We start from the raw sequence: 144,179 nt of genomic DNA on the forward strand, positions 1-144,179 counted from the left end.
TATGATTGTCAATGTGTCAGCACATGGAGAGGAGGAATATCTCACCATCACTCCTGAATACAAAATCATGCTTGAAGATAAAAGTCTTGAAATCATTGACTCTATTCTCCTTTGTGGGCTCAGGTAAATTTTTTGCTCACAAGGTTATGTTTTTGGTAGATTTTAAGCTTGGTTTCTTGATTATGATTCTTTTGTTTCAGAGCCATTATTACAAGTTTGCCAAAGGAAATGTCAGATAACCTGTTTGTATTAGATCCTTTGGTCAGTTTCAATTTGTTGAAGGAGTCTGATAGTAAATTGGAGCATTTCTTCAGTAGGTTTAGATGTGCTATTATGCAATATAATTATACTGCCTTATAATGAAAGGTTTACTCATTTTCCTTTACCAAGATTTTAATGAATGTATTTTTTTCTTGTCACTGGAGTCTTATTTGGATTGCTTCTCGGAAGACAGGCCATATTCATGAATTCTCTAAGGGGAAGTCATGGGCAAACCAACTATGAGCCATATTATCAATTTTGTCATTGCTTTATTGAAATTTTGCCATGTTTTGTCAAATAATGTCTTTTTTTTACAAATTTCAGCTCATGCAAAGCTATCATTGCATATTTGGAAAAGAAATATGAAGATCTCCTAAGTGAGAATCCTTTCAAGTATTTAAGTCAGCAAGTGGGAGTATTCCCCTTTCCTTTGTTTCATTATGGTTCTATTATTCAAGAAATGTTTGTTTGATAGGCACCTATTCAACCAGACTCTACATCTTGTGGATGGAGAGTTATTGCAAATGCTAGGAGATTTATTGAAATGAAATATAGAATGACTACATGGACTATAAGTTTATAGTATCTTTGTGCTCTTCATTTTGGTTTTAATTTCAGTTTCTAATTAAATGTTTTTTGCACTTTCTAGATACATGACTATCCTGAATCATGGGTTTGGTGGGTCGGGGAGAAATGCATTTCTTGCATTCTTGAGAAAGAAATTACTCCCCATGACCTAGATTCCCCACTTCCAGAACAAAAAGAGAAGACACATAAAGAAAAGAAGCTAAAGAAGAAAGGCAGCAACAAGGGATTTCCATGTATTCTCCCCTAAAGCATGGTCATTCCTAGAGCCAAAAATTACCCACCAAGAATCCCTCCTCCAAGCACACTCCAAAGGACAAGGTGTACCTCTGAAGTTCTTTGATTCAAAAAAGACTTAGTACTCTAAGAGAATAAAGAAGAATATATCAGAGGCTAGGGAAGCTCCAAGTGCCAGAAGGCAAGTGAATTTTGGAGCCACTGCAGATGATGGATAGTGGAGGGGGGGCTCAAAACATCCAAAACTGTAGATACACAGGTTGAAGAGCCTACAAATGCCCCATTTGTAGGGCCTTCATCTGAAGAGGCCCAAAATTCTACAATTGTAGCCCAAAAAATTAAGGAGGCCCAATGATTTTTGTCTATTTGAGGAGCCCATTACACATGCTCCCTATGGAGCCTTTTTTAGTTTATCCCAATGTAAAGTATTTCCATTTTATGGAGCTTATTTGAGTTTATCCCAATGTAACATTTTGTTATAAGAATAGAAAACATCTTTTTATAATGAAAAGTAGTTTTTTGTGATGCTGCCTTGTCACTCTACCATTTTCTATCAATAACATAATTTTAAGACACACAAATACATGTTTAAAGTTGAGAAAAAAACATATATGTATTCATCAATTCTCTTCATATCTTCTCATTGATAATTGCTCGAAGGCTACAATATTTGGGGGCATACATTTGATACAAGGGGTTGACTTTTCAACCCTCTTTCCAATGGCATTATCATTGATCTTGAACCTATAATAAGAGTTTGTACAATCAAGAAACTCAAGTGAATCTCTAATATCTTTTAAGGTCCAGTCAACATTAACAACAAGCTGTCTAGGTTCTTGAAAAGGGTAAACCTTGATCTCTATTTCAAACTCTAAACAAATTTCTTTAGAGTCAAGACTTTGCCTCCACCTCCTATAATCATACCCTAAAACCAAGGATTGACGGGTTATTTGGTAGGAGAGGGCCAATGAATTGGGACTTGCCTTGCACCTTATAGTGTCACCTAGATGAAATCTTTCCCTTGATTTCCACATGTCTCCAAGAACAAAGTCCAAATCTTGTTCAGCCAACCTTCTATTTAGCCACATAGTCTTTGTTCTTTGCAACACAAAGGACCTGAAACAAGCAACAAACACATGAAGAGGAACAAACCATGAGAGACTTATTCTCATTGAGATCCTTCCTAGTGTTATTGCCTTCTTCTGGATGTCTTGTGAAATTTTGGTTTTAAAGCTTAAAATTGTTGATGTATTTGGGATCTCCCAATTGAGTGAATTCAAAAGAGGAATGGGTAGATCTTTAAGCTCTCCATATGGACCTGCTCCAGATGGAACTTTATATTGTGCAAAGTAGACAAACAAACCATTCTTGTTGCTAAAAAAAGATGATGTTTGTTCAGGATATAGAATATGCAAAATTTCCTTATAAATGGCTTGAAATGTGCCACTTAAGCTCTCCACAGGCTGCCATTCAACACATGTTGATGGAAACATGTCTAGAAATCAAATAGCTACATGTTTATTATTTGCTATAGGAAATAACAATACATATTAAAATATTAGTTTGCATTACAAAATTATAGTGTGAATGCATAGATGGTTGCATTGCAGGGTTCAAGAATATATCCTTGGCCATGTAAACATGTTGAACTTTTGCAAACCATCCCTATACTGTCACCTTGAATGCAGTGATGTGGCCTTTCCAATGGTTTTTAATTTCCTCTTGTTTAGTTCTCTTCACTCTATGAGAGCCCTTACAAGATGGAAGCATTGTTACCCAATCATCGGCATTTAAAGTCAATGGCTTCCAAACCGCATCTTCTTTTATGTTATGAAATATACAAGAAGTAATATTATGAGTAGGGCATCGAGAAAAAGCCATTAAAGCTTGAAGAGCAAAAAAAAAAAAAGAAAAAATAGTGTTTGAGAGGAATGGTGGGTATTGTAATGTGAGAGGAATTCAAATTGCCAAAAAGGGATAGTTAATGCACCTTGCTTTTTTGGACCTCATGCAAAAAGAGATTTATTCCACCCTTAAAACTGACTACTTCACCTCGTTTTCAGTGTATTTTGGCTAAATTAGAGAAAGATGCCGTTTTGAATTTGAAAATAAGCTCAAAACCTCCAAGATAGAGGAGATAAGAATGTCATATTTTTGTGCACGTGGCAACTTCTTATTTGTCAGTTCCTTAATGAAAAAAATAAGAAAGGGCCTTTTTTTAAAAGCCTTTTTGGCCCTAATGACAAAGTCGACGATCAACACCGTCATGTGCCATAGAGCAACCACATTACTGCCATGCACCACAAAGCCCCGCCACTATAGTGGGAAGTGGCAGCACATCGCCATGACAAACGCAGCAAACGGCCACAAGTTCATGTCGGCATGGAGAGATAAAGCTCTCTCTCTCTCTCTCTCTCTCTCTCGATTACTTGATGGATATATATTATGTTCAAAGTTGTATATATACCCTAACATGCAAAGCTTTCCAACACTCGGTGGAATTAATCTCTGCAATGTGGAAGTTTGTGAGAATCCCCCTCCCTAACAAAAAGAAGAAGACAACACACATTCACTTGTGATTTCACACACAAAATCCCTACTAAGAAATTGTATAATTTCATTGATTTTGTATCTTAAGAATTGAGAGGATTTTCACACACTCGAGAACGGCAACAACATCGACAACAACATAGACGGAATTTAGCGCAAAAGAAACACTCAGCAAAAGGAGATAAGCTCTTTTTTTTTCTTTTCCCTCCTTATTTGTGAACATTGATAAAAAAACAATATTGAAAATTCCATCATCACACATATTAAATATTTTGTTGAACTCTTGTGACTCATACCTTTGCACACTTATCAACATCATCATTGTGAATTCAGTGCGTAATATTTATACTCAAACTTGGTTTGTTTTTAGTGATTGCATGTTACATTATAAACATTACACGAATATTAATCATATAGCATTTGTGGAAAGGTGTGGGGATTGATATTGATTACATTGTATACTCCTGGTAGCAGACAGTGAACATAGATGCACACTCCAGCCATAGGTCCTTTTCTTGTTGGGTTTCACTTTGGGAGTTGAGGAGAGTTGTCAATTTTAAGAAGCTTTCTTTTGCTAGGTGTTCTTGGGCTTGGGTTTAGCTCCAAAGCTTAGGCTCTAGAATATTTCTTGACAGTGGTATGCCTAGTGGGACTCAAGCTTTTTCTCTGTGGTCCAGTGACGCAAACCTACAAATTTATTTTTTTACATAGAGCTCATATTACATTCCTATTTTTATTGTAGGTTGCTAACTTTTCTTTTGGACTTGTTGTATAGTTGGACTACTAGCACACAAAAGCATAAGAGGTCCAGAGAGTTTGCAACCCAAATTGTTGATAAAGTTGATAAAGAACATAAAAATTTCTTAGAGCACAATGAGCCTAGTTTCCTACGAATATGGGATGAGTTTCTTGATAACCTTGTTGATGACCAAGCTTTAGAGGCCGAAGAGATTCTTGTGACTAAAGGCAAAAAAGAGTGTAAGGGAGAAAATGATGTAATCAAGACTCCTCTTAAACCTATAAGGGTTGATATAAAGCCTTATGATGGGGTTGGGAATGAGGAAGCAGACACTCATGTTAGAGATTTCATTCTTCAATGTATGATAACTGGATATATGCACCCTAATGAGTGGAAAGCATGTTTCCTAATAATATTGAGTGAAAAAGCCAAAAATGGGTTCTATGACATGGAGAAGCATGAATTCCATAGGATTGCTACGTTGGAGGGGTTATATGCAACATAGCCCTCCTTCTCAAGTGTATAGTTATGACCTTCATAGAGAATGATATGGAGCACAAAAAACCCAAAAAAATAATGAGCATCATTAAAAGAAACCAAAAACATGTAGCATGACGAAACCAAAAACATGCATGTGCACACCAATGTTATGCACATGTGTGCACCTTTGCACACACATCTCATACACTTACACGTGCACACCCTCCTTCATGCACATGCACCTACACACGTGCACACTCTTACACATTTTCACGCGCACCCACTTGCTCATGCACATTCTCTTCCATTTACACTGCTCTTGCACATGCACACATCATTCGCATGCACGTGTGTATACATATTCATGTCCTTACACATGCACTTGCACCTATTCACACACATGCACATTCACTTATATTCGTGTGTGTGTGTGTGTGTACCTCACACACTAAGGTGCACATGCACGTGCACCTCATGCACTCCCATTTTTTTTCACACATCTGTACATGCACACACACATTCACACCTTCATGCTTTTGTACACACTCTTACACTTTTGCACATGCACGCACACTCATACATGCACACATTTACATGCATACTATCGTGCAACCATTCACATATTAGCACGTGCAAGTGCACACACCTCACCCCCTGCATTTGTACATTTATTTATTCACATCCGCATAATGGCACCCCACCTTTGCACATTACATTCCCACATGCATCTGCACACATATTCACACATGCATGAGCACACACTTTTAACCATTTACACTGCACGTGCGTGTACCTACACACCTACACATGCACAATGCTCATGCATACGCATCGCATTTGCACTTCGTGTAGGTGCACACACCTCGCTCTTATGCGTGCACCCACATTACACTTGCACGTGCACCCCACACCTATTTTCACCTTGCACCTTGCACATTGCCCATGTACACCCCCTCCCATTCCATCCTGATGCACCCACTTTGTACGCACACATCTTGCATGTACACACACCTTCACAACGGTCCCAATGTACACCCCCATGCATGCACACATTCACACCTTCACACATGTGCACGTGCACCACACCCCCATATGCACCACACGTGCATGTGTACCCCATCCATGTATTTACACATGCGCATGTGTGTGCATTCACCCTTGCATTTCATGTACACAAATTGTGCACTTTGCACACATGCATCCTTGCATGCACAATACCCCCAACCCCTCTCAAAATGACACCAATAGTATGGTGCATAATGATCCTTCCAAAAGTGTTTTACATATCTTTTGCTTGGCATCCGGATCTCAAATTAACCATAAGAAAATGGGGATCAAGACGTTGCTCCAAGATCCCCCCAATGGATGCTTCATCAAGGGTGTAAGAAGATCTCGAAAGGTAAAATCTTTAGGCTATTGGGTGTCCTGAGGGGTTTTGGTATCAGCCTTCATCAGAGATAGCAATGGGTTACGAACAAAGTCAAAATGAAATTTGACAAGTGGAAGAATCTTTAGCAAAGTATGGTACGAAGAATCATGGTGCTTAAACATATTCTCATCCCTTCCATGATCTACTTTCTCTCCTATTAGGGAGACCATCATCAAAATCTTAGATACACCCTCTATAGGAACTTCTTAAGGAGTGGCAACTCATATTCTTTAAAAATGCCCAAAGTAGCATGGAATCACTGCACCCTTCCAAAATCAGAAGGCGGTCTGGGTTTGCTAGATATTTGTAAGAGTTAGTTGATAGTAGATTGATGTGGCCAAATAGATGATAAGGAGCTTAATAAAGAGTGGGCCTTACTACTACACATAGGGATGTTCCCTCCTTCTCCATTTAAGGGATGCCTAGATGGAAGAAGTTTCTTTTGATAACCTTACTCTTCAGTAAAATTGATGTGGCCAAATGGATGATAAGGAGCTTGATGAAGAGTGGGCCTTACTACTACATAGGGATGTTCCCTCCTTCTCCATTTAAGGGATGACTATATGGAAGAAGTTTCTTTTGATAACCTTACTCTTCAGTAAAATTGATGTGGCCAAATGGATGATAAGGAGCTTGATGAAGAGTGGGCCTTACTACTGCATAGGGATGTTCCCTCCTTCTCCATTCAAGGGATGCTAGATGGAAGAAGTTGCCTTTGATAACCTTACTCTTTATTAAAACTGAGATTAAACCCAAAGACAATGAGCTGGTTAAAGGAAGCTGGAAGGTTTGGAACATATGTGAAATTAATTTGGTCTTTACCAGAAACCTCAGAGTCAAAGATGAATTTTTGAAGTAGAAGGCTGGCCATTTGTTATAACAACATGGCTAAATATATTCATAGCAAAGGGCCAGCAAATTTTAGGGCTATTGTGTGGAAAGGTTCTAACAAGATTCTCCCTATCCCTCACTTCAAAGAAGTGAATCCCTCCCTCCATGTGAAACTAAATCACAGGTGGAACTTGGATTAGGACAGAAGGCAATAGAGGTTTAGGTTTGAACATGCTTGGTTCAGGATAATACCCCCCCCAAAGTTTCTAGCCTTCTGTGGGCTGATCCTACATAAGGCACTATGGACTATTGAAAGAGCCTTAAAACTAGCATTTGGGGATGGGATCTATCCGAGATGCAAAAGGCACATGGAGTCTATCCCCCATATATTCATTTCATGTGTTGACAACTGTTTATCTATGGGCTATATGGTTACATAGGAATAGGTATTGTATTTCAAAATAAAAAAATGATTTGATCCATAGTTTCTGGATATGTAGCTCAAGAATGCATTACAGGTCTCTAGAAAGAAGTTGGCCTCTAACATTGTTGGACTTGACTCGATCCTCAAGACAAAGAAAGAATCAGACCAGATCAACCCACAACACGATTAACCAAAAGTTTCAAAGAATCTAGAAACTAAGAAGAGAGAGGATCTGGTTGTCACTTCGAGAGACATAGAGCTAATTAACTATATTTTAGAATTCAAACTCGGATTGGGGTTTAAGAAATGTCTTGTTGATTCTAGTTTTGGTTGTTGAAGTTAAGCTTCTTCGTATATAAAAAGCTTATTGTAAATGCTAGCGGTTTAGCTTCCTTTCATTTTAATATATTTCAAGCTTTTTTTTAATAAAAAACTAGAATGCTTGGGTAGCATTATCCTCTTGATGATTGCTTGCACCTATGTGTTGTCAACGTTCTTTGAAAGAACGTGTGTCCTTCCATTCATGTATAAACATCTTGAAGTGCTTGAATGAAGATGGACACTACAACCCATACCATTTTTACAACACGTCCTCTTCATATGTGTGTCTTTCTCAAGTTTATATAAACAACTTATAGAGCTCGAATGAGCATGAACATCAAGCCTATGAGGAATCGATGGACATCGACAGAGATCTTGGGTATATCACAAGGTAGATAATTCCAAATTCATTACCACATTTGAATCTGAGTTACACGTCATTCATCAAGTCATAGGATTTTCGCGGAGTTGGCAGAGTCCACCTTCAGTGTTGAAGGCGGCCATTAGTTCTACGTATTGATTCATGATACAAAACTCATTTTCAAATGTGGTAATGAATTTGTAATTTTCTAATTTGCGAGGTACTTTTGAATCCCCATCGAACATAAGAACAGGCTTTAAGCTCATTGATTGCGAATGTTAGTCCAGCATTGCTTCCAAGTATGCTTTTAAATTCATTTTCATTCGAGGATTTCAAATATGCTCTACACTACACGAAGTATGCTACCCAAGCACTCACACAAAAACGCTGAAAGAATTTAAAAAAAATCTTGTTTTGCAAGCTTTAAAGCAGCATGGAGTGTAGTTGGTTTTGATGATGTGCATGTGTGTGTGTGTGTGTGTGTGTGTGTGTGTGTGTGTGTGTGTGTGAGAGAGAGAGAGAGAGAGAGAGAGAGAGAGAGAGAGAGAGAGAGTACTTGCTTGCGTTTATGCACCAAGATAGCTTGTGTGAGGCAAATCAATCAGAGAATCCGCTTCATCAATGATGATCGTAATGGGGATAAGCAATCTCCTTCAAGAAGAGGGAGATGATATGCACATTACTGGCTTGCGAGGTGAAGGTGGTCACACAAGCAAGCCCAAAGCCTCTGCTTATCCTAGTTTTCATCAGCATCATTCACACCAAAAGCTAAGTACACAGAGTGTTGCTGTGACTCCTTCCATAGCCTATTTATGGCAGCCATAGCATAGGTGCTCTTCATGCTTTGCCGCCGTGAACCACAGAGGATGCAATATTTGCCCGCCGTTAGATCCTTCAATAGAGCATCTACAATGAGAGGAGCGTAGTAGTTAAGGTTGGGATCCATTGAGAGGCCAACTACGAAACATCGTACTCCTCTCTGTAGTGGTGGTTGCATCATCATCAACAACCAGACTTTGTACTTGTGCCCTACAGCAAGAGTGGAAGGTCATGAGACTAGGACAGGAAGCTCATCCTCCCCATGATAATCTCCATCAATAGCGTTTCTGCCTCCACAGAGATGATACACGATGGCTCCTCCTCCATAGATGATACACCAACATTTCTGCCTCCACAGACGATACACCAGCGTTTCCGCCTCCATAGACATTGTGATACCAATTTTAACTTCATTCAGCTTGTTGCCTACCTTGCCACATGTTTTTTACCACGAGTGTTGTGTGCTTTGCTTTATTAAGGTTGGCTTTTTTTGTTATGGGCTTTCGACGAGAGGTTGTTTTTAGCGTGCCACATGGGTTTCTCTCGATTCTTGCTATCCTGCAAGCATCTTAGGCTACCCAAGATAAATATTTTCACCAACTAACACCTTGGAGTCTAGCTTCTTGTATGCATCATTAGCTTTTCGTTTCAGTCGAACGATGTCAGAAAGGGTGTTGGAAACTTTAGTCTAAACTGGGTAATAGTAACATATAAGAAGAGAAGGCGAGATATTAATTAACACGTCCATCTTAGTGCAGGTGATTAGCAAAGGCGACGGATCAAGGTGGTTTCAACCGATAGGCAAACTGCTATCACTTGCTATGGGGAATGAGGAGGTGATGAAGTATTGGAAGAGCAAGCTGGGAAATGTGAGCATGCCGGAAGAGATGATGGAGTTGCTAGTTTGCAAACGAGGCCGATGGAGGTGCACATCGAGGAGGCAAGCTTGTCGTTGCTGAGCACAATCCTGCTACTTATGCCCATTTACGTCGATGGAAGAGAGTGCCAGGATATTGACGATGTTGGAGGTCTTGGATTCGATTCGGAGACTGTGTTCCACAACGATGGAACAACAGGACTTAAGGAGGTTGTTTTTAGCGTGCTAGGTAGGTTGCTCTTGATGCTTGCTTTCCTCCACGGATTTAGGCTACCCAAGGTAAAGAAAAAAGAAAAAATACAAAAAGAGACATTAAAATCTTCATCTATACAAGATTAACCACAACCCCACCTCCCTCCACGTGGCCAAAGGAGGTGGGGCTAATTCAAAATAACCACTCCTCTTGCAAGCGTGAGGAGGAGCCAAATCTCACATCTTCCAATGCAATTTTAAATTTTAATCTAAGAAGATCTCATCTCACATCTTTCAATGAAATCTTTGTATACATGCTTACATACCTATAGATACACACACTTATATATATTATGTATGTATGTGTATCTATAGGTATGTAAGCATGTATATATAAATAGATTTATATGTATGTCAACGCACACACATGTATGTTCATATGCACACACACACACAACACACAGACACTAGCACATGATACGTGCATACACGCATACAAATACACATACACACACTCGCACACGCATGGATACACGTGCAACATATAGAGATATGCACACTTGCACACATACTCAAGCTTACACATACACACACAAACATATATATTATGTGCATGTATAAGAGAGAGAATATACATACACACACACACATATATGTATTATGTATGTATGTGTATCTATAGGTATGTAAGCATGTATATAAATAGATTTATATGTATATCGACGCACACACATGTATATTCATGCACACACACACACACACATAACACACAGACACAAGCACATGATACGTGCACACACGCATACAAACACACACACACACTCGCACACATGGACACACATGCAACATATAGAGATATGCACACCTGCACACATACTCAAGCTTGCATATACACACATGTGTATACATGCACACAAGCACATAAATACACTCACATACACACATGTGTACACAAGCACATAAATACACTCACATACACAAGTACATGTGCACACACATGGACATGCACACACTCACACACACACATATGCACACACATAGATGTACACACGAGTATATTCACATGCTCACACACACGTACATGCAGACACTCGCTATGGATACACATATATAAAAACATACACACCATGTACACACACACACACACAACAAATACACACTAGCACATACACACAATCAAGACACTTGCACAATACATGCACGCGTGAAGACAATACACAATCACACATACGTGTGTATGTGCACACACAATCACATACATATATGTGTATGTGCACACACAATCACATACATATGTATGCAAAAGAGAAGACAAAAGACATTGTATATAAGATACACTTATTTAAGAGTGAACACACCTCATCATGCATCCCCACTTATTTAAGAGTGAACACACCTCATCATGCATCCCCACTTGTTAAAATTTAATATTAATTAAAAATATATGTGTATATGTGTTTATTTATTTTATAAATGTACATGTATATATAGGTATACGTCTCTAAATATAATAAAACATAATATTATAGATAATATATATTTACATGTGGGAGAGAGAGAGAGAGAGTGTGTGTGTGTGTGTGTGTGCACGTGTGCATGAGAAAGAAGTGTGTTTGTGTGTGTGCATGAATGTATTTGTGTGTGTGTGTGTGTGTGTGTGTGTGTGAGAACGTTGTTTTTATGTCGTAGGAACAATCCCAAGAGACCTAAGAAGATCTATTCGACAGGAGTGAGATTCGAACACAAGACTTGTTGAATAACAACTCCATGAGAGAGAGAGAGAGAGAGAGAGAGAGAGAGAGAGAGAGAGAGAGAGAGAGAGAGAGAACACAGAGAGAGACAGAGACATGGAAGTCTATGTGTGAGAGTGTGTAGGGGGAAAGAGTGTGTGTTTGCATTAGTACATGTGTGTGTGTGTGTGAGAGAGAGAGAGAGAGAGAGAGAGAGAGAGAGAGAGAGAGAGAGAGAGAGAGAGAGAGAGCATCCGGTTGATTTATGTGTGTGGATGCTTCGGTATCTATCGTCTGGCATTTGTATAAGTGGGGATGTTCCCCATGGCTTCGCCCTCACTAAAACAGAGGGCCAGATATGGGATCATGCATAGACATCTTGAAGGGCAACAAAGGAAAGTGGAAAAGTTGAGACAAAAACCATGTACGGACACCTCAAATGGCCGGCCAAAAAACCTCAATCAGGGAAATGCTGCCTCCTTTCGTTCTCTGTTATGGGAATGTGCCAATACAAAGACCCTGTCAGAAGGCAAGCTTGTCCATGGCAACATTATCGAAAGAGAGCATCGGCCGAATGGCTATCTAAACAACCTCCTTTTGCGAATGTATGGCAAATGTGGAGCTTTGGATGATGCCAGGGCATTGTTCAGCAAGATGGAAGAGCGTGATGTGTTTTCATGGAGTGCCATGATCGAGGCATACGCACAGCACGGCCAGGCCAAGACAGCTTTCCAACTGTTTCAACGAATGCCTCTTGAATGTGTCATTCCTAACAGGTTCACTTTCCTCAGCGTATTTCTTGTCTGTGCCAGCTAGCCTGCCCTCTCTGATGTGAAGCATATTCATGCCTTGATTTTGGGTAGTGAGCTTCAGTTGGATGCTTTCTTGGGAACCTCTCTTATGAACATGTACAGAAAATGTGAAGCATTGGTGTGTACACAAGGCGTGTTTGACAACATGTGTAATCACAGCCGTAATGTGGTTGCCTGGACTGCCATGGTTGCTGCATACGTCCAGCAAGATAGGGGTAAGCAGGCTATACAGCTTTTTCAACAAATGTTGCTTGAAGGTATAATCCCAGACAAAATTTTATTCGTCAACATCTTTGATGGTTGCACTAGATTTCCTAACCTTTTTGCAAACAGCTACTCACAAGTACGCCAAGTTACCCTAGTAGAGCACAAGATTGATCTCAAGCCCCAAAGTAAGCCAGTGGTACAGCGGCTAAGGCGTTTGGGAGTAGTGCAAGCAGAGGTGCTTAAGAAGGAGGTAACTAATTTGCTTGAAGCTGGATTTATTTTTCCAGTAGAGAATTCAGAGTGGATTTCCCCAGTTGTAGTCACTCCCAAAAAGGGTGGAAAATGGTGTGTGTGTGTGGACTTTTGCCCTTTGAATGCATGCACAAAGAGGGATTATTATCCTCTACCCTTTCAGGATGAGATTTTGGATCAAGTTGCAGGTCATGAGTTGTATTCAGTGTGTGATGGATACTCTGGATACTTTCAAATCCGGATTTGTGAAGAAGATCAAAGGAAAACCTCATTTATCACCCCTTGGGGAGTGTATGCCTATAGGGTGATGCCATTTGGCTTGACCAATGCACCAGCAACTTTTCAACGCTTCATGAGTCAGGTATTTGCACCTTACTTGGGGAAGTTTATAAGGGTCTTTCTGGATGATTTTTGCATTTATTCAAGCCGCATGGATCACTTGGAAAAGTTGAGGTTAGCCTTGCAAAGTATTGATGATGCAAAAGGGTGTCTTAATCCTGGAAAATGCCGCTTGGCACGAAGGAAGGTGGTTCTCTTGGGACATGTTATCTCAGAAGAAGGCATAGAGATGGATCCTGAGAAGGTGCAGGCAATTGTGGCCCTCCCACCACCTACCAATGTACGGGAGGTAAGGAGGATTTTGGGTAAAACAAAGTATTACCAACGCTTTGTTGACATGTTCTCTGAGAAGATGTATCCTATAAATCTGTTAACAAAGAAGAATGTTTCTTTCCAATGGGGGCCCGATCAAATTCAATCTTTTTGTTTGCTCAAGGAATGCATGAGTCAAAGTCCAATTGTGCAGCCTCCTAGGTGGGGGGAGGACTTTTATGTGAACCCAAGTGTCTCATCACATTCAGTGGGTGCTATACTCTTGCAAAAGGGAGAGCAAGGGCGTATGCAACCAGTGTATTATACAAGCCGACAACTCACTGATGTCGAGGAGAGGTATGGCAAAATGGAGAAAGGTGGTTTGTCTCTTGTGTTTGCAGTAAAGAAGTTCCGGTCATACTTGTTACCTCGCCCTTTTTTCTTCCTCACATCTCAACCTTCTTTACAATTCTTGGTCCGCAAACCCAATCCTGCAGGAGGGAAGTTTGCAAAGTGGATTTGCGAGCTTCAAGAATTCTCTTTCACTTTTATTACAGAAAACACCACTAGGGCCTCTCTTGCAGATTTGCTTACAAGGAAGGAAGAGGAAGAAGGAACAGGAGCAAAGGAAGAGGTATATGAAGATTTGGAAACGTAACCAACTGCTTTCACTATGCATTTTGATGGAGCCTTTAGCCCTTCCAGGCAATGTGGGGCTGAGGGAATAGTTTTATTCGATCCAGAAGGAAAAGAGGTATGGGCCAAGGGTAGGGAATTTCCAAAGGCTATATCAAATAATGTGGCTGAGTATAATGCATTAATTTGGGGATTAGAAGATTGCATAAAAGATGGAATTGAAGAGGTAGAGGTTAAAGGGGATTCACAATTGGTCATCCGACAAATGAAAGGAGAGTATAAGGCAAGGAGTCCTAATCTCCAAGAATTGTATAAAAGGGCAATGGAGTTGAAAGAAGCTTTTGAGTTTTGTAAATTTGTGCATGTTAACAGGAAGGATAATCAAAAGGCTGATGAATTGGGTACTAAAACCTTGGCTTCTTTCAAAGTAGCTACTCTTGCATTAATGGATACAGGTTGGCCTGAGCTCCAAGATGTTCAACACTATTTAGATACAGGATACTTCCCTCCTGGACTGAATCCTCAACAGAAGCAAAGGCTTACCAGGAAAGCTCATCCTTACACAATTCTAGGGGATGTTCTTTACAAGCAAGGTAAGGATAAGATTCTTAGGAGGGTGGTGAGCCTAGAGGAGTCTAAAAGGATTATGGAATTATGTCATGAATGTTCAGGTCACTTTGCCTCAGCCAGCACAACTCGGAGGATCCTTAACACAGGGTATTATTGGCCTCGACTCAACAAAGATGTCTATGAGTGGTGCAGAAGCTGTGAAGTATGCCAGGCATATGGGCATAAGCAATTGGTTCCCGGACCCTTAAACCCTATCCCAGCATATGGTCCATTTGAAAGGTGGGGATTAGATTTTGTGGGCCCACTTCCTCGTTCCTCACATGGGAAGTATTACATATTGGTAGCCACAGATTATGCAACAAGGTGGGCAGAAGCAAAGGCAATGGTCAATAATAAAGCAGTGGCTGTGGCATCCTTTCTTAGGGAATACATATGTGCCCGATTCGGGTGTCCATTGGAAATCCTGACAGATGGGGGGAGGTCTTTCAGGAATGACTTGATTGAAGCTTTGGTGCAGAAATTAAAAATAAAGCATGCTATGTCAACTCCCTATTATCCCCAATGTAATGTTTAGTAAAAAAAACTAATGGACTGCTTTGTGGATCTTTGTCTAAGCTAGTGGATACTATGAAGAGAAAGTGGGATGTGCATTTGCCAGAGGGCCTATGGGCCTATAGGACAACTCACAAACTCTCTCTTGGTTTCACACCTTTTCAGTTAGTTTATGGAGTGGAGGCTATTTTGCCAATAGAATTGGAAATCACAAGCCTTCGCACATCTTTTGCACGCTTGAATAATGAAGAAGAAACACATGCCCAACGCCTAGCACAACTAGAGATCTTGGATGAGAGGCGACTTCAAGCACTTCAAAATTTGGAGGCTGCACAACAACGGCGCAAGGCAAGGCATGACACTCTCACGAGGAAGAAGAAGAAGCCAGAACTCAAGCAAGGAAGCTTAGTCATGAGGTATGATGGCCGTGTGGAGAAACGGCTAGATAAGAAGCTTCTTCGACGCTGGGAAGGCCCCTTCAGGATAAAGCAAAAGTTCAAAAATAACACCTATCTTCTAGAGGATGCAAGTGGCCACCCAGGAGGTTCCTGGACGTGCCAATGAGTACCGGCTGAAGATATTCTACCCTCGAGCACCATGGCCAGCAGACCCCCCAGACAAGCATGGAGGATCTGCTGGGGGGGGGAAGATGTGACGTGAAAAATTGATATCTTTCATCGTCAATTTTGTGCATATTTTGATGGTTTCTCAATGGTAATAAGGTGGAAGCTTGTCCAAGAAGATTGCAGCGCCCACAATGGAATAACGGCGTGATGATGCGACGGCTTGGCGGCTACCCCGATAACAGCATTCTATCTTCAAATATAATGGTTTTACTTGATTTAGGGTGCACACATTGTAAATGCCACAAGTATGCTTGATAAATACTTTGGTATGGTAGATGGGCTAGTGATGTGGAAAATAAAAGTGGGCCTTCATGCTCACATGGATTTTTATTGTATTATTAATATGGTATTCACCATAAGGCTACAAGTTGGGGAGTGTGGAAGGCATGTGGAGGAGTGTGTGTAGGTGCATAATTGGGAAAGATTCTTCTAGAATGCTTACATGGAAGAGGAGAATTCCACCATGTGTCAGTGGGATCTCCACCTACATGCCACTTAGGCTTGGCTATTATCTCATCACACTCTCAAAGTCAAAAAGTCTTCAATTTAATAATCAATAGAAGACTTAGCCTAAGAGGACAATTGATGGTGACATCTACCCTTATGTCACTGAAGGGTTGAAGATTTTTATGTTGTAATTTGTAACAATGGAAGAGAGGGTGATTCTCCACCTATAAAAGGAGCCCTTCTCTCCCTTTCAAATCAAGGAATGAGCCTCCTCAATTGAGCATTTTGTGTCATTACCATTCTCTTATCTTTCAAACCCCTATTCAAACACTCTCTTTACATGTGAATGTCTCATTTAGCATTAGCTCCTCATGCTTAACCCAATTTTGGACCTCTTTGATGATTCATGATAAGTGGGATAAGGAGTTATTATCTTGGCGGGCCTGTGACTTCTCAAGGTAGCCCTTGCCTTATTGCCGCCCTCCTTTGGAGGTACCAATGGTTTTAGCGGTAATGAGCACGTGAAAAGACTTTGGGGACCATAGGTAAATCTTTATGATTGTCCGCTGAGCAATGTTAACCCTTACCCTCTAGCTTGAATCATGAAGGAGACGAAAGGCAAGAGGCTATGTGAAAATTGAGGTTTCATGCAAAGAGAGAGGAGTGCAGTTTTTGTGGTCCAATACCCAATTTTCAACCGATAATTACTCATCACTCGGGTGTTGGTTTCTTAAATTGATCATATGGATAGGAAGCTCTTTCTATGCTCTTTCCACTCATGTAATTAATTTCTCAATCCCTTACTTCATTGATAATCATAATTTCTCCCAAAGTTGCTAATTTTTAGGCGAATTTTGGCAGTTTTATAGTCTTGTAGTAAAATGCTCATAACTTTTCGCTCGGTTGTCCGTTTTTGAAAGTTTTTATATGGGTGCGAAGCTCTCTTCAAGCTCTACGCACCCATATAATCTTTTTTTGCACAGCCTATATGGATTTAAAACTGCAATTCTCTGTGTATCTCTATTTTTATAGAATTTTGGCAGTTTTATAGCCTTGCAGTAAAATGCTCATAACTTTTCACTCGGTTGCTCGTTTTTGAAAGTTTTTACATAGACGCGAAGCTCTCTTCAAGCTCTATGCATCTATATAATCCTCTCTTACATAGCCTATATGGATTTAAAACTGCAATTCTCTCTGTATCTCTGTTTTTATAGTTTTTTGGCCATTCTTTCTTCTTAATCATGATTAATTCCTCCTAATCTCTCATCAAAAGGCAAACCCCATGTGTCTTATCGTCTTGTAAGTGATTGCTATATTCATTTGCTTTAATATGTTCCGACCAAATCGCCCAATTCGAACGGATGAACCTTATCAATATTCTCCGTATGTTTCCGTTCACATAATCCTGAGTCGGAAGATTTTCTTCTAACAAAGAATCGCCCTTTTGTTTGGAGCTGCAAGACTGGCAGAAATTCTTGCTTCTCCGGAGCCTTTCATCTTTCCTTCCATGAATTATGATCTCACCTTTGATGTGTATATCTTTATCCTAATCTAGGGAGAGAAAGGGAGGTGAGGAGGCTGTGAGGTTTCATACAAGTGTGTTTTTTATTCTGAGAAGTGACTGAAGTCCTAACCCCAATTTCGTGTCACAGTACTTTTTCTATGGCATTGTAAATAAGGGTTTGAAAGAGGATTCTAAAGAAGAGTGAGTACCATGTTGATGGTGCTTATTTTGTCAAAGGGCAAGCCTCATCCTCGAAAGCCACTCCTAAAAACAAGAATACCTTCAAGTGCACTTTTTGCGACAAACTAGGACATCTTGAGGAGTTTTGTTATGCCAAGAAGAAGGCCCAAAAGGCCTATCTTGCTGTCGAAGAGAAGAAAGAAGAAGACTCTCCATCGAAGGCCTCCCCCATCATGAGGTCAATCTTTGCTTTGATGATTATGATTATGCATTTTGATGGTCATGCACTTGGCCCATTCTACTCTCACATCTTTTTATTCGTTTAAGTTGAGGTACTTTTTCAATGGCATTGTAAACCAATTTTTTGCTTTGATGTACCATCTTTCAAATGGACATCTTTCTTTGTGAGACAACCACTTTTGTTTGTGGTCCTCACCTTGATCGTCATAACCATTGTATCTCAAACTTTGTAGCTACCTTTGATTGTGGGAGGGCATTCAAGTGTAGGTCATCTTAGCCTTTTTTAATCTTTACCCATGTTTGGATCATGGGAGGGTGTTAGAATTAATGACCCAAACCTATGGGTTATTTTCCTAAGGTTTCAAAGCAAGGCATTTTCTTTTTAATCTCATAATAAAAGGAGGCGCCTCTTCTCCTACATTCCCTCCACCTCCTTTTTCCTACTCTTAAGGAAGAGAATACGAAGTCTGATGACCTCATTGTTGGGTGATGTATAAGAGCTTGTACCTCTTGCCTGTAAAATGGCTCAATCTAATGCAAAGCAAGCTGCATGTGATTTTCATTATGGTCTCTGCATGCAGTCTTCTCTTTCACATTTTTCTTCAATTGGTATCAGAGCGAGGTTGCTCTTGCTGCCTCTACCAGTAGAACTATGTGCGTAATGCCACAGGCAAGTTGCCAATTCAGAGCCTACTATCACCGAGCGTCAATTTACAGCTACTATGGTAGCCCCAGTCAGGCAGGCAACTTAGTGTGCTGATGCCAACCATCGCTATAGGTGGTCAACCAGTCTACAGCACTACTGCAAACGAGTGCCACATCTACCGCATCAAGTGATCCACCGCGTCAAACTGACGTCCATGTGCACATCGTAGATGTGGCCTTCCTTTTATTATAGTAAGCTTATATATATATATTGTTTTCTATATCTTTAAAAGATCAGCTGCTCATATATGTATATATGTAGTTTTCTATACCTTTAAAAGGGCTGCTCACATGCACTAAAGGGAAAATATGGTACTTTTGTAAGAGCTTGCTCACACTAGGGACATTGAAAGTTATATGTTACTGAATGTCTTGTTCACAAAGCCTCTTACATCAACACCATGTCCACTAGTAAGAGTGTAGTAGAAATCATAGATATTTCATCTTCCGAAAGTGAATGCTTATCATCCTCTTCGGTCAACCAACCCTCCCAATCTTCACATGAAGTTACTTCTAGGAAAAAGAAGCTATCCACTGTTAGAAGAAGCATTAAGAAACCCTGGTACAATAGAGAAGCCATTAAAATAGGACTAGGTCCTTATCTTGCATCAAATCTTCATCTATATGGGACATGGAATATAGAAAAGTGTTACCATATTATAGTAGTGATGTGTGTGAACACACTTAGGACCGCCGGGGCACTTTTTCCCTCACTAGGAGGTTTTTTCCCCTGTGCATTGTATATACGCCCATTATCTTCTAGGGCTTGTTATCTTTCATTTTTGGCACTCATAATACACTACTGTGTTGTGCTCAAGCTTCCTCATCTTCTTGAAGTTGTGTGTGCATTCCTGCAACCCTAATTCCAACAATTGGTATTAGAGCAGGCTTCCTCCTCCCGGGCAGCATCACCGGCACCTGCCGCTTCATCTCCTCCGATTGCGACGAGGTTTCACGAGCGTTTGCAGGTTAGTATATGCCGTGGGAAAGCCCGTAGGGCTAGTTCGTTTCAGAATTTTGATCTGAAGTCATTTCGCCCTCCGTTTTTGCATTCCAAGTACTGCGCAGGCAAAATCGTCCTACTGTGCAGATTTTCTGTCAAGATTAAAATCTGCAGGACAGGTGCCCATTCGTCTGTTTTGGGCTGTGCTATGAAGCACAGGTCGATTTTATACAGGTTTACCTCTTGCAGACAGCATTTACATCTAGTAGTACAGTCATAGGCCATGGCTGACAACAATGATGTATTCCGCATGTTGGCTGCTGAGGATAAGTTGGATGGCACCAACTATCCATTGTGGGCATATATGATGCGACATGTATTGGTAGCAAAGGGGTTATGGAATATTGTGCAGGGTATTGATGCACGTCCTATTGTGGCTGGGAATGCTGCAAACACATCAGAAACAGGTACTGTTGATGATGGTGCAGGCACAAGTGCTGTAGCAGCTGTTCGAGAACCACCACTTTCAGCAGAGCAGATTCGTTGGGATGGTAGAGATGCGCAGGCTCATGCCTTGATTGCGCTGTCTGTCAAACGTACCATTATCCCACATATTCGCTCCTGCAGGACTTCTAAGGATGCTTGGGATGTACTTGCCACATTGTATCAGGCAAGAAATGAGGCTCGTGTTGCTTATCTCCGAAAACAGTTGGAGAGTGAGCATATGAACGAAGGTGATTCTATGGATAGCTTTTTGACAAAGATTAAGGATTTCAAAGAGCAGCTCATTTCTGCAGATGAAATCCTGTCAAACAGTTCACTTGTGCAGACTGTTTTGAATGGTCTACCAGATTCTTATCAGGGTTTTGCTTCCACTCTTCGCTTGATGATGAAAGGCAATCCCAATGCCTTATCATTTGAGGAGTTAGTTTCTGTTTTGCTGCAAGAAGACCAGTCAAGGCAAAACAGGAATATTATGCGTGTCGCAGATCAAGCTTTCGTTGCTAGTCAGAGAAGCGGGAAAGGTAAAGCTGGCTTTTCTTCTAGTAAGCAGAAATCTGCAAATGCTGCGCAACCAAAGAAGGAAGACAAAGATGAGAAGAAGGGTGACAAACAGAAGACATTTTGCAAGTACTGTAAGGGAAATGATCATGTCATCAAAGCGTGTCCTAAGCTGGCTGCGAAAGAGGCTAAGAAGAAAGAGGCTGGTATGGCTGTTGCAGATGCCTCTCCTTCTAACAATGAATCTGCTAATGTTGTGCTAGATACAGAATGGGCATTCAATGCGCAGTGCAGTTATGACCCATCTTTGCATGACACATGTATGTCTGCAGTAGATTCAGATGTATGGTACTTTGACAGTGGTGCCACTAAGCATATCACCTCGCAGCGCAGTTTATTCACTTTCCTTGAGTCTGCTCCCACAGGGAATACTGTCACTTGTGCCAATAACTCCTCTTATCCCGTTGAAGGAGTTGGACAGATTGTGCTGAATGTTGCAAATGGCAACACCTTTACACTTTTTGATGCATTGTATGTGCCAGGGATCAAAAAGAATCTGCTGTCAGTCTCCGCATTTGCCAAAACAGGTTTGGTTGTAAAATTTGTGGATGACAGATGTACTGTTCATGATCTCTCTTGTGGTGACATCATTGTAGCATCTGGTTCACTATGTCGAGGGCTGTATAAGCTCAATATGGATGGCAAATGTGTAGAGGATTCAGCATGTGCTATTATGGATACGCAGGCTATTTCAAATGCAAAACTGTGGCATGCACGTTTTGGTCATCTGAATTTTGCAAGTTTGCTGCGCCTGCAGAAATCTGAAATGGTGTCTTCTTTGCCTAAGCTTGAGGCACCTGTCAAGCATGTTTGTGAGGGCTGCATATTGGGTAAAATGCAGCGTGCTTCCTTTCCCAAAGATGGATCAGTGAGAGCTGAACGCAGATTGCAGCTTGTTCACAGTGATGTTTGTGGTCCCATGCAAACTCCATCATTTGGAAACTACCTTTACTTCGTGACTTTCATTGATGATTTTACCAGGCATGCATGGGTATATCCTTTGAAGGCAAAGTCCGAAGTGTTTTTGTGCTTCAAACAGTTTTTGGTTATGGCTGAAAATGTGTTAGAAAGTAAGATGGGCACCCTCCGTTCAGATCGAGGGGGGGAGTATATGTCTTCAGAATTTAATGCATTTCTGGCTGAGCGTGGGATAAAACACCAATGTACAGTGCCGTATACACCACAGCAAAATGGTGTGGCTGAGAGAAAAAACAGGTCTCTCATGGAAATGGCAAGATGTATGGTTAAGAGTCAAAGTCTACCACATTGTTTTTGGCTTGAGGCTGTCATGTGTGCCACTTATGTACTAAACAGGTGTCCCACCAAAGCATTACAGGTTGTCACTCCATATGAGGCTTGGCATAGCCGCAAGCCATCTGTTGGCCATTTACGTGTTTTTGGTTGCCTGGCATATGCATTAGTGCCTGTGCAACAGCGCAGAAAATTGGATGACAAAGCTGTCAAATGTATTTTTGTTGGATATAGTGCTGAGAGCAAAGGCTATCGTTTGTATCATCCATAGACAAAGCGCATTTTGGTTAGCCGTGATGTTGTATTTGTGGAAGATGCAGTTCAGCCCTTGGTTTCATGTACTAAGGAGACAGATATCAGCTCACGTGATGTCTATGATACATTGTTGCCTCTTTTCAGTGGTGCACAGTCAAGTGCAATACCTCATGAGGCAGTTTTTCAGCCTATGCAGGTTTTAAATGATGGCACAGATCAGCCTATATCTGATGCAGATGTGCATGATGCACTTGAGGATGAGAGACAAGAGATTGAGGGCTCTAGGAACATGCCTAGATGGCTGGTGCAGACTTTGCGTGACAGCAAGTTGGATGCCCCTTTGTCTAGTCGCACTCGTTCTGGCTCTCATGGTGCCTCTTATGCGTCAGATTGTTATGCATTGGCTGTTTCTAGTATGTGCGATGAAAGTGAGCCTGTTTCATTTGATGAGGCACAAAGTTCAAAAAATTGGATGGCTGCTATGCAAGCAGAATACGATGCTATTATGAAGAATGGTACATGGTCTTTATGTGACTTGCCCCCTGGCAAGAAGGCCATTGGCACTAAGTGGGTATACAAATTGAAGCGTAAGCCTGATGGCACAGTGGATCGCCATAAGGCTAGGCTTGTTGCAAAAGGTTATGCTCAAGAGAAGGGCATTGATTTTGATGAGACTTTTGCTCCCACATGTCGTATGACCACTGTTCGTAGCATCTGTGCATTAGCAGCTCATAATGGTTGGAATGTACATCAGCTGGACATAAAGACTGCGTTCTTAAATGGAGATTTGCATGAGGAGGTGTATGTATCGCAGCCTCGTGGTTTTGTTCAAAGAGGGCAGGAAAACAAAGTGTGCAGGTTAAAAAAGGCTTTATATGGTTTAAAGCAAGCTCCACGAGCTTGGTGTGAAAAAATACATGCATATTTGACTGCACATGGGTTTCAGAATAGTCCAACAGAAAGCACTTTGTATGTTAAACGTGTGGATGGTGTACATCTAATCATTGCTCTCTATGTCGATGACATGCTGCTCACAGGACCAAATGAGAGTCATATTGCTGATTTTAAGGCTGATTTGAATGCCTCTTTTGAGATGTCAGATTTGGGGCATTTGCATCATTATTTGGGGATACAATTTAAGCAGTGTGATGGAGGTATTGCTTTGTGTCAGACAAAGTATATTGAAACATTGTTGCGGAGATTTGGCCTTGAAGACTGCAAGCCTATTGCTACTCCAATGGAGACAGGTTTGAAGTTGAGTCTTCATGATGCTGGAGATCACTTTGATGTCACACTCTATCAGACAGCTGTTGGTTGCCTCATTTATGTATGCATTACGAGGCCAGACATTCAGTTTGCAGTCTCACAGGTGAGCAGATTTGTGCATAGCCCAGGCATTAAGCATTGGCAGGCAGTGAAGCGTATCTTTCGCTATTTGAGTGGTACTCGGCATCTTGGGTTGTTTTATCCCAAGGGGGGATCATTGCCGCCAGATTTACATGTTTTTTCAGATTCTGACTGGGCTGGTTGTTATGACACACGCGTGTCCACGAGTGGTTTTTGCTTCATGCTTGGAAGCTCATGCATATCATGGTTGAGCAAGAAGCAGCCTACTGTGGCCACTTCTAGTTGTGAAGCTGAGTACAGGGCAGCTTTCACAGCTACGGTTGAGTGTGTGTGGCTCAGACGCCTTATGGCTGATTTGGGTGTTGGGCAGCCATCTGCCACCACCATCTTCACTGACAGTCAGAGCGCATTGGCAGTTGCGCGGAACCCAGTGTTCCATGCTCGTACGAAGCACATTGAGGTGCACTATCATTATGTCAGGGAGAGACTCTCTGCAGGAGAGATCAGTTTGGCTTATGTGCCAACACAGGATAACCTTGCAGACCTTTTCACAAAGGCTCTGCCTCGTGAAAAGTTCGAAGCTTTTCGCAAAGCTTTGGGCTTACTCCCTTTTGTGGATTCGTCCACATAGCTAGACACTTCCCTATACATGAGTGCTAGCTCTTGTTCACCGCATCACTCCAGGGGGGATTTGTTACCATATTATAGTAGTGATGTGTGTGAACACACTTAGGACCGCCGGGGCACTTTTTCCCTCACTAGGAGGTTTTTTCCCCTGTGCATTGTATATACGCCCATTATCTTCTAGGGCTTGTTATCTTTCATTTTTGGCACTCATAATACACTACTGTGTTGTGCTCAAGCTTCCTCATCTTCTTGAAGTTGTGTGTGCATTCCTGCAACCCTAATTCCAACAAAAAGGACATGGGTTATTAATTTCTTTTTTCTTTCATCGTAAAAGTGAGCTTGTAAAGCATTAGACACACTGCCCTTGCTCTTGCAAAAGCGGTAAGACCTTGCTATGGCTCCTAGTGAGGTGAGAGAAAAGTTTAGAGGGGAGAACTTTAACACTTGGCAAACCAAGGTGAAATTTAATGTCATGAAAAAGGGGTTGTGGAACATCGTTTAAGGGAAAGAGGAAAGACTAACTACTAGAGAGAGCAATGCACAATGGGATTCAAAGAATGATAAAGCACGAGGAATTATAGGGGAACACTTGGTGACACTTTTGTACATCACATTTACACTTGTGATACAGCTCAAGATGCATGGGAAACTCTAGACAAATTATTTGGTGCTACATGTAAACACTCCAAGATTAGTCTCTTAGTGAAATTCTTTGGGCTTCAAAAGAATCCCACAACTACTATGCCTGCCCACATTACTAATTTTAAAAGCTTCTTAACACAACTCATAGGAAACAAGAAGAAAATAGAAAATGATGATAAAATTGCTGTATTGATTAAGAGTGTGTCACATCTTGATGAATATTCAACCCTTGTAACAACTCTTTTAAATCTTCCAACTCCATCCCTCGTCGACATTGAAGCTTCTCTCTAGAGAAGAGGATTCTAAAGAAGAGTGAGTACCATGTTGATGGTGCTTATTTTGTCAAAGGGCAAGCCTCATCCTCGAAAGCCACTCCTAAAAACAAGAACACTAAGCGTCAATTTACAGCTATGCCAACCAGTCAGACGGGCAACTTAGTGTGCTAAAGCCAACCGTCGTTAATGGTGGTCAACCAGTTTGCAGCGCTACTACAACGAGTGCTACATTTGTCGCATATCAAACTGATCCACCGTGTCAAACTAAAATCGATCTGCACATTGTAGATGTGGCCTTCCTTTTATTATAGTAACCTTATATATATATTGTTTTCTATACCTTTAAAAGGTCAGCTACTCATATATATATATATGTAGTTTTCTATACCTTTAAAAGGGCTGCTCACATGCACTAAAGGAAAAATATGGTACTTTTGTAAGAGCTTGCTCACACTAGGAACATTGAAAGTTATATGCTGCTAAATGTCTTGTTCACAAAGCCTCTTACATCAATTCCATGTCCACTAGTAAGAGTGTAGTAGAAATCATTGATATTTCATCTTGCGAAAGTGAATGCTCATCATTCTCTTCGGTCAACCAACCCTCCCAATCTTCACATGAAGTAACTTCTAGGAGAAAGAAGCTACCCACTGTTAGATGAAGCATTAAGAAACCCTGGTACAATAGAGAAGCCATTAAAATAGGACTAGGTCCTTATCTTGCATCAAATCTTCATCTATATAGGACATGGAATATAGAAGAAGACATGGGTTATTAATTTCTTTTTTCTTTCATCGTAAAAAAAATGAGCTTGTAAAGCATTAGACACTGCCCTTGCTCTTGCAAGCGGTAAGATCTTGCTATGGCTCCTAGTTAGGTGAGAGAAAAGTTTAGAGGGGAGAACTTTCACACTTGGCAAACCAAGGTGAAATTTAATGTCATGAAAAAGGGGTTGTGGAACACTGTTCAAGGAAAAGAGGAAAGACTAACTACCAGATTGAGCAGTGTGCACAATGGGATTTAAAGAATGATAAAGCACTAGGAATTATAAGTGAACACTTGGATGACACTTTTGTACATCACATTTACACTTGTGATACAGCTCAAGATGCATGGGAAACTCTAGACAAATTATTTGGTGCTACGTGTAAACACTCCAAGATTAGTCTCTTACTGGAATTCTTTGGGCTTCAAAAAAATCCCACAACTACTATACCTATCCACATCAACGATTTTAAAAGCCTCTTAACACAACTCATAGGAAACAAGAAGGAAATAGAAGATGATGATAAAATTGCTGTATTGATTAAGAGTGTGTCACATCTTGATGAATATTCAACCCTTGTAACAACTCTTTAAATCTTCCAACACCATCCCTCCTCGACATTGAAGCTTCTCTCTTGGAAGAAGAGAAGAGGATTCTAAAGAAGAGTGAGTACCATGTTGATGGTGCTTATTTTGTCAAAGGGCAAGCCTCATCCTTGAAAGCCACTCCTAAAAAGAAGAAGACCTTCAAGTAGACTTTTTGCGGCAAACTAGGACATCCTGAGGAGTTTTGTTATGCCAACAAGAAGGCCCAAAAGGCCTGTCTTGCCGAAGAGAAGAAAGAAGAAGACTCTCCATCGAAGGCCTCCCCATGAGGCCAATCTTTGCTTTGATGATTATGATTATGCATTTTGAAGGTCATGCACTTGGCCCATTCTACTCTCACATCTTTTTATTTGTTTAAGTTGAGGTACCTTTTCTATGGCATTGTAAACCAAGGTTTTGCTTTGATGTACCATCTTTCATATGGACATCTTGCTTTGTAAGACAACCACTTTTGTTTGTGGTCCTCACCTTGGTCATCATAACCATTGTGTCTGAACCTTTGTAGCTACCTTTGATTGTGGGAGGGCATTCAAGTCTAGGTAATCTTAGCCTTTTTTTAATCTTTACCCATGTTTGGATCATGGGAGGGTGTTAGAATTAATGACCCAAACCTATGGGTTATTTTCCTAAGGTTTCAAGCAAGGCATTTTCTCTTTAATCATAATAAAAGGAGGTGCCTCTTCTCCTACATTTCCTCCGCCTCCTTTCCTACTCTTAAGGAGGAGAATACGGAGTCTGATGACCTCATTGGTGATGTATAAGATCTTGTACCTCTTGCCTGTAAAATGGCTCAATCTAATGCAAAGCAAGCTGCGTGTGATTTTCATTATGGTCTCTGCATGCAGTCTTCTCTCTTACATTTTTCCTTAATTGGTAACAGAGCGAGGTGGCTCTTGCTGCCTCTGCCAGCAGAACTATGTGTGTAACGCCAAAATCGATGCCACTTCACAGAGGCAATTTGCCAATTCCAAGCCTATTGTCATCACCGAGCATTAATTTACAGCCACCACGCCAGCCAGTCAGATGGGCAACTTAATGTGCTAAAGCCAACCGTCGCTGTCGGTGGTCAACTAATCTGCAATGCTACTACAACGAGTGCCACTGTCCACATCTATCGCATCAAACTAATCCACCGTGTCAAACTGGCGTCGATCTGCACATCGTAGATGTGGCCTTCCTTTTATTATAGTAACCTTATATATTTATTGTTTTCTATACCTTTAAAAGATCAGCTGCTCATATATATATATATATATATATATATATATATATATATATATATATATATATATATATATATATATGTAGTTTTCTATACCTTTAAAAGGGCTGCTCACATGCACTAAAGGGAAAATATGGTCCTTTTGTAAGAGCTTGCTCACACTAGGGACATTGAAAGTTATATGTTACTGAATTTCTTGTTCACAAACCCTCTTACATCAACACCATGTCCACTAGTAAGAGTGTAGTAGAAATCATTAATATTTCATCCTGCGAAAGTGAATGCTCATCATTCTCTTCGGTCAACCAACCCTCCCAATCTTCACATGAAGTTACTTCTAGGAGAAAGAAGCTACCCACTGTTAGAAGAAGCATTAAGAAACCCTGGTACAATAGAGAAGCCATTAAAATAGGACTAGGTCCTTATCTTGCATCAAATCTTCATCTATATGGGACATGGAATATAGAAGAAGAATTATTAATTTCTTTTTTCTCTCATTGTAAAAAATTGAGCTTGTAAAGCATTAGACACTGCCCTTGCTCTTGCAAGCGCGGTAAGACCTTGCTATGGCTCCTAGTGAGGTGAGAGAAAAGTTTAGAGGGGAGAACTTTCACACTTGGCAAACCAAGGTGAAATTTAATGTCATGAAAAAGGGGTTGTGGAACATTGTTCAAGGGAAAGAGACTAACTACTAGAGAGATCAGTGCACAATGGGATTTAAAGAATGATAAAGCACTAGGAATTATAGGGGAACACTTGGATGACACTTTTGTACATCACATTTACACTTGTGATACAGCTCAAGATGCATGGGAAACTCTAGACAAATTATTTGGTGCTACGTGTAAACACTCCAAGATTAGTCTCTTAATGAAATTCTTTGCACTTCAAAAGAATCCCACAACTACTATGCCTGCCCACAACTACTATGCCTGCCCACATCAACGATTTTTAAAACCTCCTAACACAACGCATAGGAAACAAGAAGGAAATAGAAGATGATGATAAAATTGATGTATTGATTGAGTGTGTGTCACATCTTGATGAATATTCAACCCTTGTAACAACTCTTTTAAATCTTCCAACTCCATCCCTCATCGACATTGAAGCTTCTCTTTTGGAAGAAGAGAAGAGGATTCTAAATAAGAGTGAGTACCATGTTGATGGTGCTTATTTTGTCAAAGGGCAAGCCTCATCCTCGAAAGCCACTCCTAAAAACAAGAAGACCTTCAAGTGCACTTTTTGCGGCAAACTAGGACATCTTGAGGAGTTTTGTTATGCTAAGAAGAAGGCCCAAAAGGCCTATCTTGCCGAAGAGAAGAAAGAAGAAGACTCTCCATCGAACGCCTCCCCATGAGGCTAATCTTTGCTTTGATGATTATGATTATGCATTTTGATGGTCATGCACTTGGCCCATTCTCCTCTCACATCTTTTTATTTGTTTAAGTTGAGGTACTTTTTCTATGGCATTGTAAACCAAGGTTTTGCTTTGATGTACCATCTTTCACATGGACATCTTTCTTTTGTGAGACAACCACTTTTGTTTGTGGTCCTCACCTTGGTCATCATAACCATTGTATCTCAAACTTTTTAGCTACCTTTGATTGTGGGAGGGCATTCAAGTGTAGGTCATCTTAGCCTTTTTTTAATCTTTACCCATGTTTGGATCATGGGAGGGTGTTAGAATTAATGACCCAAACCTATGGGTTATTTTCCTGAGGTTTCAAGCAAGGCATTTTCTCTTTAATCATAATAAAAGGAGGCACCTCTTCTCCTACATTCCTTGCACCTCTTTTTCTACTATTAAGGAGGAGAATATGGAGTCTAATGACCTCATTGGTGATGTATAAGAGCTTGTACCTCTTGCCTATAAAATGGCTCAATCTAATGCAAAGCAAGTTGTGTGTGATTTTCATTATGGTCTTTGCTGCTGTAGTCTTCTCGTTCACATTTTTCTTCAAGAGTCTGTTGTATTATGAGAGAAGTTCACTTATATACATGGCCATAAGTGTTCACACTCACTTAAATTATGGTCGGCCGGGCACTTTAGGCTCATAAGAGGCCTTATGCTATTACAATGACTACGCTCATAATTATCCATGAAGTACATCACTTAGGACTTCATCCTAACTTGCTACCTCACACTCTTGAAGCGAAAATCGCCATAAATACACCGTCACACCATTACGAGTGCTCGTCCAAGTTGTAGCTTTTGGACACCATTGCTTCATATCTTGAATGTATGACCCTTTGGTGTATCTACCTTAACTCCTTGATGTAATATGATGGTGGTAGCTCTTGTTAACCCTAGGAATGGGTTAACACCACAAGGCACCATTGTTGCATTTTTTTGGAGCCTTGGGAGCATGTTATTATGTGAGCATTGCATACATGTATGTGTTTTGTGTCAATACGTGTCCATTTACTACCGTTATGTGCATATCGCATAATATTTATCTCACACCTTAGTCAGCCTTGAGGAGCTATTTTGACAGGTTTGTGGATCCACAACACAACAAGAGCACATGAAAGTGCTGGAAAGTCAGAAAATAGAATGTGAACAGAGACTATAATAGGAGAATTACATAAAGATGAGAGAACTCAAAGAAACCAAGGAGCAACTGACCATGGCAATTGATAGCCCACCAACAAGTGATAGCACACATCAGATCCTCTCTCTAAGAATCAAAGGTAGAATTACAAATAAAGGAGGAGGCACTTTTATAGGCATTAATTCTTTCGAGGCCACAAGGAAATAGGGGCAAAGTGAAGGGGCATTCTTGAGAAGAGCGAAAAAACGGTGCTTTTTTTAGTACATTGTTTTACTAAGCATCATCGTGTACAATGAAAGGGGAGGGTGACAACCAAAAGAAGGCATGGGATGTGTATAGCCTAGCCCATTAGGGCCAAAAAATGAAAAATTTGGGCCCTATAAGAAAGTGAGTAAGATGTTAATTTAGTAAAGGTTTTAGAGGTCAAATGTCTCCAAATATGATGGTTTAGACTAGATTCATGGCCATTTTTTGTCTTTAAGCAATATCTTTGAATATATCTCAAAAGTCACTTTTTCGTGCCATAACTCTCTTGTAATTTGAATATTTTGAATCACTCATTGACATCTATGCATTTCCCTTCAACGTCTACGGATTTCCCTCCAAGCCGTTTTTCGACCTTTTCCTGCTCATAACCTAGCCCTAATACAATCTTTCATAGCGGCACAATTTTTTCTAATCTTTTAGGAACTTGGAAGTTTTGTTAACAACGTATTCTAATCTTTTACAACTTTCATTTACATCTTTTGGAAGTTTAGCTTGGGATATGTCTAATTCAAATAGTCCCTCCCAAAGAAAGTTTCATATGAATATTAAGCTCAATCTTGAATACGCAACCTGGCGTAGTGAAAATCAGATGTCTTTGAAAGATGCAAGTGAAGCAAACTGATTTTGGATGGAAGGGAGGAAACACATCAACTTATGGGTTGATGGTAATCTCTACCCAAAAGATCCCTAAACTAGAAGGTGTCCATCTTTTTATTCTGTTCATGATCTTATCCGGTTTGTAGGGAGATGGTGTAAATGGTCTTTTAGGATACTGTACAAGGTTATGCCAATCTAGGAATGAACAAGTGCATCATACTACTTTGATAAATTCTTAAACACATCTTACTGTGCTTGAAAGAAAACTCAAATATCTTGAAGATTTAAATGAGTACTTAAGTGGTAAATTACAAAATCTTAAAAACACACCCATTGGGTTGAGAGAAAGGACAAGGTAAATGAAACATATAAATAATTTGTCTGAGACTTCTAGGGTAAGAAAAAGAAGGATGAAATTAGCAGGACAATATGTCACTCAAATTTCTGGTCTAAACATGTATGATTCTAAAGATAGAGTACAACTTCTGAATGAGGCAATGAATAAAACAGACATCATTAAAGAGTTTCTTAAGGATATCAGATGCTTCACAAATTGTAGAGACTTATGACATGGTGGGGGTGTAAGTAGGAGGGGATATCAGGCTTTATCTGGATTATGGTTTAAAAATTTAAGACATCAAAAAATAAAGGCTTTTGGATTGCCAAGGCCACACAAAGTTGTCAAAGCGCAAAATCAATTGAATCTAGAAATTCCTAACTCCTTTGGAGATTATTTTCATATAATAGAGGGCTCCATGCCATTTGAAAAACAGAAAAGAAAGTCTATTTTTGAATATACTGCTTTTAATAACATATGGATGGACCTAAGAAAAGTGCAAATTGCTATGGTGTAGCTGTATGGAATTAGTGTTAATGGGCATTTGAAATTTGTCTTAAAGTTGGATGAAGCTCAAATTCAAAAGAGCAGAAAATGGAGAGGGTAACCATTTCTCTTATGAATAGAGAATTGGAGTATAGCCAAGGTATAAGAGATACCCCAGGTCATAGTGTGCAACAAAAAATGGAGCTTTGGTGGATTGGCTATGCCCAGGTACCGGTAGAAAACCATCAAACACTGAAATGGCTTTTTTCTCATACTCAAATCCCTAGAATTATTGAGTCTCAAAATGCAGGCCAATGTCTCAATGTTGATGGTGTTGGAAGTTTTACAATTGAATGACATATGAGTGAATACTTAAAGGCATTAAAGTCAATGTTTGGTATAAGTGGTGGTGCTAACACTAAACATCCGTGTCTTTATTGTATGGCAAGTATGGGGACAAATGAGTGGTGTAACACAAGGGCTATTGGAAGGCCACCCACAAGGAATACGGTAGATTTATCAAAATTCAAAAGTACATAAATGATTTGGGATCCTATCCTCCCTATTCAACTCCAGAATGTTCATATTTGTACTTTGCATGTTAAAATAAGGATATGAGATAAACTTCTTCATCTTCACATAGACTATGCATGTTCAATCAAGCCTTGAAACATTGCAAATGAATGCATAGATAAATGGAGGTATTGCTTTCAAAGATGGGTTTCCATGGTGGTAAAGCTCACCTGAGGAAAGACCCTAATATTTTTAGTAGTAAGACAAGTGATGTTCTTCTAGATGTATCAATGGGAGGATCAAAAGACTAGAAGATTTTTGAGAAATCATGATAAAAAATAGGTAAATGCCATGTGGGAATGTTGGAAAGAGATTTTCTAATTAACAACAAATGTAGCAAGTAATCCATAGGTAGCAAAAAAGATAATGGAAGTGTGGATGTGACTTGATGAATTTCCCAAGCTTCTAAGATAACAAAAAAGAACAGTAACATATGCATAGGATTTCAAAGAAGAAATCATAAATCTTATTCCAGCAAATCAGCTCTGGCATGGGGAGAAAAAGATATCACATATTATTCGGTAAGACAAAATAGCCTTTGCATGCTATTTCTTTCAGCCATTTTCTTTGTATGAAACAAACATGGCTAATATAAAATATTCTTGCACATACAGCATATTCTTTATATTCATGGGCCATTCTTTGCTGAGAACCAAGGACCACTTGCTAGCTGGAGTACTCAAGGCATGGAGAAATCACATTATCAAGCATGCACATCATTTTTTAGGAGTACAAGGCATGGAGGAGGGGACAGACAAGGAGAAATGCATTGAAAGAGCTACTCAACTAGTTTTGTGGAAGACAACTTCAAAGAATGATAGCATGAATTAAGTAGGAGAAACAATGCCAGTTTTGAACATAAATATATTGGCAGAAAATGTTATATGTACAAGCTCTTGCAGCAATTCTGAATAGAAATTACTTCTTGAGTTTTTTTTACATTTTTGTTCTCAGGCATATCTCCTCTATACCTCATAAATTTTATCCCACTATATCCACCAAGAAGGTTGACATCTGTCTTGTTATCTGCAATAGCATAAGATGAATAGCACAAAAAATAACCAGCCCTTGAGGCCCAAAACCCAAGACCATATCCAAAATTTTTGATTCCAGTTGTCTTCTCCAAGAGCATTATTTTGTTTGCATTAAACTGGATATGGGAGTATCCCATCAACCTTGAAAGAAATTTAAGGGCTAACATTGGTACATTTGGATTATTTGAGAAGACAATGTGATAAACAATGAAAATCTCCTTGTCCATATGTGGCAAATAGTGGGCAAGGGCTGAGTATTTTTTGCTGGCATCATTTACTATAGCTCCCCTTGAACCCATTCCTCTACCTAAGAAGTTGTCTTCATGTGCAATTTCAATCTACACAATAAACAAATAGAGTCAATTTAACAAAGAAAAACAACCCGCAATTTCAATATGCACAAGGACAAGAATGAATTAATCCAACAAAAAGTTGACTCACTTTTTTATTTTCATCTTCTCCAAGCACTTTATTTCTCCATAAATTAATGGAGCCATACTTCTCTTCTATTGGCTCAGAAACCTGTTGCTTCTCTCTCCCAAAATTAGCAACTCCAAGGTGATGAAAAATAGGTAGAGGGAGAAGAGACACACACACAGGAGAAAACCCTAATGTATTATCAAACCCTAACCATAGAGGGAATCCATCTCCCTTAACACACAATGCATAAAGCCATAATCCATAATCTACAACACACTACATGTGTTGTGTCCACACACTGCTAACCCTAGCTAATGTCCACACTATGACCAATTGGACGCGGTCATTTATGTCTCACACATGTTACTACCTAACATGCCAGCACATAGTGCAACTGGCACAAGCTGACATCGAGCTTGAATCTCAACAACCCCTCTTTCTCAAGCTCATGATGTACTGCCATAGATGAAGATGTAGATGAGCTTGGGCTATCAAAGCTCTCAACAAAAGGGTCTCTGGCCTCTACTCAAAGTCTTCATCTTCTTTAAGAGTTGGAGGTTCCTCTAATGCCCTTCTAATACACAAAGACAAGGAATTTGATCCATCAATAAATCTTTCATTGGAGGTATCTGTATTCAAAGCAATGAACTCCTCCTTATGTTTATTCTCAATGTCTATGAAGCCTAAGGTAACATCACAACCCTATGCTATAACTGACAGACAATAGTCCTTCCTAAGGTTGTAATGTTTTTGGATATGTGAAAGCAAAATTAACTTTTTCTCATTAATATGGAAGGAGGGGAGGCTTGGCAAGGTAAATGATGACTCTGAAACATCCTCCTCTAGGATAGGAGACTCTTCAATTATTGTTTCAACTTTGAACATTGCCACATCCAAACATGCACTCAGCTCCTTTTCAACATCCTCTACTAGTTCAACCAATTCTTCAATTTCTCCTTTCACCAATTCACTCAAAATAAAAGCATTCTCCTAAGATGAGGAATTCTCAACCTTTGCCAAAGTCTCCCTCATGTCAACCAAAAGGTACAAGAAAAAAAGGTCTGCAAGAGACTTGTGAATTAATATGCAAGCTGTATTATGCTCATGGCATATCTGTTGTGCTGGCATCTGATAACTAAGCAAAGTTTAATAATTTAAACTTTCTTGTTGTGACCTTCCCCCTGTCTGTTGGGATTTCACCAATCAAAGACAAATGAACATACTCAACTTCATTCACTTTGATTATTTGACCCTCACACAAAAGTTGAAATTTGGCCCACTCTTTAGAAAGGAAGTCCTTAGAGTGATCAAGCATAGCTTCTAAATCAAACTCTGTATTAAAAAAAATTCTTTCAACACTAAAGAAACTTGATTCACATCCCCCCTTGAGCATGAAGTCAAGGAGCTTTTCACCAAGTGTTTCATCCAAGATCTCACATAGACCTATTTCGGAAGTACCTTCATGTTGCTCCATGGTGTTGAGAAGGACCTTCACAAATGATGCACAACGATGGGGTCGGAAATGTCTTAATGCTCAAACTCGCGGCATTTATTTGAAGTAGGAGGGTTAACCAAACGGCACAAAATTATGCTATCCATGGCGAAATTTCTTAAATCGCGCCATTTAGTTGAAGTAAGAGTTTAATTTTATTTGAAAAATGTGAAAAAAAGAGAGCATTTTCTTTTATATGACACTGCCATGTGTCATGACCATTGAAACGTCGAGTGCCCACGTGTCACGATCATTGAAGCCCATCCATGCAACGAATGGGAGCTTGCCACATGTATAACTGTTGTAGCCTAGTGACTTTGATGAATAAAGATTTTAGTGTGGTTAGCAGGATCAGGCATAGATTTGACACATTTTTGCAGCCCATCCCAACTTCTGATAAGAAGGCCTTTGATATCCTCAACATCCCACTTACAAGGCTTGTCAAGGAGAAGCATGTCCAAGTTGAGGATGTCACTCATTTATATGAGACAAGAAAAGCTAAAGATGTAAAGGCTGAGAAAGAGCATGAGACGCAGGAGGCGGCACATGAAAGCACAATGCTTTCAGAAGATGAGATCTTGAAAGAGGAAATAGCAAGGCTTGGGGCCTTGAATCACCAAGCAATGTGAAGAGTTCATGGCCATATGATTGTCAATGTGTCAGCACATGGAGAGGAGGAATATCTCACCATCACTCCTGAATACAAAATCATGCTTGAAGATAAAAGTCTTGAAATCATTGACTCTATTCTCCTTTGTGGGCTCAGGTAAATTTTTTGCTCACAAGGTTATGTTTTTGGTAGATTTTAAGCTTGGTTTCTTGATTATGATTCTTTTGTTTCAGAGCCATTATTACAAGTTTGCCAAAGGAAATGTCAGATAACCTGTTTGTATTAGATCCTTTGGTCAGTTTCAATTTGTTGGAGTCTGATAGTAAATTGGAGCATTTCTTCAGTAGGTTTAGATGTGCTATTATGCAATATAATTATACTGCCTTATAATGAAAGGTTTACTCATTTTCCTTTACCAAGATTTTAATGAATGTATTTTTTTCTTGTCACTGGAGTCTTATTTGGATTGCTTCTCGGAAGACAGGCCATATTCATGAATTCTCTAAGGGGAAGTCATGGGCAAACCAACTATGAGCCATATTATCAATTTTGTCATTGCTTTATTGAAATTTTGCCATGTTTTGTCAAATAATGTCTTTTTTTTACAAATTTCAGCTCATGCAAAGCTATCATTGCATATTTGGAAAAGAAATATGAAGATCTCCTAAGTGAGAATCCTTTCAAGTATTTAAGTCAGCAAGTGGGAGTATTCCCCTTTCCTTTGTTTCATTATGGTTCTATTATTCAAGAAATGTTTGTTTGATAGGCACCTATTCAACCAGACTCTACATCTTGTGGATGGAGAGTTATTGCAAATGCTAGGAGATTTATTGAAATGAAATATAGAATGACTACATGGACTATAAGTTTATAGTATCTTTGTGCTCTTCATTTTGGTTTTAATTTCAGTTTCTAATTAAATGTTTTTTGCACTTTCTAGATACATGACTATCCTGAATCATGGGTTTGGTGGGTCGGGGAGAAATGCATTTCTTGCATTCTTGAGAAAGAAATTACTCCCCATGACCTAGATTCCCCACTTCCAGAACAAAAAGAGAAGACACATAAAGAAAAGAAGCTAAAGAAGAAAGGCAGCAACAAGGGATTTCCATGTATTCTCCCCTAAAGCATGGTCATTCCTAGAGCCAAAAATTACCCACCAAGAATCCCTCCTCCAAGCACACTCCAAAGGACAAGGTGTACCTCTGAAGTTCTTTGATTCAAAAAAGACTTACTCTAAGAGAATAAAGAAGAATATATCAGAGGCTAGGGAAGCTCCAAGTGCCAGAAGGCAAGTGAATTTTGGAGCCACTGCAGATGATGGATAGTGGAGGGGGGGCTCAAAACATCCAAAACTGTAGATACACAGGTTGAAGAGCCTACAAATGCCCCATTTGTAGGGCCTTCATCTGAAGAGGCCCAAAATTCTACAATTGTAGCCCAAAAAATTAAGGAGGCCCAATGATTTTTGTCTATTTGAGGAGCCCATTACACATGCTCCCTATGGAGCCTTTTTTAGTTTATCCCAATGTAAAGTATTTCCATTTTATGGAGCTTATTTGAGTTTATCCCAATGTAACATTTTGTTATAAGAATAGAAAACATCTTTTTATAATGAAAAGTAGTTTTTTGTGATGCTGCCTTGTCACTCTACCATTTTCTATCAATAACATAATTTTAAGACACACAAATACATGTTTAAAGTTGAGAAAAAAACATATATGTATTCATCAATTCTCTTCATATCTTCTCATTGATAATTGCTCGAAGGCTACAATATTTGGGGGCATACATTTGATACAAGGGGTTGACTTTTCAACCCTCTTTCCAATGGCATTATCATTGATCTTGAACCTATAATAAGAGTTTGTACAATCAAGAAACTCAAGTGAATCTCTAATATCTTTTAAGGTCCAGTCAACATTAACAACAAGCTGTCTAGGTTCTTGAAAAGGGTAAACCTTGATCTCTATTTCAAACTCTAAACAGATTTCTTTAGAGTCAAGACTTTGCCTCCACCTCCTATAATCATACCCTAAAACCAAGGATTGACGGGTTATTTGGTAGGAGAGGGCCAATGAATTGGGACTTGCCTTGCACCTTATAGTGTCACCTAGATGAAATCTTTCCCTTGATTTCCACATGTCTCCAAGAACAAAGTCCAAATCTTGTTCAGCCAACCTTCTATTTAGCCACATAGTCTTTGTTCTTTGCAACACAAAGGACCTGAAACAAGCAACAAACACATGAAGAGGAACAAACCATGAGAGACTTATTCTCCTTGAGATCCTTCCTAGTGTTATTGCCTTCTTCTGGATGTCTTGTGAAATTTTGGTTTTAAAGCTTAAAATTGTTGATGTATTTGGGATCTCCCAATTGAGTGAATTCAAAAGAGGAATGGGTAGATCTTTAAGCTCTCCATATGGACCTGCTCCAGATGGAACTTTATATTGTGCAAAGTAGACAAACAAACCATTCTTGTTGCTAAAAAAAGATGATGTTTGTTCAAGATATAGAATATGCAAAATTTCCTTATAAATGGCTTGAAATGTGCCACTTAAGCTCTCCACAGGCTGCCATTCAACACATGTTGATGGAAACACGTCTAGAAATCAAATAGCTACATGTTTATTATTTGCTATAGGCAATAACAATACATATTAAAATATTAGTTTGCATTACAAAACTTATAGTGTGAATGCATAGATGGTTGCATTGCAGGGTTCAAGAATATATCCTTGGCCATGTAAACATGTTGAACTTTTGCAAACCATCCCTATACTGTCACCTTAAATGCAGTGATGTGGCCTTTCCAATGGTTTTTAATTTCCTCTTGTTTAGTTCTCTTCACTCTATGAGAGCCCTTACAAGATGGAAGCATTGTTACCCAATCATCGGCATTTAAAGTCAATGGCTTCCAAACCGCATCTTCTTTTATGTTATGAAATATACAAGAAGTAATATTATGAGTAGGGCATCGAGAAAAAGCCATTAAAGCTTGAAGAGCAAAAAAAAAAAAAGCAAAAATAGTGTTTGAGAGGAATGGTGGGTATTGTAATGTGAGAGGAATTCAAATTGCCAAAAAGGGATAGTTAATGCACCTTGCTTTTTTGGACCTCATGCAAAAAGAGATTTATTCCACCCTTAAAACTGACTACTTCACCTCGTTTTCAGTGTATTTTGGCTAAATTAGAGAAAGATGCCGTTTTGAATTTGAAAATAAGCTCAAAACCTCCAAGATAGAGGAGATAAGAATGTCATATTTTTGTGCACGTGGCAACTTCTTATTTGTCAGTTCCTTAATGAAAAAAATAAGAAAGGGCCTTTTTTTAAAAGCCTTTTTGGCCCTAATGACAAAGTCGACGATCAACACCGTCATGTGCCATAGAGCAACCACATTACTGCCATGCACCACAAAGCCCCGCCACTATAGTGGGAAGTGGCAGCACATCGCCATGACAAACGCAGCAAACGGCCACAAGTTCATGTCGGCATGGAGAGATAAAGCTCTCTCTCTCTCTCTCTCTCTCTCTCTCTCTCTCTCTCTCTCTCGATTACTTGATGGATATATATTATGTTCAAAGTTGTATATATACCCTAACATGCAAAGCTTTCCAACACTCGGTGGAATTAATCTCTGCAATGTGGAAGTTTGTGAGAATCCCCCTCCCTAACAAAAAGAAGAAGACAACACACATTCACTTGTGATTTCACACACAAAATCCCTACTAAGAAATTGTATAATTTCATTGATTTTGTATCTTAAGAATTGAGAGGATTTTCACACACTCGAGAACGGCAACAACATCGACAACAACATAGACGGAATTTAGCGCAAAAGAAACACTCAGCAAAAGGAGATAAGCTCTTTTTTTTTCTTTTCCCTCCTTATTTGTGAACATTGATAAAAAAACAATATTGAAAATTCCATCATCACACATATTAAATATTTTGTTGAACTCTTGTGACTCATACCTTTGCACACTTATCAACATCATCATTGTGAATTCAGTGCGTAATATTTATACTCAAACTTGGTTTGTTTTTAGTGATTGCATGTTACATTATAAACATTACACGAATATTAATCATATAGCATTTGTGGAAAGGTGTGGGGATTGATATTGATTACATTGTATACTCCTGGTAGCAGACAGTGAACATAGATGCACACTCCAACCATAGGTCCTTTTCTTGTTGGGTTTCACTTTGGGAGTTGAGGAGAGTTGTCAATTTTAAGAAGCTTTCTTTTGCTAGGTGTTCTTGGGCTTGGGTTTAGCTCCAAAGCTTAGGCTCTAGAATATTTCTTGACAGTGGTATGCCTAGTGGGACTCAAGCTTTTTCTCTGTGGTCCAGTGACGCGAACCTACAAATTTATTTTTTTACATAGAGCTCATATTACATTCCTATTTTTATTGTAGGTTGCTAACTTTTCTTTTGGACTTGTTGTATAGTTGGACTACTAGCACACAAAAGCATAAGAGGTCCAGAGAGTTTGCAACCCAAATTGTTGATAAAGTTGATAAAGAACATAAAAATTTCTTAGAGCACAATGAGCCTAGTTTCCTACGAATATGGGATGAGTTTCTTGATAACCTTGTTGATGACCAAGCTTTAGAGGCCGAAGAGATTCTTGTGACTAAAGGCAAAAAAGAGTGTAAGGGAGAAAATGATGTAATCAAGACTCCTCTTAAACCTATAAGGGTTGATATAAAGCCTTATGATGGGGTTGGAATGAGGAAGCAGACACTCATGTTAGAGATTTCATTCTTCAATGTATGATAACTGGATATATGCACCCTAATGAGTGGAAAGCATGTTTCCTAATAATATTGAGTGAAAAAGCCAAAAATGGGTTCTATGACATGGAGAAGCATGAATTCCATAGGATTGCTACGTTGGAGGGGTTATATGCAACATAGCCCTCCTTCTCAAGTGTATAGTTATGACCTTCATAGAGAATGATATGGAGCACAAAAAACCCAAAAAAATAATGAGCATCATTAAAAGAAACCAAAAACATGTAGCATGACGAAACCAAAAACATGCATGTGCACACCAATGTTATGCACATGTGTGCACCTTTGCACACACATCTCATACACTTACACGTGCACACCCTCCTTCATGCACATGCACCTACACACGTGCACACTCTTACACATTTTCACGCGCACCCACTTGCTCATGCACATTCTCTTCCATTTACACTGCTCTTGCACATGCACACATCATTCGCATGCACGTGTGTATACATATTCATGTCCTTACACATGCACTTGCACCTATTCACACACATGCACATTCACTTATATTCGTGTGTGTGTGTGTGTACCTCACACACTAAGGTGCACATGCACGTGCACCTCATGCACTCCCATTTTTTTTCACACATCTGTACATGCACACACACATTCACACCTTCATGCTTTTGTACACACTCTTACACTTTTGCACATGCACGCACACTCATACATGCACACATTTACATGCATACTATCGTGCAACCATTCACATATTAGCACGTGCAAGTGCACACACCTCACCCCCTGCATTTGTACATTTATTTATTCACATCCGCATAATGGCACCCCACCTTTGCACATTACATTCCCACATGCATCTGCACACATATTCACACATGCATGAGCACACACTTTTAACCATTTACACTGCACGTGCGTGTACCTACACACCTACACATGCACAATGCTCATGCATACGCATCGCATTTGCACTTTGTGTAGGTGCACACACCTCGCTCTTATGCGTGCACCCACATTACACTTGCACGTGCACCCCACACCTATTTTCACCTTGCACCTTGCACATCGCCCATGTACACCCCCTCCCATTCCATCCTGATGCACCCACTTTGTACGCACACATCCTGCATGTACACACACCTTCACAATGGTCCCAATGTACACCCCCATGCATGCACACATTCACACCTTCACACATGTGCACGTGCACCACACCCCCATATGCACCACACGTGCATGTGTACCCCATCCATGTATTTACACATGCGCATGTGTGTGCATTCACCCTTGCATTTCATGTACACAAATTGTGCACTTGCACACATGCATCCTTGCATGCACAATACCCCCAACCCCTCTCAAAATGACACCAATAGTATGGTGCATAATGATCCTTCCAAAAGTGTTTTACATATCTTTTGCTTGGCATCCGGATCTCAAATTAACCATAAGAAAATGGGGATCAAGACGTTGCTCCAAGATCCCCCCAATGGATGCTTCATCAAGGGTGTAAGAAGATCTCGAAAGGTAAAATCTTTAGGCTATTGGGTGTCCTGAGGGGTTTTGGTATCAGCCTTCATCAGAGATAGCAATGGGTTACGAACAAAGTCAAAATGAAATTTGACAAGTGGAAGAATCTTTAGCAAAGTATGGTATGAAGAATCATGGTGCTTAAACATATTCTCATCCCTTCCATGATCTACTTTCTCTCCTATTAGGGAGACCATCATCAAAATCTTAGATACACCCTCTATAGGAACTTCTTAAGGAGTGGCAACTCATATTCTTTAAAAATGCCCAAAGTAGCATGGAATCACTGCACCCTTCCAAAATCAGAAGGCGGTCTGGGTTTGCTAGATATTTGTAAGAGTTAGTTGATAGTAGATTGATGTGGCCAAATAGATGATAAGGAGCTTAATAAAGAGTGGGCCTTACTACTACACATAGGGATGTTCCCTCCTTCTCCATTTAAGGGATGCCTAGATGGAAGAAGTTTCTTTTGATAACCTTACTCTTCAGTAAAATTGATGTGGCCAAATGGATGATAAGGAGCTTGATGAAGAGTGGGCCTTACTACTACATAGGGATGTTCCCTCCTTCTCCATTTAAGGGATGACTATATGGAAGAAGTTTCTTTTGATAACCTTACTCTTCAGTAAAATTGATGTGGCCAAATGGATGATAAGGAGCTTGATGAAGAGTGGGCCTTACTACTACATAGGGATGTTCCCTCCTTCTCCATTCAAGGGATGTTAGATGGAAGAAGTTGCCTTTGATAACCTTACTCTTTATTAAAACTGAGATTAAACCCAAAGACAATGAGCTGGTTAAAGGAAGCTGGAAGGTTTGGAACATATGTGAAATTAATTTGGTCTTTACCAGAAACCTCAGAGTCAAAGATGAATTTTTGAAGTAGAAGGCTGGCCATTTGTTATAACAACATGGCTAAATATATTCATAGCAAAGGGCCAGCAAATTTTAGGGCTATTGTGTGGAAAGGTTCTAACAAGATTCTCCCTATCCCTCACTTCAAAGAAGTGAATCCCTCCCTCCATGTGAAACTAAATCACAGGTGGAACTTGGATTAGGACAGAAGGCAATAGAGGTTTAGGTTTGAACATGCTTGGTTCAGGATAATACCCCCCCCAAAGTTTCTAGCCTTCTGTGGGCTGATCCTACATAAGGCACTATGGACTATTGAAAGAGCCTTAAAACTAGCATTTGGGGATGGGATCTATCCGAGATGCAAAAGGCACATGGAGTCTATCCCCCATATATTCATTTCATGTGTTGACAACTGTTTATCTATGGGCTATATGGTTACATAGGAATAGGTATTGTATTTCAAAATAAAAAAATGATTTGATCCATAGTTTCTGGATATGTAGCTCAAGAATGCATTACAGGTCTCTAGAAAGAAGTTGGCCTCTAACATTGTTGGACTTGACTCGATCCTCAAGACAAAGAAAGAATCAGACCAGATCAACCCACAACACGATTAACCAAAAGTTTCAAAGAATCTAGAAACTAAGAAGAGAGAGGATCTGGTTGTCACTTCGAGAGACATAGAGCTAATTAACTATATTTTAGAATTCAAACTCGGATTGGGGTTTAAGAAATGTCTTGTTGATTCTAGTTTTGGTTGTTGAAGTTAAGCTTCTTCGTATATAAAAAGCTTATTGTAAATGCTAGCGGTTTAGCTTCCTTTCATTTTAATATATTTCAAGCTTTTTTGTAATAAAAAACTAGAATGCTTGGGTAGCATTATCCTCTTGATGATTGCTTGCACCTATGTGTTGTCAACGTTCTTTGAAAGAACGTGTGTCCTTCCATTCATGTATAAACATCTTGAAGTGCTTGAATGAAGATGGACACTACAACCCATACCATTTTTACAACACGTCCTCTTCATATGTGTGTCTTTCTCAAGTTTATATGAACAACTTATAGAGCTCGAATGAGCATGAACATCAAGCCTATGAGGAATCGATGGACATCGACAGAGATCTTGGGGTATATCACAAGGTAGATAATTCCAAATTCATTACCACATTTGAATCTGAGTTACACGTCATTCATCAAGTCATAGGATTTTCGCGGAGTTGGCAGAGTCCACCTTCAGTGTTGAAGGCGGCCATTAGTTCTACGTATTGATTCACGATACAAAACTCATTTTCAAATGTGGTAATGAATTTGTAATTTTCTAATTTGCGAGGTACTTTTGAATCCCCATCGAACATAAGAACAGGCTTTAAGCTCATTGATTGCGAATGTTAGTCCAGCATTGCTTCCAAGTATGCTTTGAAATTCATTTTCATTCGAGGATTTCAAATATGCTCTACACTACACGAAGTATGCTACCCAAGCACTCACACAAAAACGCTGAAAGAATTTAAAAAAAATCTTGTTTTGCAAGCTTTAAAGCAGCATGGAGTGTAGTTGGTTTTGATGATGTGCATGTGTGTGTGTGTGTGTGTGTGTGTGTGTGTGTGAGAGAGAGAGAGAGAGAGAGAGAGAGAGAGAGAGAGAGAGAGAGTACTTGCTTGCGTTTATGCACCAAGATAGCTTGTGCGAGGCAAATCAATCAGAGAATCCGCTTCATCAATGATGATCGTAATGGGGATAAGCAATCTCCTTCAAGAAGAGGGAGATGATATGCACATTACTGGCTTGCGAGGTGAAGGTGGTCACACAAGCAAGCCCAAAGCCTCTGCTTATCCTAGTTTTCATCAGCATCATTCACACCAAAAGCTAAGTACACAGAGTGTTGCTGTGACTCCTTCCATAGCCTATTTATGGCAGCCATAGCATAGGTGCTCTTCATGCTTTGCCGCCGTGAACCACAGAGGATGCAATATTTGCCCGCCGTTAGATCCTTCAATAGAGCATCTACAATGAGAGGAGCGTAGTAGTTAAGGTTGGGATCCATTGAGAGGCCAACTACGAAACATCGTACTCCTCTCTGTAGTGGTGGTTGCATCATCATCAACAACCAGACTTTGTACTTGTGCCCTACAGCAAGAGTGGAAGGTCATGAGACTAGGACAGGAAGCTCATCCTCCCCATGATAATCTCCATCAATAGCGTTTCTGCCTCCACAGAGATGATACACGATGGCTCCTCCTCCATAGATGATACACCAACATTTCTGCCTCCACAGACGATACACCAGCGTTTCCGCCTCCATAGACATTGTGATACCAATTTTAACTTCATTCAGCTTGTTGCCTACCTTGCCACATGTTTTTTACCACGAGTGTTGTGTGCTTTGCTTTATTAAGGTTGGCTTTTTTTGTTATGGGCTTTCGACGAGAGGTTGTTTTTAGCGTGCCACATGGGTTTCTCTCGATTCTTGCTATCCTGCAAGCATCTTAGGCTACCCAAGATAAATATTTTCACCAACTAACACCTTGGAGTCTAGCTTCTTGTATGCATCATTAGCTTTTCGTTTCAGTCGAACGATGTCAGAAAGGGTGTTGGAAACTTTAGTCTAAACTGGGTAATAGTAACATATAAGAAGAGAAGGCGAGATATTAATTAACACGTCCATCTTAGTGCAGGTGATTAGCAGAGGCGACGGATCAAGGTGGTTTCAACCGATAGGCAAACTGCTATCACTTGCTATGGGGAATGAGGAGGTGATGAAGTATTGGAAGAGCAAGCTGGGAAATGTGAGCATGCCGGAAGAGATGATGGAGTTGCTAGTTTGCAAACGAGGCCGATGGAGGTGCACATCGAGGAGGCAAGCTTGTCGTTGCTGAGCACAATCCTGCTACTTATGCCCATTTACGTCGATGGAAGAGAGTGCCAGGATATTGACGATGTTGGAGGTCTTGGATTCGATTCGGAGACTGTGTTCCACAACGATGGAACAACAGGACTTAAGGAGGTTGTTTTTAGCGTGCTAGGTAGGTTGCTCTTGATGCTTGCTTTCCTCCACGGATTTAGGCTACCCAAGGTAAAGAAAAAAGAAAAAATACAAAAAGAGACATTAAAATCTTCATCTATACAAGATTAACCACAACCCCACCTCCCTCCACGTGGCCAAAGGAGGTGGGGCTAATTCAAAATAACCACTCCTCTTGCAAGCGTGAGGAGGAGCCAAATCTCACATCTTCCAATGCAATTTTAAATTTTAATCTAAGAAGATCTCATCTCACATCTTTCAATGAAATCTTTGTATACATGCTTACATACCTATAGATACACACACTTATATATATTATGTATGTATGTGTATCTATAGGTATGTAAGCATGTATATATAAATAGATTTATATGTATGTCAACGCACACACATGTATGTTCATATGCACACACACACACACAACACACAGACACTAGCACATGATACGTGCATACACGCATACAAATACACATACACACACTCGCACACGCATGGATACACGTGCAACATATAGAGATATGCACACTTGCACACATACTCAAGCTTACACATACACACACAAACATATATATTATGTGCATGTATAAGAGAGAGAATATACATACACACACACACGTATATGTATTATGTATGTATGTGTATCTATAGGTATGTAAGCATGTATATAAATAGATTTATATGTATATCGACGCACACACATGTATATTCATGCACACACACACACACACACATAACACACAGACACAAGCACATGATACGTGCACACACGCATACAAACACACACACACACTCGCACACATGGACACACATGCAACATATAGAGATATGCACACCTGCACACATACTCAAGCTTGCATATACACACATGTGTATACATGCACACAAGCACATAAATACACTCACATACACACATGTGTACACAAGCACATAAATACACTCACATACACAAGTACATGTGCACACACATGGACATGCACACACTCACACACACACATATGCACACACATAGATGTACACACGAGTATATTCACATGCTCACACACACGTACATGCAGACACTCGCTATGGATACACATATATAAAAACATACACACCATGTACACACACACACACACAACAAATACACACTAGCACATACACACAATCAAGACACTTGCACAATACATGCACGCGTGAAGACAATACACAATCACACATACGTGTGTATGTGCACACACAATCACATACATACATGTGTATGTGCACACACAATCACATACATATGTATGCAAAAGAGAAGACAAAAGACATTGTATATAAGATACACTTATTTAAGAGTGAACACACCTCATCATGCATCCCCACTTATTTAAGAGTGAACACACCTCATCATGCATCCCCACTTGTTAAAATTTAATATTAATTAAAAATATATGTGTATATGTGTTTATTTATTTTATAAATGTACATGTATATATAGGTATACGTCTCTAAATATAATAAAACATAATATTATAGATAATATATATTGACATGTGGGAGAGAGAGAGAGAGAGAGTGTGTGTGTGTGTGTGTGCACGTGTGCATGAGAAAGAAGTGTGTTTGTGTGTGTGCATGAATGTATTTGTGTGTGTGTGTGTGTGTGTGTGTGTGTGTGAGAACGTTGTTTTTATGTCGTAGGAACAATCCCAAGAGACCTAAGAAGATCTATCCGACAGGAGTGAGATTCGAACACAAGACTTGTTGAATAACAACTCCATGAGAGAGAGAGAGAGAGAGAGAGAGAGAGAGAAACACAGAGAGAGACAGAGACATGGAAGTCTATGTGTGAGAGTGTGTAGGGGGAAAGAGTGTGTGTTTGCATTAGTACATGTGTGTGTGTGTGTGTGTGAGAGAGAGAGAGAGAGAGAGAGAGAGAGAGAGCATCCGGTTGATTTATGTGTGTGGATGCTTCGGTATCTATCGTCTGGCATTTGTATAAGTGGGGATGTTCCCCATGGCTTCGCCCTCACTAACAGAGGGCCAGATATGGGATCATGCATAGACATCTTGAAGGGCAACAAAGGAAAGTGGAAAAGTTGAGACAAAAACCATGTACGGACACCTCAAACGGCCGGCCAAAAAACCTCAATCAGGGAGATGGTGCCTCCTTTCCTTCTCTGTTATGGGAATGTGCCAATACAAAGACCCTGTCAGAAGGCAAGCTTGTCCATGGCAACATTATCGAAAGAGAGCATCGGCCGAATGGCTATCTAAACAACCTCCTTTTGCGAATGTATGGCAAATGTGGAGCTTTGGATGATGCCAGGGCATTGTTCAGCAAGATGGAAGAGCGTGATGTGTTTTCATGGAGTGCCATGATCGAGGCATACGCACAGCACGGCCAGGCCAAGACAGCTTTCCAACTGTTTCAACGAATGCCTCTTGAATGTGTCATTCCTAACAGGTTCACTTTCCTCAGCGTATTTCCTGTCTGTGCCAGCTAGCCTGCCCTCTCTGATGTGAAGCATATTCATGCCTTGATTTTGGGTAGTGAGCTTCAGTTGGATGCTTTCTTGGGAACCTCTCTTATGAACATGTACAGAAAATGTGAAGCATTGGTGTGTACACAAGGCGTGTTTGACAACATGTGTAATCACAGCCGTAATGTGGTTGCCTGGACTGCCATGGTTGCTGCATACGTCCAGCAAGATAGGGGTAAGCAGGCTATACAGCTTTTTCAACAAATGTTGCTTGAAGGTATAATCCCAGACAAAATTTTATTCGTCAGCATCTTTGATGGTTGCACTAGCATGACTGAAGTCACTCACATGCATGCCTACACTGCAGTTACAGGGTATGATTCAGATGTTATTGTAAAAAATGCTCTTGTCAACATGTATGCCAAGTTCGGCAACTTCCATAATGCATGGAGAACATTTCAAGACATGTCAGAACGGACTGTGGTGTCTTGGACGACTATGATTTCGGCCTATACACAACGTGGTCTTGCTAAGGAGGCTCTTCAGTTCTTCCAGCAAATGCTTCTAGAATGTGTGATTCCTGATAGTGTGACCTTTGTCAATGTTCTTGTTGCATGTGCCAAGTTAGATGCCCTTATCGAAGGCAAACGGATGCACAGTTGTGCTCTGGGCTCTGATTTTATGCTAGATGTAGCTGTGCATAATGCAATTTTGCATCTTTATGGCAAGTCCGGCAGCTTAAGTAATGCACGGAGGCTGTTTGACAGCATGTTCAAGCGAGACTCGATTTCATGGAATGCCATAATTGCAGCATATGGGCAGCGTGGGCAGGTGAGGGAGTCTTTCCGTTTGTTCCAATTGATGTGTCAAGAAGGCCTAAACCCTGACAAAGTTACCTTCATCAGCTTGCTTGAAGGATGTACTAGACAGGAAGGCCTTGCCGAAGGGACGTGGGTGCATCACCATATACTGAACAAGGGATTTGAGCTAGATGCTGTAATGGGGACTGCTCTCATTGAGATGTATGGCAAGTGCGGCAACTTTGACACTGCATGCAATGTCTTTGAGAACATGCAAGAACGAGATTTGATCACATGGACTGCAATGATAGCAGCATGTGTTCACAATGAGCAGAATAGGGTAGCGCTTCAGTTGTTCCAGCAATTGCAAATGGAGGCCATGATGCCAAACAAGGTGACCTTTGTGAGTGTTATCTTGGCTTGTGGCAATCAAGCTGATAAAAAAGAAGGCAAGCTTATGCATGTCCGGGTTGTTGCTTGTGATTCAGAGGAAGACGTAATTGTAGGGACTGGCCTGGTTGACTTTTATAGCAAGTGTGGTAATGTGGAAGAAGCAAGAAGGCTTTTTGATAGCTTGCCCACTCGAGACATCTTTTCATGGAATGCTATGATTACAGCATATGCCCAGCATGGGGATGGTGAGAGAGCACTTTGGCTTTTTCAACGTATGCAGCCACAAGGTGTGTTGCCAGATGAGGTCACCTTGGCCGTCATTCTTTGTGCATGTAGTCATGCTGGTCTAGTCAATGAGGCATATCACTACTTTGCTTCAATTACTTCAAAATATAGCATCAAGCCACTGGTGGATTACTGTATCCGAATGGTTGATCTTCTTGCACGTGCAGGGCAGTTGAGTGAAGGGGAGGATCTGACCAGTAAAATGCCATACCAACCCTCTGGTACACTTCGGGCAACCTTGCTCGGTGCCTGCAGCTCGCATTCTGATGTGGATCGAGGAGAGCGTGCTGCAAGCCATGCTTTTGAGTTGGCACCAGAGAATGCCATACCATATGTGGCGCTGTCAAATCTTTATGCGGCATCTGGCAGGCTTGTTGATGTAGTGAACTTTGGGAACATGCTTGAGGAAGTTGAAATATAGACTGAAATCAATGTGGATGATAAAGTCCCCTGATGCTAGGACCACTTCAGCCAATAGCAGCCACAAACATACGTTGATTGACCTTACTGAATACTGATGCAGGCAAGAGAGGTGTAGGTAGCGATGGAGTCAAAAATGTCGAAGTGCTCTCTTACCGTAAATATTCAACATGGTAAATGATGCCATAAGTATCTACATTCCATGGATATGGCTTCTATATGGAGTATCCAAACAAGATGAGGGCAGCTAGTGACAGATTGTTGAGAGCCAATGGGGCCTCATATCACATCCCGTCACATGGTTTGTTCAGCATTTTTTGAGCCAATAAGGTTTCATATCATACACATAGATGCATCAGCTGGTTCATCCGGCTCAAAAATTACACAAGGGATATTAGGAAGTAAGTTGCTAGACGTATTTGACATCGTTACAGAGTATTTTCCTAGATGTTTCTTTAGAGCATTACCACAGGAGTAAATTTGCAGACGGCCCCACAGGCACTGACTCCTTATTAGCATTGCAGGAAGGCCATTCTGCAAGCATCTCTATTATATCAGTTTCTGCAGCCGAATTATGCAAAGCCTTTAAATGCAAGTGCTCCTTGTGCAAAGCGGGTAAGCCTAAACCCCAATAAGCAGGGGTTTAGAGCCTCAGATTAAACTTCAGTAGCTGCTAGTGTCAAATGCCATGAATGCAAAGGAGGTGGCTATCATGACACTCAATTTTCTTCTTAATGTCCCCTTGCCATTTTTGCTAGAAGTCTTAGATGTATCACCATTCCTGTTTCTTGAATTGCTGCAAGCTGCAAATGGAGATCCACACATGCCAGAGAAGGTCAACAGTGACATTAAAAGCAGAGCATATTAATATTATTTGTGAGTGACTTGGAGATTCTCCAAGAAATTGAACACTGATTGCAATATAGATTCACTTAAAAGGTTGTTTGAAAGAACAAGTACATGCAGTGCTGAGTTTTTCCAGCTCAGGTGTCAGCATCCCTGACAAGTTATTATTCCCTAGATCGAGAACAGCCAAGATGTGAGGGAGAGTATTTTTATATTTAGAAGCAGTTACTGGGTAAGAATAGTGTAAAGCCCTCTGGTGACGAGACCAATTGACTTGCCAGTGAATGATGAGGAGGGGAAGGACATACCAACCAATCAGCTTGCTCATCGCAAGTGGAGCGTGCATACTGACCGATCAGCTCTTTCATTGCAAGTAAGGCATGGCATACTGACCAATCAGCTCGTTGCAGAGATAATGCTGTTCCCCATGATGTGACATGCAATCGTGTGATCTCGAGAAAGTAATGAGAGATCCAATGGCCACTATTGCTTGGTCTTCGAGTTGCGACCTTGATGACCTTCAATGGATTCCGAAAGGGGGCGTAGTTTATGAAACCTTAAGACCTTGAACACCAATGAATTTTCCCGGCAGGAAGCTCAAGTTTTGTGAGGTCGGAGCAGTGATGAAACACCAAGAAGTCCACTAATGAAACACACCAAGTCAGAAGTCCACTCACTTGTGTGTCACCCAAGGTCGATACGCATAATATACATGAGAAGCTCCTCCAAGCATCTGCAATTCATGGTCATCTACACATAAGCAACATATCTATACATCCATGAGGACATAGGTGTTTGGCACCCCACCACATGCTCCAAACTGGATATATTGATAAGCCACCCCCGAGTTAGAGACCAATGCAACACCAATGTAGCCAGCACCCTCAACACATGTGCACATCCCATAGTATGTACCCCAATTCTCATGACTGTCGATGATGCTGCTAGCCTGTGGGCTACCTAGTAGTAGCTGGGTGGGAGGTCCCTTTTTCAAGGTTAGAATCCCACCAAGGAACTCCACAAATCCAACTATATAGCCCTTAATCTAGTTCACATTGAGTAATCTGTCTGGCACGTTATGTCCGGGGACACATAACATCAAACGATCCACAAATCCAACTATATAGTTAATCTACTTCACAAGAGTAAACTATCCGATTTTGGTGTGTCAAATCCCTAGTATTGTCTCCATCCGCATTCTCTCTGCATTTAATCAACTACCCATAAATTGATATGTTTATAAGGGCTTGTTCTCTACGATCAACAGCCACAACTGACTTACGTGGAACATAATGGTGGGTAACACACCCCCATTCCTCATAACTGTCAATGATGCTGTCAACAATTGGGCTCACTAGAAGTTGGGTGGGAGGCCCCTCTTCCAAGCCACCCTATCTCTCACGACAATCAATGATGTTGCTAGCCTACCCAACAGTTGGGCGGGAGGTCCCTTTTTGAAGGTTAAAATCCCACCAAGAAACTCCACAAATGATCCACAAATTTAACTATATAGCCCATAATCCAGTTCACATTGAGTAAACTATCCTGCATGCTAGACTCACTATGTTCGGACATGGACATAACATTCTCCAACGGACACAAAATCTTGATTTTGGCATCAGATTGAAACAACATTCTCCCAAGTGTTGTCTCCATCTGCATGATACTTAGAAATTGACATGTTTATAAGGGTTACTTCTCTACGATCACAACTGCAACTGACTTATGTGGAACATAACAGATGGATCTCTCCATTTAATCAAGCACTCAGAAATCGACATGTTCTAAGGGTTCATTCTCTACGATCGACAATTGCCACCGGAACATACCATGCACCCTGAGTCCTCACAACTGTCAACGATGTTGCCAGTCCAGTGAGCTAACTGGGAGGCCCCTCTTCCAAGGTCAGAATCCCACCAAGGAACTTACCCACAAATGAGCCACAAATCCAGCTGTGTAGTCCGTGGTCTGGTTCGCATTGGGCAGACTGTCTTTTTGGGGTCCCCCAATGCTAGTCTTGATATGTTCGGAGATGAAACATAACATTCTCAAACTGAGATAAATCTCGATTTTGGTGTCATATTGAAAATAACATTCTTCCAAGTGTTGTCTCCATCCACACAATCTCTCCATTTAATCAACCACTAAAAAATTGACATGTTTCTAAGGGTTCATTCTCCATGATCAACAACCTCAACCATCTTATGGGAAACTTAAACGGATAGATCCTCAAGTGGAACAATCACCTTGATGGAGGTGAGAAGAAGGTTGCCTACACTATGGATCAATCACACAAGTGGTAGATAGAGAGAAGCAGCTCATGCAAGAGAGATCTTACAATCAAACCCATCCAACAAACATCCATCAAGCAAGCAAGATTCAATAGAACACAAGCAAGAGGGTATTGTGAACACAAGCAAGATGCAAACCTATCTACCAAACATCCATCAAGCAAGCAAGATTCCATTATTGAACACAAGCAAGAGGGTAGGGTGAACACAAATATTGTATTGCAAGGGAATGAATGTGCATTGCTTAATGTCAAAATTGACTTATATACAAATGACTAGCTTTCAATGTAGGTCAGCAAAAACTTAAAAATAGTCCAGGGCCACTAGTTCTAGTCTTAAGCAAGGGAATGAATGCCCATAGCTTAATGTCAAAATTGACTTATATACTAATACAAAAACAAGAGGGTAGGGTGAACACAAGTATTCTATTGCAAGGGAATGAATGCCCATTGCTTAATGTCAAAATTGACTTATATACAAATGACTAGCTTTAATAATTGGTCGGTAAAACTTAACAATAGTTCAGCGGTACTAGTTCTAGTCTTAAGCAAGTGTGTACACAAAGTTCGTGACTTTCCTATTTGCATTAAGCTCAAGGTAAGGTCACTTTATAAAGTCTAGTGCTATCTTGTGATTCCATTACATGTGGGTAAGATGGCAAAGTCCCTTATGGTCGGATGGGTGAAACCATGTGAACCTGCAAAGTGGTTAAGATACCCCCCTTCCTAATGGTGGATTGTGTCCTTGCATCAGGTGGTGTAGATAAAATAGGTTTCGTATGTTGTTGAGATATCGAGCTCAACTAGTGCTATGGTGGACATTGATGACCCGCCTGGGTGATAGCTTCCGCATCTACACCACTGGCATGGTTGGTGAGATTATGAGTGATATGCGGCCAATGGGATGATAGGCTATGTGACGGCCATTTTGGATTACTAGAGACTAGCATAGTTGTAGTCCTAACTCATTTAGTCGGGTTCACATTATGGACTGACCTTTGTATAAGTTGTAGTAGTTGAGTACTAACCCATATAGTTGTAGCCCTAACTCATTTAGTCGGGTTCACATTATGGACTGACCTTTGTATAAGTTGTAGTAGTTGAGTACTAACCCATATAGTGTGTACTTTTATCTTTATGTTATGTTTTTTGGTTGAGTAGAGAAGAAGAAGATAGAAGAAAATTTAGCCATCCATCTCTCTCTTGTGTTATCTTTATGTTATGTTTTTTGGTTGAGTAGAGAAGAAGAAGATAGAAGAAAATTCAGCCATCCATCTCTCTCTTGTGTCTTGCTCTCTTGTGTGTGTGTGTGTTTGCTTGCTAGGGTTTGAAGCTCTCCCTCTCCCCCACATTCTCTTTATGGTATCAGAGCCTGGATCGTGTGATCTCTCTTGTGTCTTGCTCTCTCTTGTGTGTGTGTGTTTGCTTTTACTAGGGTTTGAAGCTCTCCCTCTCCCCCACATTCTCTTTATGGTATCAGATCCTAGTTCGTGTGAGAGCTAAGCAGGCAAGCAAGAGGCAAGAACAAGCAAGGAAGGAAGTGGTACTACACGGGTAAGAGCACCGTCATCTCCTTCCCCTTCTTGGTTTAGGTACAACACCCTCTCAATAGCTCTCGGAGCTACACATCTCCGATTGAGGAGACGTCTTCGCGGGAGCGAAGTTACAGGGCAGGTATATTGTCCTATTGGACTTATTGGACATAATTTTTACAGCCAGATTCACGTTCTGGGCACTTTATGGGCCCTATTTTGTCACTGCAGGATATTTTCAACAGTTTTTAGAAGTTCTGGTATAGAACTGTTTTTGCTCATTATTGCAGTGCAGCAGTGCATTTTGGAAGTGCAAATAGGGTTCGCACATGTATTGTTGATACTAGGTGTATGCACATGTACTCTGGTTACATTTGATGACACATAGGCTGTGCTGAAGTACCGCTGCTACAATAGCACAGGAGATACTGCTGTATTAAAGGTTGCATACATAAGTTTTCTGTTTGTCGGTTATTTGATTGTTGCAGGAAAACATGTCTGATGGAATTAATCAGATTGTTAGTGAGAAGTTGGATAAGAATAACTTCCATGCCTGGAAGTTCAGAATAATCAACTTCCTAATGGGTAAAGGATTTTGGGATGATGTAGAAGGAGATAATGAGGAGCCTCTAGAGTTATCTGAGGAGAATGCCACTCCTGCAGATATAAAGGCATTCAAGGATTGGAATCAGGGTGCAAGAAAAGTTATGTACTGGCTTTCAATTAGTGTCACAGACACTATGATAGGACACATACAGGATGCAAACACTCCAGCAGTTGCATGGCAGAATTTGGTTTAGATGTTCCAGACTAACACAAAAGTAAAGAAGTTACAATTAAAGCAAGAGTTGCATACTGTGGAAAAGAAAAGCATGTCCATCAATGAATATGCTTTAAAGATCAAGGGCATTGTTGAATCCCTTGGGTCTATCAATGTATCAGTGGAGGATGATGATTTGGTGAGTGTCTGTCTGAACTGGCAAAGAGTACAAGCCATTCAAGACCTCCATTGTAGTTAGGGAGAATATTCCCAACTTTCGGGACTTGATATCTATGCTGATTATAGAAGAAAAAGCTTTAGGTGCTGATTGTCAATGTACAAAGATAAGTTAGCCCTAGAATGATGGGCGTATATACAAGCCGGGGGGGAAAACCTCCTAAAGAGGAAAAAAGGGCCCCAGCAATCCTAAGTGTGTTCACACATATCACTGCCTATATAGGGAGTGATGGTGCGAACGAGAGCTGGCACTTATGTATAGGGAAGTGCCATGCCCGAAGTAGATCAGTCCACAAAGGGGAGCAAGCCCAAAGCTTTACGGAAAGCTTCAAACTTCTCATGAGGAAGCGCCTTTGTGAAAAGATCGGTGAGGTTGTCCTGTGTTGGCACATATGCCAAGCTGATCTCTCCTGCTGAGAGTCTCTCCCTGACATAGTGATAATGCACCTCAATGTGCTTTGTGCGAGCATGAAAAACTGGATTTCTTGCAACTGCCAATGCGCTCTGACTGTCAGTGTAGATAGAGGTGGCAAACTCCTGTCCAACACCCAAGTCAGCCACATAAGCCGTCTGAACCACACACACTCAACCGTAGCTGTGAAAGCTGCCCTGTACTCAGCTTCACAACTAGAAGTGGCCACAGTGGGTTGCTTCTTGCTCAACCAAGATATGCATGAGCTATCGAGCATGAAACAAAAACCACTTGTGGACACTCTTGTGTCATAGCAACCAGCCCAATCTGAGTCCGAAAAAGCATGTAAATCTGGCAGCAACAATCCCCCCTTGGGATAGAACAACCCAAGATGTATGGTGCCACTCAAGTAGTGAAAGATGCGTTTAACTACATTCCAATGCTGAGACCCTGGGCTATGCATAAACCTACTCACCTGTGAGACTGCAAACTGAATGTCCGGCCTCGTAATGCATACATAAATGAGGCAACCAACAGCTGTCTGATAGAGTGTGACATCAAAGTGATCTCCAACATCATGAAGACTCAACTTCAGACCTGTCTCCATTGGAGTAGCAATAGGCTTGCAGTCTTCAAGGCCAAATCTCCGCAACAATGTCTCAATATACTTTGTCTGACACAAAGCAATACCTCCTTGAAGACTGCAATAGGCTTGCAGTCTTCAAGGCCAAATCTCCGCAACAATGTTTCAATATACTTTGTCTGACACAAAGCAATACCTCCATCACACTCTGCTTAAATTGTATCCCCAAATAATGATGCAAATGCCCCAAATCTGATATCTCAAAAGAGGCATTCAAACCAGCCTTAAAATCAGCAATATGACTCTCATTTGGTCCTGTGAGCAGCATGTCATTGACATAGAGAGCAATGATTAGATGTACATCATCCACACGTTTAATATACAAAGTGCTTTCTGTTGGACTATTCTGAAAACCATGTGCAGTCAAATATGCATGTATCTTTTCATACCAAGCTCGTGGAGCTTGCTTTAAACCATATAAAGCCTTTTTCAACCTGCACACTTTGTTTTCCTGTCCTCTTTGAACAAAACCATGAGGCTGCGATACATACACCTCCTCATGCAAATCTCCATTCAAGAACGCAGTCTTTATGTCCAACTGATGTACATTCCAACCATTATGAGCTGCCAATGTACAAATGCTATGAATGGTAGTCATACGACAAGTGGGAGCACCCTTTTCTTAAGCATAACCCTTTGCAACAAGTCTAGCCTTATAGCGATCAACACTGCCATCTGGCTTTCGTTTCAACTTAAAAACCCACTTACATCCAATGACCTTTTTACCAATAGGCAAATCACACAAAGACCATGTACCATTCTTCATTATAGCATCATATTCACTTTGCATTGCAGCCAACCAATTTTTTTATTTTTGTGCCTCATCAAATGAAAGAGGTTCTTCCTCTTCACACATACTAGACACAGCCAAAGCATATCAATCTGATGCATAAGAGGCATGCTGAAAACTTGAACAAGTAGGACTAGACATAGGTGCATCAATTTTACTATCACGCAAGGTATGCACCAACCATTTAGGCATACCTCTAGCCTGCTCATTTTTAGCCCTATCCTCATAAATTACATCCTGTAAATCTATATCAGAAATAGGCTGATCTATCATGTCGTTTGAAATCTGCATAGGCTGAATATTTGCCTCATTAGGACTTACATTTGAATTCCCACCTGTAAACAGAGGCAACAACGTATCAAATACATCCCGTGAGCTCACACCTGTCTCTTTGGTACATGATAACAAAGGCTGCACAGCATCTTCCACAAAAACAACATCTCGACTATCCAAGATACGCTTTGACTGCGGATGATACAATCTGTAATCCTTGCTCTCAGCACTGTAACCAACAAAAATGCATTTGACAGCCTTCACGAAGAAGAAGCAAGAATGCACACAACACACAGTGTATTAGATTGTGTCAATGTACAAAGATAAGTTAGCCCTAGAATGATGGGCGTATATACAAGCCGGGGAAAAAAACCTCTTAAAGAGGGAAAAAGTGCCCCAGCGGTCCTAAGTGTGTTCACACACATCACTGCCTATATATATGGCAACAGGTATGCATAAGATATGTGAAGCATGCCAACTTGGTAAGCAGGCCAAACATGCTTTCCCACATGAAAAGCATGTTAGTGCAAGGCCATTGGATGTCATACATTCAGATGTATGGGGACAGACCAAGACTGCAACAATGCAGGTTTTGCAGGTACTATGTTACATTCATTGATGACCACACTAGGAAAGTGTGGGTTTATTTCATGAAGGAGAAAAGTGAGTTGTTTGCTCACTTCCAGAGGGGTGAAAGCATGAATAGGTGGCTCAATAGCTGGTGTCCATGGACACCCACATATAGAGCTATTTGGCACTTCATACTGGTAATTTAAAGGGTGCCTCAATCTTAAAAAAAGACTTTAAAGAAACATTTTTAAAAAAGTGAAGCCAACTGAAAAAAGTGGAGCCAACTGAAACGTCTTCACGACTCCACTCCTCTAAAAAAAGACTTTAAAGAAACATTTTAAAAAAAGTGAAGCCAACTGAAAAAAGTGGAGCCAACCGAAACGTCTTCATGACTCCACTCCTCTAAGAGTAGTGGTTGTGAGATACTCTCTCTCTCTCTCTCTCTCTCTCTCTCTCTCTCTCTCTCTCTCTCTGCACACAGAACTCCATCTCTCTCTATCTCTCTACCTTGAGCATGCACAGAGCTCTGCACAGGCTTCCATCTCTCTCTCTCTCTCTCTCTCTCTCTCTCTCTCTCTCTCTCTCTCTCTCTCTCTCTCTCTCTCTCTCTCTCTCTTCTGTGGGTGCAAATGAGAAATTGAATCAGAGAGCTCTGCACAGGTTTCCATCTCCCTCTCTCTCTCTCTCTCTCTCTCTCTCTCTCTCTCTCTCTCTCTCTCTCTCTCTCTCAATTCTAATCTCTGTGTGCAACAGAGAATTCATTAGTGTTGGCTCTCTCTCTCTCTCTCTCTCTCTCTCTCTCTCTATGGAAGGCCCATAATCAGCAATTGAGACTTGTCAAATGGAGCTTGGTATAACTGTCCAGGAATTACGGGTGTTTGGAAGTACTACTGAGGGTAATTTTTATCCAAGATTTGTTGAACAGGTGCAGAGCAATCACTTTACAGGGTTGTTCTGAGCCAGATGGGGAGTCACTTTTGGAAGCACAGGTTTTGGAGGCGCCAGTACGTAAGGTACAAATGAATTCCAAATGCATGCACAGCTTGGTGAGGCTGAGATCATTTCAGTATGGAAATATGAGGCCATGATGAAGAGGGAGAATCAAAAATGATGCCTTACTCCTCAGAAGCATGCTGAAGGTGCAAGCAATAGGGAGGAACCTACTATTGAAGAGGACATTCAAGCAAGGAAAAGGATGTCTTCTGAGACCATTGTTCACCACATTATCTCAGAGTTGAGTGTTTATGGAAGAGAAGACCAGAAGGAAGTAATCCAAGTAGTTCTAAATGACAAACGCATTTTACAATGCACACAAGATAAAGTTCATAGTCACTCCCTTGATATTCTCTCTGCATTTAGGATCTCCCTACATGCGTTGAAGAATCTTAAGTCTAACGATGAGCTTTTCTTGAAACGTAGCACTTTAACCATGCTTGTGAATGGGTTAATGCAACTTAATGACACTAGAAACAAAGGTATCAATCTTATCGAAGTTTCCAATCTACTTGGGTATTCATCCACGGAACCTCTATGCTGCTATGCATAGAGTTGATAATGATGTTGGCGCTTCAAGCATGCTACCATTGGACTTATGTAAGAGACAATCGATGCATGGCAAGTTAGATGATGAGGTGAAGGAGATACTTTGGACAGAGTACACCAGGGTTTCTCCAAACAAGAAAGACATCGTTCAATGATGTATTGGCGGCAAGCAATACATTGAGCATTCAGTGCACTTGCTAGATGAATCTCAGGTAATAAAAGGAGTCACAGTCTTAACTTCCATTTCTATTGTCTGTTACTATGTGTTATGTGATACATCCCACTTGCACCTGTGCTATTGCATGCAAAATAGCAATCAAAAGCATATGTGCTATTTTGTGTTATATAGCACTAGCCTTCTATTTGATTTTTTCTGCTTGTTTGTGTTAACTAATGTATAGTGCTTGTATGTCTGCTATAGTCCTCAATGTGTGCTATATGGGGTAACTCTGCTATTGTGTGCTAACTAGCATTTTATAGAGAAGATTATTCACAAGCACTGTACTAGCATGTTTGCTATTGTCTACTATTATGGTGCTATATAGCATAGAAGATCATACTCGTTATTGCATAGCATACTAGTATGTGCTTTTAAGTGCTATCCTATGCTATATAGCACAGTAAGCATATTTGCTATTGTCCACTAGCATGTTTGCTATCCTATGCTATATAGCACAGTAAGCATGTTTGCTATTGTCCACTAGCATGTGCTATATCTAATGCTGTGCACTGGCATGTGTGTTATTGACTGTTATTGTGTGTTATATAGCAGTCAGAAGATTCACAATGTGATGCATCTGTGCTATGGGGTGCTATTCTTTGCTACGGTCCACATGCATTTGTGCTATGGTGTATACCAGTTATTGCATAGCAATTGCATCTGTGCTATTGCTTGCCATTATGTGCTATGTAGCAAACAAGGGCATCTGTGCTATTATCCACTATTGTGTGCTATATAATGCATTGCACTAGCATGTGTGGTATTGACTGCTATTGTCTAGCATCCAGAAGTATAATGCATTGCACTAGCATGTGTGGTATTGACTGCTATTGTCTAGCATCCAGGAGTGTACCAGTTATTGCATAGCACTTGCATCTGTGCTATTGCTTGCTATTCTATGCTATATAGCAATCAAAAGCATATGTGCTATTATCAACTTTTTACTAGCATGTGTGGCATTGACTGCTATTGTGTGCAGCCACGAATACATCTGCTATTGTCTACTAGTATGTGTTACATAAGCCATAGCACTTGCACATGTGCTGTTGTCTTCATATGTGTGCTATGTAATGCATTGCACTAGAATGTGTGTTTTTGGTCAGCTATGTGGTGCTATATAATGCATAGCAAAAGCATAATGAGTTTTGCACTACTGTCTCTTTGGTACATGATAACAAAGGCTGCACAGCATCTTCCAAAAACAACATCTCGACTATCCAAGATACGCTTTGACTGCGGATGATACAATCTGTAACCCTTGCTCTCAGCACTGTAACCAACAAAAATGCATTTGACAGCCTTCACGAAGAAGAAGCAAGAATGCACACAAACAGTGTATTAGATTGTGTCAATGTACAAAGATAAGTTAGCCCTAGAATGATGGGCGTATATACAAGCCGGGGGAAAAAACCTCCTAAAGAGGGAAAAAGTGCCCCAGCGGTCCTAAGTGTGTTCACACACATCACTGCCTATATATATGGCAACAGGTATGCATAAGGTATGTGAAGCATGCCAACTTGGTAAGCAGGCCAAACATGCTTTCCCACATGAAAAGCATGTCAGTGCAAGGCCATTGGATGTTATACATTCAGATGTATGGGGAGGACAGACCAAGATTGCAACAATGCAGGTTGCAGGTACTATGTTACATTCATTGATGACCACACTAGGAAAGTGTGGGTTTATTTCATGAAGGAGAAAAGTGAGGTGTCTGCTCACTTCCAGAGGGGTGAAAGCATGAATAGGTGGCTCAATAGCTTGTGTCCATGGACACCCAGGTATAGAGCTATTTGGCACTTCATACTGGTAATTTAAAGGGTGCCTCAATCTTAAAAAAAGACTTTAAAGAAACATTTTAAAAAAGTGAAGCCAACTGAAAAAAGTGGAGCCAACTGAAACGTCTTCATCACGACCACTCCTCTAAAAAAAGACTTTAAAGAAACATTTTTTAAAAAGTGAAGCCAACTGAAAAAAGTGGAGCCAACCGAAACGTCTTCATGACTCCACTCCTCTGAGAGTAGTGGTTGTGAGATACTCTCTCTCTCTCTCTCTCTCTCTCTCTCTCTCTCTCTCTCTCTCTCTCTCTCTCTCTCTCTCTGCACACATAGAACTCCATCTCTCTCTGTCTCTCTACCTTGAGCATGCACAGAGCTCTACACAGGCTTCCATCTCTCTCTCTCTCTCTCCTCTCTCTCTCTCTCTCTGTGCACACACAGAACTCCATCTCTCTCTGTCTCTCTACCTTGAGCATGCACAGAGCTCTACACAGGCTTCCATCTCTCTCTCTCTCTCTCTCTCTCTCTCTCTCTCTCTTCTGTGGGTGCAAATGAGAAAATTGAATCAGAGAGCTCTGCACAGGTTTCCATCTCTCTCTCTCTCTCTTCTCTCTCTCTCTCTCTCTCTCTCTCTCAATTCTAATCTCTGTGTGCAACAGAGAATTCATTAGTGTTGGCTCTCTCTCTCTCTCTCTCCCTCTCTCTCTCTCTCTCTCTCTCTCCTCTCTCTCTCTCTCTCTGTGGAAGGCCCACAATCAGCAATTGAGACTTGTCAAATGGAGCTTGGTACAACTGTCCAGGATTTACGGGTGTTTGGAAGTACTACTCAGGGTAATTTTTATCCAAGATTTGTTGAACAGGTGCAGAGTGTAATCACTTTACAGGGTTGTTCTGAGCCAGATGGGGAGTCACTTTTGGAAGCACAGGTTTTGGAGGCACCAGTACGTAAGGTACAAATGAATTCCAAATGCATGCACAGCTTGGTGAGGCTAAGATCATTTCAGTACGGAAATATGAGGCCATGATGAAGAGGGAGTATCAAAAATGATGCCTTACTCCTCAGAAGCAAGCTGAAGGTGCAAGCAATAGGGAGGAACCTACTATTGAAGAGGACATTCAAGCAAGGAAAAGGATGTCTTTCTGAGACCATTGTTCACCACATTATCTCAGAGTTGAGTGTTTATGGAAGAGAAGACCAGAAGGAAGTAATCCAAGTAGTTCTAAATGATGACAAACGCATTTTACAATGCACACAAGATAAAGTTCATAATCACTCCCTTGATATTCTCTCTGCATTTAGGATCTCCCTACATGCATTGAAGAATCTTAAGTCTAACGATGAGCTTTTCTTGAAACGTAGCACTTTAACCATGCTTGTGAATGGGTTAATGCAACTTAATGACACTAGAAACAAAGGTATCAGTCTTATCGAAGTTTCCAATCTACTTGGGTATTCATCCACACAGAACCTCTATGCTCTTAGTTGATAATGATGTTGGCGCTTCAAGCATGCTACCATTGGACTTATGTAAGAGACAATCGATGCATGGCAAGTTAGATGATGAGGTGAATGAGATAATTTGGATGGAGGACACCAGGGTTTCTCCAAACAAGAAAGACATCGTTCAATGATGTATTGGCGGCAAGCAATACATTGAGCATTCAGTGCACTTGCTAGATGAATCTCAAGTAATAAGGAGTCACAGTCTTAACTTCCATTTCTATTGTTTGTTACTATGTGTTATGTGATACATCCCACTTGCACTTGTGCTATTGCATGCAAAATAGCAATCAAAAGCATATGTGCTATTTTGTGTTATATAGCACTAGGCTTCTATTTGATTTTGTCTGCTTGTTTGTGTTAACTAATGTATGGTGCTTGTATGTCTGCTATAGTCCTCAATGTGTGCTATATGGGGTAACTCTGCTATTGTGTGCTAACCAGCATTTTATAGAGAAGATTATTCACAAGCACTGTACTAGCATGTTTGCTATTGTGTACTATTATGGTGCTATATAGCATAGAAGATCATACTCGTTATTGCATAGCATACTAGTATGTGCTATTAAGTGTTATCCTATGCTATAAAGCACAGGAAGCATATTTGCTATTGTCCACTAGCATGTTTGCTATCCTATGCTATATAGCACAGTAAGCATGTTTGCTATTGTCCACTAGCATGTGCTATATCTAATGCTGTGCACTGGCATGTGTGTTATTGAGTGCTATTGTGTGCTATATATAGCAGTCAAAAGATTCACAATGTGATGCATCTGTGCTATGGGGTGCTATTCTTTGCTACAGTCCACATGCATTTGTGCTATGGTGTATACCAGTTATTGCATAGCAGTTGCATCTGTGCTATTGCTTGCCATTATGTGCTATGTAGCAACCAAGGGCATCTGTGCTATTATCCACTATTGTGTGCTTTATAATGCATTGCACTAGCATGTGTGGTATTGACTGCTATTGTCTAGCATCCAGAAGTATAATGCATTGCACTAGCATGTGTGGTATTGACTGCTATTGTCTAGCATCCAGGAGTGTACCAGTTATTGCATAGCACTTGCATCTGTGCTATTGCTTGCTATTCTATGCTATATAGCAATCAAAAGCATATGTGCTATTATCAACTTTTTACTAGCATGTGTGGCATTGACTGCTATTGTGTGCAGCCACGAATACATCTGCTATTGTCTACTAGTATGTGTTACATAAGCCATAGCACTTGCACATGTGCTGTTGTCTTCATATGTGTGCTATGTAATGCATTGCACTAGAATGAGTTTTGCACTACTGTCTCTTTGGTACATGATAACAAAGGCTGCACAGCATCTTCCAAAAACAACATCTCGACTATCCAAGATACGCTTTGACTGCGGATGATACAATCTGTAACCCTTGCTCTCAGCACTGTAACCAACAAAAATGCATTTGACAGCCTTCACGAAGAAGAAGCAAGAATGCACACAAACAGTGTATTAGATTGTGTCAATGTACAAAGATAAGTTAGCCCTAGAATGATGGGCGTATATACAAGCCGGGGGAAAAAACCTCCTAAAGAGGGAAAAAGTGCCCCAGCGGTCCTAAGTGTGTTCACACACATCACTGCCTATATATATGGCAACAGGTATGCATAAGGTATGTGAAGCATGCCAACTTGGTAAGCAAGCCAAACATGCTTTCCCACATGAAAATCATGTCAGTGCAAGGCCATTGAATGTTATACATTCAAATGTATGGGGATAGACCAAGACTGCAACAATGCAGGTTGTAGGTACTATGTTACATTCATTGATGACCACACTCGAAAAGTGTGGGTTTATTTCATGAAGGAGAAAAGTGAGGTGTTTGCTCACTTCCAGAGGGGTGACAGCATGAATAGGTGGCTCAATAGCTGGTGTCCATGGACACTCAGGTATAGAGCTACTCGGCACTTCATACTGGTAATTTAAAGGGTGCCTCAATCTTAAAAAAAGACTTTTAAAAAAAAAGTGAAGCCAACTAAAAAAAGTGGAGCCAACTGAAACGTCTTCACTCACGCCACTCCTCTAAAAAAAGACTTTAAAGAAACATTTTTAAAAAAGTGAAACCAACTAAAAAAAGTGGAGCCAACCAAAACATCTTCATGACTCCACTCCTCTGAGAGTAGTGGTTTTTGTGAGATACTCTCTCTCTCTCTCTCTCTCTCTCTCTCTCTCTCTCTCTCTCTCTCTCTCTCTCTCTCTTGCACATAGAACTCCATCTCTCTCTGTCTCTCTACCTTGAGCATGCACAGAGCTCTGCACAGGCTTCCATCTCTCTCTCTCTCTCTCTCTCTCTCTCTCTCTCTCTCTCTCTCTCTCTCAATTCTAATTTCTGTGTGCAACAGAGAATTCATTAGTGTTGGAGCTCTCTCTCTCTCTCTCTCTCTCTATGGAAGGCCCACAATCAGCAATTGAGACTTGTCAAATGGAGCCTGGTACAACTGTCCAGGAATTACGGGTGTTTGGAAGTACTACTGAGGGTAATTTTTATCCAAGATTTGTTGAACAGGTGCAGAGCGTAATCACTTTACAGGGTTGTTCTGAGCTAGATAGGGAGTCACTTTTGGAAGCACAGGTTTTGGAGGCACCAGTACGTAAGGTACAAATGAATTCCAAATGCATGCAAGAGCTTGGTGAGGCTGAGATCATTTCAGTACGAAAATATGAGGCCATGATGAAGAGGGAGTATCAAAAATGATGCCTTACTCCTCAGAAGCAGGCCGAAGGTGCAAGCAATAGGGAGGAACCTACTATTGAAGAGGACATTCAAGCAAGGAAAAGGATGTCTTCTGAGACCATTGTTCACCACATTATCTCAGAGTTGAGTTTTTATGAAAGAGAAGGAAGTAATCCAAGTAGTTCTAAATGTTACAATGTGCACAAGATAAAGTTCATAATCACTCCCTTGATATTCTCTCTGCATTTAGGATCTCCCTACATGCGTTGAAGAATCTTAAGTCTAACGATGAGCTTTTCTTGAAACGTAGCACTTTAACCATGCTTGTGAATGGGTTAATGCAACTTAATGACACTAGAAACAAAGGTATCAGTCTTATCGAAGTTCCAATCTACTTGGGTATTCATCCACTGAACCTCTATGCTGCTATATGCATAGAGTTGATAATGATGTTGGCGCTTTAAGCATACTACCATTGGACTTATGTAAGAGACAATCGATGCATGGCAAGTTAGATGATGAGGTGAAGAAGATAGTTTGGACGGAGTACACCAGGGTTTCTCCAAACAAGAAAGACATCATTCAATGATGTATTGGCCGCAAGCAATACATTGAGCATTCAGTGCACTTGCTAGATGAATCTCAGGTAATGAGGAGTCATAGTCTTAACTTCCATTTCTATTGTCTGTTACTATGTGTAATGTGATACATCCCACTTGCACCTGTGCTATTGCATGCAAAATAGCAATCAAAAGCATATGTGCTTTTTTGTCCTATATAGCACTAGGCTTCTATTTGATTTTTTCTGCTTGTTTGTGTTAACTGTATAGTGCTTGTATGTCTGCTACTATAGTCCTCAATGTGTTCTATATGGGGTAAGTCTGCTATTGTGTGCTAACCAGCATTTTATAGAGAAGATTATTCACAAGCACTGTACTAGCATGTTTGCTATTGTCTACTATTATGGTGCTATATAGCATAGAAGATCATACTAGTTATTGCATAGCATACTAGTATGTGCTATTAAGTGTTATCCTATGCTATATAGCACAGTGAGCATGTTTGCTATTGTCCACTAGCATGTTTGCTATCCTATGCTATATAGCATAGTAAGCATGCTTGCTATTGTCCACTAGCATGTGCTATATCTAATGCTGTGCACAGCATGTGTGTTATTGACTACTATTGTGTGCTATATAGCAGTCAGAAGATTCACAATGTGATGCATCTGTGCTATGGGGTGCTATTCATTGCCACAGTCCAACCAGTTATTGCATAGCAGTTGCATCTGTGCTATTGCTTGCCATTATGTGCTATGTAGCAACCAAGGGCATCTGTGCTATTATCCACTATTGTGTGCTATATAATGCATTGCACTAGCATGTGTGGTATTGACTGCTATTGTCTAGCATCCAGGAGTGTACCAGTTATTGCATAGCACTTGCATCTGTGCTATTGCTTGCTATTCTATGCTATATAGCAATCAAAAGCATATGTGCTATTATCAACTTTTTACTAGCATGTGTGGCATTGACTGCTATTGTGTGCAGCCACGAATACATCTGCTATTGTCTACTAGTATGTGTTACATAAGCCATAGCACTTGCACATGTGCTGTTGTCTTCATATGTGTGCTATGTAATGCATTGCACTAGAATGAGTTTTGCACTACTGTCTCTTTGGTACATGATAACAAAGGCTGCACAGCATCTTCCAAAAACAACATCTCGACTATCCAAGATACGCTTTGACTGCGGATGATACAATCTGTAACCCTTGCTCTCAGCACTGTAACCAACAAAAATGCATTTGACAGCCTTCACGAAGAAGAAGCAAGAATGCACACAAACAGTGTATTAGATTGTGTCAATGTACAAAGATAAGTTAGCCCTAGAATGATGGGCGTATATACAAGCCGGGGGAAAAAACCTCCTAAAGAGGGAAAAAGTGCCCCAGCGGTCCTAAGTGTGTTCACACACATCACTGCCTATATATATGGCAACAGGTATGCATAAGGTATGTGAAGCATGCCAACTTGGTAAGCAAGCCAAACATGCTTTCCCACATGAAAATCATGTCAGTGCAAGGCCATTGAATGTTATACATTCAAATGTATGGGGATAGACCAAGACTGCAACAATGCAGGTTGTAGGTACTATGTTACATTCATTGATGACCACACTAGAAAAGTGTGGGTTTATTTCATGAAGGAGAAAAGTGAGGTGTTTGCTCACTTCCAGAGGGGTGACAGCATGAATAGGTGGCTCAATAGCTGGTGTCCATGGACACTCAGGTATAGAGCTACTCGGCACTTCATACTGGTAATTTAAAGGGTGCCTCAATCTTAAAAAAAGACTTTTAAAAAAAAAGTGAAGCCAACTAAAAAAAGTGGAGCCAACTGAAACGTCTTCACTCACGCCACTCCTCTAAAAAAAGACTTTAAAGAAACATTTTTAAAAAAGTGAAACCAACTAAAAAAAGTGGAGCCAACCAAAACATCTTCATGACTCCACTCCTCTGAGAGTAGTGGTTTTTGTGAGATACTCTCTCTCTCTCTCTCTCTCTCTCTCTCTCTCTCTCTCTCTCTCTCTCTCTCTCTCTCTCTCTCTCTCTCTCTTTGCACATAGAACTCCATCTCTCTCTGTCTCTCTACCTTCAGCATGCACAGAGCTCTGCACAGGCTTCCATCTCTCTCTCTCTCTCTCTCTCTCTCTCTCTCTCTCTCTCTCTCTCTCAATTCTAATTTCTGTGTGCAACAGAGAATTCATTAGTGTTGGAGCTCTCTCTCTCTCTCTCTCTCTCTATGGAAGGCCCACAATCAGCAATTGAGACTTGTCAAATGGAGCCTGGTACAACTGTCCAGGAATTACGGGTGTTTGGAAGTACTACTGAGGGTAATTTTTATCCAAGATTTGTTGAACAGGTGCAGAGCGTAATCACTTTACAGGGTTGTTCTGAGCTAGATAGGGAGTCACTTTTGGAAGCACAGGTTTTGGAGGCACCAGTACGTAAGGTACAAATGAATTCCAAATGCATGCAAGAGCTTGGTGAGGCTGAGATCATTTCAGTACGAAAATATGAGGCCATGATGAAGAGGGAGTATCAAAAATGATGCCTTACTCCTCAGAAGCAGGCCGAAGGTGCAAGCAATAGGGAGGAACCTACTATTGAAGAGGACATTCAAGCAAGGAAAAGGATGTCTTCTGAGACCATTGTTCACCACATTATCTCAGAGTTGAGTTTTTATGAAAGAGAAGGAAGTAATCCAAGTAGTTCTAAATGTTACAATGTGCACAAGATAAAGTTCATAATCACTCCCTTGATATTCTCTCTGCATTTAGGATCTCCCTACATGCGTTGAAGAATCTTAAGTCTAACGATGAGCTTTTCTTGAAACGTAGCACTTTAACCATGCTTGTGAATGGGTTAATGCAACTTAATGACACTAGAAACAAAGGTATCAGTCTTATCGAAGTTCCAATCTACTTGGGTATTCATCCACTGAACCTCTATGCTGCTATATGCATAGAGTTGATAATGATGTTGGCGCTTTAAGCATACTACCATTGGACTTATGTAAGAGACAATCGATGCATGGCAAGTTAGATGATGAGGTGAAGAAGATAGTTTGGACGGAGTACACCAGGGTTTCTCCAAACAAGAAAGACATCATTCAATGATGTATTGGCCGCAAGCAATACATTGAGCATTCAGTGCACTTGCTAGATGAATCTCAGGTAATGAGGAGTCATAGTCTTAACTTCCATTTCTATTGTCTGTTACTATGTGTAATGTGATACATCCCACTTGCACCTGTGCTATTGCATGCAAAATAGCAATCAAAAGCATATGTGCTTTTTTGTCCTATATAGCACTAGGCTTCTATTTGATTTTTTCTGCTTGTTTGTGTTAACTGTATAGTGCTTGTATGTCTGCTACTATAGTCCTCAATGTGTTCTATATGGGGTAAGTCTGCTATTGTGTGCTAACCAGCATTTTATAGAGAAGATTATTCACAAGCACTGTACTAGCATGTTTGCTATTGTCTACTATTATGGTGCTATATAGCATAGAAGATCATACTAGTTATTGCATAGCATACTAGTATGTGCTATTAAGTGTTATCCTATGCTATATAGCACAGTGAGCATGTTTGCTATTGTCCACTAGCATGTTTGCTATCCTATGCTATATAGCATAGTAAGCATGCTTGCTATTGTCCACTAGCATGTGCTATATCTAATGCTGTGCACAGCATGTGTGTTATTGACTACTATTGTGTGCTGTATAGCAGTCAGAAGATTCACAATGTGATGCATCTGTGCTATGGGGTGCTATTCATTGCCACAGTCCAACCAGTTATTGCATAGCAGTTGCATCTGTGCTATTGCTTGCCATTATGTGCTATGTAGCAACCAAGGGCATCTGTGCTATTATCCACTATTGTGTGCTATATAATGCATTGCACTAGCATGTGTGGTATTGACTGCTATTGTCTAGCATCCAGGAGTATACCAGTTATTGCATAGCACTTGCATCTGTGCTATTGCTTGCTATTCTATGCTATATAGCAATCAAAAGCATATGTGCTATTATCAACTTTTTACTAGCATGTGTGGCATTGACTGCTATTGTGTGTTATATAGCAGCCACGAATACATCTGCTATTGTCTACTAGTATGTGTTACATAAGCCATAGCACTTGCACATGTGATGTTGTCTTCATATGTGTGCTATGTAATGCATTGCACTAGAATGTGTGTTTTTGGTCAGCTATGTGGTGCTATATAATGCATAGCAAAAGCATAATGAGTTTTGCACTACTGTCTCTTTGGTACATGATAACAAAGGCTGCACAGCATCTTCCAAAAACAACATCTCGACTATCCAAGATATGCTTTGACTACGGATGATACAATCTGTAACCCTTGCTCTCAGCACTGTAACCAACAAAAATGCATTTGACAGCCCTCACGAAGAAGAAGCAAGAATGCACACAAACAGTGTATTAGATTGTGTCAATGTACAAAGATAAGTTAGCCCTAGAATGATGGGCGTATATACAAGCCAGGGGAAAAAACCTCCTAAAGAGGGAAAAAGTGCCCCAGCGGTCCTAAGTGTGTTCACACACATCACTGCCTATATATATGGCAACACGTATGCATAAGGTATGTGAAGCATGCCAACTTGGTAAGCAGGCCAAACATGCTTTCCCACATGAAAAGCATGTCAGTGCAAGGCCATTGAATGTTATACATTCAGATGTATGGGGACAGACCAAGACTGCAACAATGCAGGTTGTAGGTACTATGTTACATTCATTGATGACCACACTAGAAAAGTGTGGGTTTATTTCATGAAGGAGAAAAGTGAGGTGTTTGCTCACTTCCAGAGGGGTGAAAGCATGAATAGGTGGCTCAATAGCTGGTGTCCATGGACACCCAGGTATAGAGCTATTCGGCACTTCATACTGGTAATTTAAAGGGTGCCTCAATCTTAAAAAAAGACTTTTAAAAAAAAAGTGAAGCCAACTGAAAAAAGTGGAGCCAACTGAAACGTCTTCACTCACGCCACTCCTCTAAAAAAAGACTTTAAAGAAACATTTTTAAAAAAGTGAAGCTAACTGAAAAAAGTGGAGCCAATCAAAACGTCTTCATGACTCCACTCCTCTGAGAGTAGTGGTTTTTGTGAGATACTCTCTCTCTCTCTCTCTCTCTCTCTCTCTCTCTCTCTCTCTCTCTCTCTCTCTCTCTCTCTCTCTTTGCACATAGAACTCCATCTCTCTCTGTCTCTCTACCTTGAGCATGCACAGAGCTCTGCATAGGCTTCCATCTCTCTCTCTCTCTCTCTCTCTCTCTCTCTCTCTCTCTCTCTCTCTCTCAATTCTAATTTCTGTGTGCAACAGAGAATTCATTAGTGTTGGAGCTCTCTCTCTCTCTCTCTCTCTCTCTCTCTCTCTCTCTCTCTCTCTCTCTCTCTCTCTCTCTCTATGGAAGGCCCACAATTAGCAATTGAGACTTGTCAAATGGAGCCTGGTACAACTGTCCAGGAATTACGGGTGTTTGGAAGTACTACTGAGGGTAATTTTTATCCAAGATTTGTTGAACAGGTGCAGAGCGTAATCACTTTACGGGGTTGTTCTGAGCCAGATGGGGAGTCACTTTTGGAAGCACAGGTTTTGGAGGCACCAGTACGTAAGGTACAAATGAATTCCAAACGCATGCAAGAGCTTGGTGAGGCTGAGATCATTTCAGTACGGAAATATGAGGCCATGATGAAGAGGGAGTATCAAAAATGATGCCTTACTCCTCAGAAGCAGGCTGAAGGTGCAAGCAATAGGGAGGAACCTACTATTGAAGAGGACATTCAAGCAAGGAAAAGGATGTCTTCTGAGACCATTGTTCACCACATTATCTCAGAGTTGAGTTTTTATGGAAGAGAAGACCAGAAGGAAGTAATCCAAGTAGTTCTAAATGATAAACACATTTTACAATGTGCACAAGATAAAGTTCATAATCACTCCCTTGATATTCTCTCTGCATTTAGGATCTCCCTACATGCGTTGAAGAATCTTAAGTCTAACGATGAGCTTTTCTTGAAACGTAGCACTTTAATCATGCTTGTGAATGGGTTAATGCAACTTAGTGACACTAGAAACAAAGGTATCAGTCTTATCGAAGTTCCAATCTACTTGGGTATTCATCCACGGAACCTCTATGCTGCTATATGCATAGAGTTGATAATGATGTTGGCGCTTTAAGCATACTACCATTGGACTTATGTAAGAGACAATCGATGCATGGCAAGTTAGATGATGAGGTGAAGAAGATAGTTTGGACGGAGTACACCAGGGTTTCTCCAAACAAGAAAGACATCGTTTAATGATGTATTGGCCGCAAGCAATACATTGAGCATTCAGTGCACTTGCTAGATGAATCTCAGGTAATAAGGAGTCACATTCTTAACTTCCATTTCTATTGTCTGTTACTATGTGTAATGTGATACATCCCACTTGCACCTGTGCTATTGCATGCAAAATAGCAATCAAAAGCATATGTGCTTTTTTGTGCTATATAGCACTAGGCTTCTATTTGATTTTTTCTGCTTGTTTGTGTTAACTAATGTATAGTGCTTGTATGTCTGCTACTATAGTCCTCAATGTGTTCTATATGGGGTAACTCTGCTATTGTGTGCTAACCAGCATTTTATAGAGAAGATTATTCACAAGCACTGTACTAGCATGTTTGCTATTGTCTACTATTATGGTGCTATATAGCATAGAAGATCATACTAGTTATTGCATAGCATACTAGTATGTGCTATTAAGTGTTATCCTATGCTATATAGCACAGTAAGCATGTTTGCTATTGTCCACTAGCATGTTTGCTATCCTATGCTACATAGCATAGTAAGCATGTTTGCTATTGTCCACTAGCATGTGCTATATAGCATAGTAAGCATGTTTGCTATCCTATGCTATATAGGAAGCATGTTTGCTATTGTCCACTAGCATGTGCTATATCTAATGCTGTGCACTGCATGTGTGTTATTGACTACTATTGTGTGCTATATAGCAGTCAGAAGATTCACAATGTGATGCATCTGTGCTATGGGGTGCTATTCATTGCTACAGTCCAACCAGTTATTGCATAGCAGTTGCATCTGTGCTATTGCTTGCCATTATGTGCTATGTAGCAACCAAGGGCATCTGTGCTATTATCCACTATTGTGTGCTATATAATGCATTGCACTAGCATGTGTGGTATTGACTGCTATTGTCTAGCATCCAGGAGTATACCAGTTATTGCATAGCACTTGCATTTGTGCTATTGCTTGCTATTCTATGCTATATAGCAATCAAAAGCATATGTGCTATTATCAACTTTTTACTAGCATGTGTGGCATTGACTGCTATTGTGTGTTATATAGCAGCCACGAATACATCTGCTATTGTCTACTAGTATGTGTTACATAAGCCATAGCACTTGCACATGTGTTGTTGTCTTCATATGTGTGCTATGTAATGCATTGCACTAGAATGTGTGTTTTTGGTCAGCTATGTGCTATATAATGCATAGCAGAAGCATAATGAGTTTTGCACTACACTGCTATGCGCTATACAATGCATATCACACAGTATTATCATATGCTAGTGTGCTATATAGCTTACAGTTTTCAGTTGCTTTAGGACATTGACAACTAATGCATATGTGTTATCTACAGACAGAGTATTTCCTAAAGTTCAGAGAGACCCACCCAATAGTGAAGATTGGGCAGAGGTCTTTTGAGAACCTCAAACCATGGTTTGTAAGAAAGCTAAAAGATCGGAACACATGCTGCTGTGTGTACCACATACAAATGCTGTTCTTGAAAGATGCATACAATCAACTGCGTTCCGATGCTGCTGGTTTTCATGGGAGGTCATGTTCATGTGCTTGTGAAATTTTCAAAAAAGCTGTGCTTGGTGGCAAATGTGCGGCTTCAGAGCACTCGTTGTTTGGGATAACAAAACTAAGGGATCATGTGTATGTGCAAAGAATCAGGATTCAGCATTTCACAGGTACGAATGTCTTATGGGCAAATGTGATGAATGCAGTGTGAAGAATATTCCCTTTTGTCCATGTGAGCATCAAGAGACAACAAAAACAGTTGCAGTTCAAGTCTTTGAAGATGTTTAGGTTCAAAACAAGAATGGTGAAACAAGGAAACGAAAGGTGTTGTTCATCAAGCATCTGGTGAAACAAGGAAACGAAAGGTGTTGTCAGAGAATTCACAAAGCTTCTGCAAGAAAGAACCAGGTCCTTGATCAAGCACAACTTTACATACAAATGGCAGGCTGATTAATATAGAGAGTGCTTGAAGGTGTTTCCTGTAGAGTAGATACCATAGTCTCTGTGTGGTGGACTTCGCTGAGAACTACTCATTCAAAGAGCAGAATGAGATTCAGTCAATGCATTGGCACACTTTTATGATGACAAGCTGCATGATACTCTCTTTGTCCAACATTGCTTCCTTATGCACAACAGGTGGCTCAAAGATCAAGGTTTGTGTTTTGAGTAGCACTGGTGGGTGGTCGTCTGATGGTGCAGCTTCGCAATTCAAAGCTTCAAGGCCATTCTACTTTGTTGGCAGATTTTACAATCTGACAGGGGGACAGAGATGACATGGAAATTTTTTGGATCAGGTCATGGAAAGGGGGAACACGATGGCGCTAGTGCTGTGGTAAAGAGGGCCCTAACACATGAGCAGCTTAAGATAGACGGTGTGATTCTTAGGCAAGCTGCAGATGTTGTTGATTTTTTGACAAAAACAATGTCATGTGGTGCATCTAGCTCCTATGCTCAGTCAACGAAAGCAGGCCCTAATAAAGCTCGACGATGTAGACAGGTCAAAAGCATGGGGATGTGAGACTGTTAACGGGTCTCGATCCTTGCATAGCATTTGCGGGTTTTCTCATCATGATGTTACTCAATTGAAGACCAGGTGGCTGTCATGTTTTTGCAATGCTTGCATCAGAAGGAAGTGGAGGTCTTGCTACAACAAGGCATATGTTAAAAAATGGGAACACATTACACTTAAACCATAGTTGGGAAATGAGATACCAGGAGATGAAGCTTTGGCTGATTATGCTATGTTCGAAGGAGGACAAGATATGCTCAGTCAAACAGCTCATCCTTGAGGGAGACAATTATGCTGTGAATGTAGAGGAACAGAATGATGAAGGTGTGGACTTCTATATTCTTAAATGTGTTAAGACAAGGCATTTGACTGAGAAATCTCTCAGAGATGCATGGGGAAACAAATTTGCGAGAGACACTTATGTGATTACAGGGTACTATTACGACGAACAAAACAAAGACAATCCCCAACACTATACCTTGCTTGACAGCATGGGTGTCAGCCACATGTACTCCCATCTTGTTAGAGTGATCAAGTTTGACATGCCTTTGGTGGATGCTGTCTCTAAGACTTACTACTTGTCCCTGTTAATCCATGAGTCTATATACCATGCCATGCCTTATGAGGTATAGGCCAAATGTTGTATGCAGGCTTGGTATCTTTGAAAATACTAATCTTGACAACTTACTTGTTTTGTTTTTGTAAAGTGTTCATTATAAAGTTGAGTTGGTCATCATTGGGTACTGGCTACCTTTTCATTATCCATGCTATAACTGGATTAGTATAGTGGTGGTGGTGTGCAAATTTTTGCTGTCTTATAGAACCCCTATCGTCTATTTGGATTTGCTCCCTGATGTGCAGCATGTTGTTGGATGTTGTGCAAATTTAATTCCCTGTCCTTTCTACATTGTACTGACTTGATCCTGTAGGTTTTTATGGTATTGCTACTCCTTGTGACTCTTGTGGACATATGCTAGTATGGCATTCTATCCTATTTTGCCTTCTTGTGTTGGGACACCAAGTGCTTTATGGCACATGTCTTTGTCACAAGGTGTTATTCATTACTTAGATGTTTGACATGGTTGTCAGACATGACTGCAATATAGCACACATCTATGCTATATAGCACAGATGAGTTAGTGGACATGCAGGTGGTGATGTCTGTCACATACATGTGATTTATGGCACACATGTCTTTGTCACAAGTGCCAACATAGGTGTAGTCACCACTCAGATGTTTGACATGGTTGTCAGACATGACTGCAATATAGCACACATTTGTGCTATATAGCACACATTTGTGACAGCTTGTGTGCTTGTACGTGACATAGGCAGCCAGTTAAGGAACAATCGGGTACCACTACATAGAAACAATAGAGCCAACAAAACCTACATAGCACTACCTATCATAGCACATATTACACTGATCTTCAAAAAAGCAACAAGGCATTAAACTTAAATCACTATAGTATTCGGATAATTGTATTACGAAGGGTTTCAAAGTAAGTATAAGGGTATCCTATTACAAAAAGGTACAGGAGTACCATTGTACAAAAAGATCATCTACTTATTGTCGACTAAAGTGCCTAATCACGAAGGGAGACAAGGTGTCCTTTGGATTAGTAATCATGTGAGTACGTGTATACTCCCATGGGCTCCCACTTTGCCTCCATCTCAGCAGCCACCACGAGAAAAGGGTCATGGTGAGGTAGAAGGGGTTATCATCCGTGTCCTTTGGCTCAAAGGTCGGCGGGCAAATAAAATAATTTTTTGGATTTAGTAAACTTTTGTATCGTGTATCGTCAATGAGGAGTGTATTGTCTTCATTCCATTCTCCGTAATAGTGCCACAGATCATGCAGGTCCTTGAAGAACATCGGTTTCTCTCTATCAAGAGACCAAGGCACACCTGGGATGTCCTTCAAGCTGAAGTCAGCCATCTTGCACCTGTCCTGTGCGCGATCCTGCTAATAAATATATCTGATGGCATATGTGGAAAACAAGTAGATAGCGTTGCTTCTATATTCTCTTTTGAGCAGCTGCTCCATAAAATAAGATTAAACTGGCAAACTACAACTACTTAAAAAAGTGGCCAAATCCGGTCTGGCCACATAATGGAAGTGGCCAAATCCGGTCTGGCCACATAATGGAAGTGTGCCCTGTTGGCAACCCTCAACGTCTCAATGACATCGTAGATTTGGTTGATGGCATGAATAGGTACCCCTCCCCTAGCAACACTTCAGTGATATGTGACCCTATAGCTTTTCAACAAAAGGCCATTTAGATCCAACACTAACAAGCGGGTCTTTGTATGTAGAGGAGGCACTATAATAGATATCACAGTAGCCTCTACATGCTCTTGCTCATCCACCTAGTCACTAACATGCTCTTGCTCATCGAATTGGTCACTAACCTTTGAGATATCATCCTGCACAGTAGCCTCTCCAATGACATGGGCCCAGGGAAGTCGTAGCATGTGCTAGCGTCTGATGACATCCTTGCCAATACCAGCATCCACATTCATATCGATGACATCCTTGCCAATACCAGCATCCACATTCATATCAATGACATCCTTGGCCACAATCGCAACCATAGAACCATTCATGCATGCATCGGACTGTGCATCAGTTATTTTACCTATAAGAGCATCCACAAGTGCATCAACATACAAAAAAGCATCAAACTTGATGTCATCAAATACATTTGCTGCCATATCAACACCATCACACACATATGCATCAAACTTGATGTCATCAATAGATTTGCTGCCTGCATTCTGTGCATTTTGACATCCTACACTGTCACCTGTGTCATCAGCTAGTATAGCCTCCTTGGAGGCGTTGCCTGCATGGGAACATTAACTTTACTACTTGGAACCTTAGGACCTGTAGGTATGGCCTTCTTGGGGGCATCTTTCAAAGTAGCCTTCTTGTCGGTGGCTTTTACAGAAGTAGCCATGACATTGGAGCCACTTGAAACGGGATCTTAGTGGATATTTAGGAATAGGGGGAACACCTACAACATGCACAGGAGGTAAGCATCACACACACACACGCTACATTCTACTCAAATACTTAAATTGCAAGTTGCAAGGAGGAGAAAAAAACATCAAAGGAATATACACTTGCGTAAAAAAATGGAATACCAAATCAAACAAACTCATTCAAATTATGGCAATGCCTTTGGGCTACAAGAAGACAAATGAATGATGACAAATGGCTAAGGAGCCTCATCTGACATGTCATTAGAATACAACTTCTTCTTTGCAGAGGGCTTTTTTTTCTTTAGATAGTTGATAAGAGGGACATCAAGTCCATCACCACCTAGGGGCTTTGGGGTTAACCATTGCCGCTTTGGGGTAGGCTTTGTTGGCTTCGGGCTTCTTCTTCTCTCTGGCTCACATGCGTCCTCTGCCAACTGATCGACCGCATCGTTGCCCATTGTAGATTCAGCTTCACTTGCCCGTCGCTGCATATGTGTGGCGTAAACGGGTCGTCCATAGTTATCGAGCCAACCACCTTATCCTTGCCCCCAGCATGTGTGAGAATTGCTCTACAGGTCAACATGTTCAGTTGTAATTAGTCCCTAATTGGAAGGAAAGTACACTTCATCTGAAGATGTCAATGAGCTTACAGTGACTTGACTGGAGAGGTGCTAATGTCCCTTCCCCAGCCACTTCATGTGCAAACCCAAATTTTTCCTTCTCTGTACCTGGAAATCCAATGTGATATATAAAATGCATGTAACATCTTAAAATATTGATGGAATAAAACCCATGTTTAACTTACAGAAGTATGCTCTTTTTTTACAATTGTCTGCTTTTGGCCCATCATCCTCTTTGCCCTGGCAGGAACTTCTTGGTTGCAGTCCCTTGCAGCACAAGCACCATACTCTCTGCAGACATGAGCAAAGCATGACATCTGGTAGACATGGCAGCAGGGCAGTGAGAAAGCATCTAGTGTAGTATCATCAAATGGACACCCACACCCTGTGCACACTCCAACTATGGTGCTTTTTTGGTTGCCCTCAACAATAGATGGAGGGAGAGGCTTGATTGCAGTCGGCACTCTTGTCTCACATGTCATATCCATGCTGCCACAAAAGTTTAGGTAGCCCATCTCTCTTTCATACTCCATCTCAGTTTTAGCAAGTAGTGTCTATAAAAACAAGAAAGAACAATCAATTAGTGTACATGCTAGTGCTATGTATTATATAGCACATAGCACAAACCAATAGCATAGAAGCTCTTCAATAGCACACAATAGCAGACAATGTCAAACATGCTAGTATAGTGCATGGGAGTAGTGCAATACTTGACAATCATGCAATACTTGACAATCCCACGTGGAATGTGCAATATAGCTCATAATAGCACATTTATGTCTACATCTTACACAAGTACAACAAGCACTCAATGTGCTATGTAGTATATAGCACACAATAGCTGACCAAAAACACACATTCTAGTGCAATGCATTACATATGAAGACAATAGCACATGTGCAAGCAATAGCACAGATGCAACTGCTATGCAATAACTGGTATACACCATAGCACAAATGCATGTGGACTGCAGCAAAGAATAGCACCCCATAGCATACCATAGCACACCATATCACACCATAGCACATATGCATCACCTTGTAAATCTTTGGACTACTATATATAGCACACACTACCAATTGGCACGAAGAATCTTGTGTTTAAACATATTATCATTCCTTCCATGATCTATGTTCTCTCCTATTGGGGAGGCCATCTAATGCTGATACTGGAACTTCTTATGGAGTGGCAACTCATATTCTTTCAAAATGCCCAAAGTAGCATGGAATCACTACACCCTTCCAAAATCGGAAGGTGGTCTAGGTTTGCTAGATATTTGTGAGAGCTAGTTAATAGATTGATGTGGCCAAATGGATGATAAGGAGCCTAAGAGTGGGCCTTACTACTACTTAGGGATGTTTCCTCCTCCATTCAAGGGATGCCTTGATGGAAGAAGTTGCCTTTGATAACCTTACTCTTCAGTAAAATTACTGTGGCCAAATGGATGATAAGGAGCTCAATGAAGAGTGGGCCTTACTACTACATAGGGATGTTCCCTTCTTCTCCATTCAAGGGATGCCTAGATGGAAGAAGTTTCCTTTAATAACCCTACTCATGAGTAAAAATTAGATTAAACCCAAAGGCAGTGCACTAGAACAGATGTAAAATCAATATGCACTAAGAAAAAGACCTCAACAACAAAAGCACAAATCCCCAATTAACACCATATTAGTGAATTTGGGAATCTTTTATTCATAAAGTAATTTCATCTAAAATAAAATACCCATAAATTCAATATGCTAGAAATTTCTCTTTTTTCATCTAAATGATGGAATTCCTCTTTTAACATTTAAATATTTCTCATAGATAAAATAAATTTATCTAAATTTCATCTTTGAATTTAATTAAAATACTCATTAATTCCAATATGCTAGGAATTTCTCTTTTCCCATCTCAATGATGGAATTCCAAATGTCATAGGAATTCCTCTTTTAACATTTAAATATTTCTTATAGATAAAATAAATTTCATCTTTGAATTTAATTAAAATACTCATTAATTCCAATATGCTAGGAATTTCTCTTTTCCCATCTCAATGATGGAATTTTCAAATATCATAGGAATTCCTCTTTTAACATTAAAAATGAATTACTAGAAATTTCTCTTTTGCTAATTACTATTTATGCATAAACATAAAAAATAAATTTTTTATGAGATTATAAATGAGAATCATTCAATTAATCTAGGATATTTAATCCTAGAATATGGTAGGAAGTCCTCTTTTCATAATATAAATGAAAATGATTTATGTGTTTATTTTTCAAAAAATTTACCATAGCTCCACTGCTATTACTGATAATTCTCAATAAATTTGAAAGAACAAAGTTTAGTATTATTCATGTGACTAGAATTATCACTAATTGGATCATTATCCAATTATCACTAATTGGATCATTATCCAATTATGGATTGATTCTTAATTTTACCAAAAATTAAATAGCATAAAAGTATTAAAAGCTATTATTTTGACCTCCAATTAGACAAGCATAGAAATTACTTTTAGATTAGAGGTCCTGACACGAGCACAAGTGAAACAAGGGGACAAAGGGAAAAACCCAGGAGGTGTTACAACCTCTAAGACTGGGAGAAGGAGAAGAGTGAGAAAGGTGGGCAAGGGAGATACCATGGTTACAATTCAAGATGGATCTGAAGAAGATACCATTGACACCGGATCCACCCAATCAAAGGAAGAAGGTGACAAAGTGCCGAAACGGGACGGACAATCCCCCGTAACTGCAAGGGAGAGACCAACAACCCCTAAGGGAATTGGAGAATATCCAAATGCTAAAGAAGAAATAAGGAAGCTTGAAGAAGCTAAGGCCCTAGTTGACGAGTGTCAACGCAATCAGGAAGCTAAATTAAGGGCTAACCAGGATAGGGATACAATGTATCCAAGAACTGAGTTGTTAAAGGGAAGGAGATTGGATGTGCCTACTCCAATTCTAAAAGAGTCCGAGGAAGGGAGGACTCAAAGTGACCTCATGGCAAGGATGTTTGAGGAAGCAGATCAAGATTTGTAAATCCACTCATTGCCTAGGATTAAATATGTGACAAACACGTGTAAGGAGCCCTCACTTGTCGGGGAGCCTAGAGACATAGTCAATCTCGCAGCCATACTGTCCACAATTGTCAAAATGCTAGGACCATTGCTACGAAACACGTCGACATCGAGATATCTTAGCCAATGGATTGGGTAGAAGGAAGATTGAACCCAACGTCCACTAGGAGGAGAGCCAGTCACCTCTGACAGAGCAAAACCTAGTGCGTGAGGAAGAAAGAACACCCAGATTCGTCAAAATACGTGTCAACAAATTGGACTGGTATTATGATAGTGATGATACAAATGCCACAATTCTAATCCACCATAACACGTATCAAGCACTGCTATTCTGGATGGTGGTGCGGGTGTGAGCATTATTACCAAACAGTGTTGGGAAAACTAGGGAAACCTAGAGATGGAAAGAGTAGATCCAATCATTAAGATGGTAGATGGAACATCCTCAAGACTAATGGGGCTGTTGAAAAATGTTAGGCTTAAGGTCTTTTTGTTTTGCTACTATCATACATTTGTTGTAATGGACTTTCTGCGCTAGTCGGATTCATATGACATTATCTTGGGTAGACCCTTCATGAGGGAAGCCAAATTGGTGCATGATTGGGCATTAGATCAAGTGTATGTTTGAAAGGATTTGCAGATTATAAAAATCAATCTATCTACGTGGAACGCACACCCCCCATGGAAGGACAATTGTTTGGAAATGATTCGGTCACCACACAGAGCGAACCACATCCTTACAAGTTTGCCAAACCAGTTGAGAAATCATGGGAAGAGGAAGAGGCCACAATGTATGCATTGCTTCCACCTCTGGATTTTAGTGAAAAAAACTGGATGCACGTACTTGCCACTGCTACAGATGTGTTACCTCCCAGAGGAACCCAGTACATTGAATTGGGAAACATTCCTACCACCTTAGTGTGCATGGTAGATGTGCAACCAAGAGAAGAGGAAACATAGGATGAAGCCTCTAGCACATAAGATTCTGGATCGCAAGGCCGCAATAGCATCCAATTCCTCAAGACATGGCATAAACAAAAGAGGTATATTGCTCGATAAAACTCCCTATTATTATTACGAAGTAAACCCATGGATGCCCAATGGCTAAGATATCTCGAGGTCACTAAGGTGCACAAGGAGATTTCTAAGAATTGGGGTGAGGAGTTGAGTAAGATAAACCTGGAAGGAAAGAGAGAGGAGAAGTCTATGCCGCCACAAGAGAGAGATATGCCTAAACTCACTAAGGCAAGACGTAGAAAACGAAATAAGGATCTGGATAAAGCCGAGCATGAAGCAAATAAGGCGATGGCTCTCGGACAAAAGATGTCACGTAGGCTGTAACGCCTGTGATCGACGACAGACCGGATGGCCAAGGACACTATATAGCCTGGGGGATGAGGGGCAATCCTCATTCTTCCTCTATGGCTGGTGGGTGGTGAGCCAGAGGCCGTCCCCTCCTGTGGTAATGTCCGTAGCGGTGTTACAGCGACCTAACACTGGTATCAGAGCGTCGGTTCGATTGGGTCGTCAGGTCCGTGCGTGACCGGGGGATCGGAGCCCACTCAATGGTTTTCAACCATTCAAAACACTTATCCTTATCCACACAATGGAGTGGGTGGAGGGAGGCGGTTAGAATTGAAAGAAAGAAATCTCTCTCTCTCTCTCTCTCTCTCTCTCTCTCTCTCTCTCTCTCTCTCTCTCTCTCTCTCTCTCTCTCTCTCTCTCTCCCCCCCCCCACCCCCCCAAAGCACACAACAAAGCAAATTGCAAGTAAGCATTTCGTTTTTTTTCTGCTTTGAAGCTTGTCTGCGAAAAATGGTGTAGAGACTGTAACGTGAGTGCCGCTGGAGCCTACGTTGTGCAGAGGGGGGGGCGAAGACCTCCTGTAATACGTCCGTGCCATAGGGCGGCCAACCACGCAGCCCTCAGGAGGCCAGGCCCCAGCCAACGGCCACCAGCCCCAACCAGGCCAGCGCGGCCAACCAGGCCAGTGCAGCCAGCACGGCCAGCCAGGCCAAGTGGTGACCAGCCAGGCCAGGCGACGGCCAGCCAACCAGCGCAGCAGGCAGCCACCAGAGCAGCCGGCGGCCAGCCCATAGGCAGCCAGCCAAAAAAATAAATAAATTTATTTATTTATTTATTTATTTTTATATTTTAATTATTCATTTTTAATAAAATTAAAAATGAAAGTAAATTCAAATGGATCCTCTCTCTCTCGGCTGGAGAGGGATTATCCCGACAAGGAATAATCCGAGTGTTTCAGGCACAACCTCCGAGCAAATTAATTTTTGTTATGAGTTGCAGGCATTTTTTTTCTCTCGGATCGGAGCATCCCGGAGTAGCGATGCTTGAAGAGGCTCGCAGCACAACACAAATCGACAGGCGACCGTAAGGGGGGTGACTATTCTCTCTCCACCACTGCTCATTTTATTAGCGTTTTTGTAATTTTCGAGTTCTCGCATTGTTTTTTTGTGCAAGAATTAAAGATGTCTACTAGGCGTAGTGTGTCCCCATCGCCTTCTACTACTCTCGGGTTTTCAAGTCTCTTGTCCTCGATCGCGAGTTTAACCTCTCGACCGAATTGTCAGGCCGTACATGCCCGACCGTTGTCCGATCAGGAGTGCGCTCGTCGATCACGCGTGATCCGCCAGCGCCCTCCTCGTCTATTGACCCCACCTTAGGACCCAGCGAGCCCGCAGCGACCGCATTAGCAGATGACTCTTTTTTGGCCGAGCCAGAGGACATAAACACCGACGTCGCTGAGGGGACCGAAGAGGACCTCTTGGAGTATGATGACGATGATTATGACCTATTGGACCCTGCCCCGACGTCCTGACAGAGACGGAGCTCTCTAGTGGACTTTTTAAATATCTTAATGCCAAACTGAATAATATGGGTAAAGTCTAGGCTGACTTAGTCACGATGCTACAGAGCATCTCCACACGGTGTTAGATGCACTGACAGCCGCCTCGGCTAGTACTCGTGGTAGTCGAGATCCTGCGACACGGGTCAGCGTAGCCTCGCCAGTGGTTGCAGGAGTACAGGCCGATGCGCCTGCTGCGGGGCCGTCCGTAGAGCGACAACTTCGTTCGTTATTAAAAGACTTAAAGCCGCCTAGTTTTGGTGGAGAGGAGAAGGAGAGAAACAAGGACTCGGTCAATATGTTTCTAGCAAAGTGGTCAGATTTGCATGCGCTGCGACAGCAGCCTAGCCGTATATAGCCCGTAGAGGCTAGCCTCTCATTAACTGGCAAAGCGTACAAGTGGTGGATGAGTTTGACAACTCGTCCTGCCACTTGGACGGAGTTTGAAACGATGTTTCGAAAAGAGTTTTTGCCTGTTAATGAGGCAGAGAGAAGCTGGGAGTTATGGGACAAGTGCTCGATGGAGAACAAATCTCTAACTCAGTACATCTCAGACTATAGGGAGATAGTACTCTAGCTAAAGGGAATCGATGCATTCCAAACATTGCGAGGCTTTAAAAGAGGCCTCAAGGATGATTACCTTGAGTACGTAGAGCCCTTATAGCCTAAAGACTTAGCAGAGACAATTAAGTATGCGCAGATATTTGATGACATCAAGCGTCGTAGTGCGTGTGGTGGTTCTAGCAGGGCCGAAGGTAGTGAAAAGAGGAGGTCGAGTCTTAAAAGAAAAGGATTCCGCAGTGATAAACAAGGGGATAGGACGGACCAGGAAGGACAAGGTGGTCTCATTGGTCTAAAAAACCGCGACCATCCAAGAAGAAAAGAGACATCGAAATCCAAAAGAAAGAGCAGTATATTAAAGCACAAAAGGAAAATCGCTGCTTTAATTGCAATGATGTAGGACACACAAAGGCTGAGTGTCCAAGGCCTAAAGCTAGCACGAGTGGCAAACGAGCCCAAAAAAGATGGTAAATCCTCGAGGCAGTTGCATACAGTACAGAGACTCCCTCTCAGTTCCGCTGAGTTCAGAGAGGTGATAGTGTGTCATTGTGATGAGCATCACGCTTGTTTAGTGACACCAGCGCATGTATGGCACCATAGATGGCCATAGAGTCACAGTTTTTATTGATGATGGAGCTAACCACAACTTCTTGAACTACTCGTTAGTCAAGAAGTTGGGGTTGACTGAGACCCGCAGTGATCATGAGTATACTGTTGGCCTAGCCAACGGATATTACAAAACGGTATGGAATACCGTAGTATTGGGGGTCCCATTATCTATGCACGACTACGAGGCTCCGCTTGACTTTCAGGTCATGCACTTAGCCAGAGCAGACGTATATGTAAGCAGGGAGTGGCTGTATGGCTTGGACCCTAGTCTAGCTCGGAATTACTTAAATAATACGCTATGTTTTGAGCATAGAGGTAGAGTCATTACCCTGCAGGGCGACCGCCGTACTGTCCCCGCCACACCACTTATTTCCTCCATGGAGCTGTGTACAGCAGTCCGCAGAGACCAGATAGCAGAGGTATATGCTTGTTACCCTCTTTTGAATTTTGTTTCCGTAGATGAAACGATAATTGATGCTTGCATAGACAAACAAGGAAAACAAAATAGCCTTGGACAAGACCCACTGTTTGAAAAACCTGTTTGGCATGCATGCGATTCAACAAACAAGAAAAAATCCAAGGTGAAAGAGACATTAAAGAAAAAGTACGTAGATACTTTAATGAACGAAGTTATGCCAGGATCAAAACCTATAAGCAAACCTGCTTATAGATTAAGCCACTCCAAGGCACAGGAGGTGGAAAAAGAATTGACGGAATATTTGAACAAAGGCTTTATTCGGCCTAGTTCAAGTCCATGGACATCGCCTATTCTTCTGGTAAAGAAGAAAGACGGATCTATGCGGATGTGCATAGACTATAGGGCTCTTAATCAGATAACGATTAAGAACAAGTATCCAATGCCATGCATGGATGAGTTGTTTGATCAACTCTATGGATCGAGATACTTCACAAAAATAAACCTGAGATCAGGATATCATCAAGTTAGAATTAATCAAGAAGATGTTGCGAAGACAACATTTAGGACCCGTTTCGGGCATTTTGAGTTTTTGGTTATGCCATTTGGGCTAACCAATGCTCCAGCGATGTTTATGACACTGATGGACAGCATTTTACGTTCATATCTGGGAAAATTTATAGTAGTTTTCCTAAATGATATTCTTGTGTACAGTAAGACACAAAAAGAACACAGAGCATTTGCGTCTAGTGTTCGAGTTGCTTACAAAAGCACAAACTATTTGCAAAGAAAAGCAAATGTAAATTTTTTGAAACAGAAATTCACTACCTTGGCCATATTATATCCGCCGATGGTACACGGATGGAGCCAAAAAAAGTCTCTCTCTCTCATACACACACACACACACATGTACACACCGCACATACACTAATCTAAACGCACACTCTCTCCTCCCACACAAACTATCTCCTACGTAGAAATTATCTGTCGTCTCTCTCGTCTCTCTCTCTCTCTCTCTCTCTCTCTCTCACACACACACACACACACATGCACACACCGCACATACACTAATGAAAACACACACTATCTCCTCCCACACAAACTATCTCCTACATAGAAATTCTCAGCCTCTCTCTCTCTCTCTCTCTCTCTCTCTCTCTCTCATGCACACACACACACACACACTCTCTCTCTCTCTCTTCACGCACACTCTCTCACATAGAAACTCTCTCTCTCTCTCTCTCTCTCTCTCTCTCTCTCTCACACACACACACACACACACTTAAATAGATTTACACACATGTATAATTTTAATTAATTAAATTTTAGATTAAATTTTAATGGTAGGGATGAGTGGTGAGGTGTGCTCACTCTCAAATAAATGCATCTTACATGTAATCTCTCTCTCTCTCTCTCTCACACAGACAGACACACACACATGCACATGCACATGCATATGCACACTATTTATATATACATGCTTACATACCTATAGATACACATAGATACATAATAATATATAAGTGTGTGTATCTATAGGTATGTAAGCATGTATATAAAGATTTCATTGAAAGATGTGAGATGAGATCTTCTTAGATTCAAATTCAAAATTGCATTGGAAGATGTGAGATTTGGCTCCTCCTCACGCTTGCAGGAGTGGTTATTTTGAAATAGTCCCACCTCCTTTGCCCACGTGGAGGGAGGTGGGGTTGTGGTTAATCCTAGTATTGCACCCGCGCATTGTTGCGGCCGACCAAGGTTCCAGAAAAGAACTATTCCCTCTCTACAACCATCTCTCTCTCTCTCTCTCTCTCTCTCTCACACATGCACATGCACATGACCCTCTCCCTCTCTCTGCCATGTACACACACTCTCAAATGTTGAAACTCTCTCTCTCTCTCTTCTCACATGCACACACATATACACACCTGCTCTCTCTCTCTCTCTCTCTCTCTCTCTCACACACACACACACACATGCACACACTCCCTCTCTCTTCTTACACTCTCCCACACATAGAAGCGCTCTCTCTCTCTCTCTCTCTCTCTCTCTCTCTCTCTCTCTCTCTTTCAATCTCTCTCTCTCTCTCTCACTTACTCTCTCTCTCTCTCTCTCTCTCTCTCTCTCTCTCTCTCTCTCTCTCACGCACACATACACATATGTAAATATATAGTATATACAATATTATGTTTTAGATACATAAGCCTATATATAGACACATATACTTATACACATATACATGTATTTAAAAATATAAATACAAACATCAACATAATTTAATTAATTTTGATTAAATTTTAATGTGCGGAGATGGGTGATACTTTTAAATATATAGATAGATATATCATACACACATCTAAACACACACACACACACACACACACACACACAAACATAAATATCTATATATATATATACATACATATGTATGTATGTATATATAAATGTAAATAAAAACACACACACATGTATACACACATATACATATATGTTTTCTATTTAATTTATATTTTATTAAAAGATACTTTTTATTCTCTTTCTCTCTCTTTTCACCCTCCCTCATTACATCTCTCTCTCTCTCTCTCTCTCTCTCTCTCTCTCAGGCACATTCTACACAGATGCAGATGTACGCACATGCATGTATATACGCTCTCTCTCTCTCTCTCTCTCTCTCTCTCACACACACACACACACACACATGTACACACTGCACATACACTAATCTAAACGCACACTCTCTCCTCCCACTCTCTCTCTCTCTCTCTCTCTCTCTCACACACACACACACACACACATGTATACACTGCACATACACTAATCTAAACGCACACTCTCTCCTCCCACACAAACTATCTCCTATATAGAAATTATCTTTCGCCTCTCTCTCTCTCTCTCTCTCTCTCACACACACACACACACACACACACACACACACATGTACACACCGCACATACACTAATGAAAACACACACTATCTCCTCCCACACACACTCTCTCCTACATAGAAATTCTCAGCCTCTCTCTCTCTCTCTCTCTCTCTCATACACACACACACACTCTCTCTCTTCACGCACACTCTCTCTCACACACACACACACACACTCTCTTCACGCACACTCTCTCTCATACACACACACACACACTCTCTCCTACATAGAAACTCTCTCTCTCTCTCTCTCTCTCACACACACACACACACACACACACTCTCTCTCATACACACACACACACACTCTCTCCTACACAGAAACTCTCTCTCTCTCTCTCTCTCTCTCTCACACACACACACACACACACTTAAATAGATTTACACACATATATATAATTTTAATTAATTAAATTTTAGATTAAATTTTAATGGTAGGGATGAGTGGTGAGGTGTGCTCACTCTCAAATAAATGCATCTTTCATGTAATCTCTCTCTCTCTCTCTCTCTCTCTCTCTCTCTCTCTCTCACACACACACACACACACACACACACACACTCAATTCATACATCCACCTATAATCGTAATAGACCATACAATTATCTTGTCAACTCAACTCATACATCCACCTATAATCGTAATAGACCATAAAGTTATCTATACTCCACCAATGACATTGTGGAAGTAGCAAACCATTCAACGGCTAGTGCAACCTTTTTTATTTTGTGCTCTTACAAAATGACTACCAAAACGACTCACATCTATGGTCCTCACAAATGACTACCATCAAAGACTTTACTTTAACATTTGTACACTTGGACATTGTCTCTCGTAAATGGTGTGCACCAAGGATGATCCTTCTTAGCCCCATGATGCCATCCATCAAACAACTATTTTTTATCCCTTGTGATTAGGTTAGGATGGGTGACTGACTACAACCATAAACATATGACTCAATGTCCATTTTGTTAATTATCTCATGTAAATAGTTGATGTTATGAGATTTTTATCGTTAGACAACTCTTTTTAATAAGTCTTTTTACATGCATAACCATATAGGTAAAGACATAAATCAAAAAGTCATATGGCCAATACTTATAGGTGAAAATGTATAAAACATATAGGTGTAGAAATAAATAAAAATTCATTTAGCTAATCATTATATTAGGGTTTTCATACCTAATGTCCATGGTTAAGATATAAAACCCTAATGGCCTAATGCTTGCCTATAAATTTGAACACTAAAAAACCCTAATGGCTACTACTGCCTATATGCACATGCACATGCACACTATTTATATATACATGTTTTTTCTTTAAATGCCTTAAAAAAAAGAGAGTCTTTCGTCGTAATTAACTATTTTCGATCCTGTTGAGGCATAATTGTTAAAAGAAAAACAGCGTTTCATTTTCTAGGGAAATTTTTAAATGATCAAATATTTTATTTTTTTCTTAAAAGCACGCGCATTTTATCTCTAAAAATACTATTTTCCCCTACAATATTATGTTTTAGATACATAAACCTATATATAGACACATATACTTATACATATATACATGTATTTAAAAATATAAATACAAACATCGACATAATTTAATTAATTTTGAATAAATTTTAATGTGCGGAGATGGGTGATAAGTTGTGGTCACTTTTAAATATATAGATAGATATATCATACACACATCTAAACACACACACACACACACACACACAAACATATATATGTATATATATATATACATACATATGTATGTATGTATATATAAATGTAAATAAAAACACACACACATACACACATATATATATATGTTTTCTATTTAATTTATATTTTATTAAAAGATACTTTTTATTCTCTTTCTCTCTCTTTTCACCCTCCCTCTCATTACATCTCTCTCTCTCTCTCTCTCTCTCTCTCTAGGTCTGCCCCATCTCACTCTCTCTCTCAAGCACATTCTACACATAGATGCAGATGTACACACATGCATGCATATACTCTCTCTCTCTCTCTCTCTCTCTCTCTCTCTCTCTCACACACACACACACACACATGTACACACCGCACATACACTAATCTAAACGCATACTCTTTCTCCCACACAAACTATCTCCTACGTAAAAATTATTTGTCGTCTCTCTCTCTCTCTCTCACACACACACACACACACACACACACACACATGTACACACCGCACATACACTAATGAAAACACACACTATCTCCTCCCATACAAACTATCTCCTACATAGAAATTCTCAGCCTCTCTCTCTCTCTCTCTCTCACACACACACACACACACACACTCTCTCTCTCTCTCTCTTCACGCACACTCTCTCACATAGAAACTCTCATGCACACACACACACTCTCTCTCTCTCTCTTCACGCACTCTCTCTCTCATGCACACACACACATACATTCTCTCTCTTCACGCACACTCTCTCACATAGAAACTCTCTCTCTCTCTCTCTCTCTCTCTCTCTCTCTCTCTCTCACACACACACACACACACTTAAATAGATTTACACATATATATAATTTTAATTAATTAAATTTTAGATTAAATTTTAATGGTAGGGATGAGTGGTGAGGTGTACTCACTCTCAAATAAATGCATCTTTCATGTTCTCTCTCTCTCTCTCTCACACACACACACACATGTACACTATTTATATATACGCTTACATACCTATAGATACACATACATACATAATATATATAAGTGTGTGTAGGTATACACATACATACATAATATATATAAGTGTGTGTATCTATAGGTATGTAAGCATGTATACAAAGATTTCATTGAAAGATGTGAGATGAGATCTTCTTAGATTCAAATTCAAAATTGCTTTGGAAGATGTGAGATTTGGCTCTTGAGTCCTCCTCACGCTTGAAGGAGGAGTGGCCATTTTGAAATAGGCCCCCCTCCTTTGCCCACGTGGAGGGAGGGCCACTCTCCCTTAATCCTGTATAGATTAAAGCCAATAGTATTTTGAGTTAGAATTGCATCTATTCGATTGCCTTATAGGCTACAATAAAGAAGGGGGACGCTTTAATAAAAGAGCACAAAACAAGAATACTCTGCCAGCATTCTCCAATGAGGATATTCCAGCAGAAACTCTGGCATCCACACAAGAGAAGCCAGATCCTGTGAACATTACCTAGTGCACAATATACAGTTGACTATATTAGGACAAGGGAGCAGATTCTATTCTGCTTTACCAAAAATCCATAGCTCAGAAATATTTGCTTCAAGATCTCCTCTAGTTACCATACAGAGAGCACCTCCGTTGGGTTTAACATGACCAAGGAGATTATAAGTCCACTGATTGATTACAAATGCAAAGAACGAGCATGACAGACATGTTTTCAACTAGAAGAAAGAAGAGCAAGATAGATGGCCTCAGAGAGAAACATTAAGCTCACAGAGATGCAGCGGCAAAGCAGGGTAGGTTCTCCCTGGTAAATCCAGAGACCCCGCAACCACAACGCAATTCGCCATATCCAAAAACCTCATCACCGGCTCTCCACACTTCATAGAATCGGACTGCCACTTTAATAGGTTATCGCAAACCCTAGAATCCTATTACATAAATAATCAAGCCCATTCACACACAACCCTTGCCACGTCGACACAGAATGGGTTAGAACTTAGTTGCACGTTGGTTATATACCATAGATAATGGAGTTTTTAAGAACAACAATATGAAAGTTCTTTAAATATTTATAAGGAACTAGGATGCACAGGTAGCTCTTGGGATACATTTTTGCATCTCAATCCAAGTAAATGGCAATGGAGGTTAAATGTGTTTATGCTTGATACATGTGGATTGACTTACATTCTCAAAATTTATATACACAATGAGCTTGTATTGCGACAATCAAAATTGATGGCACGTAGAACATCAACTTTGTCCTTTCTGCTTAAATATTGTGTAGTTACATTAATGAAAATTCCTGCATATTGGAGGAATTGTACGCACGTTGATTCGATCATATTAGAGGAATTGTACGCACGTTGTCAAGTTGTGTTTGCTTGATACATATGGGTTGAATTATATTCTCAACATGCATGTATATACACAATGGTATGACAAAAAGAAGGTAGCAAGTCCCACACGTCAACCAACATGATCAAGTCCTTTAGATTGCAGTGATGCCAAGATGGTCTACTTGCGAACGGAGAGTATTGGACTAAGGGAGAGATTAGCTTGGGAGAGGTAGAGATATATATTTGGGAGAGGGAGAAGGGGGGGGAGGGGGAGGGGGCTATTTATATATTGGAGTAGAAGGAAGAGATTATATGTGTTATTGTATTGTGGGAGGGAGGTGGTGGAGAGATTAGATTGTCAGGGGGGGATGTGTGTGTGTGTGTTATTGTATTGTGGGAGGGAGAGAGAGTGGCTTGTGAGGGAGAGATATAGATTGGATTGTGGAAAGGAAGGTGACAAGGAGGGAGAGAGGGATTGGACTATGCAAGAAAGGTATGTGTTATTGTATTGTGGGAGGGAGGTCCTGAGAGAGATTGAATTGTGAGGGAATCGGGATATATATATATATATTTGTGGGAGGGAGGTGGGAGAGAGATTGGACTCTGGGGGGAAGATATATATATTGGATTGTGGAAAGGGAGGGGAAGATATATATATTGGATTGTGGAAGAGAGGGAAACATATAGATTAGATTAGATTATGGAAGAAAGGTGGAAGAGAGGGAGAGAAATATATATGGAAAGGAGGAGGGAGGAAGAGAGATTGGATTGTGGAAGATAGGAAGAAAAGACAAACATAAATATATATGGGAAGGAAGTTGGAAGGGAGGGAGAGAAATTGGATTGTGGGAGGAAGCAAGAGAGATATTGGATTGTGAAAGGAAGCCAAAAGGGAGGGAGAGAGATGATTATAAAAGGGAGAGATATGGGTGGTTGCAGGATTAGGGTGCCCAGTTTTGTCCTCAAGCACCTATAAACAGTAAAAAAAAAGGCATTCGTTTACCTTTAGTTGTTGATCTCTCCTAGCTAATGAAGGAATTTCCTTTCAGGTTCTTTTGTTGGAACATCACATGCAAAGTTGGGAATATAGTTGCATGATATGATTAAGCATCAGATAGTCAAAATTCCTCATTTCCTTAGGTACAAAGTTAATGTATACACCCTATCCCAAATTTGGTCTATTGTCACATCGGAATGCTTCTTGTGGATGGAGTGAAGGGAGAGATCTCTTCGCTTGGATGGAGGCAAATAGAGATGTCTTTCATGATGGTTCCTTCTCACAAAAGACAGGGAAAGAAGAGAGCTAATTTAAGCTAAAAACCTACAACTAATCATATCTAGCATGCATTTATAAGTAGGCAAAAGATCCAATAACATGCAAAATAGCAAGTATAGAGAAGATAAGAGCTCAAGAGTAATCTATTGCAAGGGAATGATTGCCCATTTTCTTCTTCTTTTTAAATGACATATATAAGTAACTACTTTCACACTAGGTCAATCAAACTTAAAAATGTATGGTCTCTCTTACTAGTCTTAAAGTATGTACACGCAATCCTTAGACTTCTTTTATTTGACATTAAGGACGAGGTAAGGTCACTTTATGTGTTCCAATTTTGTCTTGTAAAAAGATGAGTGTGTTTGAGCATGTAAGATGGCAAAGCATCTTACAATATGTCGGGCGAGTGAAACCATGTTAGTCTATGGAGCGGTTAACATAACCTCCTCCTAAAGGGTGGCCACATCTATCCTTATGGTGATCGCATCGTCATGGCAGTTAATCTACAGAGTGGTTTACATACCTCCCTTTCTAATGATGATTGTGTTCTTACATCACTGAAGTCAGTATGAAGTTACTGGCAGTGTGGAAAGGTGTGGATGGTCCAAGATACGTCATGAAGTGGGTGCTTAAGGTTAAGTGATATGGTTTGGGACCAATTGCAGCTAGATGCAGGCATATTGGTTACAAGCATTAGGTAGCCCTGGTGCTAGGCAACTTGTCAAGGTAGCATGAAAGGAATAGGTGATGTAGAAGTTCTTCATGCGAGGTCCTCTTTTGTTGTGAAAATAGTGAGGATCCTTTAAAATTAGGTAGTTAGTAGAAGCAGCCCGCACCTTGTGATTGGAGAAATGAGCGCCATGTTCTCCAATCAATGATTTGCATGGAGAGATGATAGTCCCCATATCTTCTTAGTGCAACATGAGAGGATGTCTCAGTATCACTGCGTGATGCTTAGATGTTAGGATGCTTCATAGGAAGATACATTGGTCAGGGTGAGGTTTTTTTTGGTGTTGAAGTGGAGTAAAAGTAGAGCTGATTGGAGATACTTATAAAGTTAAGGGTACTCAAGGTGATGGTTTGTACCAAAGGCCAAGCTCACATCCACCATGGATCCCTATCCAAAGATGTACTTGAGAGTTGGCATTGATGAGGGTAGTAGAGTTGGTGCGATCAAAGACGAGGCTACATGATGGTCCTACTAAATATTGAGAAGGGTAAAGCGTGATGGGTCATGCCATGGACTAAGCTTGCACCTACCATGGTTCCCCTGTCTAGAAATATACCACCTAGATAACTATCAACAATGAGGCTTAATGCAGGTTCTTCAAAGAGTGGTACTTATATGTATTAAATGTAAAGCATGTGTATATATTGCAAGTGTCATGCATGGGCATGGGACTAAAGGTGTGTTTGTATAGAATCTCCTTCCAACAAAAACTTCTTTCTTTGACACTTTTACTTCTACTTTATTTGACTCTTTTTACGTGTAACTTGTGTACGACACTCTTTTACAAGGGTTTTGTATTGAATGTGGGAACATTAAGAATTTACAAAAAGTAGGTTCCGGCATAGGGAGAGACTTACTAATCCACATTGGTTCCAAAGATATCATCAGTCTTATAGAAAGATGTGATGAAGGGCTTGCAGGAAAGCTATCAACTGGATCCATGCATGATCTCAAAGGGTCTTTAAAAGTCAGAATTTGGCATGTCTTTGAAAGTGATCAATCTGTGTGGCTATGGAACTATTTCACCACGTCATAAAGGTCTATCTGCTAGCATAAGTTGAGACCTTTATCGAGATCGAAGAACATCCGCTCTTTGCTTGTCCATTTGTTCTTTTGCACCTCCTCAAGGATGAGGATGATGAGCTAGAAGAATCGGCATGTGGCAACTATAGCAGCGGGTCGAGGACCTTGGTGTAGTAGAGGTCATTAAAGTTCTTCATTCAGAGTCACATCTCCAGGGTGGTGAGGGGTGTGGGACCATCGATACAAGAAACATTATGTTGAGATATCGAGCTCTAGTGAGGCGGTGGACACTGATGACCCGCCTGGGGGATAGGCCCCGCACTTACACCACTGGCATGGTTGGTGAGATCTTGGGTGATATGCGGCCAGTGGGATGACAGGCTGTGTGACAGCCACTCTAGAGACTGGCATAGTTATAGCGCCAGCTCATTTAGTTGGGTTCACACTATAGAGAACCCGTGTATGTATTGGTTGAGTACCTTTCATATTTTGTGTACTCTTATCTTGTATATGGTGTGTTGAGTGTTGAGTAGAGAAGAAGAAGATTTCAGCCTCTCACCTTGTGTGTTCTCTATTAGGGTTTTGTGAGTGTGTGTGTGTGCTTGCAAGAGCTCAAGCTCTCTTCCCCCCTGCATCTTTTCATGGTATCAGAGCCTGGTTCATGCTAAGGGCTGAGCTGCAAGCAAGAGAACCACAGGAAGCGGTACGAGGGTAAGAGCTGCAACTACTCTTCCCTATTGTGTTGGTGACTACACCCTTGTCGGGAGCTCTACGGGAGGCACCGGCAAACGATCTCCGATTGAGGAGCTTTCTTCGCGGGAGTGAAGCTACAGGGCAACTATACAGTCCTTCGGACTATAATTTTCGGGCCGAAAACGCGTTTCGGGCGCGTCTGGACCTCCGTTTTTCAGAAAGCAGGCGATTTCGAGCACTGCGGGTAAGTCATCGATTCTCTGCAGAACTCTGTTTCAAGTACTGCAGGAAGACAGATTGACTGTGCAGACACTGTGGGTGCTGCAAAGAGGTCTACAGTTGCCATTGGGTGTATGTATGTGCATTGAGGTCACTGGTTGTGACATTTGAGAGTACTGCTGTACCTCTGTGCAGAAAATACAGCATTTGTGCAGAAAAACCAGAGTGCAGTTTCTGGTAAAGTTGTGTGTTTGGCAAGATGTCTAATGATGGCATAACACAGATTGTGGCTGAGAAGTTGGATAAGAATAACTTCCATGCTTGGAGATTCAGGTTGACGAATTTCCTGATGGGAAAAGGCTATTGGGACTATATAGAAGGTGAGCATGAAGAGGCACCGGAGATACCGGATATAAATCCGACTGCTGCAGATGTGAAAGAGTTTAAAGACTGGAACCAAGGAGCCAGGAAGGTTATGTATTGGCTTTCCATTAGTATACAGGACACCATGATTGGGCACATTCAGGATGCCAAGTCCCCCAAGGAGGCGTGGGACACCTTGGTAAAGCTTTATGAAACAAACACCAAGGCACGTAAGATACAGTTGAAGAATGAACTTCATACTGTGGAGAAAAAGAGCATGTCTGTGAATGACTATGCGCTGAAGATAAAGGGTATTGTGGAATCCCTTGCATCTATTGGTGTGTCAGTAGATGATGATGACAAGGTGGAAGTCTGTCTACGTGGTCTCGGGCCACAATACAAGGCGTTTAAGATGTCTATTCAGACTCGAGAAAACATTCCCAACTTTACAGATTTGGTGTCTATGCTGATTATCGAAGAGAAGAACTTGGGTGAAGACCAACAGTCTTCACAAAGTAAAAACAGTTCAGAGCAACAGGCTTTCTACACGAGTTCAGGAAGAGGACGAGGTAGAGGAGGCCGTGGACGCGGTCAAGGAGGTGGCCGAACAGGTAATCAGAATTATGGCCAGCAGCAGCAGCAGCAACAACAGTCCCAGAATCAACAACAACAACAACAACAACACGCAGGTGGAAGAGGCAAATTCAGAGGCAGGGGGAGTCAAAGAGGCCGTGGAAATTGGCAAAGGCAATATAATGATACATGTGAATGCTATTATTGTGGTAAGCCTGGACATGTGCAGTCAGAATGTTATAAAAAGCAGGCTGACATGCAAAATGGGAAAGTGCAGTAAAACAACTATGCATCCTCAAGTAGAAATAATGAGGATAATGAAAGGTTGTTTGTTATGCAGCATGTTGTGAATGCCATGTCTGAAAATGTTGATGCAGCACAAAAAGATAATGTATGGTATGTGGATTCAGGCGCTTCGAACCACATGACGAGTCATGGGGAGTGGTTCAAGGAGATGAAAAACCCGGAAAGACCAGGTTTTGTGGAAACAGGGGATGACACTGCTCATCCAATTGCCCACGTTGGAGATGTGCCATTGTCTATGCAGGATGGCAAAGTGAAGTACCTTGCAGATGTACTTCATGTACCGAACATAACAAAGAATCTGGTTTCAGTTGGCCAGATGATTGAGCAGGGTTTGCAGGTTCGGTTTAACCCTGATGGATGTTATGTTGAAGATTTTAAAGACAAGTGCAGGTTGGTTGCAAAAGGCAACAGAGTGGGCAGAATGTTTACGTTGGATGTAGACATGCCTGAGATGAGTGCTGCGATGTTTGCAAATGGTTTAGGAGTTGTTGCAGACACAGACATATGGCATAAAAGAATTGGACATGTAAATGTGCAGAGATTGAAGTCTATGCAGACAAAAGGAATTGTGACAGGGCTGCCAAAATTTAAAGTGGAAGGTATGCAGAAAATCTGTGAAGCATGCCAATTTGGGAAGCAAACAAAGCATGTGTTTCCACGTAACAGATATGTGAGCAGAAATGCACTAGATGTTGTGCATTCAGATGTATGGGGTCCTACGAAGACCATATCTATGGGAGGCTGCAGGTACTATGTGACTTTCATTGATGACCACACAAGGAAAGTGTGGGTATATTTCATGAAGGAGAAGAGTGAGGTGTTCACTCACTTTCAGAATTTCAGAGTTTTGGTTGAAAAGCAAACAGGAAAATATGTCAAGTGCCTAAGGTCAGATGGAGGGGGAGAGTACTTCTCCAATGAGTTCTCTGAATATTTGAAGAAGAATGGTATTCGGAGACAGTATACATGCAGATACACTCCGCAGCAAAATGGAGTTGCTGAGCGAAAAAACAGGCACATTGCTGAGATTGCGCGAGCATTGATGGAAGAGAAGAATATGCCGCATTGCTATTGGGCTGAGGCTGTTTCTACAGCAGTATACATCATGAACAGGACTCCAACTGCAGCCATACATGATGTAACTCCCCAGAGGAGAGGTTTACTGGCAGAAAACCAGATTTATCTCATCTGAAAGTCTTTGGATGCATTGCATATGTGCATGTGCCAGATGAGCTGAGAACTAAGCTGGATCCGAAAGCTGAAAAATGTGTGTTTATTGGATATTCCCTTGAGCAAAAGGGATACAGGTGTTATAACCCTGCTACACGTGAGTTGAGGGTAAGCAGGGATGTTGTATTTGATGAGATGAGCAGCTGGTATGCTGCTGAAAAAGAAGCTGTTGGGGCTGATTTGAGTGGAAGTGTGGTTGCACAGAATGCAGGTCAGCAATCACAGTCTTTGAGTGGACCAGGAGAGTCCTCATCTAGTGGGTCTGTTGATAGACCATGGAGTGGCAGGCTGCGTCATAATACCAGCCCTGCAAATGTGATTACTACATCACGTAAAGGAAAAGAGAAAGTGGTTGAGCCCCTTGGTATGCCTGACATTTCTGCAGGGCATTCTCATGTTGATGGAGAGTCTAGTGGCTCAGACATGAGCCTTGATGAGGAGCTTGGGATCCCAGCTATGAGAACACCTGGTGTAAAGAAGGCTATGGAAGCCATGAATGAAAAGCTGCGAAGATCACAGAGGGTGAAGAACCCTGTGCAGAGATTTACCTATGATGGTTATGTGGCACATCACTATGCATATATGGCAAAGGTTGTGCAGGTTGTTGAGCCCACATGCATTGATGAGGCTATTGGAAATGTGTGTTGGGAGAAAGCTATGGATGAGGAGATGAATGCACTATATGGAAATGAAACTTGGGATTTAGTGCAATTGCCAGAAGGCAAGAAAGCCATTGGATGCAAGTGGGTGTACAAAGTTAAACATAACAGTGATGGAAGCATAAACAGGTACAAGGCTAGATTGGTAGCCAAAGGATATGCGCAGACATATGGGATTGATTATGAGGAAACTTTCAGCCCAGTTGCCAAGATGGCAACGGTGAGAGTTGTGATAGCAGTGGCTGCGTCAAAGCAATGGTCTTTACATCAGATGGATGTAAAGAATGCATTCTTGCATGGGGATTTGCAAGAAGAGGTGTATATGTTGCAGCCACCTGGTTATGAGGATGTGGGTCACCCCGAGCATGTTTGCAGGTTGAAGAAAGCCTTGTATGGCTTAAAGCAAGCACCAAGAGCATGGTCTGACAAGATTTCTGACTATCTTGTCACTATTGGCTTTCATGTAGCCAATGCAGATTTCTCATTGTATGTGAGACATGGTGATAGAGGGGTTGTGCTTGTTGTCATCTATGTAGATGACTTGATCATTACGGGGGACCATGATGCAGAGATCTTTGATGTAAAGATCTTGCTTAGACAGAGGTTCGAGATGAAGGATCTGGGGGAGCTCAGATATTTCTTGGGCATTGAGGTGATTAGGTCACCACATGGTATTGGATTACTGCAGCGACAGTATGGCTTGAACATGTTGTCCAAGTATGGTATGACAGGCTGTAAGCCTATTTCTGTGCCATTGGATCAAAATGGCAAGTTGAGTGCAGATTCAGGAGAGATCTTGGAGGATCCTACTATGTACAGGAGCATAGTAGGAAGTTTGATCTACATGACGATCACCAGACTAGATTTGAGCTATGCTGTTGGGTTGGTGAGTCAGTTTATGTAGGTTCCACGAAAACCGCATTTGGATGCTGTGAGACGCATACTGAGGTATGTGAAGTCTACTTTACATTGTGGACTATTCTATGAGACTGGGACAGAGATATGTGTACATGGGTACACAGATGCTGATTGGGCTGGTAGTATTTCAGACAGGAGATCTACCAGTGGATTCATGTTTTCTTTGGGGAGTGCTGCTGTGACTTGGAGCAGCAAGAAGCAGCCTACGGTTGCTCTATCGAGTACAGAGGCCGAGTACAGAGGAGCTGCTATGGCAGCATGTGAGGTAGCTTGGTTGAGAAAGCTACTTGGAGATTTGGGTCTATCAGTGGATAGACAAGTTGTCATTTTCTGTGACAACATTAGCAGTATACAGTTGGCCAGGAACCCATTCTTTCATGCTCGTACGAAGCACATAGAGGTCCACTACCACTTCGTCAGAGAGAAGGTCTTGGCAGGAGACCTTGATCTTGTTTATGTCAGCACAGAGGATCAGGTAGCTGACATCTTCACCAAAGCATTGGGTACAGAGAAGCTCCGCAGATTCAGGGCTTCGCTTGGTGTACATGAGATGGAGTTGAGCTCGAGGGGGAGTGTTGAGATATCGAGCTCTAGTGAGGCGGTGGACACTGATGACCCGCCTGGGGGATAGGCCCCGCACTTACACCACTGGCATGGTTGGTGAGATCTTGGGTGATATGCGGCCAGTGGGATGACAGGCTGTGTGACAGCCACTCTAGAGACTGGCATAGTTATAGCGCCAGCTCATTTAGTTGGGTTCACACTATAGAGAACCCGTGTATGTATTGGTTGAGTACCTTTCATATTGTGTGTACTCTTATCTTGTATATGGTGTGTTGAGTGTTGAGTAGAGAAGAAGAAGATTTCAGCCTCTCACCTTGTGTGTTCTCTATTAGGGTTTTGTGAGTGTGTGTGTGTGCTTGCAAGAGCTCAAGCTCTCTTCCCCCCTGCATCTTTTCACATTATAGGTAGGTCCTTTTTCTTTCATGCACAAGAACTTGTCCCAAGACTACTTTCTTTTAATTGGCATGTACTTAGGGTCAACACAGACTTCTTTGTTGCGGCCATGTATTCTGGCCACATTTTTTCTTTCATGCACAAGAACTTGTCCTAAGTCCACGTTCTTTTAATTGGCTTGTACTTAGGGTCAATGCAGATTTCTTTGGTGCACCTGTGTATTCTGGCCACATTTGGTGATCATTGAGGAGATATGCATGTGCCACATTTGGTGATCATTGAGGAGATATGCATGTGCCACATATGGTTGGTCTTCTATTGGGCAAATAGGTGATCCATGTGTTGGTTCACCACGTGGATTTGGGTCATGTCAAAAAGTGTAATGGAAGGTACCTTGGAATGTGAGATTCTACATGGGAGCAGATTTGTGTGTTGTTATTCATGAACATGCAAGGATATCCTTTGGTCCTTTCCATCATCTTCACTAGCTTCTTTTTGAGTAGTTGGTGGTGGAACCTCATTGAGATTTGGCCCCTCATGAAATGATTCAAGAATGGAGGGCTCATGGATACATTTAATGAGGTGGTAGAGTTGGGGGAGAAGGTCTAGGCTTTAGGATTGAATGATAGAAGAGGTAGGTACTCCCATGGAGGATGGTGCGGGGATAGATTGATGAGAGGGTTATGAGTGGGGGTAGAGTTGGGCTGATTGGGATGTTTGGTGGGTTGGCTCCTAGGGGGATTTACTTTGTTGCTCAAATTGTGTAAAGGGGGGGCTTGATTGGCTTATGGGACATCTTCTCTGGAAGATTGGTGCATGTCCTAGTTTCCTTCTTCCGATAATTCATCAAGGTTGTCCTCTTTATCATTAGCCTTATGGCTTTGGTAAAAAGCAAAGGCCTTCTTTCCCTCATCCACGGAGATGTTCTACATGCAAGCCACATGGATGGTATTAATCATGGATTTGGTAAGTGTAGACAACTTGATATAGTCAAATGAGGATGCTTTGAGGGTTGTATTGGTTATCGGACATGTTACAAAGATTGGTGCATGTCCTAGTTTCCTTCTTCCGATAATTCATCAAGGTTGTCCTCTTTATCATTAGCCTTATGGCTTTGGTAAAAAGCAAAGGCCTTCTTTCCCTCATCCACGGAGATGTTCTACATGCAAGCCACATGGATGGTATTAATCATGGATTTGGTAAGTGTAGACAACTTGATATAGTCAAATGAGGATGCTTTGAGGGTTGTATTGGTTATCGGACATGTTACAAAGTTGACAAAAAGTAGACTTAACTACTCAGAACAAGGGTTTTCATGGCTATCATGGTCGAGTGAAGTGAATCACCATGGATGGGGAAGTTGAGGCCGGTATCGTGAGGTCGAGGAAATGACCTTCCTTGGTAAAGAGTGTAGATTTCACGAACAAGTGTCATCAATTGGCAAGATTGGACATTGGCAGATGGGATTCAATGGAGTATAAGAGTGTGGTGTCCAGGAATGAGATGGCTTAGTTAAAGAAGAAAAGGGTGGTAAGGGTGGGTTGTTGCTATTGGTGGGGGCTAAGATGGTGTGGAAGGTAGGGGTTGAAATGGGGTCCTATAAAAAGATATTGAATTAAAGCAAGTAAAGGGCCGTGGTTTGGTTAGTGAGGGTAAGGTTATCAACAAGAGATCGGATCATGGTGGGCAAGGTGTCGAGGTCGGTAGCCCATGAGCTTCCTTTGGTCACATCCTTCCAATGGGTTATCATCCACCAAGGCAAGGGTTTCCATCTTATAAATTTTCCCATGTGTCTGGGTGATGAGGGATTCTTTATGGGGCAGAGGAGGCCTTGGTAGGCTACTTCTAGAGCAACTACTTTTCTCATTGCATGATTGCACTACTCATGGAATTCACTGATGTAATTCAATGAAGTTAGTGTCACCCTTCTTTGTAATTTGATTAGCCGCATCAGCATCACGCTCCTTTGCAAATAGATTAGCTACATCAGCATCACGCTCCTTTGCAAATAGATTAGCTACATCAGCATCATGCTCCTTTGCAAATAGATTAGTTGCATAAGCATCATGCTCCTTTGCAAATAGATTAGCCGCATTAGCGTCACGCTCCTTTGCAAATTGAGTAGCTACATTGGTTGTGGGTGAGGGCAGCATCATGCTCCTTTGCAAATCGATTAGCCACATCAGTTGTGGGCAGCATGAGCTTTGGTTGCCTTATCAGTTATGGTGAGGGCATTGTTACACTCCTTTAAAAATTGATTAACTACATATATTGCTTGGTATTCTTCAACTTTAGCTTGCTTGAGCTCATCTAGGAGTTGGTATCTTTAGGCTTCATGTGCCTAGGATGCCACAAGCTTGATGATCCCTAGGGATTGGTATTGAAGTTGCAGGGCATCCATATCCTACTTGTGACTGTGAGATAGCTCCTGCTAGGTAGCTTCAGCTGCTAACAAGCTCATTTTGAAGCCAATGGATTTCATTTTGAAGTTGCAGGGCATCCATATCCTACTTGTGACTGTGGGATAGCTCCTGCTAGGTAGCTTCAGCTGCTAACAAGCTCATTTTGAAGCCAATGGATTTCATGTGTTGCTTTCTTCAGCTCGGCTTCAAGCTTAGCATTATTCTCGTTGGGTGGTCTGAAGTAATTTTTGGGAATGGCTAAGACTTCAACATTTTTCTCGGATATATGCATCCTAGATCTTGAGCTCTTATTGTTGTGAGAGGATATGGTGCTTAGAAGTTTTGACTACATGGCTGAGAAGTTCAACCCACCGGTGGGTGTGGATTTCTAAAGTATTGGGGAGAGGTGCAAAGTCATGGGTCAGGTCAGTTCTAGTGGAATGAGATGGTCCATGAGAGACCAATCTATGGCATCCTTAAGTGTGTCACAGAGGTGGGTATGGGATGGTCCCAAGGACAAAATGCAGATCGAAGAGGATGTGGTAGAGGTTGGGATGATGAAGTAGGAGCTAGTGTGACAGATTTGGGGAGGGTTGCTCATGTGTCACATGGTGACTCTCTTGATGGGTGTCTTCTTTTTCTTAGGCTCCATGCACCTCTCTTAGATGTGAGTCAAGTGGGAAGAAGTCCCAGCCTCAAATGTATCACTTGTGGAGTTGAGAGAGGAGCTTCCTATTGAGTGGACTGGGAATGGGGATGGTGGCAGGCAGCAAAGGACGAGAGGTTGAGGTTGCGGTTGGGGCTGGAGCAACACCATCATTTAATGTTTCCGGCTGGCCTTGGAGAAGAAATGGATAGGTTGTGAGATGTCTCCCCTTTGTGTTCTTTTGGGGGACGTTAGGGCTTGGGGTTATTGGTGAGATGCTACAAGAGACACATGGGGTGGAAGCTCTTTGCTAATGGCATGCTATAAGATCTTTGTGAGCATATACTCTAAGTATATACTACCAACATTACATAAGTCATAAGGTCAAATTATAAGCTTGTAGATTTCCCATAATCATTTATATGAAGTGCTTTGCGCTGTACAAAATGTATAACTAAAAAATTTGTTGTCACATGCTTGGAGTAATGTTAGCCAATGTGGTTAGATATCTCCTCCCTATTCACAGTTCCGTCCTTGGAATCCACAATGAAGCATAGTGGGAGTGAGTGATGGTAGAAGCCACTGTAGTTCTAGGACCTTATTGAATATGCAGGTGTGGTGTTGGGACATGCATGGGAATGTGTTTAAGAGGTGTTTAATTAGTGGGTTTTTTATCTTTAGCGATCCAGGCAATGGGCCATACCATGGACTAGGTTTTCACCCACCATGCCCTCATCCCCTGAGATGTATGTAGAAAAAAGCTAATGATAGGAGAACCACTTATGTGACTAGTATCTGCTTCCATGGGGACTCTCCTTTGTAGTTTTCTATTAATCTTATAGAAAAATATGTAAATAGAGTAAACACAAGGGAAAATATTTTGAGATGGGTACAAGTCCTTGAAAAATGTGTAAATGTGTAAACACATGGGAAAGTATTCTTAGATGGGTACAAGTACTTGAAAATTTAAATTTAGGTGGGAACATTGATTTTTACCCTAAATGCTAAGATTCACATGCCCTAAGAAATTATAAATGGAATGGAGCACTTGTGCACATGTGTATGGCCATTTAGGCCACCTTTGGGAGTGTGGCTATTTATGCCATTAACCATTCATGCCACCTTTGAGAGTGTGTGGGTACTGAAATCAAGGCTAGGAGGTGTCTAACATTAGGGGAATTTTGGACTCAACTTTGGGTCCTCTAAGAAGTGCCAACTAAGCTTAGAGAGAGAGAATCCAAAAAGCCTAAAAAACAAGGTGAAATTGATTTTGGTGTATTTTCTCTTGGCATTTTTTTGAGATATAGAAGATATATTTCTATTCTTAAATGTACATAAAAATGATAGAATATTGCCAATTCTCGAAGTCTTCAATCTGTTCATGTACTATATGTACTATGTGAACAATGAATTGGACAATTCTCCAAGTTTAATGGATTATATCTCAAAATTTCTATGTACAAGCCGAAATAGAATATTTCTTGAAATTTGAACCAAGGATCATCCAAAAATAGTTCGAGTTCCCTCCCTGCAAGAAATTTCACCTCAAATTTTGAAGGTTTTTGACTTCCCTCCCTACAAGAAACTTTACCTCAAATTTCAAAGCTATTACATATCAAAGTTTGCAAGTATTGGTACCTTTAAAATCAAGGTTTTTCTTGCAAATTAGTTGGACTCTTTACTTTTTTTTACTGTTTTGGCACCTTTCTCTTTCCATTCAAATTTTTCTACTAATCAAGAGCAAGGAGGAACACATAGAGAATCAAGAGGATGGCAGAGGGATCAAGAGCAAGGCAGAATACAGAGAAAAGAGACATTTACAACCTGCACATCGAGCTTGAACATGAATATGAACCTCTAAGTAAGAGAAATAAACCTAATACTTTGTGTAATGCTTTTAAAGAAATGTTGAGGATGAAAGGGAAGAAAAACATAGATTTATGGATTGATGGGAGGTTATATCCAAAAGACCCTTTTAGAAACTCCACCCCCCCCATTTAGGAATACGACATCTCTGCTCAACTTTGTTGGAGATGGTTATAATGGGCTCCTAGGATATACACATCATTTGGAAGCAACAAGCAATGTTCTTAAATTAGAAAGAGATTTGTTTGAGAAGGAGAACATTCATTTGAAGAAAACCATGGAGCATTGTGTGCAGAAGTTATTAAGCAATAAGGAAACCATTTCACGGCTTGAAAAACAAATGTCTGAATTACGACATAAGCAGACCTCATTAGGTCTCCCGTAAACGACAAAAAAAACTAAGGGATATTGAGCAAATGAAGCTAGGAGGTGGTGGCATCAGGAAGAGAATACATGCAATCAAGTAAGCTCCTTTCTATTAATTGGTTTATTGTTTCGATTGTGATATTTTATTAATAGCAATCATTATTCCATATGTTCATGTATATCAATTTTTGCATTTCAATATGATATCAAATCATTATTGCACCCTAATAAAGAATCAACGACAGAACCTTCTGCGCACATTTAAGTCTTCTTTTAGATCGCCAGTATGCAGAAGCATTGATGAACGAGAAGAAATATAAGAAGGTCTCAGAAAAGCAAATAGACGACTTTTTCAAAGATAATCAACTCAATCCACAGGATATCTAGGCAATACTTGATGAGGTTGGTATATCACACAGAGGGTACTCAGCCATTTATAAGACTTTGCATGAAGGATTCTAGTATGAAAGGATCATTATTGCCAAATCCTTCTTTGGTTAAAAAAAATGTGTAAACAAGTAAACGAAGAGGTATTGCAAGCACTAGGAACCCCATTTCATATTGAAGACACCTATGCTGCACCAATAGGAGATGTGGTCTACAATAGATAGAATAATATTATCTACGACTTGGAGGCCTTACAATCATATGATGTTCAGTTGTTTGAAGTTACTCCTGAAGAATGTGATGGTGCCCTCAAATTTGTGCTAAAGCTTGATGAGCGTCAAATTGTGAAGGAGAGGAAGTTAGAAAGGGTTACCATCACACTGATGAACATGGCACTTGATACATCTATTCTAAAAGATGATCCTAGATGGTTTAGTGTTCAATCTGAAAATAATATGTTGTCGTTGGGATCGTTTGAGGTAAAATTTAATAGACTCGGATATGTTTGTGAAAAAAGAATTACATATAAAAAACACTAATGGTCTTGCATTCCTATGTTTCTTATGTATTGCAGGTAGAATCATAGAATTTTGATGTTCTGCATTGGGTCTTTCATAAGACATCGATACAACCCGAGATCAACGCGACGAGCAGAGAAATGGTAAAATCTTGGATGTGGAAGGTATGGGACAATATAAGGTGGAGTGGCATATGGCGGGTGATCTTAAAACTCTGAAATGTATGCACAATGTGTCAAAGGGTACCAATTCAAAAAGTCCCTGCTTATATTGCATGTGCAGTACAAAGGTGTTTGATAAGAGGTATTGGAAGAAGGCACCGGCGGATAGGCACTTGAAAGACCCAAACTTCAAGCCAATTCTCGATATTGCATTGTCAAGTGTCCACATTTGTACAATGCATGCTCTTTATAGAATCATTGAAAAACTCTTGTTTTTATACAACAAAGGTTACATCCATCAAAGCACTAGAGAAAGTTCTATCAGACATTGGTTTGCATGGTGGACATGCAAAAATTGAACAAGATGAAAAAAGGTCTAAGGATGGGAAGAATGTACCTAAGAAACTTTCCATTGGGGGTGTTAAAGCAAGAAGGTTTCTATTTGAACCAACACCAGAAGGTCGTAGAAGAAGACGATCAGTGTGCAGATCGTAAAATACAACAGATGGAAGTGTGTTCACAATGCAGTATAGTAGACCATGCAGACAATGGTCAAGAAAGAACACAGAAAGCCAAGGTGTGGAAATAAATCTCTAGACACTATGTTTAAGTTCTGTGACAAGAAAGTGTGGACGAAGGAGGACCATGAGATATTTCAAACAGGGCTAGATGAGTTCAAGAGATCAATGATTGATGCATGGACGGATCAACACATCACCCACTATATGGTATTAGATTGATTATGCATTGAACTAATTTTTATACTGTATATTAAAAAATATACTAATTAATGTATTCTTTTATTCTCTTGAAGCATATTATATACCATCATACCCCTTGGTTTGCAAAGAAGTATGGTAGTTTATCAATATAGTCAACCCAGGGAATGGAGAAAACACATTATCAAGCACGCTCCGGGTATTTCAATCATACAAGACATGGTGGAGGAGCAGAAAAAGCTAATAGTTTAGAGGAATTACATCAGTGGGGACATATAGGAAGCTTGTACACAAAGCCAAAAAGAAGCAGCAGTAAAGCATCCCAAATTAATCAAGCAGTAAAACTTGTGAATAAAGAAAGAAAACAAGATATATGGAGGAGATCTAATGCAAGTATTAAGCATGCAGAATGGCGAGTAATAAAACAAAGAAATGGGAAGATTTGGATACCCATAGATCCATGATTAACATTTCAAATTCAGAAATGATTATATGCAAACTGTCATGACATTACACGAGAGATAATATTATTACAAGAGATAGGAATATACTACTACTTCTTAACCTACTCACTAACATCCTCGGGTGCATGAAGCCTTGCCCTTTTTGAAGATGGCTCTGCAACATCTTGTAACTGGCAAACTGGAGGAACCCTCGGTTTTGTGAATCTCAGAAGCTCCCTTTTGCCATAATCACTTAGCATACAATCCATAAGCAGTATAAGCTAAGTAATATTTACTCCTTAGTGCATAGACTCTAGGGCCTTGCCCAAAGATTTGCAATGCTAACTGCTTCTCCAAGAATTTTGGAAATCCCGCCTTTGATGAAGAAAGTTAAGATCACAGAAGTGACAGAGGCTAGTCATTCTTGTGACACAAGGCTCAATGCAAGGCTCAACGCACAAAGGATTGGCGACCAAGCCAGGATGCAGGAGCTCCAAGAATTGCGGTTAAAGAAACCGGCTATTCGGGAAATGCATAAGTCGAATGTCAGAGCTTTGAGCTATTATTTTGTCCCCTCGTTTCACGTTAGACTTCCGGTGTGAGGCACCACGCAATTTTTCCCTTTCGATGCGAAGGAGATTGATGTTTTGTCCAATGTTTTGAGGGAGGTCAACGATAGAATTATCATAACAATTCTAAGGTTTACTACGTCCTTTTCATCATCGTGATTGTAAAGTGGGTTGCTTGTCTAAAGTAACCAATATAATGTAATCTTGTGCAACTTGGTTGTATCAAATCTCCCATTCGATGTTCAAAATCGTGTATATATTGTAGATTCCCTTCTTTCCTCGTTTCTTACTGCACAATAGATGTATGTCCGTGGTTTAGTTTGAAAAATTTCGATGTAGCTGAAATAATCCTAATGGCATACAATGAAGAGTAAGTGACATGCAATCTCATTTATAGTCTTAGTATTATGACCTATATTTACTATATATTTTTGATGTTAGTTCTGATACTCCTAATTGCTTGTTGTAGTTCACACTGGAGTCTGATCCTTTACGATATGGAATCCAAGACTTGTTACTTGGCCAATTCAGGTGAAGAATTCCATGGCACCGTGAGATAGTAAGTCCATACGTTTAGTATTTATATATCGTAATGAGTTGGGGGGGGGGGGAGAGAGAGAGAGAGAGAGAGAGAGAGAGAGAGAGAGAGAGAGAGAGAGAGAGAGAGAGAGAGAGAGAGAGAGAGAGAGAGAGAGAGAGAGAAGGAGAAGTAGTTAGAGAACTTTCAGTATTGACAATAGTATTATTTTGTGCAGATCAATTAGAAAGCTAATAACTGCTCTCGAGGCCATAATCCAGGACACACTACTAGAACACACAAGGGCTGTGAGATGTAGAGTCATGCAGCAGGATGGCCATAGTTGCGGTTGGAGGGTGTGCTACAACGCAAAGTTGCTGCTACATTTAGTTCTCTCGTTTTTCGCAGAAAATGTAGGCATGCTCCTTTTCTTTAATGATATGTTACTTTCCTTCCTCATTCTTTGACGGCACATGTCTATTTTTTTTGGCTTTTTGTAGAATCCACGATTATCAGAATACTCCGATGTGGATTTAGGGATGTTCAGGGAAGAGGCCATTGAGCATATTATTGTCAACATTCATAGCATGCCGCCTAATATCCCTGTTGCGTTCGTGCCCCCTCCACCACGATCGCGACCAGGACCACCGCCACGGCAGTACCCCCAAACACAAGTCGACAGGTTTGTTGTCGAGCTTCCAGAATCTGATGAATCTGAAGACGTTGTGAGGCGAAAAAAAGAAAGAAAGACCATTGCCTCTATAGCCCTTCACCTCCCAAACTTGGAAACAACAACACGAACGGGGGCACCACCAGCCACCATGTTGGAATGCTTCTCACACTTCACCACCCAACCCACGCCAGAAAGACAGCACAAAACAGGGGCGCGATAGACAAAGATAAACACCCAGCAATATATTCCAGTCAAAACATTTCATACAAGCTTCTCCCGACACAGAAGCCTTACTCACACAACCATAAACAAAACACTCACTCAGGCCTGTCACTGCTGCCGAGGATACACCACATCCCCAATCACCGCGAACCTCTCGCCTGCCTGCTGTGTCAATCACACCAGAATGAACCCGGCCACTTCTCTCTCTTCAGAGGGCGCCCCACCAGCTAACCCTCAACTCTCTGCAGCCCATCACTTCTGCATGTGTCGTCAGCAGCAGCTACCCAAACATCTCTTTCTCTCTCTCTCTCTGTCTGTGCTGATCCTCTGCCAGCCTCACAACGAACCCAAGCAGCTTATCTGCCCTGCTATACCGGCCCACCACCAAGCAGCAACACCGTCCTTCTCTTCCAATCGGCACCCTCTCACGCTGAAGAGTGGGTGATGAAAGCATTAAAATCTGGTAGTGATATTCCAAACGGCCAAAAGATATATACACAAATTCATGATGATGTTAATAATGAAGGTACACAACATTCGAAAGGATAGGGTAATGAAGTGAGCGAAGTCAAATAAAAGAGAGGCCACCCCATAATGTGATAATAATAGCCCAATTCAGATATACACGAACCAATGCATGATGACAATGTGGGCAAGGAAACATGGTAGGTATGTGCATGACAACAATAGTGTACACTGGAACAGACGCTGGTTCTGGTAACCATCCAAATGACAAATTTATCGGTGTCAACAATGCGTAGCAACTCCACAAATGGTTTAGCCACACTTTGAATTTTTTGTACCTTACTCCAAAAAGAAGTCAAGGTCACTAAGTTGACACATCTTGTGGCAACTCCAGAGTATGGGAGGCACGCTTGCTTGTCCACGCCTGAAAACGTCGATCTACCACACTTTCATGTAGAGCAGCTCGAACCAACAGAAGCCTTTCTAACACATAATAACTTGTCGTTCGCGAATCTTGTGGCGCAGAATATTTGCAAGCATTTATCACTCTTTGTACAAAAGAGTGCATAAGTAAACTGATGTTCACAAATGAATTTCACAATATGGTTAGCTTCTACAAGAGTTGGCTGAACAAAACTCATCTTCCCAATATCTTTTAACAACAAATTCAATGTATGCGCAGCACATGGCACCCATGTAATCTTAGGATATTTCTCCTTTGACACATTATCAGTGCATATTGCAGTTACATATTTTGGACCACCCACATAGGCAATAGCCCTTTCATACAGTTTAGCAAGATAAGAACTTGCCTTCTTTTTAAGTGAAGTATCAATTGCATCTAGGAAAATTGTGCCCCTTGGACATAGACACATAATGTTAATTAATGGGTTTTTTTTTACAACTTGTCCATCCATCCAGCGCAATAGTACATCTAAAGCTTGGCACAAAATCAAGCACTGTACGTGCAAGGCTTTGCTCCATTGTATGCTTTACTTTATCCAAGTACTCTGTGCGCATTTTATTGTAAGGTGGAATAGTAAATTTTGATCCTGCTTTTGTTGTGCAAAACAACGCATCTTGAAATACAGGGTTACGCATGACATTAAATGATATCCCACAAGCAACAAATGTTTATGTCCACTTCAAATGCATCTCCAATGTTGCAGTTCGATCAAAGGCAGAATATAGTGGACTAGACTATTTGCTCACACCATTACTTCGTCTTGAGGCATCAGTGCACATAGGAGAGGCGTCGAGTGCATGGTAGAGGGTTTCCCAATTTGCGAAGGAGCATCTCTTACTGAGCTGACCCATTCTCTTTCTGAACTAACGCATTCTTTGATGCTACTGATGCATTCACTTATGGACATACCGCATCCTCATCCTGAACAATTCATCCTTGAGAGCATGATTCTTGTAATATATGGCGATATTTGCTACCTTTGGTTGCCATGGATACTGCCTTGGTTTTTAGTTTTGCAGCATACTTATATAACTTAGTGCCAACGTTAGGTGGCAGATTAGAACAAGCTGCAACATTAACACCGACTCTGAATAGATTCTCCTTAACCCTCGTTGCATTGCCATGAAATTCATGTGGCCACAAGACTTGCACTTAACATGAGATGTGTATCTACCACGCTTTAACTCTTCTACATACAAGCCCTCGAGATCCACCCATCGTAATCTTAAGCTGTTAAAAGCACAAAATGACTCATGAGCAACTTTACATCAATAAATGATCATTGATGCCATAAAATAACCTACACATCTACCATTATGCATTCTACACTTTAAAATTTCTATTTCTAATTCTGAATTCATATTGAAAAATAATTGTATACACAAACAAAGAAGCAAATACAAATAACAACAAATATCCATGCTTATTGAATCCTACTACCCGAATGCCATTTATGAAGCTAGCTTCCAACACGGTCCGTTCAACAATGTCCCACCCCTTAGACCCGAGTGTGAACTATGTTCAAACACAAGAGATTCTAGCTTTTGCCTATTTAATAACCTATACCCTAGTGTGAACTATGTTCCAACACAGGGGATTCTAGCTCCTTTAAGTAACCTAAACCCTAGTGTGAACGATGTTCCAACATAGGGGATTCTAGCTCCTTTAATTAACCTAAATCCTAGTGTGAACCATGTTCCAACACAAGGGATTCTAGCTACTTTAATTAACCTAAGCCCTAGTGTGACCAATGTTCCAACACAAAGGATTCTAACTACTTTAATTGACCTAAGCCCTAGTGTGAACAATGTTCCAACACAAGGGATTCTGGCTACTTTAATTGATCTAAACCCTAGTGTGAACAATGTTCAAGCACAAGGGATTCTAACTACTTAGACTCACTAACCCTAGTGTGAACTATGTTGAAACACAAGGGTCTCAACCTACCTAAATTGCCTAATTTAATAGTTCTAACTAAATCATATTTTTATTTTCTTACCACAAGTGGCAAGAGGCAGATTCCTTTTGCAGCAGGAACCCGAGGAATTGTACAATGACAATGTGGCCCATAAGCAAGCTTATATAGCTAATAGTGGGGGCAAGAGGCAGATTCCTTTTGCAGGAACCCGAGGAAACCCGAGGAATTGTACAATGACAATGTGGCCCATAAGCAAGCTTATATAGCTAATAGTAATTGTTTCGATAGAATTGAATTCAAATAAAAGGCATACTATAGAATACCTCTCGATCGTATGGCATTCGATCATATGACATTCGATCAAATAAGTCGATTAATGTCCGATGTGGCATAGAATAATATGACCGTATTTTAAGTGTATTTGACTAAATATGCCCTTATTCATGTATAACGTATAACTCATATAACATATAATGCAACCATTAGGCGAATTTTGGACTCAACTTTAGGCCTTTTTTCTCTAGAGAGAGAAAGGCTTTCAACCAATAGGAAGAGAGCCACCGTAACGGAACTTTTGATAATTAGACATTTTTCATATATTCTTTATATGAATATATTGTTATTAAAGAAATACAAAATGCATTTGACCACACTTTATAATGTCATGTCTTTAATATATATGAAAAATATTCCATTTGTGCTCTTTTACTATCTTCTATTTCGCTGCTCTCACTTTCATTGCTTCCTTTGCTTGCAGTGTTCATTCGCAGCCATGGTTGAGTTCAAGAAACTCATAACAATTCTTGATGTTAATCTCAACCTTAATCGTGTTTGGTTGGAGAAGGTGGGCCTAATGCAATTCACCTCACTGCCATGGAATCCTCTCAAGAACTCGGCACAAATATTTTGGAGCAACTTGTTGGAGGTACAAAAGAATAACATAATCAAAACAGCCTAGCACAATACTATTTACTGCAGAATATGTCTCTCAAATCTTCGGGCTACCTTTGGAAGGGGCCGTGGATGTGCCACTTGCTTCAGATAAGGACATGGAGTTCTACTTCAACTGAATAATCACAGAGAGTCGCTTAGAACAAACCGCACTTTAAATTTTTAATTGAGATGATTATTTTAACATGTAAAGTTACATACATGTCTAGAAGGGCCATTGGCTTGCATCTTTATGCTTATGTAGGCAAACCAGTTGCATGGGCACACATCTTATTTCAACAAACTGAAGGAAAAATCCTAAAGTATTGGGCCCAATTCCAAGACCAAGATTTGTCTGTATATTTAGTTCATGCATCAAGGAGTTCTGGAGGACATTCAAAGTCCTAATATCACTGCCAGTGGTGCCTTTAGATTTTTTCACAAAGATAAAAAGAATAAGAAAAATCAAGCAGGAGGAAGTTCCAAAGGAAACCCAGGAAAATCAACCTCAGAAGGAATCCAAGGAAGTTCCAAAGGAAACCCAGGAAGATCAACCTCGGAAGGAATCCAGTGAAGGATTCGCACCTTCGGATCTAGATGATACAAAAAAGGGCTCCAGCCCAGTTTCTTATTTTATGGACACTATGGAGGAAGTGGACCCAGTCATGCTGCAAGGTGCCTATAGATATATTTCCCAATGTGCCAAACAAATAGTAGTCCTTCAGACTGGCCTACAATCAACAAAAGAGGAGCTGCAAAAAGTTAAAGAAGATCTGCAAAACCTCTCCGTCTCGTCACATAGAGTACAAACTCTAGAGGCGGAGTAGGCTCATTTTCACAATATCATTGAGCTCTAGGCCAAAGAGCTGTCTCAAAGCCAAGCAGTACAAGGTACAGATGCAGCAGTAAATCCGAGATCTGTAGAAGAAATATACAAATGTTGAGCTGCAAAGTGAAAATCTATTGAACCAGCATATGTTTGTCATACAACAACATGAAGCCCAAGCCAAGGCAGATCGAGAAAGCTTACAAGTCCTACAGAGCAGAATCAGTGCTCTTGAAGCTGACGATGATCAAGAAGTCTATGAGTTATGAGGTGGATACTCATGAAGCTCGCATCCAAGAACTCATGGACAGTTTATATGTAAGATATATTAAAGAATTCAAGAAAATTATTGAAATGACATACTGATGCCGCTTAGATGAGCTCCTGTTAGACGACAACATGATGATAAATCCGATGTGCAGGTAGATCCGATGGGTGGTGGTAGAGCAGATGGACCTCTTGGTCCTGTTCAGCAGTCTCGGAAGGCCAAAACACTTGAAAGGACCAAGGGCAGACATCAAGTAATCCTCATGGCAAGGGCGAGCAAGTATGTTAAAATACAGATACTTCTTTAGCCCAACTCCCATGTAATAAATTGTTATTTATTAGAAGCAAGCCCAGGTGTTTCACCACAATGCCGAGCAGTATAAGGATGAGGCCGAGGTACTTAAACTGGCCAATCAGCATTTGGAGGAGCGTAACGTTAAACTTGAAGATGAAAAATTACATGATTTGTCCAAGATTACATGAAAAAGCTACTGCTTTTACTGAGCTGAGCTGAGGAATATAGTCAAGAAGTTGGAACAGTATGAAGAAGAACTTCAGCGTTGCAGCATGAACATACAGAGTATGTAAATATAAGTGAAGGCAAAGTAAGAAATTTGAAAGTGTAGGCAAGTCAACTTAAAAATTCAGTTCAAGTTTTGGAAAGGGAGATGAAGCGGTGTGCTATATGCATACAAGAAGTAGTGGAAACCTTACGATCCCAGAATCTACCACTTCCCTCCAACTAGCAAATAGTGCAAAATATCATGGCACATTTCAGTAGGGATGTTTCGCCTTTAAACTAGAAACCACCTCCAGAGGATCGTCGCTCGTCAAGCAACTCCGGATTGCCGGCAAACTTCAGAGTGCCCTACCCGATATAAAGAGCCTGCACACAAAGTCTAGCCATCTAAGGGCTCGACTCGTGCATAAAGAAAAGGTGCCATTACTTGACTATATGGTCAGAGTAACCAACCAAAGTTCGCGGAGTAGTCTGAAGATCTTCCAGAGTCCGATGATCTGGAAGCCCACCAACCTCGTTCTTTTTATTATTATTTAAATTCTCAGTTTCAGTCTTATATAGACAAGTTCATCCATTTGCTTATATTATAGATGTCAATTTCAAAAACCATTACCTAGAACTAGATTAGGTTTTCAAAATTTTTTTCTCAAGAAGTTACAGAGTCTTGTTTTTTCATTACTTATCCTCGTCATCAAGTGGGTTCATCTTTCATCTGCGGGATGGACTACCCACCACCGGGTGTGCTAGGTGTTAACCCTTAGTTATCTGTCAAATAGTTATACTTTATCCTTGTTCATTATTCAATCGGCATACTGAAAGTATGTGTCACTTTGTATCTTACTAGAAACACCTTATGGCTCAAAGCACAATCACTTTGAAGCATATATACATTGTACTCTAAGAGAAAAGCAACAATTTATGTAGATACAGATGGTTTGCCGACTACTTGTCTTTTGAATAATTTTGTCTGTGTTGTTATTCATTTATGTTCTTTGTCTATAATGTGTTATTATGAATAATGATACGCATTGACTATCTGCTAACATGTGCGTTTGCCTCGGAGGACAAGCCAACCCCATGGAAGTAAACAAGATTGTGTACTTATTCATATCTTACATAATAAGAGTGAACAATAATTCTGACTGAAGAGTTGTATTTGGAAGTTGTGTGTAAATGAACTTGTTTTTATTTTCACTTGGTAGCAACAACCTCAATTTAGAGGATGTAATGTTGACATCTCTCTCTCTCTCTCTCTCTCTCTCTCTCTCTCTCTCTCTCTCTCTCTCTCTCTCTCTCTCTCTCTCTCTCTCTCTCTCTCTCTCTCTCGACGGAGGAAGGGAATCTTTTTGGAATCCACTCGCCTGATTCCAAAAAATGACTCACTACAAAATACTAACTAAAATAAATCCCCCCTAGGCTTTCCCTATTTGACATTAAGCACAAGGTAAGTCCGCTTTATACGTTCCAACATCCCAATGCCATCTTACAAAATATGAGTGTATGTTTGAGCGGGTAAGATAGCAAAGTGCCTTACAAAAATAGGTTGGGCAGGTAAAATTATGTTAACTTGCAAAGTGGTTAATAACATGTCTTAATTAAGTCCTACTTAAAACCTTTCCTAATTGTAGTCTCTTCTCATCATAAAAATCTATGCAAGAACAATTCCTCAATCTAGCTACCTTTTGTATACATCACATAGATGACAATTAAGACATAATTAATCTTCCCTCTTGCTTTAACCATAGACTTAATTAATCCTTAAATTACAACCCTAATTAACCTATCAATCCATTAATTATCCCATCTAGAGAGTAGAATCAATCTAGTTATGAGAAATTCAAGGAATCTAGTGAAAACTAGCAAATAGTTTTCGCACTAATCTCTCAATCACTTGTTAATTAGTCTTAATCACTACAATCCCATTAGTCATAATTAAATAACCTAATTCACAAATATTAATAATTCATCTAATACACTCAAATAATTTATTAGAATAGTTAAAAAAATTGTCCTAATTAAATCAACAAATCTAGAATTACCCCCACAATCAAAATTTTAGCAATATATAAATCCATAAATGCCACCACTAATCCTAATTAATTATGTGATTTTCTAATAAATTAAGGGAAAATCATGGGGTGGTTGGATCCCCACCCTTGATATAAAGCTTGATTAATAAAAATAATTAACACAAACATAACCCATAAGAGATTCACAAATTACAAGGTAAATTAATCACATCCACACCAATGAAACAATTCATGGGAGAAGGAATTACGAGAATTGGGCCTCTTGAAATTTTGATAAAATATTGGATTTATTGCAAAAAAGAAGAAGAGATAAATCACCTCACCTTTGATCTCCACCAAGTTCCATTCCAAGAAGAGATGATGAAGGAAGCCTCCATCAAGCTCCATTCTAAAAGAGATGATGAAGGAAGCCTCCAGGAACTGGAGAAGAGGGTTGACGAGATGAGTCCCAAAATTACAGCAACTAGTAGCCTTTTGATTTTGAGAAATTAACCACCTAATTACCCAAATTGAAAGCCCTAATTATGATTATCTTTATTCATTTTTTTCCAAAAGAAACTGTTCCTTTACAGAAGCATAAGTTTTATGGCATCTCGAACGAGCTACCAAAGGGTCCATTATGTGCCTTTGCAAGAATCTATCTCTTAAGTTCTACATCATCCAATACACATTATCTTTTATTGAAATTTAGGTTTCTATCCTTTAAAGTATAACCATCTAGTTTCGGTTATTCAGCTCCTTGCATGAACTTTGTAAGGATAGAGCCAAAATATTGATCTCCAGCTACGCTTCTTCTAGTCAACTCAAGAAGAGGGTTGGATGACATGGAAATTACAATCACTGAGGCTCTTCTACTCAAGGCATCTACTGCTGCATTTTCCTCATCTGGTCTAAACTTAATTTAAAAATCATACTCTTGTAGTATTTGAACCCATCTTTTCTATCTTATTTTTAGTTCTACGGTCGAATGAAGGTCCATTTGAGACTCTTATGATCTGTCACAAGTTTAATTTATTCCTAGGGTGAGGTTGAGGAGTCCTAGATCAGTGAATCTCCTTGTACATAAATAAACATTTAATAGGGTGAGGTTGAGGAGTCCTAGATCAATGAATCTCCTTGTACATAAATAAACATTTAATAGTGAAATAGAAACTTTTGTTTCCTTTTTTACCTTAAAGAAAGTAAGCTTTTTGTAAATTAACTTGAGAAAGTTTCTAAATTATTATTTGGTTCATGAAGATTAGATAGTTTAAGCATCTTTTTAAAGAAAGGTAACGAGTTTAGACCTTGAAATAATTCAAATAAATGATATATATTATCTTTCCCATGTTTCCATGAGAGTAATAATTTTCAATCATAAATCAGACACGAGAAAGATATCTGCTTCGTTGTCAGGTCTTGCAAGAATTGATGAATGCAAGGATAGAGTAGCATTTTGCCTATGAAAGATTATTCTTTAGTTCCCTTCTAGCCAGAGAACGAGTTATGAAGAACATAGGGGATAATCTTCTCCATTCTAAATGGTGCTTTTTATGGAAAGATGGAAGGGATAGAGCATCAAACAAAGTTATCATTTATATAGGCTTAAGCTGTCAACCCTATGCTGCCCAAGAGAACCTTATTCTTGGCAAATGATTATGGAAACACTGAGGTTAGTGAGGAAGTATATTATATAGTAAGCAAACCCCTATCCTTATGAGAGTTCATTACAAGGCTAAATTCCTTGAGCATATTCTTGCCATATCATAAGTTTGTATACAATGAGACTATGGAAGCGAGCTTACAATATTTGGAAGTCATGCTAAAGATTAACAAGATAAAAAGATCAAGAACTTAAAAAAGTATTTTGGATAGGATTTCATGCTAAATATTAATAAGGTAAAAAGATTAATAACTTTAAAAAGTATTTTGGATAAGATATCAAATGAAGGAATCAAGTTAGTAAATGGATTATGAATAGATGTAGGCTCTTATTATGGCTCATAACGGGACCATAACCCATATTTAGGAAGTGGTGAGCATAGCTTTTGATTTCTTATTGTCATCAAACCAAGAGAAAATTTGTGGTTAAAATAAGTTTGGATCATCGTTCCTCCATTAAACATTAGCTTATCAAAATTTGTGGTTAAAATAAGTTTGGATCATCGTTCCTCCTATCCATTAAACATTAGCTTATCAAAATGATAATGGAGAAATTAGACTTAGTAGAAGAATATAGAATTTTTGGTAGTATCCCATTACCCTTAGATGATTGCATCACCAGACTTGATCATCTCTCATTGTATTTATTTCTATCAAAGTTTATAATTATTGGATATTATCACCTCCCTCGATTACTTTAAACCTCCAAGAGAGGATCTCTAATAATGTAATAAATTGCGATCAAAGTTTGTAATTATTGGATATTACCATCTCCCTCGATTACGTTAAACCTCCCACGAGAGGATCTCTGATGATGTAATAAATTTAACAAATACAATAAAACTTTTTACTTTTCTATGCATTCTTATTTGAATAAATATTGAAAGTTAGAAAGGCACAAAAAATTGTGAAACGTGTTATGCGATAATGTAACAAATTCACAATAAATTCTCCTTTCTTGGATAGGAATAAATCATGCTAGTTACAATCAGGCTAACCTCATAGATTAAAATGAACCACTTGACGATGATGTACGAGAAGCCCTACATAAAGATCAACTTAGATTTTTCAAGGGAGAGTGAAGGAACCTTGGAGATGTAACCATCTTCAATAATACTACATGCCTATGAATTTATGGTCTTTTATGATGTAAAAATCAACAATTTTAAAAAATGAGCTATTTCTACTTAGAATCTTAGAATTTTGAGTCCAAATTCAGAATCTGCGTGCAATTTTACCCTAATATAGGATTTTACAGCATCCAAAACGGACATCGGATCAAGCCTATACGTAAATTTTTAGTTATTTGTAGTTAAAAATACGGTAAACTTAAACCTTAATAAATGCACGACCAGGTGTTTGATTGACAAACAGTCAACACCCCTATGACTAGGGAGACACCTCGGACATTTTCATTGAAAAAATAATTTTTCGCACCGCCGGGTGCTCCGGCACACCATATTGAGGTCGACGCCCCAAATTAGGGATCCATGTCCCAAAAAGATGTTGTACACACACTCAGGCACCCGCCCGTACAACGCCACGCAGGGACCAAAGGCCGATCGCCCTAGTGTACGGTCCACACAAACTGCCATGTGGGTGCCCATGCTGCCTCTGACCTAGAAGATACATGCGTACCATAGCTTTTGTCCACGCACAGGTACCATTCCTTTCCCCAGGCCCATGCAAGCCACAGGTCAGTGTACACACACTCAGGCACCCGTCCGTACAACGCCGCGCAAGGACCAAAGGCCGATCGCCCAAGGGAGGACTCCCCCTTCTCTCTCTCTAGCACCGTGCTCTACCCGTACCTATTCCGCACCCGACAAGGGCTGCACCTAACACTCTGTACGGTAGTGTACCCAATAGCCTTCCAACAAGCCATTTTTGCCCATCTCCAAGTAAGCCCTCTGCAGAATATTTCTTGCCTCCTCTCACCCTTGAGGGTAGAGTGTTCTTAGCTGCTCTCCTCCCCCCCGCGTGTGAATAGACTTAAGGGAGGACTCCCCCTCCTCTCCCTCTAACTGCAACCTTCTTCCTGCAAATCCAATTTAAGGACACCTCCCCCCCATTAGCGGTGCCTTTAGTAAGGGCTTTTAGCCTCTTAAAGGTGATTCACACACTTAGGGGTTTTTTGCTCATAACTTGAGCAAACGAGCTCCAAATTGTGATTTTCTTGAAGCGTTGGATTTTTGGCATCGCGGACTACAAGAAGGCGGGAAGAATGGCTCCTTCACAAAAGCACCAAAATATATCCCTGAGAGACGCGCACATCAATGAGTCTCGAGAGGTTGCTCCAGATGCCATCCCATCTCTCCCCTTGGGATCCCCACAAAGAAATAATGACTAGGTTAGCTTGGTCATCGTTTAAAAGGAGATTATTAATCTTTAATGTTAACTTTAAAGACATTAAGAAAGAGATGCTATTTTTCTTTATACCAAAATTCTTGGTGAAATTGTTGTTTTCTCAAGAAAAATGATGAAATCTATCATATTCTGAAATTCAGCTTCTAAAGTGTTATCTTGATTGAGTTAAGAAGTACAAGTATATCTTCTCCACACCTCGACGCTAACCCCATTTCTGTGCTTGTGTAGCCGGCGGTGACGTTAGCGAGGCCCGAAGCGACCCAAGGTATCCCTCATACCATTGGGAGAATAAGATTTCGCCAATGGAGGTGAATATTGAGATGCTGCCTAGTTTTGCGGGCCTAGGCTAGTGCGGTGAATAAGCCCTCCCTAGTGCATAGACATCCCTCTCAGGAGCGGGAGGATCAAGCGATGGAGCCTGAGAGAGCGACAGGCCGAATTGAGTCCTCGTCACGCAAGCTGCCCGACGATGAGGTGTATGGTCCCGTAGGGATTGCCTAGTCCGTAGAGGTTGGAAGGCCGAATTCTAGATCATCGGCAGAATAAAGTAAATAGCCTGGATTTGACTATGAATAATTTTGAACACTGTATCTATTTTTTTCAATACTTTGTTTGTAAATATTGTGTATCATTGATAAAGACTATTTAAACAAACCATATGTAAGGCTTTTAATTAAGGAACTTATTTATTTATGGCAAACACTGTGGTAGGATTAATTAGAAAATAAGGTGACGTGTGAGTTGGGTGGAAAGTGGGAGGATGGGATGCCTTGATGGCAACATCCTATGGACGGGTGGACCCAACAATTAGAAAATAAGGTGACGTGTGAGTTGGGTGGAAAGTGGGAGGATGGGATGCCTTGACGGCAACATCCTATGGACGGGTGGACCCAACAATTAGTCACGTAACTTTCCAATAAATTAATTAAAGTGCTACGTTAGATAAATAAATCCCTGGGCAACCCTACTCTAGAGGACTAGGTCAGCGGCTGTGCTGCCTTGCATAGATAAGGAAAAAAGCATTGTTTCTAGAAGTCAAGAATAGAGGTTGCCCGAGTTAAAGTCGATCACTCTATGAGTGGTTTGATTTTAGAAATCCTTTAAAAAGACCACGCTCCCCCTGTGTGAGATAGAACTAAGTCACACCTACTTATTGTATCCTTGTATCTTACATGGTCAAGGTGTACGTGACACTATGGTGCAGATACTTGAGAGATTGTCCCTCCCTCATATCTCTCATATCCAAAGAGGGTGGGGTAGAGATCACCTTTGGAATTGTGGGCCGAGCTATTTTTTTATCAGGAGAGAGCATCGCGGACTACAAGAAGGCGGGAAGAATGGCTCCTTCACAAAAGCACCAAAATATATCCCTGAGAGACGCGCACATCAATGAGTCTCGAGAGGTTGCTCCAGATGCCATCCCATCTCTCCCCTTGGGATCCCCACAAAGAAATAATGACTAGGTTAGCTTGGTCATCGTTTAAAAGAAGATTATTAATCTTTAATGTTAACTTTAAAGACATTAAGAAAGAGATGCTATTTTTCTTTATACCAAAATTCTTGGTGAAATTGTTGTTTTCTCAAGAAAAATGATGAAATCTATCATATTCTGAAATTCAGCTTCTAAAGTGTTATCTTGATTGAGTTAAGAAGTACAAGTATATCTTCTCCACACCTCGACGCTAACCCCATTTCTGTGCTTGTGTAGCCGGCGGTGACGTTAGCGAGGCCCGAAGCCGACCCAAGGTATCCCTCATACCATTGGGAGAATAAGATTTCGCCAATGGAGGTGAATATTGAGATGCTGCCTAGTTTTGCGGGCCTAGGCTAGTGCGGTGAATAAGCCCTCCCTAGTGCATAGACATCCCTCTCAGGAGCGGGAGGATCAAGCGATGGAGCCTGAGAGAGCGACAGGCCGAATTGAGTCCTCGTCACGCAAGCTGCCCGACGATGAGGTGTATGGTCCCGTAGGGATTGCCTAGTCCGTAGAGGTTGGAAGGCCGAATTCTAGATCATCGGCAGAATAAAGTAAATAGCCTGGATTTGACTATGAATAATTTTGAACACTGTATCTATTTTTTTCAATACTTTGTTTGTAAATATTGTGTATCATTGATAAAGACTATTTAAACAAACCATATGTAAGGCTTTTAATTAAGGAACTTATTTATTTATGGCAAACACTGTGGTAGGATTAATTAGAAAATAAGGTGACGTGTGAGTTGGGTGGAAAGTGGGAGGATGGGATGCCTTGATGGCAACATCCTATGGACGGGTGGACCCAACAATTAGAAAATAAGGTGACGTGTGAGTTGGGTGGAAAGTGGGAGGATGGGATGCCTTGACGGCAACATCCTATGGACGGGTGGACCCAACAATTAGTCACGTAACTTTCCAATAAATTAATTAAAGTGCTACGTTAGATAAATAAATCCCTGGGCAACCCTACTCTAGAGGACTAGGTCAGCGGCTGTGCTGCCTTGCATAGATAAGGAAAAAAGCATTGTTTCTAGAAGTCAAGAATAGAGGTTGCCCGAGTTAAAGTCGATCACTCTATGAGTGGTTTGATTTTAGAAATCCTTTAAAAAGACCACGCTCCCCCTGTGTGAGATAGAACTAAGTCACACCTACTTATTGTATCCTTGTATCTTACATGGTCAAGGTGTACGTGACACTATGGTGCAGATACTTGAGAGATTGTCCCTCCCTCATATCTCTCATATCCAAAGAGGGTGGGGTAGAGATCACCTTTGGAATTGTGGGCCGAGCTATTTTTTTATCAGGAGAGACCGAACTGGGAACATCACCACCAATTTAAAGTAGATTTGTTGGATCGAGAAGTTGAACATGATCCGTTTATTTTGGTTCGTGGTAGGTACTCCCAGGCTTAACAATTCTGTGACCATAGATAGTAATCGCATACCACATGACGGTTGGGTATATGAATAAGTAATGCAGGTCTTACTCATCGCGACAGGGTAGCCATTTTGGGACACAGCCCAATCTAGAGTCTACCACCCTTACTATCAGTCTTCCGTGTCTTAGAGACTACAACAAAACCCCCATATTTCACCTATGTGGACCGCTCTAGTCTCATGTCTAGTTGAGCCTAGGAATTTTTTTAACGATGAATAAGACTAATTATATTAGTCTCAAACCTTTGTAATAAAACTTGTCCTTTTAAATATTTGAGAAATAAAATGATTTCAAAAGTTTTACTTTTAAAAGCATGAGCGTAATGTAAAGTATGAATCTTGTAATCCTAAAATTTAATCTTATGATGAATGACCAGGACAATCAGCCTCCACTCCCCAGTGCATTATATACAGATGTCTAGGAGAAGAAGCTCCTGCTCAAGAAAATGCAACCTCCCTTCTTAAGGTTCAAAGATTGAGAAGGATGTTGAGGTTTGGATCGAAGCAATGGACGATTATTTCTCAACTGCCAGTACTGGAGCGGCAAACCAGTTCCATGCTTGCACGATTTCGACTCATCGGGGATGCTAAGCTCTGGTGGAAACAATGGTGCCATGACAAAGGAGTCACTGAACACTCCCAAACCAGGGAGGATATCAAGCAGACTATGAAGGTACGATATCTCCCACCATCTCATGATTCCATCAAGATGAATAAATTTTTTAGTCTCAAGCAGTTCAGCTTAACTTTGGATTCATCACTCTTCAGAAGTTTGCTCTGGCCATGATGACTTCCCAGACAGCAAGTGGCTCATTTCTGCCAAGGCTTGAATGAACCCTTGGATTCTTACCTCAAAGCAATGAGGCCAAGCTCATTGCAAGATGCTCTTATACGAGCAAAGCCTCTTACTCACCTGCTTCAAGCTGATCGGGCGCTGTCACTGACCAGTGATAGCATGAGAAAAAACATAACGCTTCTGCGGTAAGCCATTCTAGCTTTTGATTGATTGTGGTAGTACCCATTCATTTCTTTCTCCCAAGGTGTTTACAAAAATTAAACTTGAATCAAAAACCAGCTAGAAGAATGGTTGTAGAACTAGCTAGTGGGAAGGAAGTAGTATCTCAACATTTTGTAAGAGACCTTGATTGCGAATTGGCTAGTGAGAAAAATCATGGTCATTTTAGAGTCCTGCCATTAGGAATTTATGATGGGATCCTTGGAATGGATTGGTTAATTGCAAACAATGCTAGTATTCATTTTAGCCAGAGGAGTATCACTTTTTTTTTTCAAAAAGAGTCTTCTATTAAGTATGAGAAAAACATACAACAATCATAGCCTATAAGCCAGAAAAGAATAGAATCACCCCAATATGTAAGGTGATTTCAACCACTGATGAGGAACATCATGATGCCATGTAAGACGTGTGGTACTACAAGAAAAGAAGATGCCATGGTCCCATTCCCACATAAATATCACATGCTTCACCTCTGCGAACGAGAGGGCCCCTGAATGCGAGCCCAAGTAGCCATAAGAGTATGGATGATATCACCCCATATAGTACTAATGCACTGAGACCCAAAAATCTAGACACCCTCAATAGCCTCCGTGCATCTAGCTCTCCAGATTTGTCGTGCTGTAATACTGGCAATAATCTCCCAACTGGTGTCAATCCTCTATCTAGGGGGTGTATAATCAGAGTGAGGAACATCCTGCAATAAACCATGCTGGGCAATACCTCTACGAATGAAAATAGCAGAATCTGTACCATTGCCCTCATAAAAAAGCTACGGACTGGACTGGGAAAGCCAAGCAACTGCCCCCCAAGTCACATGCATGGCTTGGCCACTCAATTTTCCCATAAGTTGGGCTACAGGACCCCGCAGGCTTGAAAAATGATGTCCTTCGATACTTGAAGCATTGTCTCTCATGTCAAAGGATCAAAGCTCAAAGAGTCAAGATGCCTGGTAAGCTTCAACCCTTGGGATATTCCCCAAATGAAGTGGGAATGTATAAGCATGGATTTTGTCACAAGTCTCCCCACTGTACATGGAGGATATGATTCCATATTAGTGGTGGTGGACTTGCTTACCAAAGTAGCTCATCTTATACCTGCAAAGAAAACCTTCAAAGCTTCTGATGTTTCCCGGTTATTCATCAAAGAGGTCTTCAAGCTTCATGGTCTTCCGAAGAGGATAGTCAGTGTGATCAGGATTCTGATTTCACTTCAAAGTTTTGGCAGTCCTTATTTCAAGCCTTGGGAACTCAGCTTTGCTTTAGCACAGCTTATCATCTAGAGACCGATGGCCAGACTCAGAGAGTCAACCAAGTAATTGAAGACATTCTCAGGGCATATTGTGGATGGGAACCAAGAAGATGGATTCAATACCTTCCTCTGGTAGATTTTGCTTATAATACATCTTATCATTAGAGCATAGGAATGTCACCATTCAAAGAACTCTATGGGCAAGAATGTTTATCTCGTCTAAATTTCTTTGATCCACCAACCACAAGATGAAAGATCCTTGCCCCCTTTGTGCAACGAATTCAGGGATGCTAGCAGGCGAAAGTAGCACCTCTTGCGCAGGGTAGAGCCTCTCACTCGGGGCCTCACCTACGGATATCCGGACAAGAGACTAATCCCTCGACTCTTCCAAAATTAAACCCGGAAAAAGTTTCCTTGCCCAACAAACATAGGCGATTCCTCCAAGATAATTTTATTCTAACATAGTCAAGGTCATCTCACTAACCAAACTGATCCGACTAAACCTGTAAGTCTCATGGTCAGATCAAGGAAAAGACTTGCACTTGGATCATAGAGCCCAACACTTTTTTCCTCATTAAGAGGCATAGCCGTTGATTCTTTTCCATAGAAGAAGAGTTATCCGAGATTTACTTCAACTATCGTAACTTAATAGAATTGGGTCTCATTTTAGGGATCCATCAGTCCAGCCCATGGGTTAGCCAACCGCCCAACCACTGTAGTGATAGGATCCATTTAGAAATTTGGTTATGTTTTGCCCCGGGTACTAGGGAAAAGAGTTCCCAGGCCCCCTAGCCGATGCTTCAAGCAAACTTCAAGATAGTCACACCACTTACACACCCAATATGAAATTGCTTGTTTCACAGATTCAGCTGTCTTTAAAACAATATTTAATGAAACCATAGTATCACTGATCATAATCCTCCAAAATATCCAGCTTGAATTCTAATTTCCAATCATTCCTTCACCGGTGTACCTATGGCATCATTGGCAACCAGAACACTCACCACCTATTCACTAAGGGGCCTTTTCATAGTTCCTAGCTCATAGTACCCGAAAATATATTCACTTAAGAAAATCTAGATGGACTCTCCGTTGAAGATCAGCAAGATCAACCAACAGATCCATATAAAAGAGCCATGGACTCATCCATTGAGGACCAACAAGGACAATCAACCAAATCCATGCCCGAGTTCAGAAAACAACTCTAACTCCTTGTTCCATTTTTTTCCTCGACACACGCCATGGGTATCTTCGGTGACCCAAAGCCCGAGCACCGTATGGTCAGCACCCTCTAGGCTCCTTCGCAGGGGTCACCTAGCATTTCACTCATAGGCCACTTCCTTGGTCCCTCATCCACCGTATCGAAAGCTCACCATTTAAATCGAACCGAGGCTGGTCAAGACCTCGGCCGATCGTGCTACGCAAGGCGTCCTCCGTTGACTCTCCGTCTCAGCTGTTGCAACTTTATCACTTAGGTCTCCACGACCTCATTCACAAGATGGTCAAAATGCTTCCCCAGCATTCTTGACATAAAACAGTCATTTAAAAATAGGTCATAAATACAGTTTTTAACGAACTCTCATCTTTCCACATTGTTCCACATTATTTCTCATTATTCCACATTGTTCTACATCAATTCACATTGCTTATTCCACATCCAGTCATATGTATTCCCATCGTCTTTATCCATTCTCATCCAATCACATCATATTACATCTCATCACATCTATCCTCATCACATCCCATCCATTCATATCTACCCATATCCACATCATATCACATCCCATCCATTCACATCTATCCATATCAACATCACATCATATCCATTAACATCACATCTTATCCATTCACATCTACCCCGATCCACATCACATCCATTCACATCACATCTCTTCCATTCACATCTACCTAGATCCATATCACATCACATTCATTCACCTTACATCTCATCCATCCATTCACATTACATCACATTCATTTATATTCATTCAGATCCACATCTCATCACATCACATCCATCCACATCACATCTCGTCCATTCACATCTCATCACATCATATTCACGTCCATTTACATCTCATCCATCCATTCACATTACATCACATTCATTTATATTCATTCTAATCCACATCTCATCACATCACATCCATCCACATCACATCTCGTCCATTCAGATCTCATCACATCATATTCACATCCATTTACATCTCATCAATCATATTCACATCACATCACATCCATTCAGATATCATCACATCACATTCACATCCATTTACATCTCATCGCATCCATTCAGATATCATCACATCACATTCACATCCATTCACATCTCATCACATCCATTCACATCTCATCACATCCACTCACATCTCATCACACCCATTCACATCTCATCACACCCATTCACATCCATCACATTCATTGTATCCACATCACATCACATCACATTCATTGCATCCACATCACATCACATACATTCCATCCACATCTACCCTTATCACATCCACATCTACCCTTATCACATCACATTCATTCCATCCATATCACATCACATTCATTCCATCCACTTTACATCACGTCCATATCTATCCACATCACATCTCATTCATTCCATCCACATTACATCACATCGACATCTGTCCATATCTCATCACATCCATTCACATCTCATCACATTCATCCACATCCATCCATTCATTCACATTCACATCTATCCACATCCATCCATCCATTCATATTCACATCTATCCACATCCATCCATTCATTCACATGCATATCTATCACATCACATCTCATTCTCATCCATTTACATCTCATTGCATCCATTCAGATATCATCACATCCTATTTCTCATTCATTTACATCACATCACATCCTTTCACATATCATCACATCTTATTCACATCTCATCACATTCGCATCCACATCTATTTACATCACATCCCATCCCATCCACATCCACATCCATTTACATCTCATCCACATCCACATCCACATCCATTTACATCTCATCCACATCTCATCACATCCACTCACATCTTATTACATCGCATTCACATCTTATCACATCTCATTCACATCTTGTTCACATCACATTCACATCTTATCACATCGCGTTCACATCTTATCACATCGCATTCACATCTATTCACATCGCATTCACATTTAGTACCGTTTTCTACTTTCGATACCAACGGGACTTTTCTAAGTTTCTGCCAATTGCTTGGCCTAGTTAAAGGTACTTTTTCTCGATGGATATTTTCATATTCTTTCTCAAATTTCTCAAGTGAAATATATTTAATATTCTTCTTTTTGAGTAAAAGATTCATGGGATTTACATAAATCAATTATATCCATATTTTCCAATAAAATTAATAATGCTCAAAATTTCACTTTTGATAAATACTCATAATTTGAATTATGCTAAAAATTACTCTTTTACCATTTAATTACTTGGATCTCAAATATCATGAAAATTTCTCTTTTTGTATAAAAATAAATTTATCCAAATTTACTCTTTTCTCATAATCAATTAATTATGCATAATTACAAAAAAATTATTTCTCATGAATATGATAAAAATCATTCTTTTTGCATAGGATGTCCAATCCTAGAATATGGCAGGAAGTCCTCTTTTAGCATTATGCATAAAAATAAGATATGTATTATTTTCTAAAATTTTTGCCATAGCTTCGCTGCTATTACTGATAATTCTCAATTTTTCTTAAAAGAGTAAAATCTTGTAATGAAAATATGATAGTAGTTCCTCTTTTATGCTTAAAATCAAACTATGAATTTAAATCATAATTTTAACCATAATCATAAACTTAATTATGATTATCTCACTAGATTAAGCTCATTACATTATTTCTCTTTTTCCAAATTGATAGGATAATCTATTTCTCATTTAGAATCAATCAAAGTAGTTTTTAACTACTTATAAATAATCTAAAAGAAATAACCATTATTTTGTTAACACAAAATCATAAAAATACCATTTTCTTAATCTCTAGCTTATCAAGCCTAGAGTTTAGCTTTGAATTAAGAGTCTATCATTGAGAAGCATCCTTTTTCAAGGGATTTAGTTATAAAGATGGCTATTCTTTTAGAGAGAGAGATTTACTTAAAGAAAGCATTACAAATAAGCATAAAGATTAACTTCCTCTTAATTAAGTATTAAGACTTTAAGGGAAAGCTTGATTTGAATTAAAACAATTATTTAGAAAGCTTCTCAAGCTTGAGAGGGGTTGAGAAGAAGAAAGTCATTGAGATAAATTGGAAAAAACCATAAGATTTAATTTTACCTCCAAGTTTGGCTTGATTCTCTATTAGCAGTGAAGTCCCTAACCAATCAATTGGTCCACCAAGAGGAGAAGAGCAACTCCAAGAGTTGTTGTAGAGAGAGGGAGAGAGAGCTCCAAGCTCCCAAGAGAGAGGAAAATTTAAGGGATAATAGAAAATATGATTATTTTAATAATAATACTGGCATAGTATAGCTCCAATATTTTTTTTACAAATGATCAAGGTTCTATTTATAGGTGAGAGAGGCCACTAACCAAGTCCAACTGGGTTCTAGAATTTTTCAGGTTCAGTTTGACTCAATTTGGACAAGATTTGGACCAGTTTGGCTCCCTTTTTTATTTGGTTTGATCCAGGAGAGAGGAGAGATAAAAATATCACAATTGTTTTGAATTAAAAACCCTTCCACACATGTGAAATAGGCGCCTACCTTAAGAGTCCCCCTCTCCTTACCAAGGTGTCAAAAATGCATCATTATTTCAAAATATCTCATTTTTTTAGTAATATCTCATAATTTGTAACTAATAAACCTTGTACTCAGTCAACTCTTCATCTTATGTGAGTATTTACTCATTTTTGGGTATTTTCTTATATTCTCTTGGGTTTCTGTGTATTCTCATTAAAGGCATAGCTTTGGTTTACCATAAACACTTGGCGATCAACACGATGGGTATCCTGTCTCTTGCTCTGGCAGAGGTTAGAAGGCAGAAGCGATGAAGCATACACATGGCTGATTATTGCAGAAGGGCGTCAGGAAGGTTGGTGTGGATGGCACCAAGCCAAAGGCGCAAATCATAGTAGTCAGGAGGTTCTCGAATGCTGCAGTTCAATCAGGAATTCTTTATTCAGCGACAGCAGGGCGAATCCGTTAACAAGGGAAGCAGCTTGGCTGGTCGATTTCAGCACCTATGCGGATAGCGTTGCTATGTGGAGATGGCAAGTGCAAGGCTCAATCATCGTACTATTTTCTGTGAGCAATTTGGCTAATTTCGAGGAGGAAGCGGTTTCTTTTGCTGTTCAAAGTTCATTCAAGGTGGGAATAATTTCAAGAACAGAAGGGGAGTTATACCTTTACTCCTCAAAAGCTGGAGGGAGGAATCTTACATAAGAGTTGAGGCATCCAGAAAAATGCTCGAAGAGATGGAGAAGAGACCAAGGCAATCCAAAAAGATCTTTCTCCTATTTCAGAGAGGGGAATGTTGCAGCCTAGTAGGATCATAGATTCTAGAGAAAGGCGACTCCGTAATATTTTCACTCCATCGAAAAACTAGACCCTTCTTAAGCAACATTGTCAAAGGAAGTGCTATCAATGAGAAATTACAAACAAACTTGCTATAAAAACCAGCCAAACCAAGAAAATATCTAGCTTCTTTAACACATGTTGGAGTAGGCCAAGTCTCAATGACTTTTACCTTTTTTAGATCAACTTTGATACCTTCACCTGAAACAATGTGACCTCAGTACTCAATTTCATCTTGGAAAAAGAGACTTTTATCTAGATTAGCATAAAGTTGATTTTCTTTAATAAGATTAAACACTAATGCAAGATGCTCTTCATGTTCGGCATGATTCTTACTAAAGACAAGAAAATCATCAAAGAAAACAATGACACAATTTTGATGGTCAAGAAATATACAATTCATCATGCGTACAAAAGTAGCAAGTGCATTGGTTAGACCGAAAGGCATAACCAAAAATTCATAATGACCACTTTGAGTACGAAAAGCAGTTTTATAAATGTCAGAACTAGTCATTCGCACTTGATGATATCTAGATTTCAAATCAATTTTACTAAAGACAGATGCACCTTTAAGCTTGTCTAGCAAATCATCAACATGAGGGATGGGATATCTATTCTTAACTGTGACCTTATTGAGAGCTCTATAATCAATACACATGCGGTAAGTTTTATTTTTCATGTCCCACTTGATGACACTTGAAGCATGTCGGCACATTATTGCCTTGACGAGGCTGGGTAGGGCGAGGAGTGGGTGCATTACTATTGTGACTAGAATTGGGTTTGTTGTGTACATTGCTTGGGTTGGTAGTATTAAAATTATTCTTTACATTTGAATTGGAAAAAGTGCATGCATTGCTACTACCATTACCAAAATTACCATTATTACCATTCCATGGACGTCGTTGTTGTGATGAAGGAGATTGATAAAATTAAGGGCTTCAAAAAGAAGATATGAAACCTTGATTCCCCACAAAAGAAGATTGTCGATTGGGTGGAGAAGCGTACTGACCACTGCAAGGTAATTGACGAGGCAAACCTTTCTTGCGCTCGAAATCATGAGCAAGATTGCTTCATAAAGAGAAGTTGGCTTGAACATGTTCACATCCGCTTGAATATCGTTGTCTTAAGAACATCTTCATACTTTTGTTGGAGTGACTCTTCAAGAATATCCTCGAGCATACGAAGCATAAGAAGTGATTGCCAAAAATCTCTCCATGTATTGAGAAACTGTATCACGATTTGTCATGCGGAGAAGATTCCATGCTCGACGAGTGTTAAGGTGGAGTTGTGGAGGAAGAAAAGCAGACTTGAATTTGTCTTGGAATTGATCCCAAGTGAGAGGCTTGGTAGGACCCATGCGAAGTGCATTCCACCATAAAGAAGCTCGATCACTCAAATGATTAGTAGCACACTTTATTTTATCTTCCTTGGAGAATCATTCACCAGCAAAATAATCATCAAATCGAGTCAACCAAGAAAGAACTAGACAACCATCTTTTTTACCCGTCAAATTTGGGGAACGTGAATGCACGATGGCTGATCTTGGAGTCCTTGTGAGTCCGTGCGAGTCGAAAACGGATTTGAGAATCTTGCTCAAGTGATCATCTTTGGGAGGCATGACATTAGGAGATTCATGACCGCGCTAGTGTTTGCATTGTTCTTCAAGTTGCATCTCGAGTAGAAGAATGCACTCCTCCAAAGTAGGAGCGAGAAGAGGTGACACATTCGAAATGGTTGGTGGTTAAGTGCCATCATCAAAATCCGTGGCTATAGATGCTTGGTAGAAATGGCGGATGTAGTGGAAACAAGAATTGGAAAAATATACCCCTTCACAAGATATATATATATATATATATATATATATATATATATATATATATATGTATGTATTTTTTTAAAATTTTTGTTTTGTTTTTTTTATACTTCTTCTTCTTTTTTTTTTCTTCTTCTCTTCTCTTCTCTCTCTCTCTCCCTCTTCTTCTCTTTCCCTCTTCTCTTTTCTCTCTACTTCTTCTCTCTCCTTCTTCTTCTCTCTTCTCTTCTTTCTTCTTCTTCTCTTTTACTCTCTTACTTCTTCTTCTCCTCATCACGGATTCACCACAGAACACCACGCAGCCCCCCTAATAATCCCACATAGTGTTGAATAGGGAAAACAAGCTAGGTAGAAGAAGTTACCCTTTATCTTTGTCTCTTAGGAGACACCCACGTTGGGATTGTGGGGAGGTAAAGTCACCAGCGCGTTGCCCGTCCGCCAGCGGAGATGAGGTTGCTGGCGCGCTGTCCGTCCATCGCTTGTATGGGCGCTTGTTGTCGCTTGTGTTGGCGCTTGTTGTCGGGTTGTTATTGGTGCTTGGTGGCACTTGTTGTTGGGGTTGTTGCCAGTGCTTGTTGGTGGTGCCGATTGTATTAGATGCTCCTTATTCTCTCTTGTATATGGTGGTCGATAGGCGGTGTGTTTGTCGGTGGTTAGTACATATATTAGCCGGTGATGACCGGTGCGCTGTCCACTATAGCAGTGTGCACTGTAGACAAGGAGATAGGCGGCACTCTGATAATTGGTGTCACCCTGGAGCTTTGTGCCGGCGACTCTCACCTTCACGTAAAGGACAGCAGTCCTGGGCCGTTTGAGTGCCCAATACACTTCTTTTTTTTCTGACAAGAAAAGTACACGGCACAATTCTCTATGTTCCCTGGCTCTAATACCAATATTGGAAGCTCACGGCTGGCCCTCTATTAAAAATCCGCTTGAAATAAATACTCAAGTTCTAAATAAAATAAAGATTTGCACACGACACAAGGATGGGTTAAATCTCCCGTACCATCAAAGTGGCTCACGTCCTCTTCATGGTGTATTTAAATATATTTCCTTGTACAAAAAGCAAGAGCCAAAAATACATGTAACCAAAAATATGGATCTCCACATTGGGCTTGCATAAGCCTAAATACAAAAATGTGAACGCTCTAAGATTCACTCATGAAATAGAACTAATGTATATCAAAATGTTGCACACTAATGTGCACATAAAATATCACTGCCACTGTCAAATAAATAATTGCCACACGCCATGCGTTAATAGATTTCTGTTGAAGCAAGCCCAATGGATCCATGCACATCCTGCACACTAACCTTGCCACTAATCTACACTAACATTCACAATATAAGCTCAAAATATGTGACAAGTTAGAGGTGATTAGTCTCGCTGGCACATAAAATAAATATCCATCAAATAAATCCATAAATTCCAAATAATGCGAATAATTCCAACACATTAGGCTCCTTTCTCTCATCTCGACAGGCTGACAAGAGTGTCTTTCTCTCTGTCTCTTTGTCTCTCTCCCCCCTAGGACCCCTCAAACGAGACTAAGACCACTTGTCTCTCAAAGATGAGTGTTGCCTCTCTCTCTCTCTCTCTCTCTCTCTCTCTCTCTCTCTCTCTCTCTCTCTCTCTCTCTCTCTCTCTCTCATCATCATCATCAACCATGTCTCTCTTTCATAAATATTTTCATTTAGAGGATTTTTTGCCATGAATTAGAGGGAAAATTTGCCATGAATATATGAAAATGTCTGTGATTTTGGTGTGCATGTTCACCTTTTTTAGGTGTGCATTGTCTACAGACGTCATAATATTTGTTAGTAGCATAGGTTAAACCATGGTTAGTGAGAATATATTTATTATAAACATGACTTAAATTATGGTTGGTTCATTAGCATCATTTTTCATGTAGTTAGATGTTATTGCATGGAAATAACAGAAAATCGATGTTGTATACATGATATGCACATATCGATTTACAAGGGAAACCAGCAGAGAAAACGACATTGACAAGAGCTAGAAATATAGAAACACGATGAAAGTTTATAGATGGAAACCTCCATCATAAAATTCAAGGTGTTGACTTTGTTTGCAAATGACTAATCTAAAGAAAGCAAGCATTGACCTTTGGTAGGTCTGCATATTTTCGAGTAGCACGGGACAAAGGCAATTAGTCTTCTCCACCACTGATAATTGCTTATTTAAATTTTCTGTTTTTTTTCGATCGGACAAGTAATTGTTACTATAGTCTTCTTCTTCAAGGCGCTCCTCAGCATTAATCACAATTAGATTTTGACGACTGCTTGCCTCGTCATGTTCTTCATTGCCTTGATCATTTGCATGATTCTCATCTTTTGTGTTGCTTCCATAGAAGTATCTTCTTGCTAGTGTGTCCATGTAGAAAACTGTTTCTATGTCGGTGCATTGTGTCAAGTGTGGGATCTTCATGACCTTCTAAACCGATGAAGCTTGTTTTCTGTCCATGCCGTTTCTTGTTTTAGGTATTATCCATGATGCGGCAGGGTAATACTTCCTAGTTCGTATCATTCGAAGTAGAGTGTCTTCAGTGTTGTACTAAATTTATTCGGAGTGTAATTCTTCATGATGACATATGCATGTTCAAACAAATTGACTGGTGATAGGAATACCTTGTTCTTTAGATCCCCTTGACCATACAAAACATATAGCTACCACCCACGAGTTATGATGAAATGTTGTGGTAGAGAAACTTGAAATGGCTTTTATGAAGATCCTTCATATAGTAGCCAAACATACCTTCAAAAGTGTGCATACGGATTTGACACAATCCTCTACACATGACCAATCCTCCTTCAGGTTTGAAGAAATCTCATTGCATGTATCGTTTTATCAGTTTCCCAATACTTATTAGAGAGGGTGTCATTAGAGAAACCACCATTTGAAAATGAAGATGGTTTAGTATTCCACCTTTCTCCAATGCAAACATTCCTTTGAGGCACTCCATACGAACAAACTCTTTAAGAGGTTCCTAGTTAGATACATCAATATCACCATTTCCAGTCCCCTCTAACTAAGGCCGCTATAAGTTTTGTTTTTTTGGAGGGGGGAATTTCGAGCAATTGTGCTGACAGAGTGATCGGATTTTTGCTTCTTACCTTTTCTATCAAGCGTTTCAGAAGAGCATGATACAAAGCGTATATACATATATTAGAGTACCGTGTAAAGCATACAAGCATGCATACTGCAAAGTATGCTTATGGTTCAGTAGCTACCATAGTCTTTTAGATTTATAAAAAGCGCTATGTACACGTAAGAACAAACCAACCTAGCGATGTTGCTCTCCTTTTCGCTGCCAAAACATTGTGAACACAGCTGGGACCTTCAGGCGGGGTAAGTATCCTTCCTGGTAATGAATTCACAGCTCCATTTCTGGGAATAGTAGTTCGAGTTGGTTTTCAGAGAAGATCCATGACCAGCAACCAGAGAAGAGCACATCGATCACCTTGGAAGAACATCGTATAGAGTGGACAAATTGAAGACACACATCTGATCGAAGACAAAGGAGCGCCAACCACCACAAGGAAAAAAAGGCAGCATGCAATGGACAAGTCGAAGTTTCTAAAAGAAGCATTTCAAATAAAAAACTCCACTAAACTCCAACCTTGCTTCACTAAACTCCAATCCTTAGTTAAAAAAAACATTTTGGTAACTTATTTTTTTCTCTTAAATTACGAGATTTTAATTTTCCATGATAGCGGAGGCATTAGGCATTGGAAGAAAATAAATCCTTAGTGGGGCCTAACGTTCTTGGCCCTAACAGTCTTGGCACAGAAAGAAGGAGTTCACCTTCCCAGGACTTGCAACTGTCATCCAAATGTCGCTGATCTCACAGAGAATCCCAATTACGGAAACCCTGATCTTGCTTACTCTGTTTTGATGCCTAATCTCGCAAAAGAGGCAGGAAATCCTAACCGATAACCTCCAAAAAACCCTAATCCGCATCTCTCTTTTCATTACCGCTCCAAATTGAAAATCCTAATCTGGCACTCCTCTTTCTTTCCATTTGATCACGCAAGTAACAGGCCAGCTCTCTGATCATGAACTGCAGCAGCTAACTGAATTTGAAACAATTCGCCCATGTGGTCTCCAGGTGCTTGCACAATCTTTTAAAAACAAATTGCAAATTCTAGCATTTTCAGCCCAATAAGAGCTATTTTGAAGTAATTTTTTTTTACATTACTCATATATGCGTCAGAAGAATGCCATTTTTAAAATTATAAAAAAGATTCATAACATTTACCTAAACTAAAAGATATTTCTCATTTTCAAGTAAAATTTTAAACTATTTCATCATTTTAGTTTTAATGAGATTCTCCCCACATTTTCTTACCCTGACACGAGATATCAAGATTACTGTGTTTTCAGGCAACTGTCAGCCAGGGAATCAAATCGAGGGCACACCACCGGTATTATCACAAAGGTTCTTCTTCTAAACACTGATTATCATAGTTAATTTTGTTTATTGAAGGGCTTTTTAGTATTGTCGTCTATGAAACTTGTCTTTTTAATCTGAACTTTTCCATAAATTATGGGTGGCATGTGCAGGAAAAGATCCATAGATTTGGTACGGCAGGCACAATTTGCCGCTTGTTCGTACCTTGGGTTTGACCCATATGAAGAAAAACACAAGAATGGCCTTGTCCATCATCAGGCAAATTTTGAAGCTACTGCAATTTCTCACCACAGGTTTAGATTGATTTCAATGATTTTTTCTACTGGTTTTTTAAACATGGTCCTTTATACAGGTCTCAACCTCTGATAGCTCAGTTCCGGTGGAACTTCATTTGCATCATCATCACCATCACCATTGTAGGGAAAATGACGAGGTTCTGAAAAGGCCCTTGCACACGCCGACGAGCAGTGATTCTCCCCTGGGAGTCGGCAGTTTGTTGTCGATCTGTGACCATATCCAATTGTTCCAAGATGCATGGCAGGGTTGATGAAAGGTCACAGAAGTTCATGTTGCATGGATCTTTGATCAAAAGAGATGCTACCTATGCAGGTTTTGAAGGAGGGTTTTCATCAAACAATGACAAGAAAGAGAAACCAAGAGAACGAAGTTTCCCTTCTTGTGCAGAAAGGAATTGGAATGGGGGGACGACAGCAGCTCCTGCAATCACGCAGCCGATCATCACAGGTAACGAACATCAACATATCAACACAGCAGCCAGAATTTCTCATTGGGAGTGCAGCGTAGTTCAAGAGGAGAAGTTGACAAAAGGATTTGGGATCGGAATCGGACAGTTGGAAAGAGGCCGGTGCAACAGATTACATGGCCTCTGCCACCGACTTTGGCTGGGCGCCCACTCCGAAGTATAACTCTTCAAACCACCTGTCACAGATTTGTAATGGCTCGAAATCAGAAAGGAGTTTTTTATTGCACCCTGATGACGCAAACATGCCAGCAGTCAGTAGCCAAGATGTATTCTCAGCATCGGCAAGAAAGGTTGGATCAGCTGTTACCAAAAGGAAGAAAAGCTTCAGTGATGTTGAAATGGGTGATGACCAGACATTTTCAAGCTCCTCTGTGCAATGTCGCGGCTGTGTTTTGATACAAACCATGCCAGTCAACCACGACAAGTTCAAGCAGCATCTGAGAGTGCAAAGAAGCTGCTAGGATTGAGCACTATGAATTCAGCAGGGCAGCTGCCAAGAAGCTCCGCACATAAAGAAGGATGTGCTTTTCAGGCTTGTGAAAAGGCTACACCCGGTCTTGATATGATGTCATTACACACTGGGAAAACAACCAGTTTTCCACATAAGCAAGGCGCTGTGTCAGGTTGTGATGAATGTACTTGTCAACAGTCAGTCCCAGTCCAACGGTTTTTGTCTTCTTCTGATGAAAAGCAAGAGGGCTTGGGGGTTAAAATGGCAGTTCATGGCTTGATTAAAGATATGAAGGATGATTTTAATTCTAATAAGCACTACGATCTCAGAGAGAAGATAATAAGCCTGGATGACAGTGAGAATGGTGACAGACACAGCTCGCCATATCTAGGGAACAGGCAAGAAAAGGCTTTGCCGAAGAATCAGAATCCAGTTTCAGTAGGAAAAGATGACTGCTCTATGACTGGCTCTTCTATGAAGGTCAGGTTTTTTCTGCATTCATTTTGCTTCAACACAAGAAATTTGTCTAGGCATCATTCCATATGTGTACCATGAAGAGAAGCAAGATCCCTATTAAATCCCGACACAAACCCATTTCTTCCTCTTTTAAAGAATTTTCATAGGTGATGTACACTAGCTAATTTTCTCAGAAGATTAATTATAATTTCAGGTTTCAGAAGATTGCAATGACAGTGTTGTTTGGTATGAAACAAGAGTGAAAGGAGGGCAGTATCTGAATGCTGAGAAGAGAACAGAAAAGCCATCGAATATCAACCCCAGAAAAGAACATAATCAGGTGCAAAATGGCATTTTTACTGACAAGGAGCAGGCTACACGAACATCTAAAGCTTCTTATTCACCTGATGGTATAAGAAAGACGGCTATCAACAACAACAACCGACTCCATGGCTGCACAGCACAAAAGGTGATTGTTTGAATTTTGGGCAGAGTTACATTGTAAAAAGGCTTGTAATTGCTTATGACAACCAGGAAGGGTGCTTATATATCGTTTGTATTGAATAAAAGGGTGACGAGTCATGGAAAACTGTTCAAGATGGGGGGTCCCAGATACAGTTGAAGGATGAAGACTCATCTGAGCAGAGTCTTGACAGGACGTTTACATGGCAGCAGGCGCACTCTAAAGATTTTTTGCCTGCCATATACTCAGATAAAGTATCTGAGTCAGGGTCTCAAGATACGAGACTAGACACATCATGCTCTACAGCAAAGCTTGAAGACTTGGAACTGCAATACGAAAAGAAATCTCCGAGCCAAACTGACTGCAGGGCGGTTGGCAAATCAGAGGGCCTGATTCAGGTCTGTATCCAAGCTCAGTTTTCTGTGTGTTTCTGTCACTAGGCTTTATACTGCAGTGTTTTTTTTTTCTCCCCCTTGGACTGGCCCTAGGCCCAAGATCCTCCCATAGTTACCTTTTTTCACCGCGTGTAGGTGCCCGCCTGCCCATAGGTGCTTTTTATTTGCCTGTAGGCGATGCCGCCGAGGAAGCACCATGTGGGGTTTTGAACCTAGGACCTCTTGGTCCTAGACAAACATCTCTACCACTTGAGCTATCACCTCATT

General features: G+C 40.5%; 3 protein-coding genes across 5 annotated transcripts in view; all 3 read left to right on the plus strand.

Annotated features, from left to right (window-relative positions):
• Nucleotides 1-9,956: 9,956 nt before the first annotated feature.
• LOC147639546 (pentatricopeptide repeat-containing protein At1g11290, chloroplastic-like) lies at nt 9,957-49,159 on the plus strand. Its single transcript, XM_086794471.1, has 5 exons — nt 9,957-10,193; nt 12,353-12,612; nt 12,808-12,905; nt 46,426-46,745; nt 48,860-49,159. Exons 1-5 carry the CDS (start codon nt 9,957-9,959, stop codon nt 49,157-49,159), a joined length of 1,215 nt encoding a protein of 404 aa, XP_086650597.1.
• On the plus strand, nt 48,650-51,980 carry LOC147639547 (pentatricopeptide repeat-containing protein At5g27110-like). The gene is made up of 2 exons (XM_086792556.1): nt 48,650-51,434; nt 51,558-51,980. Exon 1 carries the CDS (start codon nt 49,244-49,246, stop codon nt 51,032-51,034), a length of 1,791 nt encoding a protein of 596 aa, XP_086648682.1. The 5' UTR covers nt 48,650-49,243; the 3' UTR covers nt 51,035-51,434; nt 51,558-51,980.
• Nucleotides 51,981-140,885: 88,905 nt separating this feature from the next.
• The window catches only part of LOC147639548 (uncharacterized), a 3,301-nt gene continuing 7 nt past the window's right edge, over nt 140,886-144,179 (plus strand). Inside the window, exons 1-5 of one of the 3 annotated variants that reach the window (XM_086783575.1) lie at nt 140,886-141,081; nt 141,341-141,411; nt 141,537-143,078; nt 143,269-143,523; nt 143,625-144,179. The exon at nt 143,625-144,179 is cut by the window's right edge and continues 7 nt beyond it. In XM_086783575.1, coding sequence (XP_086639701.1) covers nt 142,524-143,078; nt 143,269-143,523; nt 143,625-143,957 — 1,143 coding nt within the window. In that variant the 5' untranslated portion in view covers nt 140,886-141,081; nt 141,341-141,411; nt 141,537-142,523 and the 3' untranslated portion in view covers nt 143,958-144,179. Of the gene's footprint in view, nt 141,082-141,340; nt 141,412-141,536; nt 143,079-143,268; nt 143,524-143,624 lie in introns of those variants that run through there. The other 2 variants (XM_086783569.1, XM_086783581.1) reach the window with 2 other exon arrangements.

The sequence above is a fragment of the Cibotium barometz genome, chromosome 4 (genome assembly GCF_041138505.1).
Source record: "Cibotium barometz isolate CiBa-2024 chromosome 4, ASM4113850v1, whole genome shotgun sequence".
NCBI classification, from domain to species: Eukaryota; Viridiplantae; Streptophyta; class Polypodiopsida; order Cyatheales; family Cibotiaceae; genus Cibotium; species Cibotium barometz.

Coding starts and splice junctions, on each gene's coding strand:
- LOC147639546 (XM_086794471.1), top strand. CDS start 9,957: ATGGAGGTGCACATCGAGGAGGCAAGCTTGTCGTTGCTGAGCACAATC. Junction 10,194..12,352: donor ACGGATTTAGGCTACCCAAG/GTAAAGAAAAAA, acceptor GCCAATACAAAG/ACCCTGTCAGAAGGCAAGCT. Junction 12,906..46,425: donor TCAACAAATGTTGCTTGAAG/GTATAATCCCAG, acceptor GGGAATGAGGAG/GTGATGAAGTATTGGAAGAG.
- LOC147639547 (XM_086792556.1), top strand. CDS start 49,244: ATGAACATGTACAGAAAATGTGAAGCATTGGTGTGTACACAAGGCGTG.